This window comes from Artemia sp. Qi Xiang Cuo, chromosome 14, assembly GCF_049724085.1.
Source record: "Artemia sp. Qi Xiang Cuo chromosome 14, ASM4972408v1, whole genome shotgun sequence".
Classification (NCBI taxonomy): domain Eukaryota; kingdom Metazoa; phylum Arthropoda; class Branchiopoda; order Anostraca; family Artemiidae; genus Artemia; species Artemia sp. Qi Xiang Cuo.
In genome coordinates, this window is record NC_142807.1 from 53,971,445 (window position 1) to 54,105,972 (window position 134,528).

At 35.1% G+C, this 134,528-nt stretch overlaps 3 protein-coding genes across 6 annotated transcripts; 2 read left to right on the forward strand and 1 right to left on the reverse strand.

The window, feature by feature from the left end:
• Positions 1 to 10,314: 10,314 nt before the first annotated feature.
• Positions 10,315 to 33,495, forward strand: Got2 (glutamate oxaloacetate transaminase 2). Of its 2 annotated transcripts, none has more exons than XM_089100504.1 (7): positions 10,315 to 10,399; positions 15,685 to 15,771; positions 18,296 to 18,581; positions 20,646 to 20,867; positions 27,316 to 27,472; positions 30,027 to 30,291; positions 33,102 to 33,495. In XM_089100504.1, exons 2-7 carry the CDS (start codon positions 15,689 to 15,691, stop codon positions 33,373 to 33,375), a joined length of 1,287 nt encoding a protein of 428 aa, XP_088956630.1. In that variant the 5' UTR covers positions 10,315 to 10,399; positions 15,685 to 15,688; the 3' UTR covers positions 33,376 to 33,495. The 2 variants fall into 2 exon arrangements, with proteins under 2 accessions (XP_088956630.1, XP_088956631.1); XM_089100505.1 differs by having other exon boundaries at positions 10,315 to 10,366.
• On the forward strand, positions 13,154 to 13,684 carry LOC148944628 (uncharacterized). The gene has a single exon (XM_089099974.1). The coding sequence runs from the start codon at positions 13,154 to 13,156 to the stop codon at positions 13,682 to 13,684; it is 531 nt and encodes a 176-aa protein (XP_088956100.1).
• Positions 33,496 to 47,237: 13,742 nt separating the features above from the next.
• RhoGEF64C (Rho guanine nucleotide exchange factor at 64C) lies at positions 47,238 to 113,561 on the reverse strand. 3 transcript variants are annotated; one of them, XM_089100073.1, is made up of 7 exons: positions 113,484 to 113,561; positions 105,662 to 105,846; positions 94,949 to 95,528; positions 69,155 to 69,358; positions 60,164 to 60,314; positions 52,521 to 52,784; positions 47,238 to 49,175 (listed from the first exon to the last, which is right to left on the reverse strand). In XM_089100073.1, exons 3-7 carry the CDS (start codon positions 95,521 to 95,523, stop codon positions 49,110 to 49,112), a joined length of 1,260 nt encoding a protein of 419 aa, XP_088956199.1. In that variant the 5' UTR covers positions 95,524 to 95,528; positions 105,662 to 105,846; positions 113,484 to 113,561; the 3' UTR covers positions 47,238 to 49,109. The 3 variants fall into 3 exon arrangements, with proteins under 3 accessions (XP_088956199.1, XP_088956197.1, XP_088956198.1); XM_089100071.1 differs by having other exon boundaries at positions 105,662 to 105,851; positions 113,484 to 113,551; XM_089100072.1 differs by having other exon boundaries at positions 105,662 to 105,851; positions 113,479 to 113,551.
• Positions 113,562 to 134,528: the final 20,967 nt, after the last annotated feature.

Sequence of the window (134,528 nt, forward strand, 5' to 3'; positions counted from 1 at the left end):
TTATACTTTTGCTAATAATTTCGACCATCATCGGGATCTACTTCTGGATTTCCTATTATTCGCACGTGGAGTTTTTTTTTTTTTTTTTTTTTTTTTTTTGAACCGTTGTTTTTAAGACAAATTTACGAGTCAGAGAAATGTTTTTATGAGAAATAGTCTTTTCAACTGCATTTTACGGTAGATCTACGAATCGATAAAATATTTGGGCTCAAGTCCATTACCCCCCCCCCCCCCACAGACACACACACACGACACAGCCCAGACTCTAATACTAAGATGACCAATTATTCTTGAACTGAAATGACCAAGTGAGATAAAGCAAAAATATACAATACGATAAAATCAAGTATGAATAGAAAAGAGACAATAAATGAATAAGAAATCGAGAGGGGGAGGTTGCAGTCTTACAATCGATTGTATAATTTTATAATCAAATTTACTTGCTATATTTTATTCACTTATCTTTGAGACCCTATTCCTTCAAAGTTATTTTTCTTGACTTAGTTAACGCTGAACGGGTTAATTGTTTGTTTAATTTTCCGAAGTTAATGAAGCATTTGAGAATGTAATACGAATTGTTCTCAATTTTTGGCAATTATTTTAGTTCTTAGCTTTCCTTATTTTGCTCTGATCTTAAATTACTTTTTTGGCTATTAAGCTAGTTTCTGGCAGGAATTAAATAGTGCTCTGGCAGCTGGTTTTCAATTCGCTTGACGAAGTAAAATTTCGTACGGGCGAACATATGGTTTTCTTCTATTTTGAATCCGAGTTGAAAAATTCGTTTCTCCAGCTGGCAAAATGGTCTTTAAAATAAATTTATGATTCTGATTTATGTAACGTTAAAAATACGATATTAGTACTTTCAAGATGGATATCTAAAATTCAAGTCTGGAATTAAACGTCTGCCTTTATAGGCTGGGAATATTTTCAGAAGATCTAAAAAAATTTCATTTCAATGAGCCAAATTGAAAACAATAAGTATCACCATGTATATTTTTTGAAGAAATATTTAAAAGTTTCCTATTCCACATCATGGCATTAAAAATTCGTCTTCTCCTTTGTAGGTTAATTTTGTCGCAAAATTGTATTTTTTGGGGGGTTTCGATACACATCCCAACCAGAATTCGGATATTGACGTCGGTTAGTCGTTTTCAGTCAACAAAATACATCGTCTTATGTCAGAACTTAGCTTGATATTTCACATTAAATCTTTTATTTTACGTGGAGGGGTATATATGTAACTTGACGTCATCCATGGATAAGCTCCTTAATAATGAGGCGTAGAAGCCCGCAGGTCCAGGTATTTATTTTCACCAAAGCTTCGTTTCAAAACCGTAGCAATCCATCGGGGGTCTTAAAAGGCTGAGTGACCTGGTGAATTTTTCGATGAAAGTCAATTCTCATTGATAACTATGTTTCTGAATAAGATTTTGATCACACATAATTGCGGATGCTCTATTCAGGAAAAGTGTGTGTATTTTTCAAGTTACTAACATTCTTTCTAGCAGATATGACTCGGAAGATAATGTTCAGCATGTCTTTGTATTAAAAAATTATGAATTTTTTTTCTCTCCTTAGACGATATTCTTTTGTATTCTGTGTGCCTTGTTCATAGACATATTATATAGATATAGAGGGCCAACTAACTAAGGATCGATGGAACTGAAATATTTTTGATTGATTTGAATTATTTTATAACTGTTAGAGCCATCGACTGCCAACATCTTTTGGTGTCAGGAAAAATAAATTCGAGTCCCAAAGCCTGCTGGTGAGAAAATAACGAGTATCAGTCCTCTCTGTCTATTTAATATAAAATGGGTCTTGTTTGACAAACATAAGCTGTGGTTCTTGTAACTGAAATCAATAAAACATATATATGAGTATTCTCTACTGTTTAAGTAAAAGAAATATAACGTTTAGTAAACATACGCTCGACATTCTAATGACAGTTCAAGCACAATTCTGAAAATTTTTGTCTAGCGTATAGTAGTGTAGCCAGAAGGCAATTCTTGAGTCAGTGTCTCCTCCTTCCCTGATGGGAAAAACTAAATTTAAACATCTACTTTCCAATTATATTGTGCCCTTAAAGACATATTTTATAGTTCCTCCTCTCCCCTCCAATGAGAACTCCCAAATTCAAATTCTGACTACGTCCCAGTAGACTCGGCCTTGATTGTAATTATAAAGGTTATGTTTGTTTTGGGTTGTTTTTCTTGGTGCTGTAAAATCAAAAAGATTACCCCTCATTGAACGAGATTTGTTCCAGTGTTCTTGTAGAAATGTATTTTTCTTTTCTTTTTTTTTATTGTTGAGGCTCCTTGGTAAATATTATCTCCTCTCTAGGGCTTCTCATTATTGAGAGATTGTAACAACTTGAAAGATATATTAGAGGTGTTTCTAGCACTAAAATAGTGTGAGCCAAGATCTATGCTTGACGTTGCTTTTTATTAATAGCATGACAATCCTACTTGAGAGAAACTAGAGTTCTATAAAATTTTGCTGGTTTTAAGATTATTGCTAATTTAAATGTCCAAATCACAGAGCGTTTCAGAAAACTCTAAGTTCACGTCAAATTCAGCACCACAAGTTCAGAAACATCTCTGCTGTTATATCTTCTGTTATAATTTAATAAGCTTTCTTCCCAAGACGCCAAGAAGTGCGATCGTAGTTGTGACTCAAAAGTTCCACTTGCCGAGTAAGACACGCTACTATCTCCTATGAGGGAACGCTTGTTGACATTAGCCGTTGGATAACTGTTAGTTATCCTAAAAGGATAACTCAAGAAACAAGACTTCTGTGCACGAAAATAACTGGATGCACTGAAGTCCGCGTTTTACGGATCTCTGTATCCAAGAGTTGTATGTTAGGCGTCCTAACCAAAAAAAAAAGATAAGATCTAAAAGTCCACACGTTATTTGTTTTATCAGCAAATGCTTCATAAGCTCGTCACTAGGACTTGAACTGCATTAAAGCATAAATCAAGCCATAGTTTATAATGTCACTGCACTTAGTTGAGACGTATGGGCCTTTTGATGGATATAGATAACACGAAATTGACCTTTCCCTTACAGAGGAACGCATATCTTACTATAACCGTGTGAATCCAAAACTATAACTGTATCTACCGGGTTCGGTCGAATTTTGCCACCCTGCCTAGTAAATAGGCTTACAGTAAAAGCATAACTTACAACCCTTGAACAGAGGGCTGTGGGGGGGGGAAGGGTTGTCATCCTTAGAGACCTAATTTCCAAAACTTTCAACTAAGTTGAATAAAATAGCTATCTAAAAATTTTGATTGGGTGTGTTTAGCAAAAAGGTGGGCGTGAGAGGGGGCTTAGTTGCCCTCAAATCGCTTTCGACTATTAAAAAGGGCACTAGTCCTTTGAATTTACAATCGAATGAGCCTTTTTTTAAGTTTCTATAACAAAGATTTCAGTAAAAACATTATATGCCCCCAGGGCATAAATTATAACTCTTGTCCTGAAGACTGTGGGGGGAGTGTCCTGCTTAAAAGTATAGTTTCCTGAACTTTAAAGTGCGTGGAACAAAATTGCTATATCAAAATTTTGATCGGATGTGTTTGGGGAAATGATGGGCGTAGTAGGGATGTTAGTTGCCTTCCAATCATTTTTGACTATTAAAAAGGGCACTAGCCATTTCAATTTCCAGTCGAATGAGCCCTGTTTGAAGTTTCTATGACAACGCGTACTATAAAGACCTTATATGCCCCCAGGGCATAACTTACAACCCTTTCTCTGAGGGCTGGGGGGGGGGGAGGGGGTTGTCATCCAAAAAGATCTAATTTCCGGAACTTTCAACTACGTTGAACAAAATGGCTATCTCAAAATTTTGATTGGATGTGTTTGGGGAAAAGGTGGACGTGAGAGGGGGGTTATTTGCCCTCCAATCACTTTCGACTATTAAAAAGAGTACCAGCTCTTCGAATTGCCAATCGAATGAGCTATTTTTGAAGTTTTATACGACAAGGCGTTCTATAAAAATCTTATATGCCCCAAGGGCATAACTTACAATCCTTGCCCTGAGGGCTGTGGGGGAGTATCCTCTTCAAAAATATAATTTCTATCTGGAAATTAACTACACAGAACAAAATGGCTATCTCAAAATTTTGATCGGATGTGTTTCGGGAAATGGTTGGCGTAGAAAGGGGTGTTAGTTGCCTTCCAATCACTTTCGACTATTAAAAAGGGCACAAGCCACTCCAATTTCCAATTGAATGAGCCCTTTTCGAAGTTTCTATGACAACTCCTTCGATACGAAGTGCCCTGGTCTAAAGAAAAAAAAACGATAAATAATACATTGTGCCAACATCTTTCTTATATACCCTCAGGGTATAACTTACCACCCTGGCACTGAGGGCTCTGAGGGAGTTATCATCCTAAAAGACCTAATTTCCAAAACTTTCAACTACTTTGAACAAAATGGATATCTCAAAATTTTGATAGGATGTGTTTGGGAAAATGGTGGGCGTGAGAGGGGGGGTTAGTTGCCCTTCAATCACAATAGTGAAAAAAATCACTTTTTTTTACTATTAAAAAAGGCACTAGCCCTTTCAATTTCCAATTTAATGAGCCCCTTTTGAAGTTTCTACGACAACTCCTTCGATTCCATACCGTTCGTTTTATATTGACATAGTCTTATCCGGGAAAAAGAAAATAATACTTTAAATCTTTTTGTTTGTTTTTTAAGACTTTATAGTTTGGCCTGCTATTTATATGCTGGAGAAAATTTTCAACAATTTTTAACTACATACACCCTTTTAAAAATCTGGACACAAATAGTAGTGTTTAATTTAGTTTCATACCTCCTCTAGTTGACCTGAAATAGAAAGCTTGATATCATTTGCCAAAAAAATCTGTTTACTTTTTTCGATAGCTTGGATGCAATTACGGTATTTTGATTAGATACAATTTTAAGAGCAGAATTCCCGAAAATTTGAACATAATATCCTCAGTCGATCTTGGGATACTGTCGAGATACTTTTTTGGGAATTAGCATTTACTCAGAGCATTTTGATTTAATTTTAAGGCAATATTTAGTTTTTAGACATAATGGGCAAATGGAAGGGTGGGCGTGAGAGGGGGATTACTTGCCCTCCAATCACTTTTGACTATTAAAAAGGGCATCAACTCTTTCTATTTTCAATCGAATGAGCCCTTTTGAAGTTCCCTCGACAACTCCTTCGATACAAAGTGCCCTGGTCTAAACAACAACCACAAAAAAAAAATACTTTATACCCATATCGATCTTTCCTATAAAAATGTCAAGCCTTCCAACCAATCACTTTTGACTATTAAAAAGGGCACTAGGCCTTACGATTTCCAATCGAATGCGCTCTCTCTGAAACGACAACGCTTTCTATAAACACCTTATATGCTCCCAGCACATAAATTACAACCCTTACCCTAAGGGCTGTTCGGGTGGTAGTCATCCTCTAAGACCTAATTTCCAGAACTTTCAACTGCGTTAAACAAAATGGCTATCTGAAAATTTTGATTGGATGTGTATGGAGAAATGGTGGGTGTGAGAGGGGAGTTAGTTGCTCTCCAATCACTTTCAACAAAAAAAAAATGGCGCTAGCCCTTTCAATTTCCGATCAAATGAGCCATTTTGAAGTTTCTACGACAACACTTTCAATAAAAACCTTATATGCCCCCTGGGCATACCTTACAACCCTTGCCCTGAGGGCTGGGAGGGTTGTCATCCTCAAAGACCTAATTTCCAGAACTTTCTACTAGGTTGAACAAAATGGCTATCTGAAAATTTTGATTGGATGTGTTTGGAGGAATGGTGGGCGTGAGAGGGGGTTAGTTACCCTCCAATCACTTTTGACTATTAAAAAGTGCACTAGCCTTTTCAATTTCCAATTGAATGAGCCCCTTTTGAAGTTTTACGACAACTCTATCTATAAAAACCTTATATGCCCTCTGGGCATAACTTACAATCTTTGCCCTGGGGACTCTGGTGTTTTTTTCATCCTTAAATACATGTTTTCTAGAACTTTCAACTACGTTGAACAAAATGGCTATCTCTAAACTTTGACTGAACGTTTTTGGGGAAATGGTGGGCATGAGAGGGGGGGGGTGAGATCAAAGAAGTATTTCTTCTCTTAAGATGACCTATCTCCCCCACAAAGAATCGCATCCATCAATCAGCTCCTCATTGAATCTGTTCAATGCTGAAAATGTTGATTTCAGTGTCAAGTATAGCTACTATGAACAATTTAATCCTCAACAACCCCTCTCGGAAAATATACACTTTCATATATTTTCCAATGAAGGCTATTTCATTGATTTGTCATCAACATTTATTGATTTAAATGTTGCGGTGAAGAAAAAGTCAGACAATACAACTCTCACTGCTGCTGATGGCCTGTCCTATGAAAACTGTATCCTACACAGCCTGTTCAAACAAACTAATGTATTTATTAATGGAACATGGGTGAGAACTAGCAATAATTTATCCAACTATGCAAGCTACCTACAATTTATGATGATTACTATAAAGTTATATAAGGAGTCAAGAGGACGGTCACTGGGCTATGAATTTCGATCAGGTGTTGATACCGACGGTGAGTTAACTGCTGCAGTGACCCAGGAGTAACATCTAGTTGAAAAATTAAATCATGAGATATTCAATATATCCCAATGGTTACCCCCCAATGTCAAAATTGACATAAAGTTACAACTAGCCCCATCGAATTTCATTTTGAAAAAAAACACTTGCTGCAGCATCTGATGCAAGTGTCATTATCGCTTTGGCAATTCTTCGTGTTCGAAAACAACAGGTTATGAGCTTTGTTGCATTGGTAGTGTAAAAGCTAAGAGTCAACGGTAACAACATTAAACTTCTTTTCCCCCATACGATCACCAATCAATGTTACATTGCCACTGGCTCTCGCAGCTATACCGATTCATCATTTATCAATTTAGAAATCCAATCAAAACTCTTTTTAGCCTTTGTTAATAGTGCCAGCACTGTTGGATTATGGACTGCATCCCCCCATGATTTTAATTTTTTTTTTTTTGGTCTATCTAGTATTTTGTTCAAATTTAATGAAATTACACTGAACACTCTATCATTTGATAAAAAAAAAAATCCTATAGAACTCTGTATGAGTTGACCACGCAATCCCTAGATCATGATTCGTAACTATTTGAAAATGGAATAACCGATTCAATGCTTTCAAAAAATCATGGTGTAATTGTTTTGGACCTGTCTGGCACTCAAGATATTAGCATAGTACGAACGGGGAATGTACGTTTAGAGTGCACGTTTGCCGATGCTTTGACTGAAAGTATCACATTGATATCATTGAGTCAATTTAAAATCTATTGGGAAATCACAGCTGACGGTAGTGTTCTACTAGACCTTGCACCATGAACACAAACCTAATAATCAGCGTATTTAATATGGATTTATTCATGTCCTAGAACAAGTCCTTTTGCATACCATCGGATATCATTGAAAAAATTCCAAGTGTTAACTATACCCTAATCATTGTTAATAGCAGTCCATCGACTTTGAAGACAGGTCATTGGCTATTCATCTTTCAAACAGCGAAGAATATTGAATTTTTTTTTATCCTTTTGGCCTATTATATAAATATTACACTCCACACATCAAGAACTTTATTGAGAGCAGTGGGAAAACTATTATTCAAAATCAGAGGAGAGTAAAGGATTTAACGACTATGATATGTGGCTTTAATGTAATACTCTTTTTCATAGTCGTTGCTATACCTACAAGCAGTTTCTCAGCATTTACGTTGACTACCCTCGACAGAACGACTTTCAAGTGGAAAATATACTTTCAAGCGTGTTTAATATTGATTTTAGTGCCCTACAAATAAAATGTTCTAAAAATGTATGTAAAATTATTTATTAATAGAAAAAGTGTATATACATGATAAAAACGACTTTTCTACTCTTTACATTTCTTCTTCTACTACGTATAGGTATTTGTCGAGAACAACTAATGCAGGTAGATCATCTGAATTCACTGTATACTGATCCTGATGTGCTGCAATGTCAGGCTCCCATTTTTTACAGTATAATGTAACTTTACTCTTATCATATCTATTTGTGTTGTCAATGATACTATTTTCATTCATTTTTTAAAATTTATGTGTTTCAATTTGCTTATTTGAAGCAATGTCAAATACAGTGTCCTCAAATGGTGAATCACATTCTGTAACAGCCAAATAAAAACCAGTAGGCTTATAATCATAGTAGCCATTGCATTCACAACGATCACGTAGAAACCAAATTATTTTGCTATTCCAACAGTTGAATGGTAGACCTGACTCCTCCTCCCAAAACAATCTAAAGTCACGACGATTCCAGTCTCGTAGCAATAAACTAAAATCACGTTTAGGATTTTTTCCAATCATACCAGGATATGAATTATCCCACTGATTATATCATAATGGCAGTAAGAGCAAAGGTGCCCTCTAGGATGAGAGTCACACACCTATTCAAGACAGGAATTACAACCTTGAATTTGTTGGGCATATCCTCTATGCAATTTACACGGGTTGCATAATCTACACGTTTCTTAATACTCCTCGATCATTGTACAGGCCTCGCATGATGACCAGCTGCCCAATTTATACATGTACAGTGGACTCTTATAGGACATTTTTTCATCTTATAACACTCACCGCCAAAATGAAACTGAGCTACGATCAACAAATTGAGTGGGATAGAGAGGAGAGAGAGAGAGGAGTAAGTTCTCTCTAAACAACATCTTTCTCGTGAAAACATCATAGTCTTAAATTTCTAAGCTGGTGAGTGTTTAACAGCAAATCCACAATATCATTTTGTTTTGTCGTGACTAATTTGTCAATAAATTGTGTAAATACCTTTGGACCACGACGTAAAAGCTTCTTGCAACAGTCTAATGACGGAGAATCAGTTTTCATTATATCGACAAGCATTCCCTGAGAAAATATCCTCCTTTGAACAGTAAACTCCAGAAAATCATCATCTAGAATCAAACATTTGTCCATAAACACAAGATTCGCCATGATTTTCTGTTTCTCAAATCTATCCATTTTTTAGAGTCCTAACACTCACACAACCTACTTCAGACTAACCAGGATTCTTTTTCTACTTTAAAAATATACGTTAACCTACTATAGAAACAAAATATCTTCGATTTAGAAACAATTTTATTGAATATAATTACAACAGTAATACAGTTTTGCTGCAAAGTATAATTGCTCCTCCGATTTAAATTTGCTCAGTGATATCACGTATCTTGTATACATATCGTCCCATTCAAGGCTTAGTCTACAACATCCTCGTGTAATTTTCACGGCCACCTTTGGTACTCTCACAATTGTATCATTGCTGCTACTGCTCCACCATCAACCTCCAATAGTGTAAACATAGCACTCATTTTCTTTGTTAATATCGTCTCAAATAATAATAATAAACTGTTCTCTCTCTGAATTAGATTCTCTTACTAATATGAACTACAATGAATATCACTCCTTATATTTGAATCCGATAGCTATGATAATCAAGTTACCGTATATTGAGTACCCTCTGTATTCAATGTCTCTGATGGGTCCAAAAAATGGATGTTGTCTCAGAAACCTGTTTAGTCGCTTTTTACCTTCTCGTCCCTGAATATCTACTTCCCAACAATAAAGTATGTTCTCGCTATGAACTGAAAAAATCCCAACAAGTATGTTCTCGCTATGAACTTCTAAGTACAAAGTTGGACCAAAAAGTTCATAAATAAAAGTTTTGAATCTAAATGAGTAGATCTATGGAATACTTTTCATATCTGAGCCACCTTTGGCGTCGTTTTTTTATTGGGGGGGAGGGAAGTGGCCCCCCGCCAGTAATCCTGAGAAAAAGTTATCATATAGCCCATACATCTTGACTCTCCAGATTTGGACCCCTCTTGCCCCCCATTCCTGACATAAAAATACTGTAGCTAGACCCCTGCCTTTGAATGAAAGTTGTTTTTTTACTGGAAAGTTTTCTTTTTGTGTTTTAAAAACGCGTTTTGAAACTTTGGGTCAGTGTGGGTAGGCTACGATTTACCTCTCAGTCTTAACTAGCTATTGCTACAACTATGGTCACGCAATGTCTGCGTGGCCAAGGTTTCGGAAAAAATTATATATGTAAATAACAGATGAATTTCTTTCTTTAGAGCTTTAAGTCCACTAATAAGCTAAATTAAAAAGTTTTTAGTAGTAGTTGTTATTTAAAAATTAAAAACTAAACATATCTTCACATTCTATTTATGTCATAATACATATAATTGTACGAATTCATTCTTCCAGGTTTTATTTTTGTTTTACGATATTAGTCACATAGCCAGTCTGTGAAAGGTCAGCGAAAACTTAAGATCGGATCAGTTTCTAGTTCGTAACTTTTTGTTTAAATTTTGTTTGTTGAATAGCCAACCCGCTAGCAGTTTTTTTTACCCGCGTAACATTGTACCTAGCATGATTTACCTAAGGTAGCCTACTCTGCTTTCAAGATTAGGCTAATAGGCCTAGTGGTTTTCTAGGCGCTAGTTTAGTGGTTTGCCCACTCAGAAAGAGACACTATAAAATTCTGTATATGAGTTTTAAAAAGATTTCTGTCTAGCTGACTCCTTTCACATAAAAAAAACATGATAAAAAATGGGTTTTAGGCTAATTTTCGGTAAAGTTCTACCAAATCATATTATTGAGTTTGGGAATAAAGTGAATACACCATTCGATGCCTTTTATATGCTGATTACAAATATAATAGGCCCTAGCCTAATCATTTCTATCAGAAATGAATTTCAGCCCCCCCCCTAGGGTAAGACACCCAGTAGTCGGCCACCTGCCTATTCTCAGACAGAATGTAACTAACAGGGAACCTACCTCTAGGCTAATGTGCTTAAAATAAACTACTGGTTGTTTTTGGTTATTAAAAAAGTAACATGTCCCTGTTAGTTACATTCTGTCCAAGAATAGGCAGGTGGCTGACTACTGGGTGTCTTACTTACTTTTTTAATAGCCAAAAACAACCAGTAGTTTATTTTAAGCACATTAGCCTAGAGGTAGGTTCCCTGTTAGTTATATTCTGTCCAAGAATAGGCAGGTGGCCGACTACTGGGTGTCTTACCCTATATAGGCTATGCCAATTCAGGGTTAGGTTAGGTTGTAGAAATATATACCCTGAATTGGCATATATAGAGGGGGGGGGGCTGAAATTCATTTCTGACAGAAATGATTACTATATTTGTAATCAGCATAAAAAAAGGCATCAACTGGTATATTCACTTTATGAGTAAGTCAATAATATGATTTGGTAGAACTTTACCTAATTTTCTAATAGGTAGGTTATGCTTAAAAAAATGGTAAATATTTACCAAATCATGTTATTGACTTACAAATAAAGTGAATAGGCCTAGGCCTATACCACTTGATGCCTTTTTTTATATTCTTTCCAAATGTAATAACCATTTTTGTTGGAAATGAATTTTACCCCCACCCCCTATGTATACCAATTCAGGGTAGCCTATATATTTGTACATTAGGGGTGGTGGGGGCAAATTTTATTTCTGATGTAAATGAGAGGTAAGTTTAAACTTTACCCCCACCCCCAATGTGGAAATTTATACCCTGAATTTGTATATAGGGTGGGGGTAATATTCATTTCTGAAAAAAGGATTATTATATTTGCAAAGAGCCTAAAAAAAGGCATCAAGTGGTATATTCACTATATTTGTAGGCCTAAGTCAATAGGCCTAATATGATTTGGTAAAAATTTACCAACAAAATTAGTCAACAGATCATCCATATATAAACCACTTTAACCATCTCTACTCCCCCCTAAGATGTATGTATATATATATATATATATATATATATATATATATATATATATATATATATATATATATATATATATATATATATATATATATATATATATATATATATATATATATAGGGCTAGCCTGTGTTTGAACATTAGGGGGGGGGGGGTGGAAAGTTTAAACTTACCTCTTATTTACATCAGAAATAAAATTTATCCCCACCCCCTAATGTGCAAATATATACCCTGAATTGGTATATACAGGGGTGGGGGTGGAATTCATTTCCAACAAAAATGATTATTATGTTTAGAAAGAGCATAAAAAAAGGCATTGAGTGGTATATTTATTTTATTTGTAAGTCGATAATATGAACTGAAAAATTTACCAAAGTATGTCCAGGGCAGGTGTTTTGAAATACCTGCCTCCACTCCTTCCCCCTTTAGAGAGCAGTGACCTCTGATGACCTCTAAAATCTTTGTATTATGAAAGTGAAAATCTTCAAAATGGATCTTCTGCTTCTGTCCCAAGAAGTTCTGGAAATATGCCTCTGCACATAAGCCTGGTAGACACAAGGCTGCTGAGCTGGTTTGTAAATGACCCCCAAAAAATTGCTGATGCCTTGAATCCTCAGTTTATGTCAGTATTTGCACCAGCAGACACTCCCCCTCCCAACAACAATGCATAACTAATACTTAAGTGTCTCTAATAATATTTGATAAGTCTGAGCTTGAGTCTTGGCTTAAAGCTCTTAATCCAAATAAGTCAGTTGGGCCAAATGGCATTCATCCACATCTCTTAAAAGAAGCTCCCACCCAATTAGTACTACCACTCTCAAGGCTCTTCCAAAGGTCTATTAACACCAAAGTCATACCATTGGACTGGGAAGTTGCCCATATCTCACCAATTCATAAAGGAGCTGACAGGATCAAAGTTCCTAATAAGCAGCCAATCAGTATTACCTCTGCTGTTGGGAAAATCTTAGAAAGCAGCATAAATGCTGCTATTCAAACACCAACATGGATTCCAACCAGGTAGATCAGTTGAAACAAATCTGATAGACTTATATAATTACATAACTGAGCTCCTTGACCAAAGTCTCCCAGTTGATATGGTTCTGCTAGACTTTGCTAAAGCTTTTTAGAAAGTCTTTCATCAAAGATTCCAGTTGAAACCAAAGGCAATAGATATTGAAGAGGGTATGTTGGACTGGATTATGTCTTTCTTGAAAGGAAGAAAGCAGTAGGGCAGATGTGGGGTGCCTCAAGGAACTGTTTTGGGACCTACAATTTTCAATATCTACATTAACAATGCTCCAAAAAACATGACTAATAAACTAAGCCTACATGCTGATGACCTGAAACTTATTGGTCCCATTGATACACAGCATGGTGTAACCTCAATAATGTCTGATCTAGATTGCTTTTGCAAATGTGCCAATATATGGAGACTCAAGTTTAATGTTGAAAAGTGTAAGGTTCTCCATTTTGGAAGAAATAACCTGCATTGGCAATATTCAATGTTATTTAATTCTGGTGAGAGACTACTGATTTCCAAGAGTACCTCAAAAACGGATTTGGGGGTTGTTGTGGATGAAGACTTCAAATTCAATTTCCACACCCATGCTGCAGTAGCAGGGGCTAACCAGACTCTTGGTGTCATTAAGCTAACAATCACTAGTAGATCTCCAGCAATAGTGACTAAACTCTACAAAAGTCAGGTGGGACCTAGATTGGAGTATGGAATGTTTGTTGCCACGCCAATTAATAAAACAGACCAGATGGCTCTCGAATCTGTTCAAAGATGGGCGACAAAATGTGTAAAGCGTCTCAAAGATAAAGAGTATGGATGTTGACTGCAGAGCCTGAAGCTACCAACTCTGACATACTGTTGACACAGGGGTGATATAATAATGATGTATAAGTTGCTCAAGTCTGATGACAAAGTATGTTTGAACCTGCCTGATCATCCAGTACAAGAGGTCATTCACAAAGATGTTCTGCAAGTGTGCCAGGACAAGAAAAATTTCTTCTACAATTGAATTGTAGGTCTGTGGAATGGCCTAAGCAAGAAGACAATGGGATCTACTGCAATTGATAGCTTCAAATCAAATCTCAACAAGGAGTGGGTGACAAAACCATTGCTCACTCAATGGAATGCAGCAAATGTTCTGCAGCCCCATCATCACTAACTGGCATACACTGGATTCGTCCATTTTGCTAGCAAATGCAATTTAAGGTATATGAAGTACAAGAAAATTGTTTTCAGCTTCACAACTTTGCTCAATCCAAGGTTTCAAAGATCTGAAAATAGATTTCCTAACTTTAGAAAAAACTTAAAATTGTACTCAGATAACAGGAATTGCATTTTCAGAACTCAAACCAGAGAAAAAGAAACTACACTGAAAATTAAGGTAAAATGTTGTTTTGTCAAAATTTCAATTGATATAGACCTGTCAAGTATGCACATTTCTAAGACTTAAATCCAAAGAGGGTTAACATGGAAGCTTGATAATGTCTTTCCAGAGTATGTTTTTAGCCCTGGATTCATTACTGAAAGTTTCATTTTCCTAACCTAATCCATTTCCAAGATAGCAAAAAGTAGCTAAACTAGAATTTTACTTTTTTTTCATATTTCCTTATGTGGAGTGGGCCTTCTAAACTGATACCTTGGAAAATTCTATAAAAGGCTAATTCAACTGCTTTCCATGGTAGCTTTGCTTTCAGGTACTTCTTGACAAGAGCAGCTTATCTGGACAGAACATTTTAAAACAAAAAGAGTAGTACAATTTGATTCCTTATTTTAGTCTATGTTTGCCTGTTTTGCAGCATAATAGTTAAATTTGTCACAACACATCCCAGATATAGTCCTAGATAATATATTTTTTTGTTGCTTATCACCATGTCTTCTTTGTTAAAATATATTTGCAGTATTATTGACCTGAGAAAACTGCTATGGGTAAGTTTGCTGTTGTTGACCATGTCTAAAGAAGACGTGCTAATGGAATAAAAGTATGCTATTGTCATTAGATGCCTTATTTTCTTTATTAAACCTTACAAATATAAATTTTGAAATTTGCCAAGAGTAGAGTTCTGTGGTTGATAATACCTTTTATTTGCCAGTCAACCAGAAATAGAGTTTGGAGGCTGGTGACCTTCTCAGATCCTAATTTAGGCTGTTGGTCTACTTTGAAAATATTATTAATTTACAGAAACATTTTCCAACACCTTTGAAAAGTCAATGTTCTGAGGGGCTGGGATGGGGTGTCATTAATTCAAAAAATTTAGAGAGGAGAAACATATTTTTCAGTGTCTGGGGGGAAGCAAAAAGGGGTAATTTTCAATGATAATAGCATAAAAAAGATATTTTGGAATTCTAGCAGAGCAAGAACTATAGGGGAATTAAGGTCCCCATGCACCCCCCCCGCTCAATTGACACCACTACTGAGAAGGAGAATTAAAATAACTTCCTAGGCTTCATTTTGTACTGTTGTTCATTGCCAGGAAGTTTTATTTACCTAGCTCAAATACTTCCAAGACAAGAAACAAATATCACACAAAAACTTTACTAGTTTTTAGCAAAAAAAAAAGAAAAACAAATGTGTGCACTATTTTACTAATCTGGCATTTTCTGATCACAATCATACTAAACAATTTTTGAAAATGCAACAAGAGTTTCAATAGATTCTATTTTCATGATGTTTTACCTAGCAGGCTTCACTAGCCAAAGTGCAAATATTAGTTGCACATAGTTGTTTCTATACAACTTGCACAAGTCCAAGTTCAGTTTAAATTATTTTTTTTTTGTGGTTTCTTTGCCCTTTTCTAGTAGCCTAACTCTAACCTCTATTTTCAGAAGAATGGCTGTTAATCCACTCAGGACAGCTGTATTATTTTCATTAAACCAGTCTGGGGCTTCATCACTTATAGCTTCAAGGGCAAGGTAAGGCTATTTCTTTATGGTTTCTGAAAGTTTTTTTTTTTTTTATAATATTCATCATTTTCTCTTAATTTTTATGCCCCCCCCCCTTCCTCCATCAGAGGTGTAAAAAGGTCCTAGTTTTTGTATGCAAGCTGACTAGAGGCTTTTTTGGCATTTTTCTCTCAAAGCATTTTTTCTAGGGAGAAAGGATTGAATGGAATAATGCGCATTTTCCTGAAGATAGAGAGGGGGGGGGGATCTTGACCAATCTCAGGGGGTGTAAGCTGTAAACACTTCCCTCCTCCTGTGCATAGAGATGGCAACATCTATTTATTGGTAGTTTAATAATATGTTTAAGTGTTTGATGTTAATTTAGTTGTTTATTTCAATGATTGTCTTAGATGAAGGTGTAAATTCTTGGTCAGTAACTCAAAATTAAGGTTGTAAATGTTATTAAGTATGTATGAGTATGGTAGGCTTGTTTAGACATGCTTGTGGGGGGGGGGGCGGACCTCCCCCCCCCCCCGGCATTACTTTGCTAAATGCTGCTTTTCTCTTCAATCACTGCATTTCCAATAGCTCACACATTGAGAAGACTGTAAATAATCTCACTATCAAATGTCTTGAGAGTATGAATATTGAGCAAGTCACCATTACTGCATCAAAAAAGATTGCTCCTAGATTCATTGGAAGTTCACAGAGATCTACCAGGACATGCACATTTGTGTTGGACTTATCTCTACTTATATTTGCCAAAAATTTGGTCATTCTACTTCTCTGCTAATTGTTCAAAAACAAAAGGAGTTAGAGAATTTCTAGATCACTAATTTCATAGAACAATAGACTATCCACATAATTTATTAATTAAAATATACACCTTATGTGGGCAAATTTTCAAGATGCATCAGGATTATTCCAAAAACGCAATAAATTATGTCATACTTTTGTCAATTTTTAGGAATTACAACTGAACAGCAAAAAAAGTAGATAAAGAATATTGAGCATTATTCAGTTTTTCTTTGATCAGAGCATTAATTGAGCAATTTTGGAGCAGTTTGGAATTTTCTTTTATTGATTTTAAGGGATTTTTGTCAGTTGAGACCAATTTCCAGGGAATTCCAAGAAACAGGGATATCACACCCACTTGTTGACTATGTAACGTTGCTTTTCATATGATTGATGACATGATATTGTATTTCAAACCTCCATTTGCTTGCTGATTACCCAAAGCCTTAAATATCAACATTTCTGTTGTGTTGCTCCCTGACTAAACTGGGACCAAAAAACGGGCAGAAATTAAAATAAATGATTTCATCAAACATAAAGTAACAGATACTGATTTAGATAAATAAATGGATTCTAAAAGAGTAGAAATGAAGATGAATGTTCAAGTCAAACTTAAAACAAACAGATATTACTGCAGAAATGACTTTCTATTGCAAATTTATTGTGTGAAGTGTTTAGCCAAATAGTATAGTAATTTCTGTTCATCTTAACGTTGACTTGATTATTCATTTTAATTTCTAATCGTTTTGGGAATTATTTATTCATCTATATCAGCATTTGTCACCTTTATATTTGATGTGATCATTATTTAAATTCCTGCTTGTTCAAGGTGCATTTATTCTTTAACAGTAATTTCTGACTGTTTTAAGCTTGAATCATTATATGACTGTTTCTGCTTGTTACTGTCTAAATATAGTTATTTACAGGTCCTGCATTACTGTGTAGAGTCCTTTGCCCTTTTGTTCTATTTGGCTGTATTGCTCTTTTTGTTCAATATGTATGGTGGTTCCTTTTTTTTTTTTTTTTTTTTTTTTTTTTTTTTTTTTTTTTACTTCTTAGCAGATAGTATAGTCTCTTCTAGGAATTAAAAGGATATCAATATTCCGTAGACAGTATGCATTATGGAGTCTAGTAATTGAAAAAAAAAACAATATTATCAATATTATTAAACATGTATGGGTAAGCTTGTTTGGACATGCATGGGGGGGGGGGAATTGGTTTTGATATTTTCCAGTTAAATTATTGACTGATGAATGATTATTCATTCTGATTTTTCGTTTTTGTTTTGGTATTCTTTGTCAGTTTTCCAGTTTTTGTGTTTATTTATGATATTCATGACTCAGAAATTCGAATTCAGCCCTTTGGAGCTTGTGATAGTGATTTTTCAAAATAAATATCTTATCTCTTTCTGGATAAGGTCTGGGTATTAAGTCAATCGAAAATTTTTTGAAATATTCTGATTCTCTTGACCTTGAGCAGATTCCAATAAATTCAACTTCAGTTTTAGCTTGGTCTAGGTCTGGACTCCACCCTAAATATCTGTTGTGAAGGAGTTTGATTTCAGCTGATTCCCAAAACTAGCATTATCTAAATAGTTAGTAAAACCTCATAATGGGTTTTTACATATCCTCACAATTTGAAAGGAGAATTTCTGATTTATTTGTTAAAAATGCTTGCTTAAATAATGTCTTTATGCTCTAGTTTTTTTTAAACAAGTCAGTGGCTTGTGAATCAGAATTTGATTTTTGATTTATTACAGCTCATGGTGGTCCCATGTGGAAATGGGTCCTCCCGATCCCATTTTGGGCGTATCAGAAGCTTTTAAGCGGGATACAAATCCTAAGAAGATGAATTTAGGAGTGGGAGCTTACCGTGATGACAATGGCAAACCTTTTGTTCTTCCATCAGTTAAAACAGCGGAAGAAAGAATAATTGCCAGGAATATGGATAAGGAATACTCTCCTATTTCTGGTACTCCGGAATTCTGTAGGCATTCAATCAACCTGGCACTGGGAGAAGGAAATGAATGGGTTGAAAATGGACTGGTAAGCTTTTTTGTTTAGATGGTTTTCTGGGGCATACTTAATGAAAATATATTTCTTATGGCGACTGGCTGCTAAAATCTTGGTGGCTGAAATGCGACTTTTTTTTAATCTGTGGATATTTTCGCCAAGTTCCCTTCTGCATAAATTAACAAACAGGTTCTATGGAAATGCAGAAAACCATCGTTCAGATGCTACCCTTCAATTATTGAGTGTGGGGTATCTAGTCTTACATAAAGTAAAAGAGGAAGAAGAGAAAATGATGAAATGATGACGTACTAATTTTTGATTTACTTATTTTATTGTGTTTCATTTTTAACAGTCACTGAGAAAGGGGATAGTGATTAATAAAAAGATGTTAGAATAGTTATAACGTAGTCAATCGATTATAGGTGATTAGAAGAGAAAGAAAAGAAGTTTGGGGAAATTTGTGCCAGTGTCTTTTTCAAGTCGTCTGTCAGACTTCTTTGAAGAACAGTAAATAATGTTTATAAAAGAAAAGATCCACGTGCGTTAAAAACGATTGGTATTGCACACATACGCCCTCCCATCAACACCAACATCTCCTCTTGTAAGCAGCCCAAGCGTTCCGAGTTTCCGCGTGTTTACACTGCTGCCTTAAAACAAGGCAGTGTTAGTCGCAATAATTCGTCCGAAGGAGGGGATGTACTTGTACAAAAAAAAAAAATCATGCTTCATAAAAGTTCTTGCTTTATAGTTTAAGTATATCCAATCTGCACTACAGATCATCCAGTAAAGCTACACTTAGGCTCTTCAAAGAGTGGACATACACATTCCAGAAAATGCAAGACTTGGATAGGGAAGATCAAGCTGGATGTTATTAGTTTCATAGAACCAATCATCACTTTCAGCTTTCTCGTGCGCAAAGACTGGACTCATGCGATGTGTCCATGAGAGGTTTTGTGCTATTTTAGTTGATCTCTTCAAAACGAATTTTAGACTGATTGGCTAAATCAGGATGTGCAATGCTCTGCAGAACCAAGGCAAAAAATGTATTACTACAGCCTATTTCATTTTCAGTCAAGCCATGGTTGCCCAATACCCTGGTTGTCTTCTACTGAGTAATTATTAGTTTACGTCTATGTGCTCACCCTTCTTCTTAGTGTTTTGGTTATTATGGGCACGCTTTCACTCAATTTTGTTCCCCAAATCAAAGTACAGACACACATATCCTGTGAAGGTTAATTTTGTGTATGTGTGTGGAGGAGAGATTGTCAAGAACGACTAATCAACCTAGATCTTGTTTTTAATGCATTTTTATTCACTGAATGACTGTTTTCGGCAGTTTTTTAAAATTGTAGGATGCAAATTCAAGAACCTCCAATTTAAGTTTTTGAGATGTTTTGAATTTGGAGATGTAATTTTATCATTTCTCATAATAATTGTTTTCTGGTTGTATCATTACTTAGATTGTCCTGTTAAACCTAATAAAACAATTTTTAGTGTATGGCCGACGGATTATTCATTAATGTAATTTCTTATGTGCATTCAGGACAGATGAGTACGAATGAAATTTACTTTGGGGAGGGAGGAAACGGCTTTGAAACAAAATGCCAAAGCATCTGAATTATATAGAAAATACAGGAAATCCTATTTCATTTCATTGAAATATCGTTTTTTGGGGCGGGGGAGGGACAAAGGCTGAAAATGCTGTACTCTAAAGAACTAAGGTAAAAAAACTGTATTACGAGCTTGTTTCATATAACGTATTTCTTGGCTCAGGCCCATTGTGATTGGCCGATACGAGTCTTATATTCTACCCAGTTTAATTATTAGATACTATGCATGTGGAATGAAGGACATGTTGGCTGTCTCTCCTGTGTATGTTCCTGTACTAACACACAGGCAACTAATGAAGAACACTTTAGTTCACTGATATTTTTTGGGGGGTAATTTTTGAAATATACACGATGTCCTACAAATTCGGATATTCCTTGCCTCTGACTTCTCTCTAAAAGGCGGTTTTTTCTACCATCGTGTTTATTAACGTCTAATTTGTGCTACTTGGGCTAGTGGACTGTATTAACGTTTATTTTTTTCTTTTAGAATGCTACTGTGCAAGGAATATCGGGAACAGGTTCTCTTCGAATTGGCACAAATTTCCTTGCTGCATTTTTTCCTGGTGTCAAGGATATATACCTCCCAACACCAACCTGGGGAAATCACGTTCCTATTTCCAAGCATGCAGGTTTAAGTGTAAAGCAGTACCGATACTACGACCCAAAAACCTGTGGATTTGATTTCCATGGTGCATTGCAAGATATTGCGGTAAATATTTAAATCTCCCCATTTTTCTTATATTAATCAAGTGGTTTCTCTTTTGCCAGCTGATCAGTAGGAAAGTTCAATGAAGCAATCGTTTCATTTGGCAGCAGAGTTTTCAATTGATTATGTTTGAAAACAATTAGTTTCATTTGCAAAACGAGCTTATGGTCAGAGGCTTGTTCTTTCATCAAATTGAATGTACGTACACAGGAAAAAGTTGTGTTGTCTTAGCTGGAAATTATTAAATAGTAAGCCCCTTTTTTGAAGCTGTCGCTCTTTACTAACACTAGAGCCCGAAAAATAAGAAACGCATCAGTGATGCGCAGACTGACATATAATTTACTTTGGTACTCAAGGATGGGGGGGCGGGGGGGGTGTGTAGAGTGTGTTAACGCCTGTGGTTGCAGGTTTTCCGTCATGGTGATTGTGAGGGTTGCTGAGACACTGACGGATCCAGGGGGATCCCGTCCCCCTCCTGATTTTTTCTGGCGCCCTCTTATCCTATTTTTTTTATCTTTTTTTAGAATAAATTTGGTCAATTATTGACATCTTTTTCTCACTGGGGTTTGCTCTAGATCCGCCCCTGTGCTGAGAGTAAAATGACAAAATCGTAAAATTTCATTCGGAGTTAAATGTATCAATGGGTTAAATTTGCTAAACAACAGCAAAAATTGTGGTTGCCCCCCCCCCCCCCTTACACTCATGAACTCATTCTTTAGTAAACTTTGTCTCTGATAACAGTACCAATCATGCAGTTCGAGATCGAGTGAAAATAGGGTAGAATTAGCCTAGTTGCAGATTCTTTTTTGTCTGACCAAACTCCAGGGCTTACAGTCATATGCAGGGGTGTCAATTGGAGGGAGGCCCTACAAGGCCGTATCCAGGGGGGTTAGGGGGTTTGATCACCCCTCTCCCGATATGCGACTGATAAAATGTAACCAAAATGAAAAAAAAACACATTTTTATGCGTTTTTTTGTAAACCCCCTCCCCCCCCCGAACAAAAATCCTGTGTACATCCCTGGGGCCCTTTGTTTTTGTCTCTCTCTACTACATTTTTTTAAATGTCTTTTTTGGAATTTTTATAGGGAAATATGTTTTTATTGAAAAACAGTGCAACTGCTCTTCACTAGATTAAAAAAAAAAAACTTTCCTCCTCCACTTCTCTTACATTTCTGTGATTTTACGCATCTAATCACATGCATGAAAATAAAACCTTAAGTTATGCGCTGCTAGGTTAATTTTTTATTATCTCCTTCACAAAATCCTATACATCTGCTCCTATAATAGGAATTCAGATAATTCGTTTGCTTCTTTCCTTTTCCTGAATTCGTCCCTCCCCTGGAACGAATTCCTGCATCAGTCCCCGATAGTTATTTAAGACTAACGTTTTAGTTTGTAATTAGTATCATATGACTTGATAGTTCGTATAAATTGTCATAATTGTTATTTCTGATTTACAAACTCCGTTTCATAAAACATCAAGATAAATGGTTAAACATTACTAGCCATGACCGAGTAATTTTAAATTTACATGAATGATATCTGAATTAACAAAACTGTTGAATTATTTTCAAATCAACAATTATTCTTTCCCAGTAGTGCATTTAAATTTTCCAATGGAACGATTGTTATTTCCCAATAATACATTCTTTCTAAATAATACATGAGGAACCTATTTTAAACAATTGCACAAACGGAAATAATTTTTTTTTGTACTCTGAATTAAGATATCTAGCTTTGATTAGGTATTGAGATATGGATTAGAACCGTTGTATGTAAAAAAAATTTGCATGACTACTGATAAGAGTGTCAATGGAGGGGTGGGGTTTTTGATCTCCCTTAGATTTTCATGCACTCATCCCTTAAATTTTGAAATGTATATTTTTTTTTGTGACGGCCCTTGGACACAGGGCCGAAATATTCATTCAAATTATCTTCACTGTCTTACAAAAAGATATCCCTGCTGTTCTTCGTGCTTTTGTTGTTTGTTATGGAACAAACAACAAAACCACAGTGTGGTCTTCGTCGCTATTTTTATTTCATTAAAAAATGCCTTTTTAGTAGTTTTCGGAAAACCAAAAATCCCCCCCCCTCCCCTAAATTTTCGCGAATCGACGCCACTGAATAAAAATTGTAAATTGGATATTGCAGTAAATTTTTTTATTTGCCCGACCGAATTAAAAATCGAAGTAAATTTAATACACAGGAAACGTTTTGAATCTTTTGATCAAGGAAAAGAAGTTTTACAAATACAATGAATTCATTCGTTTACATGGATGTAAATGTGACCTGGAAAGTCAAATGATAAGGTTTGGTTGCTTAAATTATGTTAAAGAAAGAACTAATCTGGTTTCAGTTTGAAAATTCCTAATTGCTGTATCTTATCAATAAAATTGTATAATTAAAATGTATCAATAAAACTGATAATACTTGTTTCTATTTCACAATAGCGTTTACGTGGAATTTACGAATTTCCAGTACATTCTGTACTAGCTATGCTTCTTAAAGCAGGGAGCAGGTCGTCCTCGTCTGGGATGGGATGATGTCATAAAGAAAAATTTAAAGGAAATGTGAATTTTCTGGGAGGGTGTAAAGAGGCTTTGGTTAGATTGGGATGGAGGAGGAGCGTGCGTAGCTTTGTTGGCCTCAGGCATCTTGGTGCTGCGGTGAGTTGTTAGTAGTTGTAGTAGTAGTATGGTTCTTGCCATAACTTTTTTTTATCTTTCTTGCTACTGCACAATTTTACCACTTTGCTGTAGCTTTTAGCTTGAATTTATGTATTGATAGAATATTCAGTGCTAGCTATTTTCCTTATGTGCAGTTTCTTCTTTTGTTTCTGTATTCTGATCAGTTTTCTTATTAAGGAGTAAGATTTAGCTTAAACCTAGTATTTGACATAATCTTCAGAGCTAGCTATTCTCCTTGTTTGTATTTCGTTACGTTTTTCTACGATCTGCACAATATTTCTAGTGTTACGTAGGTTTTAGCTTGAATATATATGAATTGCCAGAATAATTAAGTGCCGTCTGTTCTTCAAATGTGCATTTGCTTTTAGCTTGAATATATGAATCAACAATATATCTAATGTTAGTTATACTCCTTATCCGAATTATGTTGGTTTTTCACTTTTTTGCAAAATATTTTTTCTTGTCTGAATTTTATTCGTGTCAGTGTATTCTAAAAGTTACAACCACATAAAAGTAGAAGCGAAGCTTAAAAAAGAAAAGAAAACCATATTCTGCCATCTAGTCTCGTCCTTTCGTACTGACTTGACATAAAAGTTAACTAGGTATAGTGAAGACTGGAATGAAGGAAGATATGTGGAATCACCATCAATTTGTGCTGTTTGATTAATCTTTCTTTTCTTGTTTGGTTTAGAATAAATATTAGCAAATATTTTGCTATTCAAACATATATTTGATATCACCTTTGCTAGATACCAGCTTTGAGTTCGGCAATACTATAAGAAAAAATAAAAGCTTTTTTTGGGGTAATAAGTTCAGTTTTTGATTTCTTAAAAGGCTTATAATGTACGTTTTGAATTCTCATGGCAAAGTCATTGCAAGTAGCCAAATGATATATTTGGCTACTTGCAATTTAACCCGTCAAGAAGACGGGTTAAATTTTATTGCTTTTGTACCATTTTATTATAGTCCAATAATTATAAGCCTTATGACTGAAATAATCCATAAACGTCAATTTTGCTACCTAGCCAAGAAATAAGCAGAGCTGATTGAATTGGAATTTATATAGTTTTAAATACAAGCTTAAAAGGGCTGTATATGGCTTAAGTTATTATATTTTAATATCTTTGATAAGAGTTATGAATAATATCGTAACAGCTATTATGATGTGGGTTCCACCTGACAATACACATAATTCTGTTTCGACAATAGAAATTCGCTTATAGTAATAATAATTTATATTTTTTTTTTTTTTTTTTTTTTTTTTTTTTTTTTTTTTGAGTCTATTTAATATAATTAATTAATTTAGTTTATTTATTCTAATTTTTTCAATAGTTTCCATTTTATCTATATTTTATTTTCTTCTCCTTCACATGTGAGTAAGTGATCATTTTAAATTTTCTTTAGTTTTTTATCTATGAGTATGTAATTAATATTTCTTCACTCTTTTTACAGGCCAATGAGCCTTTGAGGGATTAATAACATGTAATTTTGTATGTGTATTTAATGAAGAATAAAACTTATCTTATCTTATCTTAAAAAAATTGAAAAATAGTTTTTTTTTGTTTTGTTTTTTATTAAGACGTCGAATTTTATATCTTATTACTTAGAAGCGTACTATAGCATTTCACTTCAGAAGTCATATTGATTTTTTTTTCAAATGAAGAATTCTGCTGCTTAAGGAAAAATAGAAGAAAAGAATCGCTAGTTTTCACTGATTTGTGCAAACTGTGTTTTCAGTTTCCAGTTGTTTATACGGACAGCGTTAAACGAACTTAAACATGTTCAAGGAGACAAAATGGAATTCCTCCCCTATTCCCACCCATGTGCCCAATCTACCAGCGCAAAATGCAGGCAAGGCTATAAAAACTATAATAGATATATCTACCTATATAACTGGTAAGTGTTTGTAACTCCAGAGAAAACTCATACATAGGAAAGCTGCTCGTTTTTACATACAGGTACACCAAAGAAGTAAAACTAACTTCCAAGCCAGGCTACCTCAGTGTGTAAGCAGTCTACCTCAGTGGTAGGAGAATATATTCATTTTTGAGTAAAGTCCGAATTTTTGAAGTAAGTCTCTATTATACTGCTTTACGTGCGCAGATGTATAAAAAAATCGAGGAAGGGGGGGGGGGTCTTTCTCTTCGTATATGAGAATTTTCAATTTTAATCTTGGTAAGCGTACCCTGTTTTGTTTAGGGCCACAAATAATTTTTAGTATGTACATAGTAGTAGTACTATAGGAAACGTCTTTCCATTTAGGCCCCAAAAAGTCGATTCTTTTGAACCAAACCCTCTAACTTACAATCGTCAGCATAAAATGCCAAAAAATCTGTGTTGATTTAGGAAAGCTCGTGTGTCAAACCATGGTGCCAAATACGCCGTATTGGTGAGTACTGCCTTCTTAAGCTTGACAAACGTTTTTTGAATCTCAGTGTTGAATCCAGGAGGCAACCATCCCTTTTCCCCGTTGGGTTCGCCGTAGTACTCAATTGAATTTATTCGAATCTGTCAAGAAAAAAGACAAACAAATTCATTAGGATTCTATTCACCCCATCCCTTTCTTCCCAAAATCCAGGATCCGCCACTGTTATGTTCAGCCTTTTAATCCAATTGAAATGCCTCGTACTTCATGTTTTTGTCAATACGGTTATTTAAATTTATTTTGACTCCCCCCTATGTTTTTGCTACCTATTTTTTTAAACGTGTTTTCTCCACTCCCCGTAACAACATGGGATGCAGTATTGCCTGGGTCAAATATATAAAATAGTGAAAAGTACAAGCAAAGGGGATTCAGTTCTCTGAAGGTTTATGCATTTTTCAAAATTAGAGATACCCTAACCCTGGAAACAGACCCATAACTCTGGACTCTAGCCACCTCTGTAAATTCCTATAGTTAATTTTGCTATTTATCCGCTGTAAAAAAGACACTTTTTCCTGAGTGTTTACTTCCTTTTTTGCGTACGCTTTAGTAACAGTGTTGATATTTTATTCTTTTATTCTATAGGAAATTTATTCTTTTGGTCAAAATCCAGATTAGGGGTTCCCGCTATCTTTGAAAGTAGTTGAGTTAGGTGAATGAAACTTTCAGAATGAGCCCAGGGCCTAAAATGTACCCTGGGAAGGTGTTTTCAAGCTACTATCTTTGCCCTTTTACTTATTTCTGGGGTAAAGAAGACAGTATGCATGATAAGTCTATACCCATTTAAATGGCGACAAAAAAGTTTTACCTAAATTTTAGGTTTTAACGTCTTTTTAATTGGCTCTAATTTTTGAAAATGTAATTCCTAGTATATCACTGGGATCATAAGCCTTATCAAGGGTTTCTCCATAAATCTGAGAACAAATCTACAAATCTTTAAAACCATATTAGTCGAGATTCAAGGCTGAAAGCACTTTCCCTGTGTCTTATTTCAGCAAACGATTTATTTCTCAAGGCTTAATGTGTATAACACAAAGATTTTAAAAGGTCATAATAGGTCAGTGCCCTTTGGAGGGAGAAGGAGGGGAGAGAGGCACTTCAAAATATTTTTCCCAGTGTATATTTTAGGCCCTGGATTTATTCCCGAAAGTTTCGTTCACCTAATTCACCAAATTTTTAAGATAGCAAGAAGCCCCTGGTCTAGAATTTTCCCATTTACGTCTACCATACATTTATTCATTCTTATTCTTCATTTATTCTAGATACTGTTTTTGCTCGGTTGTTATTACTTTTCTTGTATGCAATGTAGCGACAGCTAAGATTTATTCTTTTATTCTACAGAAAATTCCATCGAAATCGATCATTATGCTCCATGCATGTGCACATAATCCAACAGGCGTTGATCCAAAACCGGAACAATGGGCTGAAATATCCAAAGTCGTTAAAGAAAAGGAATTATTCCCCTTCATTGATATGGCGTATCAAGGTTTTGCATCAGGTACCTTCTCCTTAATTTCCTTCTTTTTCATTCTACTTCTTATTTTCATAATAAGATTCTTATTATTATTATTATTCTTAATTACATTAGTATTAATTTTAATATTTTCTTAATGTGCATTTTATTCTAGTATTAATTAATTAGTAATTAATATTACTAAAATAAAATAAAATATAAAATATAATAGTAATTAATAAATAGTAGTTAATAGTAATTGATTAGTATTAATTTCCTAGTCCTAGGTTGTGTCCTGACGAAGCTAGAGTGCAATTATGTTTAAGTACTTTAGTTTTATTTAGGTTATTCTGCTTCAATTAAGCAACTTTTTTGATAATATTGAAAAAAGAAAAATTTCACCTTAAAGCCAAATTAGTGTACGGCAACTGAAGTTTTGTTGATCCTGAAAAGGGTACTATGTGGAGAACCTGTAGAAGATCACAGATTTGCCAGTGAAAATTTAACGTTCTTTATCCCCTTCTGCTCGTGTAGAATAATACTTTTTAATTGAACAGATATTTGTTGATCAAATTACATTAATTTCATTGTTCGATGCATGTTAATGTTTACTAAAATCGTAAACGTCAAGAGATCAAAATTTTCCTGTAATTAAAAAAAAAATAATTCATAATTTTCACATTAGGGTTGGTGCACATCAGCATAATGCTGTATCTACACAAGCTCATTCATTGTCTTAACGATGGTTTTATTTAAACTTTTTTTTTTTTTACCAATTAACTTAATTCTTGAACCAATGGGTTAGATAAGTGCGAATAGATCAGCGCAATAGATAAAATCGTATAGTTTGATAAATCAGAACATTCCTGTAACATTAGTTTCAAATTTCTTGTTCTTATTTGGATTATGTTGGAGATGCTTTTGTATTGCCTGAATCGTCTGAATCATATTCCAGATGATTTTAAACCTAATTGATATTTTTCACACTGCGATTCTTGCACGTCGAGAGAATTTTGAACTAACGCGAAATCATATTACTATCTAAATAGTAGTGTCTTATTTCAATTTTTCTACTAAATAAGCTGAATTCCTATTCTTCAACAGATTAGATAAGCTTAAAGTACCAAGGACATTAAAATAAAATTTGATTCTTTAAATTGGTTAAGTGGACCCTTGCAAAGCCATATACATCTTAAAAAATTAGGAACAACCGAGAACTCAATTTTCATTGAAAAATACCTCCTTAAGCAGTTTGGTAGTTTTAAGCTTAGTGGATGCTAAGTTTGAAAATAAGGAGTGTGTATGAGAAATCAGTGAAAATGAGGTAAAGAAATATATGAGCAATGGAGCTCTATAAGTTTAACTTTCCTTGTTACCTTAGCAAAAGAAAAACACTGCCATAAATCTGAGCTATGCATAAATCTCGGGGCCATATACAGGGAGGGGGGGTATGTATTTTACCCCCCACCCTCCACGAAATTTTTGTCCGACTCGTAAAAAAAAGGAACAAAAATGAATATAACCAAATGTTTGTAAAGTTTTTTTTTTGTAAATTTCCCGCTCGTTTCTTTTTACAGTTCAGTGTGGCACGGGGAGATTTTACACAACCAAAAAATTTAATAGGTGTGTAACAACTAAAAGAACAATCGTGGAAAATTCCGATTTTCTAGTATGAATAGACCGAAGATGGAGCCAGGAGGTAAAAATGATTTTCATTTTGATGTCTTTGGTATTTTAATAGCTCATCGATCTGCACAATAGATAAAATCCTGGCTCCAACTGATCATGAACTGACGCCAGTGTGTCAAGATAGAACAAAAACAAATTTATCATGGAAAATAATTATGAGAAATGACATAGAAAAGCTTCAATGCTCATTGTAGAAGAAGAATCCAAAAGAGAAAATGGCAGCTTCGTTTCTTGATGGAACAACAAAGCTGTACTTGAGCAGGGACGTGTGCCTAAAAGAAAGTCGACTAGAAAAAAGGTAGAAAGTTGATCCGAAAATCATTCTGTATCACTAGAATAGCTAAGGGTAGTCTAAATTGTAATTTGTGGGTCTGAGCATACAAAAAAAATAGAATATTCTACACTGTACACGAGAATATTCTAATTAATATAAATATTAATTCTCAGATAGGATTTAATTCGACATAATTTGTGGTTGAAAAATTAATATTTCCCTTATAATGTTATTTATAACATCTGAAATTATTTGTTTTAAGAAAAGTGTTTACATTGAACGATTGAATTTGCATTAGAAGTCTGAGGTACCGAAATTGAATCCGATCAGAAAAAATTTGATTCTGATCGGATTTTTATTTTAATCACTCTTCATAAATTAGTATTGAAACCTACCGTTAGTTCTGGAAAGGGATAACCACCAAGAGCATTTGTAATGTCCTGGCCTTGTAACCACCATGAATTTATTTTAACTGTTTTCTGAAAGTTTTTGTCGATTTTTCACTAATCAAACATAACAAGAGCCTGTTAAAACATTTAACTTGCCCTCCCCCCCCCCCATGGAAAAAAAATAGTTTAAATGCCATTGTAGTGTTGCCTTATTTAACAAACCGTTTATTATAGATTTTTGTTTTAGGCGATCCTGATCGCGACGCAACAGCTGTTCGAATGTTCCTTAAGGATGGTCATAAGATAGCTCTTGCGCAATCTTTTGCCAAAAATATGGGATTGTATGGAGAGCGAGCAGGCGCCTTCTCTCTCATTTGTAACTCTAAGGAGGAGGCTGCTGCAGTAATGTCACAGCTGAAAATCATAATTCGTCCAATGTATTCGAATCCTCCAATTACTGGAGCTAGAATTGTTACAGAAGTTTTGGGTGACGCTGAGATCAGAAAACAATGGTAAGTCTTTTTAGTGTCACAACTGCTGTAGATGGCATTACAATCGTGGAACAGTCATGGAACCCTTGCTTTTTAGAAGAAGGGAATTAAAGTCCTAATAAAATAACATGAACTACGATTGAGCAATAACAAGGAGCTATTGTATATTGTTTAGCTCTAATAATAGCAAGTTTTGTTTCTTTAAAAAATGTAATGCGTTTTATTCCTACAGAAAACGTCCATAAAAACAATCTGTTTAGCCGTTGGTTTCATCCCCATACGAATTGTGTGACTGCTCCTCCCCCCTCTTGATAGCTTGGATTGTCTGTACCTGTGAAGTGTTTTATAAACTTAGAAAAGATGTTTAAATAGAGGTCAGGTAACACCCTAATTAGATTGTATGGCTCTAATTCACGATGATGTATTAAATTAAAGATTTTCCAGAAGTATTTTCGCTCAAAAATTAAATTTTAGCTTTATTTGTCGTATATATTTTCATGTTTTTAGATCCATATTTTGTATCGCTCTTCTAGTGGAATTCAAAAGGTTAAATTTGAGAATTAACTAGTCCAAATTAATTAGCCTACTTTTTTATACGGCTCCTGTAAGAAAATAGAAGTTGCATGTTTGAATAGTAGGCATTATGTACTGTCTAGGTCTACAGAGAACCATCGGTTAAGACGGTTAGGTCCCATTTTAGGGATGATAGGCTGATTTTGGCAATTGAGCGAGCACAAAGGAATAAAAAAAAAACGCTAAAAAAATAATCTAAACAAATATAATATCTTAAATCAAAAACGAAGTGGTAAATACCTTTGATGGGTCCCATTTGTTAAAAGAAGGAAAATTTTGAAAAAATAATTGTGAAAAAATAAATTTGTTTAAGGGTTTTTGTGTCAATCTATAAGAAAATGTTGGTCACTTGACTAAATATTAATGACGACTGTTTTTACAAGAAAGAACTGAAAAGAAGAGAAATGAAAATGATTGTAAATTTGAATTGGAAGGGATAAAACAGTATCTGCAGCCTATTTATTTTTTATTTTAACATTCTTACCATCTAATCATAAAGATTAGCCAGTAAGAAATTTTATGGGTGTTTCAGAGACCTGTCATGAATGGAATAGATGGCAGCATTGCTAAAAATACCCTTCATGTCTCTTTCTTGTATTTGTGAAAACAAAACGGACGAAGCATAAAAAAGAACTGAACAGTAAAAGAAATAGTCTACCAAAGTTATTTGTTAAAAGAACTACATTGGCCAGTCGACACCGAGTTGAGTGAGTGGGTGCATTGATTTGAGTGGGTGTAGGGGGAATGTACAGTACCAAAACCTATCAACTCGTTCTTTGACTTATTCTTAGCATCACACATTGCTTTTACCTTTTTGGAGGTTAGCTACTCCTAAATTAATAGCATATCTTATAATTGAAGGAAAACAAATGATAAACGACAGTGTCCAGTTCGACTCGGAGGGTAAGGTGCCCCTTCAAAAACTTTGAAGGGTTTCCAACAATCTGAGGGACACAATAATAATTAAAACGCGAATTTCTTTTCTGCTATGTATAAATTTAATTTCGGTTTCCTCCTTTTGTTTGGTGATTTACTACTACTACTACTACTACTAACAACTCATCGCAGCACCAAGCCGCCTGAGGCCAACACAGCTACGCACGCTCCTCCTCCACCCCAATCTATTCAAAGCCTCCCTTTTTACACCCGCCCACGAAGTTCCCATTTCCTTTAAATCTTTCTTTATGACGGCCTCCCACCCCAGTCGGGGACGACCTGCTTTCCGTTTAGCCCTAGATGGTTGGCCGAAAAGAACAATCTTCGGCAATCTGTCATCCTTCATCCGCACAACATGCCCTAACCACCTCAACCTTTCTTTCATTATAGACCTAGAAAGCGGTATTGAACCACATTTTTTTGGTGATTTACTATTCCTAATATATTTCTCTAAAGGAAGGGAGGTTTGGTCGTAGGCTCCTCCTTCTCCATGTTGATATGAAGGAAGTTTCACAGAAATCTGGCGACTTTAGGCCTAATAATTTGCGGCACTTTTAATGCCCCCCCCCCCCCCCGCATGAAATCCTGGTAAACTCCTCCCCGATATTGTTGATTCCGTGTATAAATTAATAAAGCCTCAATTGAATCGATTCAGGCAAATGAAACGTAGAAATAATTACTTAATAATTGCAATGCATTTTATATTAGCTGCGTGCAGGTTAAGGCTTGAGTGTGCCGCCACATTGCAGCATTATCCCTGAAACTTAAATGCTGTTTATTTAGCTTTTTGATAGTTTGAAACAGCTCAGTTATATCACAGTTGTATATTTTAATAGTATATTGTTCCTGCTTGGGGCTAAAATTGTTGCTTTTGGCATAAATTCTTGCAAATATCTTTGCTGTAACAAATTATTCATTGTTGAGATAAGAGATAAGACTGTCTTGAATTTTATTTTCCAAGATTGTCTTTAATCCATTTTGTGAAAATATCTGTCACAAGCCGAAATGGGTTGACTTTGCACTTTCGAGCTGAATAAAAAAAGAAGAAAAAAAAAGAATCAAATGTTATATAGCGATTTATGCAAAAAAAAAAAATTGAAAATGTTAAAGAGATTGTAAAAATTTCAAAAATAATTAGAACTTCGAGGATTAAAAGAAATAAAGCAATGAAACCACAAGTCGAAATTGAGTCATGTTACTAAACATTTCGCAAGTTTTTATAAAAAAAAATCTTTTCTGCATTTAATTTTGGTTTCCTCCTTTTGTTTGGTGATTGCCCTCCCTCAGTTTTTGTCAATCCTTTCACAAGATTTTTTTTTTAGGCTAGTTGACGTTAAAGGAATGGCAGATCGCATTATAACAATGAGGCAAATGCTGCGTGACGGTTTAGCCAAAGAAGGCTCTTCTAAGAACTGGGCTCATATCACCGAACAAATCGGAATGTTCTGCTTTACAGGAATGACCCCTCAACAAGTTGAACGACTGACAAAGGAATATAGCATATACCTGACAAAGGATGGACGTATCTCTGTGGCTGGAATCACCTCCCACAATGTGGAATATCTGGCACATGCCATTCATCAAGTCACTAAGTGATTTTTGATTGTGATAATTGTAGTTACCTGCGTGCTTAGAGGGCGAGGTTCAAAAGGTAGAACTGTGACCTGACCGCTTTTTTGTTAACAATTTGAAATTGAACATAAACTTGATTGTTAATTTGCATTCTTGCATCTTAGGTTCCTCTTTCTATTCGAAGCTCCTCATCTTTTCTCAGTAATTGCTATCTTGAAGTATTGCTCAAGATATTTACAGACAGATTGTCACAAAGTGCAATTTCTGGTTCTAGTTATTATTGACGGTACTGAGTCAAATATCATAGCTTTCAAATTTACAAAGATTATTAAACGCGAAATTTCTTGTTTTTATTAATCTGTTTTTTAAACACTTTTAATTTTAAAAAATCAGCCCCTGTAAAACTGATAGCAACAAACATTATTCCTTAATCTATACAACTTATTAACTTACTTCTGAAAAGGGACTTCCTGTAATTATTTATTTCACCATTGAGAGATGGGCTCTGTTACTTTAAAGGTTATTTAAGTTCGGTGCAAAGTATTAACGATTCAAATCAAAATGAGGAAACTTTATTTCAAGTTCGAACCGAATCTTGCATATGAGCGTGCTCGTGTGGATACCTCGTATTATGAAAAATGTCAACTTCTGTGAAGAAGTTTTTAATTTTTTTTAAAATTTTCCTTTGTTTAAGAATATGAGTGTCTGAGCAAATGAGGAAAGTACTTAAGGCTAAGTTCAGACCCATAAGATTTTGACTTAATATGATTTGGTTTACAGATTGATTTTTTTTTCAAAAAAAAACTCCAAGATTTTTTTTTAGAATAACAGGCTTTAATTATCCTTAACTTTTTCCTAACAACCTAATGAGATATCTTGAAGTTGAAAAATAACTACAAAAGAATAATAATAAATAATTCGGCACTTTTGACTTAATGGGTTTAATCAAATTTGTTCTGTAAAGGTCTTGGTAATATTTAAGCTTCAAGATTCATTTAGGTTACTTAAAACAGCTCTCATAGTATTAGCAAAAGCCTCAACTAAATTACGCTATCTCTTACAATACAGGAAAAAAAACATAATTAATGACACTTGTATAAAACTGAATAAAAGCATTGACGAAGCGATCTTGTTGGTTCCAATTTGTTCGTGTGTCGAGTATTGGCTTTGGGGGGAATGAGAGGAGGCAACAAAGTACTGTATTTTTCACTAGCAAGGAGCGACAGTCCAAATTTGCACATGAGATGGAATATCCGTTTTCTCAGTGTCGGTCTTTTCAACTTTGCATTGTGTCATATTTGAAGCCCAGTATGATTTTTATTGCCCGTTTTTGAACAGCCTTGAGATCGTGACTTAAGCAGTCAACGTTGAGCACCTGTGGTTCCCAATCAGGGCCTGCGTATTCTAGCAAGGGATGTGTGTAGAAAATATATGCTAGTTGTAACTGATTCACTGGGAAATCTAGCTGTCGGAGTGTAATCAGTGATCTCAAAATATAGTTGCCCTTTTTCATAAGGTTAGAAACATGGTAGCTGAAAGAACAGTCAGTACTGAAAGTCACACGAAAAATAATTGCAGTTAAAGTGGTAGGGAACCAGGGTTCAGGACAAACTGCGTCCTTATAAGCGGATTAAAACGCATCACTTTTGTTTTATTGACGTTAAATTGAAGTCCATTATTCCTGCACTGATCAGTGAAACTATATTTTAATTCACCTTGGAACTGGGGTATTGTTTGGGATTTATCCACGAGAAATTTAAGCAAGGTGTACATATCATCGACGTATTTAAAGCGTTGATCAAAGTAAACGAGAACGTAGTTGATTTCAGCCAAGAACAGTAAAGCAACCAGTTTGGTACCTTGGAAACTTCTCTGTAAAACTAATTAAAGCAAACATTGTTTTCTTAACCTATATAACCTGATAGCTTTCTAAAAAAAAAAAAAAAAAAAAATCCTAAAATCCCTTATTTCACCGTTTAAGGAAATTGTGTTTCTTTTTCTATCCTAATGACTTTCTTTAGGTATAAATCAAATTTCAAGAGATGCTTTAAAAAATAGATAAAAAAAAATAAAAATAAATTCCAAGTGTTTACAGGGTATATATTGGACTGGTACTTCTTTCCGCTCTGGGATGGGGGGGGGGGCAGAAGGTCAACTTCTTTTCCAATGCATCTACGCACTTCAAAATACTACTACTACTAACAACTCACCGCAGCACCAAGCCGCTTGAGGCCAACACAGCTATGTACGCTTCTCCCCCATCCTAATCTACTCAAAGCCTCCCTTTTTACACCCTCCCACGAAATTCCCATTTCCTTTAAATCTTTATCTATGACGCCCTCCCACCCCAGACGAGGACATGCTTCCCGTTTAGCCCTAGGCGGTTGGCCGAAAAGAACAATCTTCGGCGATCTGTCATCCTTCATACGCACAACGTGCCTTAGCCACCTCAACCTTTCTTTCATTATAGCCCTAGAGAGCGGTATTGAACCATATTTTTCGTAGAGCCTATTGTTTGAAGTACGGTCAGTCAGTCGGGTACCCAGAACAATCCTTAAGCAATTTCTCTAGAAAACATCTACCAAATCTTCATCTGCATTTCGAAGTGCCCATGCTTCAGAGCCATATTTTACTACTGTCATCACTGTAGCTTCTAATATTCTAATCTTGATTTGCATACTTATCTTCCTATTCTTCCAAGCTTTTTTAACTGTGAAAAAACACCCTGAGCCTTGGCTGTTCTTACTTTTAACATCTTCACTGCTCCCACCATCTTTACTAATAATACTACCAAGGTAAGTGAAGCTGCCAACCTGATCAATCTTTTCATTAACCAACGTCACCTTTTCATCTTCACTTATTCCTATCCTTAGTGACTTAGTCTTCTTAACAGTAGTTTTCAAACCTGTTCTAGCACCCTGAACTCGCAAAACCTCTAAAAGTTCATTCATTTTGCTCACACTTTAATCTAGGATGCTTAAATCATCAGCATATTGTAAGTCCAGGAGACTTTTTCCTCCCCATTTGATTCCGTGGTCTTCCATTGCCTTTCCTGTGCTCCTTAAGACAAAGTCCATCAAAAGTCCTTAAGACAAAGTCCATATAAAGGGGGATAGAACACAACCCTGTTTAGCTCCTGATTTAATACAAAACCAGCTGCTGACCTCATTTCCTACCTTAACTGCAGCAGTGATATTCTCGGACATAGCACTAATCACTTTAATGTGTTAGTCTGGTATACCATGCAAGGATAAAACCTTTACTAAAGCTATTCTATCAACAGAATCGAACGCTTGCTCATAATCTATAAAACTGAGGACCAAAGGTGTTTGACAACTCAGTCACTTCTCAATTATTAGCCTAAGAGTGAAAATTTGGTCGACGCATCCTCTACCTTTTCTAAAACCTCACTGTTCTTCTCTTAAAACTTTGTCTACGACATCTCTCGGTCTAAAAAGTATCATATTACTAAGTAATTTACTACCTACAGAGACCAGACTTACGCCTCGATAATTACCATACTCACTTTTATCACCTTTCTTATAAAGTAGCTTAATTAAGGTTTTCCTAAAATCGTTAGGTACTTCCCTTTTTCAAAAATCATATTCATATTCATCAGTAACATATTTCTAACCTCAGAGCCACCATTTTTAAGAAACTCATTTACCACCCTATCAGCACCTGGAGCCTTATTATTTTTTAATCCTTTTAGTACTGTCGCTAATTCTTACTCATAAACAAATCTTCCTTAACATCCAAGGTATCACAAACTTTTTAATTTTTCTCTATATCTTTTCCTTCAACTCTATCTGGGTTTAGCAAATTTTCAAAATGTTCTGCCCATCTCTCATTAATTCTTTCCTTATAACTAATTGTGGTCCCATTCCTATCTTTAAGTGGGCCAAGTCCAGATTGACTACTCCCTCTCAATTTATTACCATGCCAGTACAATATTTTACTCTTATGCCGTCTAGCTGCATCTTCCAGATACTTGGCAATTTTATCCACAGCCTCCACTTCAAACCTCCTTAGTTCATATGTTAATGCTTTCTCCACTTTCTTTACATTCCTTTTGTTTTCATATGATCTATCACTCAGATAATTCTCGTGCAAGTCCTTTCTCCTTTCTATTAAACATAAAGCTTTTTCACTAATATTCTTAGTTGCAGTCCTACCTTTCTTCCCTAAGACACCTTTAGCAACTTCACAAATTATTTTTCTAAAATTATTCCAACTACCTTCCACATTATCAAATTTGAAACTCTCAAGTTTAGTATTCAACTGTTCCTGGAAGTTTCTCTCAAATTCTCATCCTGGAGTCTACCAAAATCATGACTTCCCGGGAGGTAGTTACCCTTCCGAAATTTGAGCGAGAGGAAATAGGGAATATTCCCAAAGACACATTAGACTTTCTAGCATGAACCACAATGTCAAAAAATGGTTCGATGAAATATTAAGGAAAATTGAAATATAGCAACTAGAGTGCATAGATTAAGCAATAGTACTGGCTTTGCCATTGATATTAGAAATTTAGATATGACACAATAGATATAGCCTACAGTACGAGAAAGCAAATATCGTAATAGAAGTCCTACGTCTACTGTTACTGTTACTTCTGGATATTAGTTACATGTTCTTCTACAATGATTAAAGAGTACGCTCTTTGATTAAAGAGAATGACTCGACCATTGGTCGAGTCATTGACGTTTCAACCATCGTGCCGATCTAGAGGCCCTTGGTGGCTTTCGCCAACATGAGATTTTATTTAGTAAACTGCTTTTTTTTTCAAATCGGTACTCTTTATATACGGTACCAAAGACTATGTAGAACTGATAGGAGATAATACTGTGGCACTTCAACTTAGCTTTAATAGAAAAAAAAACTAGCGCCACTGACACTACCACACGAATTTCATGGGATACGAGTATAAATAATGCACGAATAAACAAAAAAAAAATGTTTAAGGCTAACTTCAAACTCTGGTATCTGGTGGTAAAAAATAACAAAATTTTTTAAAGGATTGACAAAATTTTAAGCGCCTGAATGTATGCTACGAGATTTATTCGTAGCCTACTTGCAACATGCAAGCTGTCAACTTTTGTTAAAAAAAAGTATGGCTTAGTCCATCTGGGGATATCTTTAACTAAATCTTCAAGATTTACTGCAGGTATAGGTGTTTTCCAGAAGTCTATTATCATTAAGTACAGTTAATTATTTGGGTAATTGTATGAAATACCCCCTACCTAATATTCTTTCAATATGTTTTTCTGACGTTTATTTGGGGGTAAAGTAAATTGGGTCTGCATGCCTATTGTGTTAGGTATAATTTTTCTGCATACTATGTAGTGAGAATTGTTTTCTAACTTCACATTGTCCAAATACTTTACCCCCCCCCCCTAATGCGCAAATATAGAACCCAAATTATATATTTTCCATTTATTCTGTCACTTCTCTTTGTCTTATCTCGCGCTAAGCTGAAAAAAAAACTAACAAAAAACCGGTTCTGCATGAACAACTTGAGTGGTAGGGGGTATGTCATACAAGTACCATCATTTGTCATACATTTATCTTTAAACGGCCCATAGCAGAAAATTCGGTCCCCTGTACGTTCATAATAAGTATAAAAGACAAACATTTTAGTTCTTTCTCTATTTATACGAAAAAAGACTAAATTTTTTATTATCTGATTTTTTGGAGTGCAAATGCTAACGTAATTATCTGATGACGGAACTCCTACTATATGGTAATCAGCACTTTAAGTGCAATGCCCCACTTGCACCGCAGTCACATTTGTTGATTTAAAAAACACGATTTAGGAATGACTTGAGTTTTTCCAAGATTTGATCTTCACACGTATAATACAAAAGGTAAAAAATCGAAATGACAAGAACTTGGCTTAACAGCCTGTATCAACACCAATTTGTCCCTATCTGTTGCCTACTGATACAATCTTTGTATCTTTTGCCAGATTCATCTGTTCTAATTTCAAAAGATTATTCCTTCCATTTTAGTTCTGCTAAATCACAAATTTTACGCTGCAAAGATGAACAATCTTTTACTCGAACAATTGTTAACAGGATAAATATGAAAAGCTGTAATTGCATGTAATTTTTCTTTTATCAACAAGTGATCCGGACGTAAAGCTAAATCTTGTACATGTTTGTGTCTGTAAGTTTAAATCTGGCAACAGCGAAATTATTTTTGGGTTACATCAAAACTTTAGATGACAGCTTTTAGACCCGGTTTTCATGTTACCAACGTTACATACTAATTCAACGATTGAATAATGAAAAGCGCTGAAACTACATTTCATGTTGAAACTTGCAAAAGCGAAAAAAAAATTCCTGGCTTTTAATTGATAAAATGAAAAAAAAAAAACAGCAGAATTCCCCCTCTCCCACTCCCTAGATTAGGAAAAACACTTTCTGTACCTTCAATAAGAAATCCTTCTCCCTCTCCCTAAATTATTTGTGATTTTGACTCTGATATAATGATTGACAAATTATATATATATATATATATATATATATATATATATATATATATATATATATATATATATATATATATATATATATATATATATATATTAATGCAAAATATCTGTTGTCGTTTCAGTCTCCGTAAAGGGTCAAATGTTAAAAAGAATCTATAGAAAAACGAGAAGTCCAAAAATGACTTCGTTTTGCGTTTTGATTTTCGATAGCTATTGGAAAATAATGAAAATATTCATCGTATGCTGAAATTTGTTTCTATCCAACTTGAAAATACAAAAGTAAACGGGAAAAGAAATTACACTGGTATATTAAAAAGGAATGGAAAGTACAGAATTTATCATAAACTCAGTGAGGCTATCTAAGCAGCGCCTAAAAAGACACTTAAAATGAAGGCACTTAAAACAAACAAATTTGAAGTCAATTAAATCTCAAGACACTGTTGATTGTTAAGGAAAGGACTCAGGTAGGTTTAACTCTTGGCAATAATCAAAGATTAAACAAATAAATATAGACACAAATACATTCAAATAAATAATAGATAGAGTGTAAATAAATAATACTAAAGAGATTTCACTCAGGATTTGTCTCGAAAGATCGGTTATGTTACAAGACCAGGTAACAAATTTAGAATAAAATTTCTACTTCCCTTCTCCTGAAAAAGCACATCTTCCAAAGGTCCCATCTCTTAAAAAACAAGTTTCCCAATAAAGAGAAACATCCCCGGGAGGGTGGGGAGAAAACAGATCAAATCACTTGCTAAAGGACTAAGCCAAGATAAAAATAAACTATATGCCATCATGCTAGAAAAGAAACAATAAATAGTATTTGCCGCCCCCCCCCCCGAACAGTGATGCCTCAACTCTTATTTGATGAGTTGTCCAGAAAAATGTTAAATTGAGTAAAATCTCAGTTTAATGGAGTAAAATTCTATTTTAACATAAATCTAGGAATACAGACATACAAAGTGGCAACTAAACGTACGGAAATCAGAACAACGACAAGATTAAGAATGCATTCGAAATTTTTGTTACGTAAAAAAATTCACGTAACAAATATAACGTCAATATATTTTCGTTGTCTAATACATTTCTGAAATAGATACTGTCCCATAAAAATAACTACTTATTAAGGTGTATAAATGCAGTTTTCAAAAGGTCTGAAATCATGAAATTATTAGGTCTTCCTGCAGAATATTTTGATACTGGTAAAAAAACATGAAAAAGCCAATAAAGACTTCGGCCCTTAGAAAGCAAGATAAAGAAGAGGCTAAATTAAAGAATACATAGACAGTCCTTATACCCGTAATTTATTATTAAAGCACAAGAGAGACCGGCTGCAACTGGCTGTTAGGAAAAGGTCACACTTCAGGGTTAAGCTTACCAATTAGCTTGGGCTATTTTACTATCTTCCGGTTAGGGTCACCAATCCTAAGAACCTTTTTTCCTCATCTTTATCACTGGTTAAATAAGTTTCTTTAAACTGCAACTTGGAAGAATTTAAGGATTTGGTTCTAGTAGGCTGCATAATGAAGAAGGCAACGAAATAAGATGGAAGATGGCTCACGGGCTTCCCAGTCGATGCCATTCTACCCAGCATCCGCTCTAGCCCTGGAGGTATATGGATTTTCTGCTGATATCGATTCTTTGAGTGAATTCCAGAGGCTCGTTACTATTAGAGAATGTGACTGCGTTTCCAAGATCCGCAGAGCGTCCTGATTATCCGCAGAGCATCTTTTCGATCCTTTGGTGATCTATCACAGGGACAATGATTCAACGCAGAAGAAGATCAGGAGATTTTTGTGTGGTAAAAATCTTTTTTAGCTGTAACGATGTCCCATCCTGTACGTCTATAGGGCCGTTCTTTTACTCATCTTTGTGCTAAGATCTTATATGTTTTGACAAAGAACGCTTAAAAGTGAAATCTTAGCACTAAGATCTTACACCTTATAGCGTTCTTTTGCAAACATCTTTCATCATTCTGCTCTGATCAGCGGTCTAAGAACAATGATGAGTATATCATCAAAGTTCTCTCATCATTCTTCTATATGGCAGAAAGATGGCATCCTTCACACTTTTGCTAACATCAGTGAGCTGTAAGATCTTAGAACAAAGATGAGTTAAAAGAACGGAAATCTTTGCAGAAAGATGTGAGATCTTAGTGCAAAAGAACGGGCCTTATAAGAAAGGTTTGCTAAATTGAAGCGGCCCAGGTCATATTCATATGGAAGGAATTAATGTCCTTCAACCATTTTTATAGCTTGCCTCTAGATTGTTTTAAGAGTAGCTTTAGCTTTCTCATAAAAGGGGATTGCCAGCTTCATGCCTATTTCTAATCAAATCTAGCTTTGTAAATAATATCGACAACCTTTGAACGACGTGTGCTGATGATATAACCAGATATAAACTTTTTAATAGGTTTTGAGAAGCGCTTTTTTAAAACAAAGATCGATATTTTTGCATTATTTGCCATAGTTTAAAATTGTATTCTAATATTTGTGAGATTATTGATGAAGGTAAGGAAATGGCAGAGCCTATTCTAAATAATCCACAAGTAATGTTGAACTAAACTAGTATCAATTTTGGCTAATCATGGAACAGGCTATTGAAGGCTTAAAAAAAAAAAAAAAAAAAATTTCAAAAAATATTAAAACATATTTTTATAAAAGTGTATATAAACAGTTTGAAAAAAAAAAAATTAATCAAAAATATACAGTGACAGCCTGGTTTCCCTTCCTTATTCTTGCACTCTAGAACACGGCTCTATTTTTGTCATTTTCGTAAATATTCGGCGTAACTTTCCGCAATATATCGCCCTCCAACCTACAACAGAGAACAGAAAAAGTTCATATGCGAGAAAAACGGCCAACCTATCCCTCAGTTTATTTCATATACCCTTCAGATTGAATCCACAGGAGGCGGATATACAATTTGCAAAAGGTGGCTATATCATCCAAGCAATAAGAATCCATATGCAACAGACATCGTCAAGCTGATGAGTCAACATAGGGACATAACTTGAGGATTACGTTGCGCTAGAAGAATATACTTTATTTAAGAGGGGTGGGTGGGTAACTCTTATTCTGATGAGAAACGTACCCTCATTGGTGGGTGGGCGGGTAATCTTTGGCGGGTGGGTGGCTCTTATTCTGATGGGAAATTCATCCTCATTGGCGGTAGGAATTTTATTCCTGTTAATCCCCAGTCCATGTAATTGTTACATTTGGGGATTAAATGAGCATTAAGCATGACTACAGTGCCAATAGTATATTCCCTGCTTAATTTCGTGAAATGAGCATGTTCAAATTTCCAACATAAAGTTTAAAATCAGAGTTTTGAGGTTTAAATCAATCGGCTCGTGGTAACAAATTGTAAGTAAGGAATGACTCGAGCCGGCTTTTAATGCTGATCCAAATATATATAAAAATTAAGTATATTCTTTTTTTTATTAAAAAAATAATTTTATTAATATACTTTTTTTTATTTAAAGAAAAAAAGAAAAAACAAATTGTATAACATTTTTAGGTCATAGCTTTCGTTGGTTTCTTGCCTTCCGGGCCACCGGGATATCACCAGCAAAAAGACATTGGAAGTGCTAGGAATGCCGTCAATCGAATACCAGTACGAAACACCGATTATGAGTTTTGTATATCTTCTCTGTCTGAAACCCAGTAATCTTATATTCATCTCAATAAATCCTTTTCTTCAAGAACTAGAAACAGAACACTTTAGAGTGCGGACTAAAGATAGAGCAAAGCGATTTGGTAATATTTAAACCCGGTATATCAATTTACACAGGGGGTCATTATTTGCCAAAACCGTTACGCCGTTGGAAAAACCGTTACTGGTATAGGGTAGAACAGTAATTGGTAGGATTATTATCTGCTAAAACCGCTACCCTTTGAAGCAGAAGTTAATAGTTTACATAGAAAAATAGAGGACTAATTTCTCTCGATGCATTACCTCCACCCTCCCTCTCCTAAGAGCTACTAAAAACTACTTTATAATTATATATTATGTAGTATTGTAAAGTATCTTTTTTAGCACCGGTATCACTTATCGCTTTAGAAACGAATCCAAATCTCATGTTGTCTGATGGTTTATGTTAAAATGTTAACTAATTAGCTTTTCGGTTAATTGAAAATCTCTTTAACATATATTATCAAATGCTTTGTTAAATACTAAGGTAGCAGAAGTCAAAAGCATATATACAGGATGTGTGTAAAGTCTGGACACAGTTTTGTCTCTTTCGCCAAAATACTATCGAAATACCTTATCTACAATATTTCGGGAATGGCTCGGGAGACTAAGTTGAAAATTATAGACAGTGTCGGACAAGGAGAGTGCATGGATACTGGATGGAGTAAGGGGGAGGGGGTCTCAACTCAAGTGTACTTATCAAAAATCACAAATTCAATATACTGCCTTAACGAATATCGAGTGAATGTACCAAGATTGATTGCAATGCATATTTATTCCATCGAGTTCATGTGATTTTTTGAAATGCATTAAAGTTTGCATTGCAAATGACGAAATCATATTGAAGATGTTATTTCAACAAAAATATGATGTTACTTAATTGATGATGCAGTTTCAAGTGCAATGTAATTACAATTAATGATGACGTCATTTAGAAAAATATGACGTAATTCCAAATGCATGTTATTTGAAAAATAAATAATGCTCAATTTTGATTAAAAACACAAATATCCTTCGCCCACGCTTTACGGGCACCCTTTAGAAGAAAGTATGGGACAAGTCTCCGTTGATATACTATTTGGTTAACTAAATTGACAATGTTATGGAATCTAATTGCATCCTCTAAATGCATTTAGAGGACGTTATCTAAACGCGTCCTATATGATTGAGCTATTTTTGGGCACTGTTTCAGTTTTCTAATGCGCTATCTAATAATGTTATATAATGCATCATTTAAATGCGACCTATATGATTAATCTATTTTCGGGCCTTGTTTCAATTTTCATTTCAGTTTTTGTAGAGCTGTAAAAAGATATGAATTATTACACTATATGAATTAAATATGACTTAATTTATTTAGTATTATTTGGTGAATTATTTGTTTTAGAAAACGCAGATAACTGATGCTGATATATTTCTACTTAAACATGTCTGTCTTTGAAATTGCGTTCAGATGATCGCAAAAATGTAAATAGTAGGGAAACGTCCATATGTTTGTATGGGAAAAAAAATTATTTGATTTCAATTTGGTTTTTAAGATAAACGAAAAATACTGTCAAAAGCTCTTTCGAAAAAGCCTAGTACTTTTCAAAATAGGTTAAATGATTATAAACAAGTAATTTAGAAATCAGGTGTAATAAAAAGGAACTATTCACATAGAACATGAATAACGCATATATAAGCAGTTACAATCACCGGGTACTCCAGAGAAAAAGCAATCTGGATTAATAATAGGCTAGACTAAATAAATAATGATAAATAGCATAGTAAGTTAATGCGAAAAAGGATAAAACAAATCCTGTGCCAACACAAATAAGTAGCAAAACCTCGAAAATGTATATACAAATATATAGTACATAATTGTACAAAAAAAGGTAAATTACACGGAAATTTTTCTGAAGTGATTAAAAACTCCTTGAATTTCTGGATTTAGGTGGATAGGACGCCTCAATTTTATACTACCCCCCCCCCCCCCCCCTGCACACACGCATAGTTACTTTCATTGACTATTCGATCCATAAAGGTAACTAGAAACATACAAAGCAAATATTCAAACAAAGCACTTTATAACAATATATTCACTTAAGTTAGTTATTTTCTTTCAAATCGTCAGTCGAGTATCAAAAGAACATATCTCCATAATTGTAGATTTTCAGAAGAGCAAAAAAGGACTCACAACTTCGTTATTTCCCCTCCGTTAACAGTGAAACAAAAACACATCGATATGCAAATCAATACATATCAATCCGTTCTTGCTTTACGGTTATCGGGGAGAAAATAAAAAAGTTGTGTTTTTTTTTTTTGCTCTTCTGAAAATTTACAATTATGGAGGTACATCCTTTTGATACCCGACTGACAAAATGCTTCTAGATTGTGCTAGATAATTTCAAAATTTCATGCTCGCATAAATGAATCTGACGAACTAAAGCTGGAACTGGGGCACTGCAAATAAAAAATAAACAAAATAAGAAATAACAACTGCAACAGCACTAAAAAGATAGAAAAACACAAATAACCTAGGATAATAATTTTCAGGTTCTGACGATCCAAGAGCGCTATTATTAGCCTATAACAATGATATAAGACAGACTATTGACACGCCGCTTTGATAAATGTAGTCTTTTGCACAGATTTTACCATAACTTTTCGGATTACTTGACTTCAAATACTTATTTTAGTTGCTCTAAAAACAAATCCAAAATGATTGTTCACGCAATCTTACTTTCTAAAATGCTTTCTACTTCCTCATTGGTAGTTGAAAGCAGCCAATCAAATAAGTCAATCCACGAATATAAAACTTCTGTCCCGAGTTTGCAAATGTGTTTTTGACACTGCTCTGGGTCTAGTACAATAAAGTATGGGTTTTAAATTGATTGGTCAATAATTATTTCCCAACCCAAAAATCAATTGCTCCAATTTCCGAAAACGAATTTCCGACAAGGTCCTACTTAAATACTTGTAAAGTAATAAAACTTATTTCAAATTAATTCATCGTAAACTAAATTTTCTTTTTTATTATCTTTTTACGGCTATTCTAAATTTCGTTTTCGACAAAAAAAGAGAAGAAAAAAATCTACTTCTTTGAGATATAGGCTAACGCGCTTGGATCATCTTTGCTATCTTTGGTCTATCTTAAAATTAAAAGCATAAATTCAAATAAATAAACACACAAATATAGTAGAAAATTCTAGCGTTAAGTAAAATAACCAAAATTACACTTTATCCAAAACTGAATTGCAGTTACTAATAGAAGTAAAATCGCATGGGAAACTAATCGATACAATTAAGTCCAGTTTACGTCTATAATCTAGAATCTAGGTTTTTATTCAGTCTAGAAATACGACTAAAAAATCTAGAAATTTAGCTCTCAACCGTCTTTAAACTAATAAAATTTATTTGAAACATTTAAACACTCATATTTGTTACTTAAACTCAAAGGAATCACATAATTTTCCAAACGGAAGATTAGATGGGATTTTCCAGACCACAAGGTCAAAATAATACTTTATGCTAGAATTATAGCCTTACTCCAGGTAGGCTTTTAGTTAAAGGCACCTAAACGCAGTTCGATTCTTGTCACAGTAACTTCGACAGGATACACTTGTGTATACCTCCTACATGCTTAGGAAGAAAAAAAAAAAAAAAAAAAAAAAAAAAGCGAAGACTTCGAAAAATAACGAGAAATAAACGAATATTTCCTCTAAAATGGACGGCGACATTTTCAATTACCCCATTTCTTTATATATTGATAATATTAATGGTTCTTTCACACACCGACATAAAACCTTTCACAATAGCCTAACTTAAAGGGCAATTCAAATCAAAAACGCAAGGTTTTTACAGTAACGTAAGACGTATGCTACGTTTAATGCTAAGGCTGTAAAGTTTCATCCTACAGCTCTTACATTCATCTTTCTTCATGTCGAAACCATTCTCTTCACAGTAGAACATTACTTTTTTATAATATAAATTCTACTTCACCATAGACAATGATCACAACCATCATTCGCCGAAGTTTTGAATTTTAAAAACATGGCACCAACAAACAGTAAAGATGATTTGGTACTCGCTCCTGAAGCTATCCTTGAGGAGTCGAATCAGAAAGGAAAGTATGCTGTTCGATTCCTTACAGTTTTGAAAGGAAAAAAAAAATCTGTTTTCAATTCTCTTTACTTTTAATGAACCCTTTTCAATTTTCCTTAGTTTTCCCCCTTGAAAGTAGGGTCTTTAGAGGTATACAAATATTCTCCACCTTCAAGGAACACAATTGTTATTTTTATTGAAAGATGCAGTTTTGCCTTATAAACGTAAACGTATGATATTGAAGTTCCTATAAACTTCTTCAATCAAGGTTTCTGTGTTTCGTTCCGTCTTACAGTTACGTTAAAGTAAGCTTTTACGTAGGGTTAATACATTTTGTGAAATCTATTTTTAAGAGGAAAGTACAACGCCAAAACACAATATTACATTACGTTACGCAATCTTAGGAGCAAATTTTATCCGTGACATAAGCAGTGGTAAATAGACTCCTAGTGCTAAATTTTCCTAGAAAGCCGTTCATGCTTGATCAGAGCTTGAGTCCCCATCTCTATTTTATTTTTGAATAATTTGCTTATGATGATTGTGATAATCTTAAAATATGATTTATAGATTTTTACGTCAGACTACTCTAAAAGAATTTGTTAAGAGCAAAAGATTACGTTTAACGCAGCAAATATGGACACAACTTACTTTTAACTTATAAAGAGTTATACACGTAAATGATCCGCTAGTGAAAATAAATAGGGGGAATTTCTAAAAAATTTTGATTTTTCTAATAAATATTCTGAGCAAGATCTTTAATCATATGCTGGAATAAAAATTTCCCCACTGGTGATTTCCCATCAATTACAGACCCATAATGCATTCAGTAAGCACTTAAAGCTTTATATTTGATTATTTCTGAAGACAAAAACAAACCTCTGCTTCGTGAAGTTGAAGTTTCCTACGTCCAATATAGCTTATAACAATCAACTGCAATTGATTTTCGCCACTCTGAGCTAATGAAAATCATTCTCTTTCAAAGAGACAGATTTTCATTGGTTTTAAGTAATAAAAACGAATTGCAATCGATTGAATAAGCTATTCTGAACGCGGGGTTGATTAGCCTCAACACAAAATTCAACGTATCTTAGCGAAAAAATATCCAGCCGTCCAACAGACTATTCAAGCATTAAAAATATCTTTAAAGCTTTTTTAAAACTGTCAAACTTTGAAACCGTCAACATTTTGTTGAACATCTTTGTCAAATTTGGCAAAAAACAATCTTCAGCAATCAATTGTAAATGATTAATTTTCACGGATATAACCTTTGAGCTCGCCTCTCTTCGTTCAAATTTATTAGTATGCAGGCCGCTTTCTGCTTACCAACAGGCATTTCATCGCCCCGAAGATCCGAAACTAGTTTTGGCTTAGCGCAATCGTATAAGAATGTTCTTAACTCTAAACTAGAAAGTTTTTTATACAGAAAATCTGGCCTATCGGCAGGAAGGAACACTGGAGATGAAGAAATGTTACTACACTAAGATTACACTTTAAATTTTGTACGTGTTTTCGGTCCCTTTCCATTGTACGATTGCAATTTGCCAACAGCCTATAAATAAATAGAATTCATATCATTATCAGACAACTTAAGAGGAAGATAGAAAGAAAGGAAAAAAAGTTACTAATAGAGATAGGGAAATGGAGAACAGAGCGAGAGAGAGTAAGGGGCGGAAGAGATAGAGAAAGAGAGCATGCCTATGCCAGCTACGGTTAACTGTTCCAAATAGAAGGTCCAAGGACGGGAGGGAAGCTAATCCCCTCGACAAGCTAAAAAAAAGAAATACTTGCGCCACCTAGGTAACGCAATATGTTGCAGCAACCCCTGGCCGGCTTCGCCAACTAAAGTGTTGCAGGAGCAACACTTTGGTAAGAAACCCCAGAAGGGATTTAAAAATATTTTATTGACTTTGTATGAACCATACCCTTCTTAATTGTAGGTACTGTTACGGGATAAACTTAGAATATTATCCTATAGAGCCTAATTAGCACTAAGCATTTATCCCAAACTTGTCAGTCATATTGATGCAGGTACTCTTCACTATAATAATTGTAAAACTACGTCATTGTGATAAATTTTCAATTATAATCACTGCATAACCGCATGGAGACGAATTTTCTAACCCTCAAAAAGTATCAGAAAAAAAGTATATGAAGAAAATTTTTTTTTAGCCTAAAAGCATATTAGCAACCAATTATAGGTACATCCACTAAAAAGTTGCAAACTCCTCATCTACAGATATGACCAAGATCTAACAGCCAAATGTTATTCTCAAGTCTCTAAATTGTCTCAGACTTTTAATCCCAATTCATTCTTTCAAAGTGCACATTAAAACTAAAGTTGTCAACCCCTCGAAATCTTTTAAGGTTATGAAAAATCTCCGAATGATTATGAAAAAAATGGTTATGAAAACAATCTCAAAACATGCAATATAATCCTATAGAACCTAATTGGTTCTTTAAAGCTATCCGTCGCTTTTCATAATCATATTACTATAGATAAACACAGCTAAAAAACAAAAAGAAGAAAAAAGGTACACCAGTCATTACAAGCACATGACATGCCAAGATAGCCAAGAAACAAAGATACCACTTCCTTTAGAATTCGATACTCTATCTAAATATAATATTTTTTTCTTTACGAATGTTGATACTAGGCTTTTTACTATAGATAGACACTGTTATTACTATACAAAAAAAAACCCTCAAAAATCACTTACAAAATTTGTTCATATCCATTTTTGTTACGTTTTTACGAGTCAAAAAAACTATAGATAGATAGACAACTGCTATTACTATAGATAGGCACTGCTAAAACAAAAGAAGAAAAAAGGTCATCACCAGTCATTACAAGCACCTGACGACGGCTGTCTATAAAAAAAATTCTTAATTGAAACTCCCCCACTTGTCTCTGAATCCTGCTTTCCCAATTCTTTTGATCGAATATAAGGTAAACTAATTTGCAGAAATTTCAAACCCATTAACCAAGAAGGTGACCTTACTATAACAATCTATTTTCACTTCACACCCCTCTCCATAGCGGAAATAAAAGGAATACTACACGCCCTCGAATGCATCTCAAGCAAAATAATAGGTACACCAACAAGCAAAGAATGTCAACTCCTCATCACAAAGATGGCCAAGACATAAGCCAATTGTTACTCACAAGATCCTCTCTTGTCTTAAAATTTGAACCGGATTTCTTTTTTAGTGTGCACCGTAACACAATAAAGTCCAATATATAAAGTCCAATTGTTACTCACTTATGTTTATTATAAACATAATAAAGTCCAATTGTTACTCACAACTTATGTTTATTATAAACATAATAAAGTCCAATTGTTACTCACAAGATCCTCTCTTGTCTGAAAATTTGAACCGGATTTCTTTTTTAATGTGCACCCTAACACTAAAGTTGTCAAACCTTGACTTTTTTAAAACAGTGTATCACTTGAACAGATTTTAGGTCAAAAAACTAATGGCATACACTTTGATCAGCTCATCAAGGACTATGAATCAGCTTAAAAAACCGATCAGTCTTGGTTTGAAGGTTCATTTTCTTCCTGTGGGCCAACTTTCTAATATCACTACTCAGAAAAAAAGCAAATGGAGAGCTCCAATTTCTTTGGCTATAAGGCCAAGCAAACGTCGCACATATTAAGCATTTTTCGATTTAAAACTGGTTCCTCCCTGCTTGCCTACTAGATCAGAGCTTGCCAGTCGAAAGCAGAAACATGGGTCGACGGGAAAAAGCTCGGCTGCATAACTTTAGATAGTCCACTCCAAAATAGGCTATAAAACTCCACTTCAACTCACACACTCTAGGCTCTGGCTCAATTACTAGCGAAAATCATCCTTTTGGTACCAGACAAGAATTAGACGCAGCAAACCAAAATGCAATGTCATGTTCATTAATCCGGTCGGAGGTTCACACTTTCTATAAAAACTGTAGAGGTTAGGCCCTTACCATATTCTAGCATTAAGTTGAAACGGACGAGCTAGGAAAAAAAAGGGCAAAACCAAAGTGTTGCTCTTTCAACACAAAAAGAAGAATAAAAAATACTAGCCTTGGAGAAAAAAGGGCAAAACCAAAGTGTTGCTCTTGCAACAAAAAAAAGAAGAATAAAAAATACTAGCCTTGGATAAAAAAGGGCAAAACCAAAGTGTTGCTCTTGCAAAAAAAAAAAAGAAGAATAAAAAATACTAGCCTTGGAGAAAAAAGGGCAAAACCAAAGTGTTGCTCTTGCTACAAAAAAAAAGAAGAATAAAAAATACTAGCCCTTGACGCTCGATCCAAAATAAAGGTGAATAAAATTATTGAAAGCCTCCCGTCCCTAACTTAACAAAATACTGGATCCACCACTGGCTGATATCGTCGAAGCTATATTATTAGCCTGATGTCGTTATCTCCGTTAATAGCTGAATTTCGAAGTGACTGAATTAACTCTGATTCCGTTAGCAGTTCGGAAAAATTTAGCGTTTTGCGAGCTAAACACGTACATATTTTACGTCAGCTTTCAGACTGGGATTTCTTACTAGATTCAACACTTATTTTGACCATAATTTACATTGACTTACTGAATATTAAGTGACTGTCTCTAAAAATTTCAATAATTTCAATCAAGGATTATGAAGTACCCTACTTAGTATAGAAATACACTAATTACACTGTAGAATTAGTATAGAATCTCAGTCAATATACTACTTGATGGCATATGCGTTGCGAATTTAAAATACTCATAAAAAATACGCCGGTTTCCCTATGAAAACGCCAGATTATCGTACGCACATATGCGCTTTAAAACACTGGAAGAAAGCGCTATGTCTGTTCAGTATTGGTCTTTTAGAGATTACAACTTTTTCAAATAAATGTCGTTTAGTACTAAAAAAAGCTTACGTCATCAATCGCTTGAAGATGGTGCTGCAGGAGCGCTTTGGCTGCTTCTAGCCACTTCCGTGCTTCTGTGTGCCAAGAAGGTGTAGCATCAACGATTCGTTGAAGAAGTAGCGGATATTTTGTGACTCTTTGTATTGGAACCATTAAAAATGCATGTAATCCCATTCGTCTGAGTAGAGGGTTGTCCCGTTCTGATGTCTTCAGAAATGTCTGTACAGGTCCACCTTGAGATTCTATTTGAGCAAGGAGTTTGAAAGCTTCACCCTTAAAAAAACAAAATAAAAAAAACCTTCGCTTTTTTTCAGATTTTCGATTACCCACAGGAAAATGGACTAGTGGAAAAGGATGAATAATGCGAAAATGTAAGAAACTGTAGAAAAAATTGTAAAAAAACTATTTTTATTGTAGGAAGGGGACGAGCTCGAAGTCATCCCTAAGTAGTAAAAATGCATACAAATATCCTATATTTTTCATATAGGGCAACAATTTTCTTGGTTTTAATTCTAGGTGTTACAAACTATGATATATTTTTTTTTAATGTCCGTATCTCCAAATGTGCTAAAATAAAAAGTTCTTGTTACGAGGAATTTTTTTTTTTTAACATTAAAAATGAAAACGTTCGGTGATCATGACCTAAAAGTTGTCCTTGAATAATTAGGAAATGTCATGACTATCAAACACTTTCATTTTTATCTTAAGAAATTAAAATTTTTCCTGGTAACAGGAAAAAAAATAGTTCTTGATTTTGTTCTTTCGTAAATCTTTTGGACTAAAATGGCACTGGTTGCTATGAAAGTAGTGGTTTTTGAATCGACAACAAGCGTCTTGAATTGAATTATTGAATTGAAATTTTAAGCTTGCCCTGACAATGGATGCTAAAATTTGTATATTCATAATAAATTAACTTAGTTTATAATTTCAAAGGGTGCTTGAAGGGAATGTGATAGGTATAGGAACGACATGGGTCAGATGTTGTCATTTTTCAGAGGAGGGAAGGCAAAATTTTTTTTTTTTTTTTTTTTTTTTACGACATGAACCATCAAGAAGCATCCAGTAACTGTGCTTCATAAAAAAAAATAAAATGCAATGTTTGCAGAGAAGCTGCTTGCTTGCAAAAACGTTGAGAGGGAATGAAATTGGCTGCATATCCGCGACCTTGTAGACAATCCCATTTTTGAATTATTTAAGCCCTCCATCCGCCCCTTAGCTTACATGTCAAGTGTGCATATAAGATTGCCAACTTAGTATTATGTTCCTCATCCAATTTTTCGACAAAAACATGCAGAACAGGTCATAGGAAGCAAACTTTTAATTAGACACTATGTTTCGCAACAGTACTAATATTTTTTGACAGACACTGTTCCGGGGGGGGGAAGAGAAGCCTAAAAATTGTAAAAGACTAAATCATATTTCTTTGACACTGCATTGTGTTTTCGTTAAATTTCCCGGAAGGGGGGGGGGGAGGGTGAGGAAAGGGCTCCTTGTCTGGATGCATCACAAGTGACTTTATTGAAGATTCAAAAATACTAAAATAATCAAATTTCTTTCTACATCTCAAAATAACTTCAAATAAGACGAAAAAACAAATAAAATAAAAATGTAAAACGGCTAAGATCACAAAATGGTCTCCTATCGCGACTACAAAAAGGTTATCCCAAAGAAATAAGAGTCCCAAATATATTAAGAGAATGTCCACTTATTATCGGGCCTCTCAAGGGAACACAAACGATTTAGACAACCCAGTATTCAGTACAAGTCCTAATGGACAACCCCTAGTCACTCCACATGGAATGAAGATAAGGAGAAAAGAATTCATAAAAAAAGATAAAGGGGAAGAAATGGCAAAACAATAGGAGAGTTTTATACTTCTTAAGAAAATAGAGAGTCGGTTCAGTTGTGTTTTTTAATAGACATAAGGCGAACAGTTTTTCGTTTTAAAAATTTAGTTATCATCAACAACATGGGAGAATGGGAACAACAAACTGGGAACTACTTTCCGTTTTTAAATTTTAGTCATCAGCAGCACCGTTTCACAAAACACAAGGGCCAAGGGAGACACAATTTATATCAACTTTAAAGCTAGCTAAGCCCAATACTCGGTTATTCCCGCATTTTTTGCAAGTAGATAAGCTGTAATCTGAAAGGAAGTTTTATCTCAATAAAGTTGCTTCCAAGCACTCAGCTTTCCTAAAGACTAGTGCATCTATAATGTTGCTATTGATCAAATTGGTTTCCAATTTTATTTTCTTACTCTTAGGCGACAGTATGTATGCTAAATTGTCTTTCAGACGCTGGATACAGTCTCGGATCGAGTTCAAAAGTTCAACATTGCTAAAAATTTTACCAGACAGATTCAAGATTCAGATTTTGAGACTTGGTCCAAGATTGACTTCAGCGTCTGGACATTACTTAAATGTATTATTGTTATTATTTAATGATAATATAGTCAAGCCAACATTCAGATTCTATTCAATGTGAAACGTGGTTTGTGTTATATTTTGAGTTTCTCTTTTAATTAATACAAATATGCAATTCACGTAAAAACGGGTTGTCGTATCGTCTGAAAATGGCATTGACAAGAGGAGAGCATGTATAATCAGCTCTTATTGCTGCAACCACAGGCTAACTCCAATAAGGCCTCTGGCTTGGTGGTGATCATGTAATTCACACAACCCCGTTCAACTTGATCTTTTTAACTAAGCCCTCATTCAATTCAAACTCATTCAATTCAACCCCGTCTCATCACCCGTTCAACTCCATTGTCATTCCAATTGACCCCCATTTATTTCAACCCCGTTCAACACAATCCCGTGGAGCTAAACCCCATTCAATTCAGTCTCACAGCAATCAGTTTCATTCAACCCGTATTAATATCGCACTAAATTTGATAGTTTAACCAACTTATATCCGATAATAAAATATCTATCCATACTGATTTATCAAGGGGGACGGATGTTCTCAGGGTCCGGAGACACGTCGAAGATTTTCCGTGTCCGACCCTATCCGTGTCCGTGTCCGACCCTATCCGTGTCCGTTTTGTGTCCGACCGTGACCTATGAGCCTTAAAGTATTATAAAGAATCACTCACGTAATAATTAACTAATAAATAAATGCAGTTTAATTTATGTCAAAGTGGCCAGCAACAAGACGTATATTGCTCAGTTATAATCTTGAATTAATTAGGCCTGATTCTAACGGAAGTTTAGTTGCAGCCGGAACGACTAAGCTGAATTGTGGGGATTACGTTGCATCAGACTTGAGTTTAATATGGTTAAATTAAATAAGGGTTGATTTAAATGTTGGTTGAGATGAATTTATTTAATCTATTTAAAAACCAATTTAAAAAACAAACGAAAAGACGAAGCGTTAAAAAAAGTGAACAATTGTAATTTAAACAACGACAACTTTATAAATTGTAGTCTAATATGAGACAATAAAAAAAAACAGAAAGAAGAAAAATTACAAATAAATCAAATAAAAATTCTAAACCATGAGTGACCTGCAATTTTCTTCTCATGTTTTTCTATCAGTTTCGAAACTACGACTTCTGGGTCAATTGTACTATATTAGCTAATCAATCTAGAGTTGCGAGTCCATGGTGATACGTAGAGCAGATAATTGGCAAAAAAACTTTTGCTTTATCAGTTCTAGTAAAATCTGCAAGAATAGCATAGCATATACATATGCTATATATATATACATATATATATAGCATATATATATACATATACATATGCATAGCATATATATACATATATATATATATATATATATATATATATATATATATATATATATATATATATATATATATATATATATATATATATATATATATATATATATATATAAAAAAATATATATATATATATATATATATATATATATATATATATATATATATATATATATATATATATATATATATATATATATATATATATATATATATATATATATATATATATACATATATATATATATATATATATATATATATATATATATATATATATATATATATATATATATATATATATACATATATATATATACATAAATATATACATATATATATATATATATATATATATATATATATATATATATATATATATATATATATATATATATATATATTCCTTAATGGCCTAACATCTGTAGAATCTAACCCCTTGCAGCTTGGAGCAAAATAGGGGCATGAATAGGGTAGTCTAAAGCACGCCTCCTGTCATGTCCAACCAGAACAGAATGAGAAGCAGACATTGGCACCAATTAATGCATTGTAGCTGCTGACAAAGCGTCTATGCACCTCATGTCGTTTTGAAACCCAATTTGGTGGGGAGGGGTGTAACATTTTTCCTCCAACTCTTCAATAAATGATAATTGAAAAAATTTGCAGAGCGTGTAATACGGCAGCAGGAAGTATATTGGGATACGAAGTGCTATTACGTATTGGGATACGTAATACGGCAACAGGAAATATATTGGGGGGATACGAAGTGCTATTACGTATTGGATACGTAATACGGCAACAGGAAATATATTGGGATACGAAGTGCTATTACGTATTGGATACGTAATACGGCAACAGGAAATATATTGGGATACGACTGGGATACCTGTGCAGAAGGTTAAATGGGAGTTGAGAAGCACCAAGGTTGAGTGGAATCGGGATGAATGAAATTGAATTACAATGGAACCCCAACTCCCTTTCTACATAATGCTTTACATTTGACGAAAAGGTGCAGCTAGCAGTCCTGCGCATTTCAATTGATTCCTTTCGCAACATGATTGCTAAACATTTTGCAATAATGCAGACAGTGTGACGCATGAGTTGTATTCTGGCTATAATACGGACCTGTATAATTTATGTTCTTCTTTCATCAAGCTAAGTTCTACTCAGATTTGAGCCAATAGTTGCTAAAAGTTTTGGTCTGGATCCCTAGGCTTAACATATAAAAACAGTGGCGTCAAGTCGCGGAAACTTGAGGGGAGGAGGCAAAATGTATTTTTAATATCTAGGGGGGGGGATTTTTCAGTTTTTCCAATGGAAGTACCCCAAAAAAAAGGCTTTTTAACTGAAAATACTCCCAAAAAAGGTATTTTTCACAATGTAGGGGGGGGGAGGGCAATAAATCTAGGGAGAAACAGGCCCTCCGAAATTGACACCACAGCATAAAAATGTCTATTTACCGATGGTCCTTTAGCTAGTTCCAAAACTAGGTTTAATATAGGAGATGTATTTTTGATATTATTAAAATACTAAATATCTAAAATAAACTTCAAAATTTTAAATGACACCCCCATAAAGTATTGCCCATTTGGAATCCACATGGAAAAAGGCGATTCTGCCTAAAAAAAACTTTCTAAATAGCAACGAAGACCACACTGCCTTTCCATCATACACAATAAGTAGAACAATTACTAATTGTTTAAAAGCCTTTTTGAAGCATGTTCCCACGAAGATGAAACAATCAAAGCTTGAATTAAATTTATGAATGATATTCGATGGACACAATCTTTACATGCTAAAAACTCTGCATCAAAACAAAGCATTATGCGGTCAAAATTTATTTCTAATGCCCAATTGAAGGGCTTCACCCATTCCCTCGAAAATACGACAAGGGCTACTTCGAAATGCCTCCCCTATAGAAATTACATATAACTTATAAGGAAAAGTAATTGTGTGTTGTCTAAGAATTTTTTTTTCTTCCGAAAATGCTCCTATAAAAAGTTAAAACCATCCTGGTTTTAAAACACAAACTTTAAAGGTGAGGTACCCCTAGGGGCACCGCTAAGGGGGAGGAGGGCGATTTCCCAGTCCCAAAGTTCCATGGTGTGACCGCGCAGCACCGACACCTTGTAACGTAGCTTATGTTTTTAGTTTAATTTCGCTTAAGTATCCGTATTGGCGGCACACCGAGCGAATTTGTTGGCACCCTTTATGCCCCCCCCCCCTCCAAACTCAAAACCCTAGCTGCACCCTTGTGCACCCCTAATGCCGGATTAAGAACTTTTTCCTTGTATATTCAAAATATGTAACAATCTATTTAGGGTGTCACCAAAAATTTTGAAGCTGCTTCCCGTCGTTCCACTTAATGGAGGATTTACATCCCTTTTGAAACTGAGGAACAAAGAAAAGTTTTTGATCACACAAAATTCTTGGAAATTCTATGAAGTGACTAGTACTTATCCATTTTCTCGCTTGTCAAATTCACCATCATCGAATTTCAATGGTAATTTAGTTCGAAGTTTCTATAGTTACAACTTTTTAGGTAAATATTTTCCAAAAAGTTGTATCAACAACAAAACCAACAACAAAGTTCAACAACAACAACAATCAACAAAACCTAATTCTCTGGGATGATTAAAATCTCAATGAGAAAAAAATAATAAAAAAAAAAAAAACAGGAAAATTCTTAGAGAGGCGTCAAAATCCCTTTTTATTTAGAGGAAACAATACAGACCTAATATTTTACACAGTTTCAGACTACACAAATATATAAATGCGTTGTATCAACGCATGACGCGTTGATACAATGCGTTGATACAAATATATAAATGCATTGAACCACTAAATTAAATAGTGGTTCAACTAAAATAGCGACGATGACCACACTGCCTTTCCATAACAAACAGCAAAAGCACGAAGAACAAGAGGGAAAACTTTTTGCAAGACAGTGGAGATAATTTGAATAAAATCATAAATTTTCCAAATTCTGGTAAAGATAAATCCCCAGTTACTCGCCAAAGAGGGGTCTATCAAATACCATGCGATTGTGGCAAATATTATGTAGGTAGAACACACCAGAATTTAGAAAAGCGCATACAATAGCATAAAGATGATATAGTCAAACCTCTAAATTCTAATATTTCCGCTGTTTCATCTGATTCTGCATTAGGAAGCCATATTTTTGGAAATCCTAGCCACAATATACTTTTTGATGAATCCGCCCTTATTAGCAGTGACCTAGGCATAAATAGGTAGTCCGAGAATCAATTGAAATCAGACTTAAGATTAATAATAATATTTCTAATAATATTAATATTAATAATAATGATATATATATATATATATATATATATATATATATATATATATATATATATATATGTATATATGTATATATGTATATTTATATATTATATATATATATATATATATATATATATATATATATATATATATATATATATATATATATACACACATATATATATATATATATATATATATATATATATATATATATATATATATATATATATATATATATATATATATATATATATATATTATATCTATAATTATGTACATATATTATAAATATTTATTTATTGTATTTTTATAATTTTTGTACAAATGATTTTTAAAATGAAATTTATCCAGATTGTTATTTTTTAAAATAAATTAATCTTTTTAGGACCAGATTGTTATTTTTTAGACAAAAGTCTTACATGAAGAATCTTAAATCCGTCATTACCTGCAAGACTTTTAGACGGTGGGATTTTTTTCTTCTTTCATTTAGGACTTGAGGTGGCAGTTATTAGTGTCAATGATCCGAGTATAGAAACACTATTTTGAAAAGCTTGGACATGGGGTAGTCGTGAACTACAGTAGCTAAGTACTGACTACTTACAGCATATGAGCAATAGTGACGAAATGCAGGTAGCATAGCAGCATGTTCCAAGATAAGGCGACCAATACAAACGGTCATCAGGTCCACGTCACCATTGGCTGCAGCACGGCCAATCGCTTGCCTAAGCCCACTGACTAACGATATGGAATGTCTGTGAATAAAAGAAAATTGTAAAACATCAAATAAGAAAAACATTAAGAAGAATGAAAAGTAGCTTAACACAAGGCACGTGGAGAATTTTAACGGCTATTATTAAATTTGTATTTAATCCACGTCTTTACAGTTACTTCCCTCTTCACTGCAGAGACACTTACTCACCTCCACTTTAAAACTTGGTGAACATTTTGCGACACATTACTGAAAAAAGTCCCAAACAAAAAATTGAAATCATTGAAAAATTGAAAATTGAAATCATTATATTTAAAATATATTCTGGACTACCAATCCATCTCCAGAAAAAAAAGAAGATCCCGAAAACCTACGAAAAAATCTTTGTGGTTATTCTTTGTCTTGTACATGGCAGCTGTCTGTGGTCTTTTAGGGATCTTTTTTCAAGAGCAAAAGAACACAATTACAGACAGCACAATTTGTATTTGTTGACAAATGCAGGACGCTGTTGCCAGTTGCTTGGTCTAAAGTTGCGCCGCCCATGTGGAAATGCCCCGAATTAATTATTTTCCCCCAAAAAAAAAAAAAAAAGAAAAAAAAACGCGCCGATTCGAAAAATTCAATGCGCAACCGCCTCAAAAAATCTTTCCACTCTGATGCAGGACACTTTGGTCCCCACGCTGGTTGCATTATTCAATTGACAAACAAACCGCAAGTGTTTCACAAACTAACTGCAGGTGTCCACATGTACTAAGAAGATGGGAACTAGTATTGCATGGGTTCAACCGATTCAGTAGGTTGGTGTTTACCAAATATTGAAATAATTACGACAAGAATTAGAATTTGTCTGCAGTTGCTCTGTAAGCTGAAAGCAGTGGATGAATTAAAGCAAATATCTTGCCCCAGCCTTTTGCGTTCAGAAATGTTTGGTCAATAATATACTCAAGAGCTGCATTAACCCTTCAGCAATACAGCACATTTTTTGTCCTCATTTTTGCGGTTGGTTCTTGGGGTAAAATTCCTCCGGTGAAAGGTGAGTGAAGATGGGTGAGGGGCGTTTGGCTATCTTGGAAAGTAGCTGAGTTGGGTGAAAATTCTCAGGAATGGATTCAGAGTCCCAATGATGCCCTGGGAAGATATTTTCAAGTGCCTACTTCAACTCATCCCCCCCTCAAGAGGACATCGACCTTTGATGACCTTTGTGTTATAAAAATGAAACTTTCAGAAACAGGACTGGTTAAATTACTCAAATTATTCCAGAAACATTTGTTTTAATAAATGAACAGTAAAAGTTCTCAGCAAGTTTGCTTATCATAGCAGATTATTTGTCTCCTTAACAAAAACATGCAGATAAAGTGGTAAATTTGTCAATTGTTTGACTAATTCACTTTTTGCAATATAACAATGGCTATTATTGAAATTCTACGCCGGCTACCCAACCACCCACCCACCCCCGTAAGGCCTCGACATATTCTTGAGGTAATGGACCTTTTGGAAGAAAAGAGAATGACAGTTGACCCTGAAAATAGTTCGCAGCACCTCCCTCCGAAAAATATTTATCAAGGCTTAGATATGACGGAAGAGATTGCTAAGTTGACCACTCACGCGAAAACTAGTGATCAGGTACACGACAAAAGAAGATGCTGAAAGCTGAGGTAGGAAAAAAATATTTTTCAGCTCGCGAATTTCATTGAAGCTATTGTTCTGACACAGAAAATATTCAGTTTTTGACGATGATATCTCTAAGATGGTTACTTTTATTGAACCTTAAAAGTGCCACTGACAAAGAGTGGCTGGAACATTCAGAAAGTGTCAATGACGTTGAAATAGTGACAGCCGTGGATTATTGGAAATCAACTTTGAGTACGAGGGACAACCAGGGAAAGTAAGTTTCTAAAATGCTTCTTCTCCTTGCCGTTTTCAAACGTTGATTCAAAAATACTATTCAGCCTACTCAAAGAAGTGGAGACAGACAAAATGAATCGTTCGACAAGGATAACTCTGATTTCCATGATTCAGAAGAAACTTGGAATGAAACGAGCTGAAGTTACCGCAGACACACTCGGTTGACCCGCCCCTCGGAAAGACGCTAAAAGGAAAAGTAGCGTTTGCCAGCACAGCTGTGATCAGAGTGAAGTATGAACGTCAAACCATGTGAAAGAAACAGATTAGCCAAATCAATTTTCGCTGTTTTCCTTTCTCGGCATTTACCACAATAACAAAACGAAAAACAGAGAATGAAACTCCGTTTTGCTTCCCGTCAGTCTTTTAGAGTATGTTTTTACTGCTTTTTGTAGATTGGTTTTAAACCATTTTGTCGGCGTTTTAAACAGCGATTTGGAGATGAATGGCCGAAATGCACGCAGATTTTCTTTGGTTTTATCGTATGGAATATTTGTGTTAATTGTTATAATATTTGCTCTTATATGAATATTATTGAGCCACGACTTTTCGTTTTCACTTTATCGTTCGTGGATAACTTTTTGGGGACGGTGGAAACAAAAAGTTAATCCGCACAGTTCAAACTCAATTGTTAAACACTGTCCGAATTTTTCTGACACGATCCTGGACTTAGCAGAGTGTCGTGGCAGATCGTCAAAGGATTTGAAAAAGTAAAAGTTGATGAAGAAAAATGTCTTAAGTATAAATAACTTTAAAATCTGATTGAATAACGACGATAAATAATTTCAAAATTAAACCAGTTTCATTATTTTCCGATCTTCTAGCTGCTTCCAAAGTTCCCTTAGAAACTGAATCAACTTAAATAAAAATTAAGCGACAAAATCCCGCTTTGAATTAAAATCAAGTTGTCATCAACATATTGGCCAATTGGAGACAAAGCCAAGATAGGCAGTCTGAGTGAGAGGCGGCAAAGCTGGCAAAAGCCTTTTTCATGATTGTATAAGAAATGATGTCATTTTCACTTGTTGTTAGACTTTGTCTATCTATCCATACATCCATCCTAGGGTAGAACTAAGGTAGATAGCCATAGAACTAAGGGATAATCAATATTTTTGGTTTGATCTTTCTCAAATCCCATCTGGCTCTTGTAGGTTTGTTCTCTGAACTTTTAGAATGTAGCAATTCGTTCACACATCGCTCCAATACCTCCAGAAACATACCACAAAATGAGAACAGGACTACCAAAGCCAAAAAGTCAAATCCCGATTTTCTGCCAAACATCATCAAGATTTTAGATATTCTTTTAAAAGAAATGCGGAATCACTGCCCGGTTTTGTAGCGTTGCATTGAGCGCAAGAGTCGATGTCAGTCTTCCTAGCCGAAGCACAATAAGGAGATCTAGCCTAATGTAGTTTCACATTGCTTAAGTAAGCAGGTTACACTAGTTTGCGCAAAATCCGTTAGTATGTAAACATTGTTTCCGATTGGTTGACTAGTTCTTGCTGAACAATCATACCCCCTAAGTATCACATGCCGCATTTTGTGGATTTTGCGGATTCTGGGGGATTTTTAACCAGACTTTTAGCAGAAATATGCAAATTTGCATGCGTTGAAATTTTTCAACGCATACAAGAAAACGTGGTCAGAAATCAAGTGTTCAATACTTATATACTACTATCTCTTAATTACCATTCATTTACTTCTTCATAGCAATAATAGAGAATCAACAACAAAAGGATTGAAACTCATTTTCTGTAAGGTACCGTACTTGGGAACTAATGGACCGACCTGCTTTCGCACCTAAAGCTTCGTAACGTAAAATCTTGCACTGCAATGTGAAAGCCTCTTAAACATGAGAGGGTAAACTATGATCATGGTGCCAGCTCTCGTTAAACATTATAGGAGTGAGGCTTCAATATTCCTCATGCAACAAGTATATTTTTCCTTAGATATTTCAAACATATTTCTCAATAATACCAAAAGAATATATTTTGCTTAAGGATTTCAAATTACTTCGCAATGATGTTGCAATCACAGAAATGAAAAATATTTGTTTACAAGTTTCATAGCATGATGAGCTCGTCAAGTGTGAAAATTATATTGTCTACAAGGCCAATAACATTCACACTCCATTGATTCGGAGGCATACTTCAAAGCAACTTTTCAGAGGGAAATGATACCGTTAATTATACTAAATTTAGGAATATTAACTAAAAACTCCAAAACACAAGAAAAAAAATTAAGCCCATAGGTACTACACAAGCCGAGAGGGGACATTGTAAATAGGTTTACTTCAGTCCTAATACCCGTTACTCATTTTTTCTAAAAATTTCCTTCGGAGGGGGCGAAGAGGCTTCGAACAGCACTGAAAGACAAAATCCCTCCCCATCCCGCCTGTCAGCAGGACTGACAGAGTGCAAGTTTTCCAGAAAGAGAAAAATGTTTCTGTTCGTGTCAAGGGCCAAACGAACAGCCGGTTGTCCCCAAATGGAGTCGGAAGAGGTTATAAGAAACGATCCAAAGGAAATTAGGACTTCAGTGAAGGAGTAAAGGATGAAGCTTTGAACAGATTGGAGTGGAAGAGGAGCATGCACAGCTGTATTGGCCTCATACAGGCTAGTGCTGCAGTGAGTTGCTAGTAATAATAGTAGTTTTGAGAGAAGAAAAGCCGAAAAAGATGCAAGAGAACCAATTGAAGTCATTCTAAATTGTAAAAGCTTCGAAAAATCATAGGCTCATACAGAAATAAATGCAGGACCGGGTATCAAACAGTTGGTGGTAACGAACTGTAAGTAAGGAGCGACGTGGCCCAATACTAACCGAAACCCTAAAAACGCAAATTTGATATCAATAGATATACCAAAAGAATCGGCTTATTACGCTGATTCCTAATATGTAAGATTCATTAAGTTTAGTGTTACTCATCAAAAGCTACGACCCTGAGAAAATGTGCGTGATTTTCAAAAAAGAGAGGAAATCCCCTAAGACACGCAATCAGACTCAGCGTATAGAAGAACCATATTGTAGAAGTTACAAGCTCCCATCTGCAAAAACGTTGAATTTTGTATTTTTTGCCAGAAGAAAGATCACGGATGCATGTTTATTTGTTGTTGCTGTTTTTTTTTTTTTAGGGGTGAGCGAATCGAACCTTTTTTTTAGGGGTGAGCGAAGCGAAAAGTCCTAGGATCTCGCAAAAAGGCTCATTAGATCGAAGTTAAAATTTTAGTGCCCTTTTTGAGTGACCAAAAAGATTGGAGGGCAACTAGCCCGCCTCCCACACCTCTTTTCCCCCAAAATCTTACGATCGAAATTTTGAGACAGCCATTTTCCAGCATATTTGATAAGTCCCAAAACTGTACCTTTGGAGATGACACGACCCCCCCCCCCTTTTACGCCCTAGGGATAGGTCTTTAAGTTATAAATTTGTCCATTGTTTACGTATAGTATTTGTTATTGGGAAGGGATGATTTCATGCTTGGGTTAATTTTCGCACGGAATAATTTTCCGTGTGGAGGGAAATTTCCGCGGGGTGAACTTTCCAGGGGAAATTTTACACTGGAGGCATTTGACAGAATTCCTATAAGAAATTATTTTAATCTGGATTATTTTCTCTTTGTCTATTCAATTTTGCACGAGGAAATGTTCCGGAGGAATTGTCCAGTGGAAAATTTTAGCGTTTGGGTTTCTGGGAAATAATTTCCAGAAGGGAGATTTCCGCAGTAATCGAAAAAAACGATTAGAAATGAAAGTCTTTTTCAAATAAAAGGTTGCTAAAGAAGATTTTTCAGGCTGAATCTTCTTCAAGAAATTTTTAGGAAGGGGAGGAATTTTCAGCGAGGATGGAATTGTCTGAAAGTAATTTTATGGAGGGGTGTATTTTATATGGGAGGAACTTTCCACGGATAAATTTCCCGAAACGGGAGACAATTTTTCCTGGAGATTGCGCCAGATTTACTGGCATTATTTGAAAAACGATCAGAAATTAAATAGAAAAACAAGTTTTTTGAACTGAAAGTAAGGAGCAACATTAAAACTCCAAAACCAACAGAAATTATTTCGTGTATGAAGGGAGGGGCCCCGCCGAAATACCTTGCTAGTTACTATAAAATTTTACAGTTTGTACCAAATTTTCTATAAAAACTACAGAAACAAAAGGGATGTTTGATTATAAAAGGAAGGTTTTTTTTTAATGCTACGGACTTTAGCGTGAAGAGCAAAGTATTGGAGAGGGGGGCAGCCCCTACATATACGGAATAATTTCTGTTCGTTTAGAGTTTTAATGTTGCTCCTTACTTTAAGTTGAAAAAACTTGTTTGTTTTTTCATTTAATAGCTTAGTAGACTCCAGACGGGACACGGGAATGTTTTAAGTCAGACAATATAAGTATATTGTCCATTCTGCGCCGTTTAGAGCTGTAAACAAGTCTTAAAATTGCATATTTCACAGGGAAACAAAAACCAAATATTGCCAATCCAATAACAAATTGGATTATACATTGGCGATATAAATAGCCAATATTGCAAATAATATATGATACCAAACAACACTGCAAATCAGTTCCTTTGGAAATAAACTTAACTTCATTCTGTGTTTAGAGTAAACAAAAATTTTTAAACATATTTAGTTTAATCGATTAAACTTTATATACCTAATAATCAACAATAATCGTTAACAATGTTGTATAATAATGATTATAATATTAAATATAACCAAAACCATGCAGGAACAGTAACCGTTAACCATGACATCAATTCATTTTTGGTAAACTGTCATCTTCCTATTCTTTATAGTTAGCAGTTCTCATTGAGTAAACACAGTGAGAAATTAATGAATTCTGCATGTTTTGTTCTACCAGCTTATACACTGTTTTTATTACTCGTAATCTTTATACTTCCTTATTATATTTTCTTTTGTAATTTCTGGTCCCACAGTTAGTGGCAACAAACTATAGGTAAAGAGCAATCCGTGCCAATAGTAACCAAAACCCTAAAACGTAAAACTGGAAAAAACGAGAAAATTGGAAACATTATATATCTAAAAAGAGCCTCCATTTTATACTGATTCTAAATATTCGAAATTTATGTATCACGAGTTAGTAGCATAAGTAAATTTACATAGTTTCAGAAATTTAAGAGACACATTTCTCAAAATCTATCTGATCTTGAAGAAAATTGTTCAAGCACAAGCCCCCCCCCCCAAAAAAAAGAAAAAAACATACCAAATTTTTAAGCTACTATCTAAGAAAATACAAAAATTTTCATTTCACATATCATTAGTGTATGTTTATTTGTTTTTTGAATTGAGTTTTCGTATGGTATTAAACCAACAATCGCAACATTTGAGCATGAGTTTCATTCAAATGAACACCACAAATCCTAGTGCCCTTTCTAAGAGCCGAAAGAACCTCTTGCCTCCCGTTTAAACTGAATGGATCTCTTCTGAAAATGAATCCTGGTTATGCCCGTGATGGACTCAGTATGATCAAAAATGAGGTTTGGACTACGGCTCTACCTTTCTTATGGCTCTTGGATCTAAGAATACATTAATGGTTTAAAATTTAACGTCTAAAGAATGGTATATTTTCTCATAGGATATTACTTCACAAACCCTAAAATATCATTCTTTGTTCCCTCGTAACACAACCTTCGCACGAACATAATAGGGCTTTAAAGTTATAAGTTTTCTTAAGCTAAACCTTTTAAGCAGTAAATTTTTTTGCAGTCCTTTCGCCCCCCCCCCTCATTAAAATATCTGGCTTGAGAATCTTTAAAATCAGTGACATGTTTTTTTAGAGTTCAAGGAAGATAAATACCGCTACTAGACCAAAAATCAATATTTGAACGATCTGTAACTCTTATCCTTCGTTTCTTGAAAACTAAGGAAGACCCCACCACAACATAAGTATATATATGAACAGCAGCGAAAAATCCTATTCTCTCCATTAAAGATTTTTTAAACACATCAATCTAAACCTCCATTCATGACTCCACCTCTTCGCGCACGCGCAATCACAAATATTTAGCGCAGTACGACGTGGTATGACTGTGATCTGACTGAATGCGAAGAAGCAACTGAAACCTGTGACGTGCAGAGGGATATTTTTTTCCACGCGCTTTAATCTATATCATTTTTGAAGAAACTCTCCTCTGAAATGGTGACCTGAAGGGCATATAATGAAAGTATTCTGAAAAGGAGAAAGGTTTACAAAATAGACATTTCTTCCATGCTCATTTCGAAGATTATAGTGTTGCAGTTGGTATGCATTTTGTTATTCCCAAGGAAGGTAGGGTATATATCCTCCTATGTTGGTACCTTTGGGTATCCCTGTTTGATATTTTAAGATCGGTTTAGCATAATAACCGAACTTCCAGAATTTTTTCTCTGACTGACAACCTGACGACAGCCTGTTTACAATCTTAGATGACTCTCACTGCCCATACATTAGCCCCTACTATGTCACTAGAGGCACCCAGGTTATCTACAAAGAGCCACCACTCGTCCCTATTATGTGCTGTTGCCCAGACGTCTTCCCACTAGGACTGAACTATCGTCTTGATAGTTAATCCAAGTTCAGTCCACTGACTAACATTAGTTGTACAACATAATTTAATAAATTTGGGTCATAATAAAAATGCCTACGCGTAGGAAGAGTCCCTCTAATCTAATACCCCTTCACTACAGTTTTGGCAGTGCGCATCAACTATCTCGGAAACTTTTTTGTTTTTTAAATACCAGGGCATAAGAAGATTCCCCATAGTCTAATCCCTTCCCTGTAGTTTTAGCAGTCCACACATACTAACTCGGAAATTTTTTTTACTTTTATTGGTGATTTCGCAAGTATAATACATTACTAACAACTTTTCAAAACACAATCGGTGCTGCTACACAACAACTAGATTGTTGCAAAGTTTATTTGAAAAGCAATTCAATAATCTAAAAAGAAGAACAAAAAAAAGCTGAAAAGGAAGAAAAAAATCATACCTAAAAAGGTCACTGATGTTATTAAAAAGGACCAATGTTTGGCATTGATCCAGCAAACCAGCAGCTAACATCGGTCGGTGAAACTCTTCTTGAACAAGTCTCAAATCCCGTGAGTATCGAAGCTCAGACTCTAACAGCTCACCAACAGCTTCTCTTCGCTGTGCCCGTCGTTTCACGCAGATGTCACACAATCCATTTCTTGCACTGGGAAACGAAAATTACTTGTATTAAAACAGATGATGTGATGATTGAACAAAAAAAGAAACCAAAATACATCATGATCTTGGGGAAAATATTTTTTCTTTAAAATCTTGGGCATGAAGTGAACATACAAATTTCCCCACCTTTGTTAAAGGGACAGCATATACGCACCTAAATACAAAAGAATGTTCTGGACAGGCACATCTATTGGAGAAACTTTATAACATGTGTGAAAAAATCTGTCAGAATCCCTTGGCCTCAATTGGAACGTAAACTTTACCAAAACTAACATGATTTTTTAAGTTCGTTTCACGGGTGACAGATAATTACATACATACAGTTCCTCTTCCAAAATCATTCTTGAATCCACAGACATAAATACGCAAAAATTGGAAAAGTGTATTTGTAAGACATCATTTTCCAATGTTTCCAGGGAGAGTGGAATCTTTGACATCTCAAGAGGGGGATACCACCATCATCCCAATCCCCCCCTCCCTGCGTACAGGTATGAAGTCAATCTGCAAATCCTGATATTTACCATAAAATCTTTCAAACACCTTCTTAGGAAAATTGTGTAAAAGTAATGACTAAATGTGCGAGCATAAAAATATTCCAACTTTTTTGGAAAAAATAATGTGCCCACAGCCTTTCTTGGCCTTTCACTTTTCACACTGATAAGAGTTCCAACGTCTTAAATATAAACTAACTCTATATAGCTTCTTCATTTTCTTCTACACTATTTGGCCTACCCTAATTTTAACGAAATAAAAAGATGGTGGACACCTGTATATTAAATTCTACTTTCCAGCTTCATCCCTTAGGCTATATAATATTCAACAAGGCTAAGCTTTGACAGCAAAAGACCAGCTCATGAAACTTGAAGGTACTGCATAGTTTGGGTTGTGCTCGTTTTTGCACAGCCATCTGATCGCAAATACGTGTTTTATCCAGGAAATACCCCTATCATAGATATTTCTAACATGCATACTTTCCAATTGACAAGTCTAAAGTTAATAGCAGCAATACGTCCGGAATTAGTAGAGGAAAACATTTTTTTTTTTGCAAATGAAAATTCTGAAATAAAACCAGAAAACTTCGTTTTTTTTGTTTTGTTTTTTATGGAAATTCATTGTCTACATATAGCTAGAGTCGAAAAATTTAAATTGATTGCCTACAGTCCAAAAAACCTCCTAGGGGTGAAAAAAAAAACGTAAGAAGGAAGGAATATGAATGAATATAGACGTAACACAGGTAACACCTATACAAGATAAAAGAGACAAGCTATTCTGATGTTTTTTTTTCAATTTTATCAGAAATGTAGGGATCAAAATATTTTCCATATCTGGAGGTAAAGCAGCAAACAGGGGACAATGTAGGAACAAACTCAGAAGCAGCCCGAGGAGACTGGGGAGTGTCTTTGAGAGAAATGTTTTCCAAGCAAGGGTTTGTAATTGGATCTTTTGAAAAACGAAGGCTCTTCTACACTGAAGTGTGTCTAAGCATTTCAGGCGTTTTTTTAAGAAGTGAGCATGTAACTTCCCCTTCTATGAAAAAAAGCAGTGCTCTTTTTGGATGGATTCAATTTTATCTGACTCATACTGGGAGATATTAGGGTGCCAAACTGGACAAGCATATTCAAGATGAGGACAGACCAGAGAAGTATAAATACTTAAATAAAGGGAAGAGGATCGTCAGATTCATTTAGGAGCTTAAGAAGGGAGACAGACGTAGCTTCGTGGATGATATTTTTAACAATGGACATCCCACTTTAAATTAGAAGAAGCTGTGATACCAAGTAATTTCAAAGGGACTCGTTTGCTGAAATAGAAGAAGAAGAAGACAGGGTGGGGATTAGAGGAAGCAAATTGACATTACCATCCATTTAAAGCGGTTTACTATTATATCTAAGTCCAAGGCATCATTTGCATTGTCATTGAGAATTCTCGTAGGGTTGCTCATCAATTTTTTATACAGGTTTCAACAACCGTCAGATCATTGACAAATTGACATCTGTTAGGAAATTCCTTAGTGAGGCTGTTAACTGTAATCAAACAGTACGTGGTAACAAACTGTAAGTAAGGAACGACCCGGCTCAATAGTAACCGAAACTCTAAAAAACGGAATTCTGATACCCATAGATACATAAAAAGAAACCTATTTTTATGGTGATTTCAAATATATAAGTTTCATCACGTTTAGTTTTACCCATCAAAAGTTTAGAATATTTGCCTTATTTTCGAAAAAAGGGGAAAACAACCCCTAAAAGTCATAGAACTTTAGTGAAAATCATACGATCAGATTCAGCGTATAAGAGAACCCTACTGTAGAGGTTTCAAGCTCCTATCTGCAAAAATGTGGAATTTTGTATTTTTTGCCAGAAGAAAGATCCTGGATGCTTTCTTTTTTTCCTTTTTTTTTCCAGGCGTGATCGTATCTAGAATTTCGTGAGAGGGCTCATTCAAACGAAATTAAAAGTTCTAGTGCCCTTTTTAAGAGACCAAAAAATGGAGAGCAACTTGGCCCCCTCCCACGCTCATTTTTCCCGAAGTCACCCAATTAAAATTCTGAGATAGCCATTTTGTTCAGCATATTCGAAAATCTAATTAATATGACTATGAGGATGACTTAATCCCCCAAAGTTTCCCGGGGGAAGGGCTGCAAGTTATAAACTTTGCCCATTGTTTACATATCGTATTGGTTATTGGGATGTATACAGGTGTTTTAAGTAGTAATTTTTTTGTAGTGGGGGGCCGGGGTCAGTGTAGGGTTTAGGAAGGAGTATCTTTACATGGAGGATGTCTCTTTGGGGGAAGGGACATTTCTATGACATTTCCTTTATTTAAAAAACAGAAATTAAATAAAAAAACAAGTTTTTTTTTCAACTGAAAGTAAGGAGCAACATTAAAACTTAAAATGAACAGAAATTATTACATATACGAGGGGGTTTTCCTCCTGGTCAATACCTCGCTCTTTACGCTAAAGTTTTTTTAGTACTTTCGAAAGGGCTATCTATTCTAATTAACCGACCTTTGTCATTCAGGGGTTTGTAATTCGAACAAAATTCGAACTTTAGCGTAAAGAGCGAGGTATTGACTAGGGAGCAAACTCCCTAATATACGTAATAAAAACATTAGAATATAGAAATTCGTTACGTAAGTTAATTCGTAAGTTACGTGAGAACAAAATTTCGAGAAAGCCAATTAGCCAAAAAAAGGAAAATTAATATGCAAATTTCCTTTCGTTTAAGCGAGGCGTTGAGGAGGGGACAGCCCCTTTCATATACAAAATAATTTCTGTTCGTTTCAAGTTTTAATGTCGCTCCTTACTTTCAGTTAAAAAAAAAAAAAACACGTTTTTTTTCCCCAGTTAATTGAGAAAAGGAAGCAACTTAGGAGAGCACCCTGCAGTACTCCATTGTGGACAGGGAGAGGATTGGAATAATGATTCAGATATTTTACTAATTGTAATCCATTTGGGAAGAAGGAGGCAACCAATTTCACCAGGAAAAGTTAATATTGAATTCAGTCAAGTTTTTCAACTAATACATTGTCGTATAGATTTATATAGATATTTTGTCGTATAGATTTATATAGATTAAATTTAGCGAGGTATTAGGCTTTTCAGGTTTTTTTTCAATGGAGTTGATAAAATAAACAAAGTAATGGGAAGCCAAAGAGGATTTGAGGCTCCCAAATTGCCATGGATCAGTAAGTGGTAGAATTTTTTTACTTTAGCCCATCTGTAAGCAATCTTTCATAAAGTTTCAAGCATTAAAGCGGTAAACTATCACATAAAGCGTAAAGCGGTTAACTATAACATTAAAGCGGTTTACTATAAAACAGTTCGTGGTAACGAACTGTAAGTAAGGAGTGACCCGGCTCAATGGTAACCGGAACTCTAAAAAACGGAATTTTGGTACCAATAGGTACATCAAAAGAATCAGATTTTAATTCTGATTTCAAAAATATAAGTTTCATCAAGTTTAATCTTACCCATCAAAAGTTAAGCGCCTGAGAAAATTTGGCTGATTTTTGAAAAAAGGGGGAAAGACCCGCTAAAAGTGATAGAAACTTAATGAAATTCACACCATCATATTCATCGTATCAGAGAACCCTACTGTAGAGGTTTCAAGCTCCTATCTACAAAAATGTGGAATTTTGCATTTTTTGCCAGAAGAAAGATCACGGGTGCGTGTTTATTTGTTTTTTGTTTTTTTTCCCCCAGGGGTAATCGTATTGACCCAGTGGTCCTAGAATATCGTAAGAGGGTTCATTGGAACGGATATAAAAAGTTCTAGTTCCCTTTTTAAGAGACCAAAAAAATGGAGGGCAACTAGGCCCCCTCCCACGCTAATTTTTTTCTCAAAGTCACCCAATTAAAATTTTGAGATAGCCATTGTGTTTAGCATAGTCGAAAATCTAATAAATATGTCTTTTACGATTACTTAATCCCCCACAGTTCCCAGGGGAAGGGCTGCAAGTTATGAACTTTGCCCATTGCTTACATATTGTAGTGGTTATTGGGAAGTATACAGACATTTTCAGGAAGAATTTTTTTTGTGGTGGGGGGGGGGGGGGGCTGCAGGAGGGGTTACTCGGGAGTATCTTTCCGTGGAGGATGTTTCTTTGGGGTAAGGGACATTTCTATGAAGGGGGCGCCGGATTTCCAAGCATTATTTAAAAAACGATAGTAGAAGTGACCCTAGTACTCGTGACTACACCACGTGGTTTATGGTTTTCTCAGTGAGAATGAAAAAACAGGAATTTTCTCACTTGGAAAAACATGAATTATGTCACATTTATGGTTGTTTTAATGGATGGATATGTGTGTTGTTCGATTTATTTGATGTTTTTCTCGGATTTCAACATCAAATTATGGATGTTTTATGGTTTTTGTCAGTGAGAATTTGATAAACAGGAACTTTCTCACATTTATGTCTGTTTTCATGGATGGTTATGTGTGTTGTTTGATTTATTTGATGTTTTTCATTTCTGTTTTATGGATGATCCAGAAATAGTATTTGATGTTGTTGTTCGAGCCAAATGTTATGACTTTCCCGGAAACAGTTAGATCACGTGTTTCCTTCTCAGCCAATCAGCGAGTCGGATACATCCTCCTTCTCAGCCAATCAGAGGGCTGGTTACATATTAGCGGCGGAGTGAATATAAGGAAGGGTTTTTTGCTATAGTTTTATTAGTCTGTAAATAGAATTCAAAGGAGTGAGAAGAACAGTTTTGACTTTACTCATTTGGATATATATTTGTGTTGATGGCGATGAGTGGAATGTTTACTCTATTAGAAGTTGATAGTGGAGTTGAGGATAATCGTACAAGAGCATCAAACATTGCGGTGGAAATTACGAAAGGATCGCGACTTTGTCTGGAATGGGATGCAGTATATGCAAGATATGTAATATCCTTGAGCAAATTTAAAATGGAGGATCAATTATGTTTCGCCGCTAAAGTTGATATAGCACATGTGAATAGACTTCAATGTGCTTTAAGTGCATGTTAGTAGATATGGGGGTCCGACTCCCATCCCTCACCCCTGCTGCCACCTACAACTTTTTTGCATCCCAAATAAGGGCATAGCCTCCCTAGGGAGAAAGATTGCGTAATCGGTCAATGACCTCTTTTTCCAAGGTCGATTTATTTGATGTTTCTATGTGTAATAACTCCGGAACGAAGGTTGCACATGCGTATTGAATTCTAACGGGAACAATGTTATTGATCTAGGACTCGAGGGGGAAGTGAATTTCCGAAAACTTTATTGCGTAATCAAAGTGTGTCAACAACAACAACATCGACCATGACATTCGCTGAGAGCGTGCACTTACAACAACAACAGCATCGACCTTGGAACACCTGTGCTGTCGACCTCAATTCACCTATCGTGAATCAATACTTCCCCTTAGAAACAACAAATTAATTCACCTTTCTTGACAGATCAATCAATCAATGACATCATCTGTCAGACTTTAAAAATTTTCGCGTAGAAACGATTCTCCAGGAATAGATCCAAATCATTAATGTCATTGCCTCGGAAACAACTCTTTTGGTCGAACTCCAAAGGATATTAATAGCCAAAGGCCATGGAAACAATTCTCCAAGAAACATCTTAGCGATGAATTGTTTTAGCGCGGGAATCAGGTTTCTTATTAATTTGAAATGCATTAGCGCAGATGCCAAAAACAAAAGGAACACGCTGAATTACGTTTAGGGATTATTTGGGCGAAACTGTTTTAGACAGGTTATGGAACTATTTCGGTGAAACAGTTAGAGACATTTTAAAAGATGATTTTTGAAGAGATTTTAGAAGAGAATTTAATGGTGAAACTCTGTGGTCGTTATAATACACAAGTTTCATTTGAACAGTGTTGTGAGGTCCTCTAACCCAACCACAAAGGGTTCCAATCCTCATACCCCAACCCCGAAGGAAGCCCCCGGTCCTCAAAGGTCCCCAAGCTCCCAAAGGGCCACCGGCGCCCCTAAAGGCCCACCCAGACCTCCAAAGGCCATCCCCGGGCCCCCCAAAGGCCCATCGAGCTCCCAAAGGACCAACGGGGTCCCAAAGGCCCTCCACCGGTCCCCAAATGTCCCTCCGGACCCCCAAAGGCCCTACCTGTGCCCCAAAGGCCCTCCCTGTGCCCCAAAGGCCCTCCCCCGACCCCCAAAGGTCCCTCGGACCAGAGAAGCGCCGCCGGGATGCGCCGTGGGCCAGGAAAGCGCCGCGGGGATGCACCGCGGGTCAGCAAAGCGCCACAGGGGATGCGCCACAGGGAGGCACCTCAGGAACGAGCCGCAGGATCTGCCGCAGGGATGCGCCACAAAAAAAAAGTAAACGACCCAGTAAAAAGTTCGAAATGTTATCACCCAAACGCCCTCCTCAGACACCCAAAGGTCCGCCCATGGTCCGAACAGGCCCCCCGGGCACCCAAAGGACCCCCCGGCCCGCAAGGGCCCCCCGGATCCCCCAACACCCTCCCGGGGCCCCCCAAAGAGTCCCCGCTCCATTTTTTTAATACTTTTTTATGGCTTTATTATATCTTTTCAGAACAAGTTCCAGAACCTATTTTCCAGATCCACTTTTCAGAACAACTTCAGAACAAGTTAATTTCTTAATGTCCCTCCTAAACCCATTTTCTAACTTGAAGTACTTATCTTTTTCACCCACAACTATACTATAAAGATTTGGATACCTCAACACCAAGAAATATTTTTCAAAAGTCATTTCAGAGCAAGTTACTTTCTTAATGTCCCTCCTAAACCCATTTTGCAACTTGAAGTACTTATCTTTTTCGATCACAACAATACTTTACAGGTTTTTGGATACCTCAACACAAAGAAATACATTTCAAAGACCATTTCAGAGCAAGTTACTTTCTTAATGACCATCCTAAACCCATTTTCCAACTTGAAGTACTTATCTTTTTCATCACAACTATACCTTACAGCTTTTTGGATATCTCAACATCAAGAATTCTTTTCAAAGACCATTTCAGAGCAAGTTACTTTCTTAATGTCACTCCTAAATCCATTTTCCAACTTGAAGCACTTATCTTTTTCACTCACAACTATACTTTACAGCTTTTTGGTTACCTTAACACCAAGAAACACTTTTCAAAGACCGTTTCAGAGCAAGTTACTTTCTTAATCTCACTCCTAAACCCATTTTGCAACTTGAAGTACTTATCTTTTTCACCCACAACTATACTTTACAGCTTTTTGGATACCTCAACACCAAAAAATACTTTTCAAAAACCATTTAAGAGCAAGTTACTTTCTTAATCTCACTCCTAAGCCCATTTTCCAACTTGAAGTACTTATCTATTTCCCCCGAAACTATGCTTTAAACCTTTTTGGATACGTCAACATAAAGAAATATTTTTCAAAAGTCATTTCAGAGCAAGTTACATTCTTAATTTCCCTCCTAAACCCATTTTGCAACTTGAAGTACTTATCTTTTTCGATCACAACAATACTTTACAGCTTTTTGGATACCTCAACACAAAGAAATACATTTCAAAGACCATTTCAGAGCAAGTTACTTTCTTAATGACCATCCTAAACCCATTTTCCAACTTGAAGTACTTATCTTTTTCATCACAACTATACCTTACAGCTTTTTGGATATCTCAACATCAAGAATTCTTTTCAAAGACCATTTCAGAGCAAGTTACTTTCTTAATGTCACTCCTAAATCCATTTTGCAACTTGAAGCACTTATCTTTTTCACTCACAACTATACTTTACAGCTTTTGGGGTACCTCAACACCAAGAAATACTTTTCAAAGATCATTTCAGAGCAAGTTACTTTCTTAATGTCCCTCCTAAACCCATTTTCCAACTTGAAGTACTTATCTTTTTCACCACAACCAGATCATACAGCTTTTTGGATACCTCAACACCAAGAAATACCTTTCAAAAACCATTCAGAGCAAGTTACTTTCTTAATGTCCCTCCTAAACCCATTTTCCGACTTGAAGTACTTATTTTTTTCATCCACAACAATACTTTACACCTTTTTGGTTACCTCAACACAAAGAAATACATTTCAAAGACCATTTCAGAGCAAGTTACTTTCGTAATGACCATCCTAAACCCATTTTCCAACTTGAAGTACTTATCTTTTTCACCCTCAACTATACTTTACAGGTTTTGGGATACCTCAACATCAAGAAATTCTTTTCAAAGACCATTTCAGAGCAAGTTACTTTCTTAATGTCCCTCCTAAATCCATTTTGCAACTTGAAGCACTTATCTTTTTCACTCACAACTATACTTTACAGCTTTTGGGATACCTCAACACCAAGAAATACATTTCAAAGACCATTTCAGAGCAAGTTACTTTCTTAATGACCATCCTAAACCCATTTTCCAACTTGAAGTACTTATCTTTTTCATCCACAACCAGATCATACAGCTTTTTGGATACCTCAACATCAAGAAATTCTTTTCAAAGACCATTCAGAGCAAGTTACTTTCTTAATGTCCCTCCTAAACCCATTTTCCGACTTGAAGTACTTATTTTCTTCATCCGCAACTGTAGTTTACAACATTTTGGTTACCTCAACACTAAGAAATACTTTTCAAAGACCATTTCAGAGCAAGTTACTTTCTTACTGTCCCTCCTAAACCCATTTTACAACTTGAAGTACTTATCTTTTTCACCCACTTTCTCAATGAAAAAGAAATTAGTTTTTAATCAATTCTATTTTTCCAAATAATATAAGAATTTTCCACTTCGGTTCAGATTTTTCTCAAGGGGAAGAAAAAATTTAAAATAATGTTCCAAATTTTCTCAACAAAGTGAAGAAAAGTTTTTGATCTCTTCTGAATTTTACCAAAGAACACGCTCCAATTCTAATTTCTACAGAGAAAACAAAAATCTTCCAATTCAGTTCCTTATTTCGCAAAGACATAAAGAAATATAAAATTCAATTCTAATTTTTAGCTGGAAGATAGAAAAAATAATACCAAACTTGTAAATATTTTCATGGAAGATGAAAAGTTCTTGTCCAATTTAAAATTTTCTCAACGAAGTGAAGAAAAGTTCAAGTTCTCTTCTGAACTTTACCAAAGAACACACTTCAATGCTAATTTCTCCATAGAAAAAAAAAATCTTCCACTTAAGTTCTTAATTTCACAAAGACATAAAGAAATTTAAAGTTCAATTCTAAATTTTTCGGTGGAAGATGGAAAAAGTAATACCATACTTGTGAATATTTTCCCGGAAGATAAAAAGTTCTAGTTCAATTTAAAATTTCCTCAACGAAGTGAAGAAAAGTTCAATTTCTCTACTTAATTTTACTAAAGAATACAATACAATTCTAATTTCACCAGAGAAAATAAAAATATTCCGCTTAAGTTCTTTATTTCACGAAGACAAAGAAATTTAGAGTTCAATTCTAAATTTTTCGGCTAAAGATAGAAAAATTAATAATATACTTGTGAATATTTTCATGGAAGATAAAAAGTTCTAGTTCAATTTACAATTTCCTCAACGAAGTGAAGAAAAGTTCAAGTTCTCTTCTGAATTTTACTAAAGAACACAATTCAATTCTAATTTCACCAAAGAAATAAAAAATCTTCCACTTAAGTTCTTTATTTCACAATGACATAAAGAAATTTAAAGTTCAATTCTAAATTTTTCGGTGGAAGATAGAAAAAGTAATACCATACTTGTGAATATTTTCAAGGAAGATAAAAAGTTCTAGTTCAATTTACAATTTCCTCAACGAAGTGAAGAAAAGTTCAAGTTCTCTTCTGAATTTTACTAAAGAACACAATTCAATTCTAATTTCACCAAAGAAATAAAAAATCTTCCACTTAAGTTCTTTATTTCACAATGACATAAAGAAATTTAAAGTTCATTTCTAAATTTTTCGGTGGAAGATAGAAAAAGTAATACCATACTTGTGAATATTTTCATGGAAGATGAAAAGTTCTAGTTCAATTTAAAATTTTCTGAAAGAAGTGAAGAAAAGTTCAAGTTCTATTCTGTACTTTACCAAAGAACACAATTCAATGCTAATTTCTCCAGAGAAAATAAAAATCTTCCACTTAAGTTCTTAATTTCACAAAGACATAAAGAAATTTAAAGTTCAATTCTAATTTTTGGTGGAAGATAGAAAAAGTAATACCATACTTGTGAATATTTTCCCGGAAGATAAAAAGTTCTAGTTCAATTTACAATTTCCTCAACGAAGTGAAGAAAAGTTCAAGTTTTCTCTGAATTTTACTAAAGAACACAATACAATTCTAATTTCACCAGAGAAAATAAAATTCTTCCACTTAAGTTCTTTATTTCACAATGACATAAAGAAATTTAAAGTTCATTTCTAAATTTTTCAGTGGAAGATAGAAAAAGTAATACCATACTTGTGAATAATTTCATTGAAGACGAAAAGTTCTAGTTAAATTTAAAATTTTCTCTACGAAGTGAAGAAAAGTTCAAGTTCTCTTCTGAACTTTACCAAAGAACACAATTCAATTTTAATTTCTGCAGAGGAAATAAAAATCTTCAACTTCAGTTCTTTATTTAGCAAGGACATAAAGAAATTTAAAGTTCAATTCTAATTTTTGGTGGAAGATAGAAAAAGTAATACCATACTTGTGAATATTTTCACGGAAGATAAAAAGTTCTAGTTCAATTTACAATTTCCTCAACGAAGTGAAGAAAAGGTAAAGTTCTCTTCTGAATTTTACTAAAGAACACAATTCAATTCTAATTTCTCAAGAGAAAAAAAAAATCTTCCACTTAAGTTATTTATTTCACAAAGACATAAAGAAATTTAAAGTTCAATTCTAAGATTTTTGGTGGAAGATATAAAAAGTAATACTATACTTGTGAATATTTTACCGGAAGATAAAAAGTTCTACTTCAACTTAAAATTTACTCAACGAAGTGAAGAAAAGTTCAAGTTCTGCTAAAGACAAGCTATTTTCTTGCGAAAACACACAAAATCATAAAAAATGTTCAATGTTCCTTTAGTACCTACACAATTAGTCTAAAAATGAATATATTTATGCACAGTTTCAACTATCTATGACTAAGTTTGCTAAAGACAAGCTATTTTCTTGCAAAAACACACAAAATCAGAAAAAATATTCAGTGTTCCTTTAGTACCTACGCAATTAGGCTGAAATGAAGATATTTATGCAGAGTTTCAACTATCTATGGCTAATTTTTCTAAATACAAGCTATTTTCTTGCGAAAACACACAAACTCAGAAGAAAAGTTCAATGTTCCTTTAGTACCTACGCAATTAGGCTTAAGTTAATATATTTATTCTGAGTTTCTGCTAGCTATGGCAAAGTTTGCTTCATACAATCTATTTTTTTGCGAAAACACACAAAATCAGAAAAAAAAAATGTTCAGTTTTCATTTAGTACCTACGCAATTAGTCTGAAATGAAGATATTTATGCAGAGTTTCAACTATCTATGGATAAGTTTGCTAAAGAAAAGCTATTTTCTTGCGAAAACACACAAAATCAGAAAAAATATTGTTAGGTTAGATTAAGTTAGATTAGGTTAGGTTAGCCTACGTACGCGCGCATATAGGTTAGGTTAGGTTGGATTAAGTTAGGTTAGGTTATATTAAGTTAGGTTAGGTTAAGTTAGGTTAGGATAGGTTAGATTAAGTTAGGTTAGGCTAAGTTAGGTTAGGCTAGGTTAGCCTACGTACGCGCGCGTACGTAGGCTAACCTAGCCTAACCTAACTTAGCCTAACCTAACTTAATCTAACCTATCCTAACCTAACTTAACCTAACTTAACCTAACCTAACTTAATCCAACCTAACCTAACCTATATGCGCGCGTACGTAGGCTAACCTAACCTAATCTAACTTAACCTAACCTAACAATATTTTTTCTGATTTTGTGTGTTTTCGCAAGAAAATAGCTTGTCTTTAGCAAACTTAGCCCTAGCTAGTTGAAACTCTGCATATATATCTTCATTTAAGCCTAATTGCGTAGGTACTAGAGGAACATTGAACATTATTTTTTCTGATTTTGTGTGTTTTCGCAAGAAAATAGCTTGTCTTTAGCAAACTTAGCCATAGCTAGCAGAAACTCTGCATAAATATCTTCATTTAAGCCTAATTGCGTAGGTACTAAAGGAACATTGAACATTTTTTCTGAGTTTGTGTGTTTTCGCAAGAAAATAGCTTGTCTTTAGCAAACTTAGCCATAGCTAGTTGAAACTCTGCATAAATATCTTCATTTAAACCTAATTGCGTAGGTACTAAAGGAACATTGAACATTTTTTCTGATTTTGTGTTTTCGCAAGAAAATAGCTTGTCTTTAGCAAACTTAGCCATAGCTAGTTGAAACAGTGCATAAATATCTTAATTTTTAGCCTAATTGTGTAGGTACTAAAGGAACATTGAACATTTTTTCTGATTTTATGTGTTTTCGCAAGAAAATAGCTTGTCTTTAGCAGAACTTGAACTTTTCTTCACTTCGTTGAGTAAATTTTAAATTGAACTAGAACTTTTTATCTTCCGGTAAAATATTCACAAGTATAGTATTACTTTTTCTATCTTCCACCGAAAAACTTAGAATTGAACTTTAAATTTCTTTATGTCTTTGTGAAATAAAGAACTGAAGTGGAAGATTTTTATTTTCTCCGGTGAAATTAGAATTGAATTGTGTTCTTTAGTAAATTTCAGAAGAGAACTTGACCTTTTCTCCACTTCTTTGAGAAAATTTTATATTGAACTGGAAATTTTTATCTTCCGGGAAAATATTCACAAGTATGGTATTACTTATTACATCTTCAACCAAAATTTAGAAGTAAACTTTAAATTTCCTTATGTCATTGTGAAATAAAGAACTGAAGTGGAAGATTTTTGTTTTCTCTGGTGAAATTAGAATTGAATTGTGTTCTTTAGTAAAGTTCAGAAGAGAACTTGAATTTTTCTTCACTTCGTTGAGAAAATTTTAAATTGAACTTGAACTTTTCATCTTCCATGAAAATATTCACAGGTATGGTATTACTTTTTCTATCTTCCACCGAAAAATTTAGAAATGAACTTTAAATTTCTTTATGTCATTGTGAAATAAAGAAATTAAGTGGAAGATTTTTATTTTCTTTGGTGAAATTAGAAATGAATTGTGTTCTTTAGTAAAATTCAGAAGAGAACTTGAACTTTTCTTCACTTCGTTGAGGAAATTGTAAATTGAACTATAAATTTTTATCTTCCATGAAAATATTCACAAATATGGTATTACTTTTTCAATCTACCTCCGAAAAATTTATAATTGAACTTTAAATTTCTTTATGTCATTGTGAAATAAAGAACTTAAGTGGAAGATTTTTATTTTCTCTGGTGAAATTAGAATTGTATTGTGTTCTTTAGTAAAATTCAGTAGAGAAATTGAACTTTTCTTCACTTCGTTGAGGAAATTATAAATTGAACTAGAACTTTTTATCTTCCGGGAAAATATTCACAAGTATGGTATTACTTTTTCTATCTTCCACCAAAAATTAGAATTGAACTTTAAATTTCTTTATGTCATTGTGAAATAAAGAACTTAAGTGGAAGATTTTTATTTTCTCGGGAGAAATTAGAATTGAATTGTGTTCTTTGGTAAAGTTCAGAAGAGAACTTGAACTTTTCTTCACTTCGTTGAGAAAATTTTAAATTGAACTAGAACTTTTCATCTTCCATGAAAATATTCACAAGTACGGTATTACTTTTTCTATCTTCCGCCGAAAAATTTATAAATGAACTTTAAATTTATTTATGTCATTGTGAAATAAAGAAATTAAGTGGAAGATTTTTATTTTCTTTGGTGAAATTAGAAACGAATTTTGTTATTTAGTAAAATTCAGAAGAGAACTTGAACTTTTCTTCAGTTCGTTGAGGAAATTTTAAATTGAACTAGAACTTTTTATCTTCCATGAAAATATTCACAAGTATGGTATTATTTTTTCTATCTTCCGCCGAAAAATTTAGAATTGAACTTTAAATTTCTTTATGTCATTGTGAAATAAAGAACTTAAGTGGAAGATTTTTATTTTCTCTGGTGAAATTAGAATTGTATTGTGTTCTTTAGTAAAATTAAGTAGAGAAATTGAAATTTTCTTCACTTCGTTGAGGAAATTATAAATTGAACTAGAACTTTTTATCTTCCGGGAAAATATTCACAAGTATGGTATTACTTTTTCCATCTTCCACCGAAAAATTTAGAATTGAACTTTAAATTTCTTTATGTCTTTGTGAAATTAAGAACTTAAGTGGAAGATTTTTGTTTTCTATGGAGAAATTAGCATTGAAGTGTGTTCTTTGGTAAAGTTCAGAAGAGAACTTGAACTTTTCTTCACTTCGTTGAGAAAATTTTAAATTGGACAAGAACTTTTCATCTTCCATGAAAATTTTTACAAGTTTGGTATTACTTTTTCTATCTTCCACCGAAAAATTAGAATTGAACTTTAAATTTCTTTTTTTTCTTTGCGAAATAAAGAACTGAATTGGAAGATTGTTGTTTTCTCTGGAGAAATTAGAATTGGAGCGTGTTCTTTGGTAAAATTCAGAAGAGATCAAAAACTTTTCTTCACTTTGTTGAGAAAATTTGGAACATTATTTTAAATTTTTTCTTCCCCTTGAGAAAAATCTGAACCGAAGTGGAAAATTGTTATATTATTTGGAAAAATAGAATTGATTAAAACTAATTTCTTTTTCATTGAGAAAGTGGGTGAAAAAGATAAGTACTTCAAGTTGTAAAATGGGTTTAGGAGGGACATTAAGAAAGTAACTTGCTCTGAAATGGTCTTTGAAAAGTATTTCTTAGTGTTGAGGTAACCAAAATGTTGTAAACTACAGTTGCGGATGAAGAAAATAAGTACTTCAAGTCGGAAAATGGGTTTAGGAGGGACATTAAGAAAGTAACTTGCTCTGAATGGTCTTTGAAAAGAATTTCTTGGTGTTGGGGTATCCAAAAAGCTGTATGATCTGGTTGTGGATGAAAAAGATAAGTACTTCAAGTTGCAAAATGGGTTTAGGAGGGACATTAAGAAAGTAACTTGCTTTGAAATGGTCTTTGAAATGTATTTCTTGGTGTTGAGGTATCCCAAAAGCTGTAAAGTATAGTTGTGAGTGAAAAAGATAAGTGCTTCAAGTTGCAAAATGGATTTAGGAGGGACATTAAGAAAGTAACTTGCTCTTAAATCGTCTTTGAAAAGTATGTCTTGATGTTGAGGTATCCCAAATCCTGTAAAGTAGTGTTTTGTTTGAAGAAGATAAGTACATCATGTTGTAAAATGGGTTTAGGTTGGTCATTAAGAAAGTAACTTGCTCTGAAATGGTCTTTGAAATGTATTTCTTTGTGTTGAGGTAACCAAAAAGGTGTAAAGTATTGTTGTGGATGAAAAAAATAAGTACTTCAAGTCGGAAAATGGGTTTAGGAGGGACATTAAGAAAGTAACTTGCTCTGAATGGTTTTTGAAAAGTATTTCTTGGTGTTGAGGTATCCAAAAAGCTGTATGATCTGGTTGTGGTGAAAAAGATAAGTACTTCAAGTTGGAAAATGGGTTTAGGAGGGACATTAAGAAAGTAACTTGCTCTGAAATGGTCTTTGAAAAGTATTTCTTGGTGTTGAGGTACCCCAAAAGCTGTAAAGTATAGTTGTGAGTGAAAAAGATAAGTGCTTCAAGTTGCAAAATGGATTTAGGAGTGACATTAAGAAAGTAACTTGCTCTGAAATGGTCTTTGAAAAGAATTTCTTGATGTTGAGGTATCCAAAAAGCTGTAAGGTATAGTTGTGATGAAAAAGATAAGTACTTCAAGTTGGAAAATGGGTTTAGGATGGTCATTAAGAAAGTAACTTGCTCTGAAATGGTCTTTGAAATGTATTTCTTTGTGTTGAGGTAACCAAAAAGCTGTAAAGTATTGTTGTGATCGAAAAAGATAAGTACTTCAAGTTGCAAAATGGGTTTAGGAGGGAAATTAAGAAAGTAACTTGCTCTGAAATGACTTTTGAAAAATATTTCTTGGTGTTGAGGTATCCAAAAAGGTTTAAAGTATAGTTTCGGGTGAAAAAGATAAGTACTTCAAGTTAGAAAATGGGCTTAGGAGGGAAATTAAGAAAGTAACTTGCTCTGAAATGGTCTTTGAAAAGTATTTCTTGGTGTTGAGGTAACCAAAAAGCTGTAAAGTATAGTTGAGGGTGAAAAAGATAAGTACTTCAAGTTGGAAAATGGGTTTGGGAGTGAGATTAAGAAAGTAACTTGCTCTGAAATGGTCTTTGAAAAGTATTTCTTGGTGTTGAGGTATCCAAAAAGCTGTAAAGTATAGTTGTGGGTGAAAAAGATAAGTTCTTCAAGTTTGAAAATGGTTTTAGGAGTGACATTAAGAAAGTAACTTGCTCTGAAATGGTCTTTGAAAAGAATTTCTTGATGTTGAGGTATCCAAAAAGCTGTAAGGTATAGTTGTGATGAAAAAGATAAGTACTTCAAGTTGGAAAATGGGTTTAGGATGGTCATTAAGAAAGTAACTTGCTCTGAAATGGTCTTTGAAATGTATTTCTTTGTGTTGAGGTATCCAAAAACCTGTAAAGTATTGTTGTGATCGAAAAAGATAAGTACTTCAAGTTGCAAAATGGGTTTAGGAGGGACATTAAGAAAGTAACTTGCTCTGAAATGACTTTTGAAAAATATTTCTTGGTGTTGAGGTATCCAAATCTGTAAAGTATAGTTGTGGGTGAAAAAGATAAGTACTTCAAGTTAGAAAATGGGTTTAGGAGGGACATTAAGAAAGTAACTTGTTCTGAAGTTGTTCTGAAAAGTGGATCTGGAAAATAGGTTGTGGAACTTCTTCTGAAAAGATATAATAAAGCCATAAAAAAGTATTAAAAAAATGGCGAGGGGCCTCTTTGGGGGGGCCCGGGGAGGGTGTGTGGGGATCGGGGGGCCCTTGGGGGCTGGGTGGTCCTTTGGGTGCCCGGGGGCCTTTGAGGACCAGGGGAGGACCTTTAGGGGTCTGAGGAGGGCGTTTGGGGGATAACATTTCGAAATTTTTACTTTTTAGTTTACTTTTTTTTTTGCGGCGCATCCCTGCGGCACATCCTTCCGCACGTTCCCGCAGCGCCTCTCTGTTGCGCATCCCCCATGGTGCTTTTCTGACTCACGGCACATCCCAGCGGCACATCCTGCGGTACTTTCCTGGCCCACGGCGCATCCCGGCGGCGCTTCTCGTGTCGGGGGGACCTTGGGGGGTCGGGGGAGGGCCTTTGGGGCACCGGGTGGGCCTTTGGGGCACAGGGAGGGCCTTTGGGGGTCCGGAGGGACAGTTGTGGACCGGTGGAGGGCCTTTGGGACCCCGTTGGTCCTTTGGGAGCTCGATGGGGCTTTGGGGGGCCCGGGGATGGCCTTTGGAGGTCTGGGTGGGCCTTTGGGGGCGCCGGTGGCCCTTTGGGAGCTTGGGGGACCTTTGAGGACTGGGGGCTTCCTTCGGGGTTGGGGTATGAGGATTGGAACCCTTTGTGGTTGGGTTAGAGGACCTCACAACACTGTTCAAATGAAACTTGTGTATTATAACGACCACAGAGTTTCACCATTAAATTCTCTTCTAAAATCTCTTCAAAAATCATCTTTTAAAATGTCTCTAACTGTTTCACCGAAATAGTTCCATAACCTTTCTAAAACAGTTTCGTCCAAATAATCCCTAAACGTAATTCAGCGTGTTCCTTTTGTTTTTGGCATCTCTGCGCTAATGCATTTCAAATTAATAAGAAACCTGATTCCCGCGCTAAAACAATTCATCGCTAAGATGTTTCTTGGAGAATTGTTTCCATGGCCTTTGGTTATTAATATTCTGTGGAGTTCGACCAAAAGAGTTGTTTCCGAGGCAATGACATTAATGATTTGGATCTATTCCTGGAGAATCGTTTCTAGGCGAAAATTTTTAAAGTCTGACTGATGATGTCATTGATTGATTGATCTGTCAAGAAAGGGGAATTAATTTGTTGTTTCTAAGGGGAATTATTGATACAAGATAGGTGAATTGAGGTCGACAGCACTGGTGTTCCAAGGTCGATGCTGTTGTTGTTGTAAGTGCACGCTCTCAGCGAATGTCATGGTCGATGTTGTTGTTGTTGACACACTTTGATTACGCAATAAAGTTTTCGGAAATTCACTTCCCCCTCGAGTCCTAGATCAATAACATTGTTCCCGTTAGAATTCAATGCGCATGTGCAACCTTCGTTCCGGAGTTATTACACATAGAAACATCAAATAAATCGACCTTGGAAAAAGAGGTCATTGACCGATTACGCAATCTTTCTCCCTAGGGAAGCGATGCCCTTATTTGGTGTGCAAAAAAGTTGTAGGTGGCAGCAGGGGTGAGGGATGGGAGTCGGACCCCCATATCTACTAACATGCACTTAAAGCACATTGAAGTCTATTCACATGTGCTATATCAACTTTAGCGGCGAAACATAATTGATCCTCCATTTTAAATTTGCTCAATGATATTACATATCTTGCATATACTGCATCCCATTCCAGACAAAGCCGCGATCCTTTCGTAATTTCCACCGCAATGTTTGGTGCTCTTGTACTATTATCATCAACTCCACTATCAACTTCTAATAGTGTAAACATTCCACAAACGCCATCAACACAAATATATATCCAAATGAGTAAAGTCAAAACTGTTCTTCTTCTCACTCCTTTGAATTCTATTCACAGACTAATAAACCTATAGCAAAAAACCCGTTCCTTATAGTCCCACCGCCGTTAATATGTAAACAAGGCCTCTGATTGGTTGAGAAGGAGGATGTATCCGGCTCGCTGATTGGCTGAGAAGGAAACTCGCGATCTAACTGTTACCAGGAATGTCCTAACATTTGACACGAGAACCAACATCATAAAATACTATTTCTGGATCATCCATAAAACAGACATAAAAAACATCAAATAAATCGAACAACACACATAACCATCCATGAAAACAGACATAAAAGCGAGAAAGTTCCTGCTTTTCAAATTATAACTGACAAAAACCATAAAACATCCATAATTTGATGTTGACATCCGAGAAAAACATCGAATAAATCGAACAACACACATATCCATCCATGAAAACAACCATACATATGACAAAATTCCTGTTTTTCCAAGTGAGAAAATTCCTGTTTTTTCATTCTCACTGAGAAAACCATAAACCACGTGGTGTAGTCGGTGGCCCTTTGGGAGCTTGGGGGACCTTTGAGGACCGGGGGCTTCCTTCGGGGTTGGGGTAGGAGGATTGGAACCCTTTGTGGTTGGGTTAGAGGACCTCACAACACTGTTCAAATGAAACTTGTGTATTATAACGACCACAGAGTTTCACCATTAAATTCTCTTCTAAAATCTCTTCAAAAATCATCTTTTAAAATGTCTCTAACTGTTTCGCCGAAATAGTTCCATAACCTGTCTAAAACAGTTTCGCCCAAATAATCCCTAAACGTAATTCAGCGTGTTCCTTTTGTTTTTGGCATCTCTGCGCTAATGCATTTCAAATTAATAAGAAACCTGATTCCCGCGCTAAAACAATTCTTCGCTAAGATGTTTCTTGGAGAATTGTTTCCATGGCCTTTGGTTATTAATATCCTTTGGAGTTCGACCAAAAGAGTTGTTTCCGAGGCAATGACATTAATGATTTGGATCTATTCCTGGAGAATCGTTTCTAGGCGAAAATTTTTAAAGTCTGACTGATGATGTCATTGATTGATTGATCTGTCAAGAAAGGGGAATTAATTTGTTGTTTCTAAGGGGAATTATTGATACACGATAGGTGAATTGAGGTCGACAGCACAGGTGTTCCAAGGTCGATGCTGTTGTTGTTGTAAGTGCACGCTCTCAGCGAATGTCATGGTCGATGTTGTTGTTGTTGACACACTTTGATTACGCAATCAAGTTTTCGGAAATTCACTTCCCCCTCGAGTCCTAGATCAATAACATTGTTCCCGTTAGAATTCAATGCGCATGTGCAACCTTCGTTCCGGAGTTATTACACATAGAAACATCAAATAAATCGACCTTGGAAAAAGAGGTCATTGACCGATTACGCAATCTTTCTCCCTGAAAGGCTATGCCCTTATTTGGGGTGCAAAAAAGTTGTAGGTGGCAGCAGGGGTGAGGGATGGGAGTCGGACCCCCATCTCTACTAACATGCACTTAAAGCACATTGAAGTCTATTCACATGTGCTATATCAACTTGAGCGGCGAAACATAATTGATCCTCCATTTTAAATTTGTTCAAGGATATTACATATCTTGCATATACTGCATCCCATTCCAGACAAAGCCGCGATCCTTTCGTGATTTCCACCGCAATGTTTGGTGCTCTTGTACTATTATCATCAACTCCACTATCATCTTCTAATAGTGTAAACATTCCACTCATCGCCATCAACACAAATATATATCCAAATGAGTAAAGTCAAAACTGTTCTTCTTCTCACTCCTTTGAATTCTATTCACAGACTAATAAAACTATAGCAAAAAACCCGTTCCTTATATTCCCACCGCCGCTAATATGTAACCAGCCCTCTGATTGGCTGAGAAGGAGGATGTATCCGACTCGCTGATTGGCTGAGAAGGAAACACGTGATCTAACTGTTTCCGGGAATGTCATAACATTTGGCTCGAGCAACAACAACAAATACTATTTCTGGATCATCCATAAAACAGACATGAAAAACATCAAATAAATCAAACAACACACATAACCATCCATGAAAACAGACATCAATGCGAGAAAGTTCCTGTTTATCAAATTTTCACTGACAAAAACCATAAAACATCCATAATTTGATGTTGAACTCCGAGAAAAACATCAAATAAATCGAACAACACAAATATCCATCCATGAAAACAACCATAAATGTGAGAAAATTCATGTTTTTCCAAGTGAGAAAATTCCTGTTTTTTCATTCTCACTGAGAAAACCATAAACCACGTGGTGTAGTCACGAGTACTAGGGTCACTTCTACTAACGATCAGAAATTAAATTTAAAAAAAACAAGGACTTTCAACTGAAAGTAAGAAGCAACATTAGAAATTAAAATGAACAGAAATTATTACGTAAATGAGGGGGTTCTCCCCCAAGTTTATACTTCGCTCTTTACGCTACAGTTTTTTTTAGTGCTTTCAAAAGAGCTATCTATTCAAATTAAACGGCCTTTGTGATTCAGGGGTTTTGTGAATTAAAATTTTTTTAAACTTTTAACGTAAAGAGCGTGGTATTGACTAAGGGGAGAACCACATCATATACGTAATAACATATACGTAATAAAAAAAACAATAAAAAAAAAACAAGCGATACGGCTCAATAGTAAGCGAAACTTTTAAAAACGGAACTTTGATGTCAATAAATGTATCAAAAGAATGGGCTTATAATGCTGATTCTAAATACATGAATTTTATTAAGTTTAGTATTACTCATAGGCTACGAGCCTCAAAAAACTCATCTGATTTTTAAAGAGGAGGGAAACATCCCCCAAAAGGGAAAAGTTTTTAATGAAAATCACACCATCAGATTCAGCGTATTAGGAAACCCTATACGTTAGGTTTCAAGCTCATATCTGCAAAAATCTGCAACTTTGTATTTTTCGCCAGAAGAAAAATATACGAATATAGAAGTTCGTTACGTAAGTTAATTTGTAAATTACGTCAGAACCAAATTTAGAGACAGCCATTTAGCAAAAGAAAAGTAAAATTTTTATGCAAATTTTGTTTACTTATTCAATGACGGCGAGCCAAAATAAAAGCTGCATTAACTAAAAACCAATCAGAAATTAAATAAAAAAACAAGTTTTTTAAACTGAAAGTAAGGAGCGACATTAAAACTTAAAACGAACAGAAATTATTCCGTATATGAAAGGGGCTGTCCCCTCCTCAACGCCTCGCTCTTTACGCTAAAGTTTGACTCTGTCTCACAACTTTATTTTTTAAAACAATAAAAAACTTGTATAATAAAAAAGTTACACATACGTTTTTTGAACTTTCAGTTCAAAAAACTTGTTTTTTTTTATTTAATTATATCTAAGTCCAAGGCATCATTTGCATTGTCATTGAGAATTCTCGTAGGGTTGCTCATCAATTTTTTATACAGGTTTCAACAACCGTCAGATCATTGACAAATTGACATCTGTTAGGAAATTCCTTAGTGAGGCTGTTAACTGTAATCAAACAGTACGTGGTAACAAACTGTAAGTAAGGAGTGAACCCGGCTCAATAGCGACCAAAACTCTAAAAAACAGAATTGTGATACCCGTGAACACATAAGAAGAAACATAATTTTATGCTGATATCAAATATATAAATGTCATCAAGTTTAATCCTAGTCATTGCAATCTAAAAAGCTGAGAATATTTATATTATTTTTAAAAAAAGGGGAAAACAACCCCTACAAATCATAGAACTTTAATGAAAATCACACCATCAGATTCAGTGTATTAGAGAACCTTACTATAGAGGTTTCAAGCTCCAATCTGTAAAAATGTGGAATTTTGTATTTTTTGCCAGAAGAAAGATCCTGGATGCTTTCTTTTTTCATTTTTTTTTTTTATTTTTTCCTTTTTTTTACAGTTAATTGAGAAAAGGAAGCAACTTAGGAGAGCACCCTGCAGTACTCCATTGTGGACAGGGACAGGATTGGAATAATGATTCAGATATTTTACTAATTGTAATCCATTTGGGAAGAAGGATCTAAGTCCAAGGCAATTATACCAAACCAATTTCACCAGGAAAAGTTAATATTGAATTCAGTCAAGTTTTTCAACTAATACATTGTCGTTAACAAGGTCGAGTGCTTTTTGGAGATTTATATAGATTAAATTTAGCGAGGTATTAGGCTTTTCAGGGTTTTTTCAATGGAGTTGATAAAATAAACAAAGTAATGGGAAGCCAAAGAGGATTTGAGGCTCCCAAATTGCCATGGATCAGTAAGTGGTAGAATTTTTTTACTTTAGCCCATCTGTAAGCAATCTTTCATAAAGTTTCAAGCATTAAAGCGGTTAACTATCACATAAAGCATTAAAGCGGTAAACATAGGAGTGAGAGATATAGGGAAAACGCCTTGAAAACCAGGCTTCCCATTTTTTTCAAGGGGTTTATGAGACACTGCTTCCACATTCTTGGAAATTGCCCAGACTTTGTAATTGCGTTGAAAAGGACAGAAATCACTGAAAAAATTAACAAGAGCAAATAGGGATATTGAAAGGGCAGAGTTTTGTTTTCTTAGTTTCTTAATTCTTGCTTTGATCTCCAAACAGGAAATAAAGGTGGAATATCGCTTGTTGGAATTTTATAAGACAATAACAGAAGTGTAAACCCTTTCTGAAAAGCTGTAATTATTTCTAATGTGAGTCAGTAAGTGTGCGAGTCCCTCTGTGAGTGTGAAAGTTTATATGACCACCCCTTCCATAAAAATCTTATATGCACCAGGGCATAACTTATAACACTTGCTCCTGGGCTCTAGGGGGTGTGTTGACCCCAAAGTTATTGATATCTGATTTGGGTACTGTTTTGAACAAAATGGCTGTCTAAAAATTTCTGATCAGATGCATTTGGAGAAAAGCGGACGTGGTGGAGGGAGGGGGGCTTTTAGCCCTCTCATCACTTTTGACTCTGAAAGCTGCCACTTGAACTTTTATCTTGCAATCAAATGAGCCCCTTTTGATGTTTATACAACCCCCCCTTCCATGTGAAGTACTTCTGGGAAAAAATTACAAATAAATAATAACAAACCCTTGATGCCTTATGGCCTTCACTATAGGCAACTCTATAGCATTGCCTCTGACATTCACAGAAAGGAAAAAACTTCACCTTTCCAAGAATCTCTGCAGGTGCAAGGCCCAATCCAATAATTCTTGCCATTACATCTACCAAGCAGAAAGCTGAAATCCTGAAGCTTTCCCACACAAAAATGGTGATATAACCTGTTATTAAGATGCCTCCAAAGGGGAGCATCAGAATTAAAAAGTAAGATGAGGAGGAGGAGATGAAAAGAGGAGCTGCTGCTAGCAAGCAGAATCTAGCAGAAGCAGAAACCAGGTCATTGTTGTTAAGAGCTGCCTTTGTGACTTTCAATCTCAGTGCAACCACAGCAGATTGAACACTGAATCTACAACAAAGTCTTGTAACACTATAGATATGGAGTTTAGAGGGCATTGGAGAAAAAGAGAACTACTTTTCCACTCTTAACTATTTTTTTCTTTTCATGCTCATTGAAGTGACCATGAACAACTTATTTCTGGAAAACATTACTCAAAATAGGCTACTTATCTCCAAATTTATTATCTAGCAAGTAATTATGGTCTCTTGATTGCTTAAAAGTCAATCAGGGGTGGCAGATGATTGAGAACTAGGTTGGCTAGTTTAAAAGACATTTGGCTATTTCAAGCCACACTGTGTATTTTTACCTCTCTACTTTTTGCAAAATGATACCCAAAAAGTCATTTTTGTTTCTTAATAACTCCTTTCACCTATTCTCTTTATAGAGAATTTTACAAAGCAGCTAAAATGTGTTAAAAAGTTCAAGAATTTTGGCTCCAAAGTCTAACATATTTCTTTACGAAGTTTTCTGGAACTGAAATATATGTTGATTCTGCAAAAACATAATTATTTGTTCTGATTGGCTATATACTCCCCCACCCCTGATATTCTGGATATTATGGACTAAAATGCACTTACTGCACTTACAGTGTTCTAATGAACATACAAAGAATAGAAAAGGAGCCAACAAAACAATTAAAAACGATTGTCTTTTAATTCACAATTAGGGCCCCAAGGTACAATTTTTTACTTTTTTTTGTCTCAAGCAATTCCCTGAAAATAAATAACTACACTGCTATCATACATCTTTGGCTTTATACTCCCTGATAGTTTAAAATATACTTTTCACGTACTTTAGCCTCTCTCTCCTACCCCAGAAGTCTTCCAATACCCTTGAGCATTTTGGCTGTGTGCCAAACCTACAACAGTGAAAATTGAACTGCAGCTTGGCAAAGACTTACTATACCCACCGAACCACTTTATTTAAATTAGGCAACAAGGGCTTGATTTTTTGGTAATCAGTATTAAGCTTATGCTAAATACTTACTCTTTATTAGTTGTGTGTATTGGTGCATCACAATCCCAGCACCAGTCTTGCTGCTTCTGCCTGAAGCCCAATCGCTTTAGTGGCGTGTGAAGCTCTGAACCAAGCCCAGAATCATGCCTCTCTAATGCAGTGGATAGTCGAAAAACTTTTTTGTGAAAAGATTCTGCAGATTTTATGTTTAATTGATCATATCCCTTTAGAATGATGTGACTATCTTTCAAGTTTTCTTCACTTTCAGTTCTAACTTCAGAATATATATTTTGTTCTAAACTATCACAAGGTACTTGATCTACATCAGCATAATTTGAGCTGATGCAGCTGTCATCTTTATTAACACTAAAAGATGTGATGTAGTTTGCTGCATCAATTGTATAAAGTGTTATATTTACATCACTTTCAGATTCATGGTGAAACTTGGCATTATGTACCATTCCTTCATCACTCTCCACCTTTATCTTTGTGACAAACTTCCCCTCATCACTATTTTCAGGCATATCTTCAAAATGAAGGGGAGGACCATCATCCCATGACACTAAAACTCTTGAAACAAATGGGCCGGGAACCTGGACATTCATTAAACCTGAAATAAAAAGTTTAAATGACGCAAACAAAACAACACCACAACAACAACTTGGAATCAAAGCAACGGCTATTTCCTAGAGCCACAACTCTTATGTACATAACAAGTGCCATTAAAGAGGGCTAAAACCCATTAAGGTGTTTTTTAGGCCAAGGGTCCTGATCAATCCTGTTGTTATATGTCAGTGCCATATATGATTTTTGAATACCTATTGAGTTAAACTGAAATATAATTAAAAGTGTATAGGTAGTGGAATAATAAATTTTTAACTTAATGTCATTTTTATTCATGATCAATTTGAAAATACAGCATGGTACAGAAAAAATTTAAAAAACCTTATTATCTAATCTCTTGGAACATGCTATAAGGATTAAGTAATTATATTAAACTAAACTGATTTCTTTCTCTTTTTTGCTAGAGTAGAGTCACTGATTACATAATCAATGATAAACTGCATAGTTTGTCACTTTCTATGAACATAAGACTGAGGGAAAATATTTTTTACTCAACCACTCTTAGTCTATATTCATTTTTCTATTATCCACAGCAATTTACAATCATTGTACACAATAATCTCAAAATTGCTTCTCCATTAGCAACTGCTGATTGGACGCAATTGCCAATACCCTTTTACAGATCCTGATGTTCCAGTCCATCATGTTCAGCTGAACCATAGACAGGACTATGTTTAACATATTACAGGAAATGCTTGATTCCTACGAAGTTCATGTTCACCCCTTTAGGATATGCCACTAAAACCTAGTATTTTAGTGTCATACAAAACTTAATAAGTCAAACAAAATTATAGAACACTCGAGAGGAAAAAACAAGAGATTTATGGTTTTATTTTATACTTTTGGTATGCACACATGTACCAGATTCCAACATAAATAGATTAAAAGGACAACATATTTCAAGAAGTAATAAAGTAAAAAGAAGATTTAAGGAGTAAAAAAAGTAGAAAGGAGTAAAATGTGGAAGAGACAGGGAAAAAACATTACATTAATGGTTTGGGCATGGAAAATTTGCTCTGGTATACATGAAAAAAAAAGTTTTAAATTTTTATGCCACAATGACATAATTATCCTTTCAGTCTAAATACGCTTTGTATGCACACATGTACCAGTATTCAACATAAATAGATTACAAGAACAACATATTTCAAGAAGTAATAAAGTAAAAAAGGAGATTTAAGGGGTAAAGAGAGTAGGAAGGAGTAAAACATGGAAGAGACAGGGAAAAAACATAACATTTATGGTTTGGGCACAGAAAATTTGCTCTTGTATACATGACAAAAAAGTTTTTAATTTTTATGCCACAATGACATAATTATCCTTTCAGTCTAAATACTCTTGGTATGCACACATGTACCAGTTTTCAACATAAATAGAAGAACAACACATTCCAAGAAGTAATAAAGTAAAAAGGAGATTTAAGGAGTAAAAAGAGTAGGAAGGAGAAAAATGTGGAAGAGACAGGGAAAAAACTTTACATTTATGGTTTAGGCATGGAAAATTTGCTCTTGTATACATGAAAAAAACAAGTTTTTAATTTTTATGCCACAATGACATTATTATCCTTTAAGTCTAAATACGCTTTGTATGCACACATGTACCAGTTTTCAACATAAATAGATTAAAAGAACAACATATTCCAAGAAGTAATAAAGTAAAAAGGAGATTTAAGGAGTAAAAAGAGTAGGAAGGAGTAAAATGTGGAAGAGACAGGGAAAAAACATTACATTAATGGTTTGGGCATGGAAAATTTGCTCTGGTATACATGAAAAAAAAAGTTTTAAATTTGTATGCCACAATGACATAATTATCCTTTCAGTCTAAATACGCTTTGTATGCACACATGTACCAGTATTCAACATAAACAGATTAAAAGAACAACATATTTCAAGAAGTAATAAAGTAAAAAAGGAGATTTAAGGGGTAAAGAGAGTAGGAAGGAGTAAAACGTGGAAGAGACAGGTATAAAACATAACATTTATGGTTTGGGCACAGAAAATTTGCTCTTGTATACATGACAAAAAAGTTTTTAATTTTTATGCCACAATGACATAATTATCCTTTCAGTCTAAATACTCTTGGTATGCACACATTTACCAGTTTTCAACATAAATAGATTAAAAGAACAACATATTCCAAGAAGTAATAAAGTAAAAAGGAGATTTAAGGAGTAAAAAGAGTAGGAAGGAGAAAAATGTGGAAGAGACAGGGAAAAAACTGTACATTTATGGTTTGGGCATGGAAAATTTGCTCTTGTATACATGGAAAAAAAAGTTTTAAATTTTTATGCCACAATGACATAATTATCCTTTCAGTCTAAATACGCTTTGTATGCACACATGTACCAGTTTTCAACATAAATAGATTCCAAGAACAACATATTTCAAGAAGTAATAAAGTAAAAAAGGAGATTTAAGGGGTAAAGAGAGTGGGAAGGAGTAAAACGTGGAAGAGACAGGTAAAAAACATAACATTTATGGTTTGGGCACAGAAAATTTGCTCTTGCATACATGACAAATAAGTTTTTAATTTTTATGCCACTATGACATAATTATCCTTTCAGTCTAAATACTCGTGGTATGCACACATGTACCAGTTTTCAACATAAATAGATTAAAAGAACAACATATTTCAAGAAGTAATAAAGTAAAAAGGAGATTAAAGGAGTTAAAAGAGTAGGAAGGAGTAAAATGTGGAAGAGACAGGGAAAAAACATTACATTTATGGTTTGGGCATGGAAAATTTGCTCTTGTATACATGAAAAAAACAAGTTTTTAATTTTTATGCCACAATGACATAATTATCCTTTAAGTCTAAATACGCTTTCTATGCACACATATACCAGTTTTCAACATAAATAGATTAAAATAACAACATATTCCAAGAAGTAATAAAGTAAAAAGGAGATTTAAGGAGTAAAAAGAGTAGGAAGGAGTAAAACGTGGAAGAGACAGGTAAAAAACATTGCATTTATGGTTTGTGCATGGAAAATTTGCTCTGGTATACATGAAAAAAAAAAGTTTTTAATTTTTATCCCACAATGACATAATTATCATTTAAGTCTAAATACGCTTTCTATGCACACATATACCAGTTTTCAACATAAATAGATTAAAATAACAACATATTCCAAGAAGTAATAAAGTAAAAAGGAGATTTAAGGAGTAAAAAGAGTAGGAAGGAGTAAAACGTGGAAGAGACAGGGAAAAAACATTGCATTTATGGTTTGGGCATGGAAAATTTGCTCTGGTATACATGAAAAAAAAAGTTTTAAATTTTTATGCCACAATGACATAATTATCCTTTCAGTCTAAATACGCTTTGTATGCACACATGTACCAGTTTTCAACATAAATAGATTACAAGAACAACATATTTCAAGAAGTAATAAAGTAAAAAAGGAGATTTAAGGGGTAAAGAGAGTAGGAAGGAGTAAAACATGGAAGAGACAGGTAAAAAACATAACATTTATGGTTTGGGCACAGAAAATTTGCTCTTGTATACATGACAAAAAAGTTTTTAATTTTTATGCCACAATGACATAATTATCCTTTCAGTCTATTTTGAAAACTGGTACATGTGTGCATACCACGAGTATTTAGACTGAAAGGATAATTATGTCATCGTGGCATAAAAATTAAAAACTTATTTGTCATGTATGCAAGAGCAAATTTTCTGTGCCCAAACCATAAATGTTATGTTTTTTACCTGTCTCTTCCACGTTTTACTCCTTCCCACTCTCTTTACCCCTTAAATCTCCTTTTTTACTTTATTACTTCTTGAAATATGTTGTTCTTGTAATTTATTTATGTTGAAAACTGGTACATGTGTGCGTGCATACAAAGCGTATTTAGACTGAAAGGATAATTATGTCATTGTGGCATAAAAATTTAAAACTTTTTTTTCCATGTATACAAGAGCAAATTTTCCATGCCCAAACCATAAATGTACAGTTTTTTCCCTGTCTCTTCCACATTTTTCTCCTTCCTACTCTTTTTACTCCTTAAATCTCCTTTTTACTTTATTACTTCTTGGAATATGTTGTTCTTTTAATCTATTTATGTTGAAAACTGGTAAATGTGTGCATACCAAGAGTATTTAGACTGAAAGGATAATTATGTCATTGTGGCATAAAAATTAAAAACTTTTTTGTCATGTATACAAGAGCAAATTTTCTGTGCCCAAACCATAAATGTTATGTTTTTTACCTGTCTCTTCCACGTTTTACTCCTTCCTACTCTCTTTACCCCTTAAATCTCATTTTTTACTTTATTACTTCTTGAAATATGTTGTTCCTGTAATCTATTTATGTTGAAAACTGGTACACGTGTGCATACAAAGCGTATTTAGACTGAAAGGATAATTATGTCATTGTGGCATAAAAATTTAAAACTTTTTTTTTAATGTATACCAGAGCAAATTTTCCAAGCCCAAACCATAAATGCAATGTTTTTTCCTGTCTCTTCCACGTTTTACTCCTTCCTACTCTTTTTACTCCTTAAATCTCCTTTTTACTTTATTACTTCTTGGAATATGTTGTTATTTTAATCTATTTATGTTGAAAACTGGTACATGTGTGCATACAAAGCGTATTTAGATTTAAAGGATAATTATGTCATTGTGGCATAAAAATTAAAAACTTGTTTTTTTCATGTATACAAGAGCAAATTTTCCATGCCCAAACCATAAATGTAATGTTTTTTCCCTGTCTCTTCCACATTTTACTCCTTCCTACTCTTTTAACTCCTTTAATCTCCTTTTTACTTTATTACTTCTTGAAATATGTTGTTCTTTTAATCTATTTATGTTGAAAACTGGTACATGTGTGCATACCACGAGTATTTAGACTGAAAGGATAATTATGTCATCGTGGCATAAAAATTAAAAACTTATTTGTCATGTATGCAAGAGCAAATTTTCTGTGCCCAAACCATAAATGTTATGTTTTTTACCTGTCTCTTCCACGTTTTACTCCTTCCCACTCTCTTTACCCCTTAAATCTCCTTTTTACTTTATTACTTCTTGAAATATGTTGTTCTTGGAATTTATTTATGTTGAAAACTGGTACATGTGTGCATACAAAGCGTATTTAGACTGAAAGGATAATTATGTCATTGTGGCATAAAAATTTAAAACTTTTTTTTCCATGTATACAAGAGCAAATTTTCCATGCCCAAACCATAAATGTACAGTTTTTTCCCTGTCTCTTCCACATTTTTCTCCTTCCTACTCTTTTACTCCTTAAATCTCTTTTTACTTTATTACTTCTTGGAATATGTTGTTCTTTTAATCTATTTATGTTGAAAACTGGTAAATGTGTGCATACCAAGAGTATTTAGACTGAAAGGATAATTATGTCATTGTGGCATAAAAATTAAAAACTTTTTTGTCATTTATAAAAGAGCAAATTTTCTGTGCCCAAACCATAAATGTTATGTTTTATACCTGTCTCTTCCACGTTTTACTCCTTCCTACTCTCTTTACCCCTTAAATCTCCTTTTTTACTTTATTACTTCTTGAAATATGTTGTTCTTGTAATCTGTTTATGTTGAATACTGGTACATGTGTGCATACAAAGCGTATTTAGACTTAAAGGATAATAATGTCATTGTGGCATACAAATTTAAAACTTTTTTTTTCATGTATACCAGAGCAAATTTTCCATGCCCAAACCATTAATGTAATGTTTTTTCCTGTCTCTTCCACATTTTACTCCTTCCTACTCTTTTACTCCTTAAATCTCCTTTTTACTTTATTACTTCTTGGAATATGTTGTTCTTTTAATCTATTTATGTTGAAAACTGGTACATGTGTGCATACAAAGCGTATTTAGACTGAAAGGATAATTATGTTATACTGAGAGGAGTTATGTTATACTGAGATATGAGATATGTTATACTAAGAGGAAGTTATACTGAAAGGAGATTAAAGGAGTTAAAAGAGTAGGAAGGAGTAAAATGTGGAAGAGACAGGGAAAAAACATTACATTTATGGTTTGGCCATGGAAAATTTGCTCTTGTATACATGAAAAAAACAAGTTTTTAATTTTTATCCCACAATGACATAATTATCCTTTAAGTCTAAATACGCTTTCTATGCACACATATACCAGTTTTCAACATAAATAGATTAAAATAACAACATATTCCAAGAAGTAATAAAGTAAAAAGGATATTTAAGGATTAAAAAGAGTAGGAAGGAGTAAAACGTGGAAGAGACAGGTAAAAAACATTACATTTATGGTTTGGGCATGGAAAATTTGCTCTTGTATACATGAAAAAAACAAGTTTTTAATTTTTATCCCACAATGACATAATTATCCTTTAAGTCTAAATACGCTTTCTATGCACACATATACCAGTTTTCAACATAAATAGATTAAAATAACAACCTATTCCAAGAAGTAATAAAGTAAAAAGGAGATTTAAGGAGTAAAAAGAGTAGGAAGGAGTAAAACGTGGAAGAGACAGGGAAAAAACATTGCATTTATGGTTTGGGCATGGAAAATTTGCTCTGGTATACATGAAAAAAAAAGTTTTTAATTTTTATGCCACAATGACATAATTATCCTTTCAGTCTAAATACGCTTTGTATGCACACATGTACCAGTTTTCAACATAAATAGATTACAATAACAACATATTTCAAGAAGTAATAAAGTAAAAAAGGAGATTTAAGGGGTAAAGAGAGTAGGAAGGAGTAAAACATGGAAGAGACAGGTAAAAAACATAACATTTATGGTTTGGGCACAGAAAATTTGCTCTTGTATACATGACAAAAAAGTTTTTAATTTTTATGCCACAATGACATAATTATCCTTTCAGTCTAAATACTCTTGGTATGCACACATTTACCAGTTTTCAACATAAATAGATTAAAAGAACAACATATTCCAAGAAGTAATAAAGTAAAAAGGAGATTTAAGGAGTAAAAAGAGTAGGAAGGAGAAAAATGTGGAAGAGACAGGGAAAAAACTGTACATTTATGGTTTGGGCATGGAAAATTTGCTCTTGTATACATGAAAAAAAAAGTTTTAAATTTTTATGCCACAATGAAATAATTATCCTTTCAGTCTAAATACGCTTTATATGCACGCATGTACCAGTTTTCAACATAAATAAATTACAAGAACAACATATTTCAAGAAGTTATAAAGTAAAAAAGGAGATTTAAGGGGTAAAGAGAGTGGGAAGGAGTAAAACGTGGAAGAGACAGGTAAAAAACATAACATTTATGGTTTGGGCACAGAAAATTTGCTCTTGTATACATGACAAAAAAGTTTTTAATTTTTATGCCACAATGACATAATTATCCTTTCAGTCTAAATACTCTTGGTATGCACACATGTACCAGTTTTCAACATACATAGATTAAAAGAACAACATATTCCAAGAAGTAATAAAGTAAAAAGGAGATTTAAGGAGTAAAAAGAGTAGGAAGGAGAAAAATGTGGAAGAGACAGGGAAAAAACTTTACATTTATGGTTTGGGCATGGAAAATTTGCTCTTGTATACATGAAAAAAAAGTTTTAAATTTTTATGCCACAATTAAATAATTATCCTTTCAGTCTAAATACGCTTTATATGCACGCATGTACCAGTTTTCAACATAAATAAATTACAAGAACAACATATTTCAAGAAGTTATAAAGTAAAAAAGGAGATTTAAGGGGTAAAGAGAGTAGGAAGGAGTAAAACGTGGAAGAGACAGGTAAAAAACATAACATTTATGGTTTGGGCACAGAAAATTTGCTCTTGCATACATGACAAATAAGTTTTTAATTTTTATGCCACAATGACATAATTATCCTTTCAGTGTAAATACTCGTGGTATGCACACATGTACCAGTTTTCAACATAAATAGATTAAAAGAACAACATACTTCAAGAAGTAATAAAGTAAAAAGGAGATTAAAGGAGTTAAAAGAGTAGGAAGGAGTAAAATGTGGAAGAGACAGGGAAAAACATTACAATTATGGTTTGGGCATGGAAAATTTGCTCTTGTATACATGAAAAAAACAAGTTTTTAATTCTTATCCCACAATGACATAATTATCCTTTAAGTCTAAATACGCTTTGTATGCACACATGTACCAGTTTTCAACAAAAATAGATTAAAAGAACAACATATTACAAGAAGTAATAAAGTAAAAAGGAGATTTAAGGAGTAAAAAGAGTAGGAAGGAGTAAAACGTGGAAGAGACAGGGAAAAAACACTACATTAATGGTTTGGGCATGGAAAATTTGCTCTGGTATACATGAAAAAAAAAGTTTTAAATTTCTATGCCACAATGACATAATTATCCTTTCAGTCTAAATACGCTTTGTATGCACACATGTACCAGTTTTCAACATAAATAGATTACAAGAACAACATATTTCAAGAAGTAATAAAGTAAAAAAGGAGATTTAAGGGGTAAAGAGAGTAGGAAGGAGTAAAACGTGGAAGAGACAGGTAAAAAACATAACATTTATGGTTTGGGCACAGAAAATTTGCTCTTGTATACATGACAAATAAGTTTTTAATTTTTATGCCACAATGACACAATTATCCTTTCAGTCTAAATACTCTTGGTATGCACACATTTACCAGTTTTCAACATAAATAGATTAAAAGAACAACATATTTCAAGAAGTAATAAAGTAAAAAGGAGATTAAAGGAGTTAAAAGAGTAGGAAGGAGTAAAATGTGGAAGAGACAGGGAAAAAACATTACATTTATGGTTTGGGCATGGAAAATTTGCTCTTGTATACATGAAAAAAACAAGTTTTTAATTTTTATGCCACAATGACATAATTATCCTTTAAGTCTAAATACGCTTTGTATGCACACATGTACCAGTTTTCAACAAAAATAGATTAAAAGAACAACATATTCCAAGAAGTAATAAAGTAAAAAGGAGATTTAAGGAGTAAAAAGAGTAGGAAGGAGTAAAATGTGGAAGAGACAGGGAAAAAACACTAAATTTATGGTTTGGGCACAGAAAATTTGCTCTTGTATACATGACAAATAAGTTTTTAATTTCTATGCCACAATGACATAATTATCCTTTCAGTTTAAATACTCTTGTTATGTTATTCATTAGTTTATTTTATGGTATGATTATTATGTATAATGATATTAATTGTTGAAAGATCCATCAATTCAAGAATTTATTTCGCTGTAATTGTATTTTTATTTTCAATACTGTAAGAACTGGGAAAGAAAATATCTGTAATGTAATCCGTTTTCAATTAAGCGCTAATGACGCAGTAGGCTCTAAAGTTAGGAAAGGAGGCAGTATCCAAACCCTTGTTTGTAGGGAAACTATATTCGTTTTTAACAACTTTTAAAAGAGCTAATAAATTAAACTGAATATTTTATGGATAACGATATTAATTGCTGAAAGCTCATCAGCAAAATTTTACTATAATTTTAATATTTATTTTCAATATTAAGTACAAAAGAGAATATTTGTCATAAAATGCGTTCTCAGTAGAGTATCCATAGCTCAGATGGTTTTAGAATCTGACGAGGAAAGCAGAAGATCATACCTAAGCTCTTGGTCGTGGTAATATTTGTTTGTTCCAAGGTTGATTTGCATATTCAATTGAATCTTCACTCGTTTACAGATATATTTATTAATTTACATTAATATCTATTGTATGTTTATTTGCATTGATAGTTTATTTAATATTATTATTTATTTTTTTGAAAAAATATTACATTTATGGGCTGGGCGCAGAAAATTTGTTCTTGTATGCATGACAAAAAAGTTTTTGATTTTTATGCCACAATGACATAATTATCCTTTTAGTCAGTGACTCATGGTTAACTGCACCAAACAGCTTTGAAACATGAGAAGCGAGAGTAAGACAACTTGTAGTCTATTAGAAATAGATGTAATGGTGTAACAGGTATAATATTTTGTTTAAGCAGTGTTTGTCAGCTTTGCTTATGTCAATTAGAATGGAATTTTTTATTCTGTATTGCCATGGTCCTAGGGCTTTTAGAGCAATAAAGTATTATTGTCAAAGTTATTATTATAATCTCTTGTTGCCCCAGATATTATACTAATACATTATTATAAAATTAAGGAGCCATAGATAGATATCTGTAGAAGCATGGGGTGGAAATTACCTTGTCAAAATTAGAATCCTGCATTCATTTTGTTCAATGTAAGTGCATGAGTCTGGTATCTAAGCCTCATTATACAGGAAATGGTTCCTTGTGACCAAACCAGTGTCTTGAAACAGACACTAATTGATGTTTACTTCACCTTTAGTTAGTGTTTTGATGGTGTTTATTCAGCCAAGCTGTTAAAACTGTTCTGAAAAAAAATAAAGAAGAAATGAAAAATTTCAGATCACTATGAACTCAATTCCCATTCCTTTGTGCACACATCAGAGACAACACTCTAGCAATGCCTGTAGGAAAGAGCCATAAGACTTCACTGCATTATTTTTTCCCCAAACACACTTCATATGGAAGATGTGATTGTAGAGACTCTGGAGTGAGTTTGTTTTATTGGAATTTAAACGTTCTAGTGGCCTTTTTAAGAGTCAATAGTGATCAGAGGGTAACCTGCGCCTCTCCCAAACCCTTTTTAGCTGCCCTCCCCCAAAAGAAATTAGATCAAAATTTTGAGATACCCAATTTGTTCAAAACAGTCTAAGGGACAAACAACTGTGATTAATGGGATAACATTGCTCCCCACAGCTCTTGGGGTAAAGACAGTAAGTTCTACAAGTTGCTCATTGTTTACATATAGAACTTGTTATTGGAGAGGGGGTATGTTTGATCCCAAGCCTTCAAAACCTTAGAGTACTAAAGTAAACTTTCAGAATCTTTCAGGAAATGTTAAGGGGGGGGGTTGAACAAAATCAAAATATACTATGAGCATGATGGTTGTCTAAAGGGAATAATGGCAATATTTCAGGGATGACTGAGGGTATGAAATTGAAACTTTCAGTGTATGTTGAAAAGGAATCTAAGATAAACCAGCCCCCAGTCCTCCTTCTTAGATTTTGAACACTGATCAGAATTTTGAGATAACCCTTTTTGTTCAAACAAGTCATAAGGTGAAATCAAATAATTTATTGAAAAACAAGATGCAAACTTTAGTTTGATGAATCCTCCAGGACAAGGGGGCATAGTGAGAAGTTGTCCCAGAATAGAGCAGATACCAGAGTCCACAACTACTACTTCTTCAATAGAGTGATTACCTGTTGAACAATCTTCTTGATACTGTTGTAACTGCTCCCTCTGTTGATGCTTTTAAGATTGCTGTCATTAAGAATTGGTCCAATAAGCCATGGAAGACAGAGTGGGATGCAATTGAGTCAATGGCTCCCTTATCACTAACCAGCAACTCTACAGGATTTCTTCCTTATTTTGCTGGGCATTGTGATTTAAGGTAATTTAAAGTAAACTTTTATAGGCACAACCTAAACATTGAATCTTTAAGTGAAAACAAATTTATAAAAAGTTCACAACTATCAGTTATAGTCAAATTTATAATAGATATTCCCAACAATTGGACCTAAATATAGGTCCAATAGCTATACCTCTAGAAATAAAATAACCTCCACAACCCCAGGGCAAAAATTGTATATTATGAAATTCCCTTTATTTACACATGGGATTCACTATTGAGAAAGGGAGGGAATGCTTATTCCTGGGTGTGTAAAAATAAAATAACCTAATGGTATTCAGGTGAAACTTCAGGAAATTTTGACAGGGCATTTTAAACTAAATTAAAAAGCATTATGTGCATCCAGGTTATCCAAAGGGTATATTTGTAATATCTTAGAATCAGCTAAGGGTATTAACTTGAAACTTTCAGGGACATTCTACTTCTACTACAACTGCAACCACTTGTGACCACAACTACTTTGTGACAAAGACTACTTGTGACTGCTTACAACTTGGACTAGACTAGTTATGATTGGCTGACTGCAATGTTAGAAAAAAAAGAATAGTTTTTCAACATGAAAATTTCTACAAAAATTACCCCTACAGCCTGGGCTTTTTAAACATAATCATTCTTTTTCACACTTGTCTTATATTCAAGTCTGTCTGTGATTTAAATCCTTTGTTCAAACTTTAGGTACTTTTGTATTGTCCCAAACATACTCAAGAAGTTTGCTCTGTTTGATCTGATAAAAATGGGTTGTCTGTCTGCAATCAGTAATAATTAGCTTAGTTTTAGTGAGAAAAACTACAATGCAGGTATATTTAAATTAGATATTTAATATATAGAGGTGGTTAAGTATTTAATATGTGTTCTGGGTGGCCTGTTTTCCATAATTCTTTGTTGTAGTCTCCATGATTTTGTAACTTAAGTCTTATATTTTCATCATATTTTGGTATATTTCATTATGATTAACCTAACATCACTTGTTGAGTATGTTTAGGATAATACACAAGCACCAAACTTTAAAATCATGTGTCCACGATTTGAAAGCATTTCCTGTGAAGATGCAATGCACTAGAAATATACAATCTGGGGAATATATTTGCATATTGAGGGGATTGGGGGTATATCAGGGCTGCCTGCATAATGTGGAAGCTAGGTTCCAATTATTCTCTATATAATGAAGTAAGAATTGTTTTTATAACCTGTTTCCTTCTCAATAGCCATTAATCTAGACCTATACCCATTTTGTGATTTCATAACAGTTGATTTAATTTGTGGGTAGCTTACATGGGTTGAAACAAAATTGACGAATGGCAAAATGCATGGGAAATCTGAAATTAGACATGTAAATTCTATATTAGGGAGGGGGTACTTTACAGTGGAATTGCAATCAAAACTTTAGGCTTATACCTTCTTGACTCATGGAAATAACTCTGTTTAAGGGATTTCAATGGGACCACTGGAATTACATGTCACTTTGGAGCCCCTTTAAGAGCTCAAAGTTAGATTTGCAAGAGAATGGATTATTATTTTTTGAAAGATCACAAAAAAGACATCAAGAAGGCTGGCATAGCATGTTAACTGGTAAATTTTTGGCAGTTCATATTATTGACTTAAAAATAAAGTAAACATACTACTTGATGCCTTTTCTTATGCTCATTATGAATATAATAATCATTTTTGTCATAAATGAATTTTACACCCACCCCAACATATCGCAATTCAGGGTATATATTTGCAAATTAGGGGAATGGGGGTAAAGTTTATTTCTGATGCAAATGAGAGGTAAGTTTAAACTTTACCCCCCCCCCCTCACATGCAAATATATACCCTGAATTGGTATATATAGGGGTGGGGGTAAAATTCATTTCCAACAAAAATGATTATTATATTTGTAATGAGCATAAAAAAGGCATTGAGTGGTATGTTTACTTTATTTGTAAATCAATAATATGAACTGCCAAAAATTTACCTGTTAACTTTGTCTCTACAGAAGTGATGGAACCTTCTCTACATATACCTGTCTCTTTCTAAGGAGCCACTGATGTCAGTAAAATTTTACTTTAGCTATCTTGGAAAGAGGTAAGGTTAGAAAAGTGAAACTTTCAGGGATGAGTCTACTGGCTAAGTATGTCCCAGGAAGGTATTTTGAGGTACTTACCTCCACTCCTTCTCCCTCTAGAGGATCCTGAAATTTGCCTACATGAAAGGTCTATGCTTAATGAAATTTTGACAAAACAACATTTTACCTTAATTTTCAGTGAACAGTTTATTTTTCTCTGGCTTTAGCCTAATTCTGAAAATGCAATTCCTGTTGAGTGGAATTTTAAGCCATATCAATGTTTGTTTTTCAAAATTCAGGAATTGTATTTGCATATTTTTAAAAGCTTATAAATTGGAATTGAGCAAAGTTGTGAAGCTGAAAACAATTTTGTTATATTTCATTTAAGCAGAAGATCTATTTTGCAAGGTTTTACTTTTATAACACACCAATTTTTAAAGGTCATCAAAGGGTAGTACCAGTAAAATTCTACTTTAGCTACTTTTAGCCATCTTGGAAAGGGGTTAGGTAAGGAAAATGAAACTTTCAGAGATGGGTCTAACAGACTAAAGTATGTCCTGGGAAGGTATTTTGAAGTACCTACCTCCACTTCTTCTCTCTCTAGAGGGTCCTAACCTTTGATGACCTTTAAAAATCAGATATCCACTCTTTGACTATTGCAAAAATTAGTTTATAAGCTTATGTAGAATGGTACTATCCAATCTCCTTACAATTAAAAACATTTTAGTCATCTAGTTGGAAAATTTGGCCCATCTGTATAGGAAAAATCTAAATTTGCCAGCTAGTTGACAATAAATGTTGCCCAAGGAAAACTTTCATTTTCCAACTAGTTGACTAACAACTTCTCCCCAGCAACACTTAAATTTGCCAACTAGTTGACAATAAATGCTGCCCCAGCAAAACTTTCCTTTTTGAACTAGTTGACTAATATCTACTCCCAAGCACAAATTGATTTTGCCAACTAGCTGGAAAGAAACATTGCCCCAGAAAACAATTCATTTTCCAACTAGTTGACTAATAATAGCATAAAATATGTTAATATAGGGTTTTTTCAAATTTTAATTATCACTATTGTTACTATTGTGTTACGACTTCTGTCTCTCTCCTTGTCTCCCTCTTAATGGGAGATATAGTTTGAGTTATATATTAGGCTTTGAAGCCAGTGATTTTTTGTTTTGATTCCCAGGATAATTAGTCTTATACCTGGTCCCAAAAGTGAAATTGAATTTGTCAAAGCATGGAGGGTTATTCCTCCTGTTTGTTTAAGGAAAACAGATGCATATTTGAAGTTTTGTTCATTTCTATCTTGCATTTAATGGACATAAATTGTGTATGTTCCTTCAGTTATCTGTCTTTGTTTCTTTTCTGCAGGAATATTTTTGTCTCATTTTTATAATTTTTCCAACTAGTTGACTAATAACTTCTCCCCAGCAAAACTTAATTTTTCCAACTAGTTGACTAATAACTTCTCCCCTGCAATACTTAAATTTGCCAGCTAGTTGACAATAAATGTTGCCCCAGCAAAACTTTCCTTTTCCAACTAGTTGACTAATAACTTCTCCCCAGCAAAACTTAATTTTTCCAACTAGTTGACTAATAAATTTTTCCAGCAAAACTTAATTTTGCCAACTAGCTGGAAAGAAACATTGCCCCAGAAAACAATTCATTTTCAAACTAGGTGACTATTAACCTCTCCCTAGAAGAACTTTATTTTTCCAATTAGTTGACTAATAACTTCTCCCCAGCAACACTTAATTTTGCCAACTAGCTGGAAACAAACATTGCCCCAGAAAACAATTTATTTTTGAACTAGTTGACAGGCAACTTTTCCCCAGCAATACTTTCTTTACCCAACAAGCTATAAACAAACTTAACCTGTAAACACTTTTGTTAGCCATTTATTTGGCAAGTAACTTATCCTCAGAATAATTTCTTAGCTAACAACATGACATAAAGAGAAAACAAAAACATACTATTCTTGGTCCAACAAAAATTGGCAGTATGTGATTTAAACAAATGTGCTACAGCTAAGGTAAATCAAACAAACTGAATTCAGGAGTAAATAGTCTTGAAGCCACGGAACTAAAAATCTTCTCCTTCTATAAGTATGCTTTCCAATCTTAGGCAACACTCTGCAAGATTTTTTTTTTCTTGCCAAGTAATTACCTCTAAAACATTATATATATATATATATATATATATATATATATATATATATATATATATATATATATATATATATATATATATATATATATATATATGTATTCACTTATAGAAGGAGAAGACTTTCAGTTCTGTGCCTTAAAGACTATTTACTCCTGAATTCAGTTTGTTTGATTTACCTTAGCTGTAGCACATTTGTTAAAAGTACATACTGCCAATTTTTGTTGGACCGGGAATAGTATGTTTTTTGTTTTTTCTTTATGTCACATCGTTAGCTAAGAAATTATTCTGAGGAAAAGTTACTTGCCAAATAGATGGCTAAAAAAAGTGTTTATATGGTAAGTTTGTTTCTAGCTAGTTGGATAAAGAAAGTATTGCTGGGCAAAAGCTGCTAGTTAACTAGTTCGAAATAAATTGTTTTCTGGGGCAATGTTTGTTTCCAGCTAGTTGGCAAAATTAAGTATTGCTGGGGAGAATTTATTAGTCAACTAGTTGGAAAAATAAAGTTTTGCTGGGGAGAAGTTGCTAGTCAACTAGTTAGAAAATGAATTGTTTTCTGGGGCAATGTTTCTTTTGAGCTGGTTGGCAAAATTAAGTTTTGCTGGGGAGAAGTTATTAGTCAACTAGATGGAAAAGGAAAGTTTTGATGGGGCAACATTATTGTCAACTAGTTGGCAAATTTAAGTGTTGCTGAGGAGAAGTTATTAGTCAACTAGTTGGGAAAATTAATTAAAAATTATAAAAATGAAACAAAAATATTCCTCTTCAAACCACAGTTTATAGAATTATCCAGTAAGTTTATTGCAGATCATTTCGGTCTTTGTTCTTGGTGTGAACAAAAAGCTCCTCCCACTTATTTCTTCACTTATGGATCAGTGTGTTTGCATCTATCAATGAGAAATGGTTACAAAGTACATTATTTGTAATAGCGGGTTTCCACTTATTTCTGATTGTTTTGCATCTGACTTGTCTACCCATGAAAAGATCTGATGCCGTTTATGTTTATATCTGCAAAAATGTTCTCCGGAGCACTCACACCCCAGTCCGGGTTTTTATAATGGGTGAGATAGGGAATGATCATACTGGATAATTATATAAACTGTGCTTTAAACAGACAGGAGAAATAACACTCCAAGCTTTAACAAATTTAATCTCCTTTTGGGACCAGGTATAAGACTAATTATCCTGGGAATTAAAACAAAAACTCCCTGGCTTCAAAGCCTAATATATAACTCAAAATATATCACCCATTAAGAGGGAGAGAGACAGAAGTTGTAACACAATAGTAACAATAGTGATAATTAAATTTGAAAAAACCCTATATTATTAACATATTTTATGCTATTCAGAATAAATTCTAGCTAGCCTATTATTAATCAACTAGTTGGAAAATGGGTCAATACATACCAAATCATATTATTGATAGGACTAAAGTGAATACACCATTCAATGCCTTTTTTTATGCTGAATATAAGTATAATACGCATTTCGATCGGAAATAAGTTTCAGCCCCCCCCCACAGATACAGGCCAATTCTGGGTTAGGTTAGGTATAGCCTTTTGAGGGGGGGGGGCTGAAATTCATTTACAATGGAAATGCTTGTTCTATTCGTAATCAGCATAAAAAAGGCATCTAATGGCATATTCACTTTATTTTAAACTAAAACCAATTATTTGGTTTTTATTGACCAGAAAATGAATTGTTTTCTGGGGCAATGTTTCTTTCCAGCTAGTTGGCAAAATTAAGTTTTGCTGGGGCAATATTTATTGCCAACTAGTTGGCAAATTTAAGTGCTGCTGGGGAGAAGTTATTAGTTAACTATTTTAAAAATTAAGTTTTACTAGGGAGAAGTTATTAGTCAACTATTTGGCAAATTTAGATTGTTCCTATCTAATTTATAAGGTTTTCAAGATAGGCCTAGGCTATGCCAAAAAAAATTCCAAGATTTTGAAAAAAAAGCACTGATATGGCTTAAAATTCTATTCAAATAACAGGAATTGCATTTTCAGAACTAAAGCTAGAAAAAAACAAAACTGATAACTGAAAATTAAGGTAAAATGTTGTTTTGTCAAAATTTCAACAGGTTAGGCTATTCCTGTCATGACCAAAATTTCAATCTGTCATGAAGGCAAATTTTAGGACCCTCTAGAGAGAGAAAGAATGGAGGTAGGTATTTCAAAATAACTTCCTAGGACATGATTTAGCCTGTAGACCCATTCCTGAACATTCCATTTTCCTAAACTAACCCCTTTCCAAAATAGTCAAAAGTAGAATTTTACCGTTTACAAATTTAACTGATCAAAAAATTACTTTACACTAGCTCAATATTCCACCAGTCATTTGTATAAAATCCTATTTGTATCAAATCCTTGGAATCCTTCAAACGAAAATGCTCTTCTGTTTCTTCTTTACACAACTTTGGTGGATCGCCGAATGCGTATTGCTGCTCGCCCGAATATGAACTTTCGTCTTCGTGGGCCAAATTACCACTTTTTATGACCTTTCCATAAAATCTCGATTTGTCCGTCATTTTTACGACGCATCATGATTCTCAATGGAACTGAGCTAGAAAATGCTTTGAAAGTTTCTGATATTTGACTTTAGTTAAAGATTAACGTAAATTTCACTTGCATTTGTAGGTTTTTGCAAAAGTCGATCAGCCAAATTTCAATTTAGAATAATGATTTCACGTTGTCTTTTCGTAATAAAATGTATTTAACGTGAAAATCTGAAATGGTCCATGATTGATTAGCCAAGAATAATCCACCAATCGAAATCAAGCATACGTTATTACGGAACTTAATTAAAACAGTTACAGTTTAGCCATATAACTTAGACATTGCTATACCACTACAAGGATTGCCGTATACATTTTCAGAAACTGCATTTTTAAGTTCTCTAACTGAAATTTATCTGTCCTTCACCTCACGAAGATAGTCTTTGGAGGTCAACTCATTTCTTAGTCAGTCTTTATATAGTATGATAGCTCAACGTATGTGTAGCTCAATTATCATTTACATCATCCCCGTCCAATCCAATACATTAAACTAAACTCTTGTTCAACTCAACCTTCGTTCACCTTAACCCATTTAAATTTGCCCCCGTTCTATTTAACCTTCATTCAACTCAACCCCGAATCAACTCAACCCTCGTTGAACTTAAATCCGTCTAACTCAACCCTACTCAACTCATCCCCATCCAACGCAACTTAGTGCGACTTAAAACCCATTAAACGGTACCCCCATTTAGATCAACCCCCATGTAACTCAGTTCCCAATCGATTCGCCCGCTGTTGCAGGGACTGAATGGAATTGGGGTTGAGTTGAATGGAGGTTGAGTTTCATGGGGTTGATCTAAACGGGTTTGGGTTGCATGAGCAGCAACATAGCTCAAGCATGCTTAAAGGTAATCTGAAAAACATCATGATGAAAGAAAAGGCTCATAAGTTTTGTTAAGAGAGAAATATTGCAAAAAGGTATGTACTTCATGGCTTTATAAGTAATACGCTCAGAGCCAAGTGACAGGGAATTCTTGAAAACCGTAAGAATTGCAGTTTAGTCACTGGTTATGCATGACGCTGGCTGAGAGAACATTGAATAAAATACAAGATGGCCCAAAATATAACCTGAAATTAGATTGTGGCAAAGAACTAACAGGAAGTATTTTTTTTTTCAAGATTTGCAAAACAGGCAGTATATTCTTCTTGTTCATTTTGCTCACCCTTGATATAATTACCATTAAAATCGCAAGGGCCTGAAAGAGACTGAAAGGATGTCAAAGGAAGAATTGATCGCCTGCCAAATTTTCCAATATCTTCACCAAAACCTGAAAAACAATTGAAAAAATACTGGTGCTTGATTTTTCGACACCAGGTGTTTCAAATGGGGGGGGGGGCAAACAATAAGACTACCACGCCTGATTTTGACAAATAAATTGTGCCCCATACCTAAATTTCCGTAAATTGACCCACTGCTAAACGCGAGGAATCTTAGATGTTCCTATAAAAATTATATTGGTTAGAGCAAATAGCACCCAATAAGGCAGTAATAAACTTATAAGCCCTTCAGAGATTTTTTTTCTCCTCTGACGTTTAAGAAAATCAGGCTCTATTCATGACTTTAGAGGAAATGTCCTTTTAGATTTATGATTAGGAAGCCAAGAAGAGCATATATTAACAACAACCACTTTAATAGATTCGTAAGAAATATCACATATTTTACGAAAATGAGATTCATTTCCTAATTATTCCGTAATTTTTCCACAGACCATGACTTAAGAAAATATAATTCTGCCTCATTAACCATTAGACTTTAGATCATGTGCCGCAAGAGGCAACCAGGAAATCTAAAAGACTTGGCCAAGTTCTTCTGAACTAGACCACTGCGTATATGTCTTCCCAATCGGGTTAAAGAGAAGCATGGATACTGCACAGATCAGACTGGTAAGCTCGTCACAAAGTGTTCTGAGGTCTTTCCCCTCTTCAACTTCCGTTTGGGTGCCAATGTAAAATGGCTTTTGGGATCTGAGTGTCCTGCATTCGGAGATAATGGCCCAAGTATCTCCACTTCCGAGCTCTAACCATATTAGTCACCAGAGGCTGGTTGGCAAGTTTACAGACTTTTTCATTTATAATTCTGTTTGACCAATGAATATTTGAAATTCTTTGAAGACAGTTGTTCTAGAATGCAAGGATTCTCTTCTCCTGTTGTGGTTCAAACTCTAGGTGCCGACTGCGTAAAGGAGGACCGGGAAGACGTCGCTTTTGAACAGGTGTAATTTAAGCCGGGTTGAATCATTTTCTGACTTCCATGTGCGCTTGAGCCTGTTGAAGGGGGCGTTTGCCTGACCTATTCTGTTCATTGCTTCTTTGGATGTTGATCCTATGCTTCCAGGGTACCTCAATACTATGAGCTGTTCGATCTCCTTATTTCCACATCTGATATGAAGTGCGGAATCAGTGGTCACCATTGTTTTGGTTTTGCTTGAATTTATTCTTAGGCCAAGTTGGCTTGCTGTTTAGCTGACCCTGTTTAGAAGCTCTTGCAGACGATGCTTGCACGACTGTAGCATTGTAATGTCATCTGCCAAGTCTAGGTAGCCAACTGTCACTTCGGCAGAAAGTTTGATACCATCGGTCGCGGAATTGCAGAGAATAAAGTCGTTGATTATCATGAAAAGTAACGGCGACAGTACACAGCCTTGTTTAGCGCCAGATAGAATTTGAGTGTATCGGGTTTGGCATTAGCGTGTCTTGATGCAGCACTCGCTGTCCTTGTAAAGAGCTATGATAATTGTAATGATTTTACTTGGGATCCCATAATAAAGAAGGATCTTCCACAAACTTGCCCGATCTACAGAGTCGAAGGCCTTTCCAAAGTCTATAAAAATTATGTAAAGCTTTGAGCACCATTTTCTGATTTTTTTTTTTTTTAATTTGGTAGTAGGTCCTTGAAGCTGGGGAAAGCCAACTCTTCACCTGCTCGATTTTCAATTATCATTGTTATAAGTTAGGACTATTCCTATTTTGACGTTTCCCAGTGATTTTCTTTTAACTACTACCTCCTCAGTCTTTGATCCGTGGTTTCTGCAAGCACCCACGACCCAACGATAATCCCAAAGGATTCAGCTGTTGACGCTAGTTCGTCGATGTTTACTTATAAATTATATTCTATGCTATTCAGTTTCATTCGCACATTGTTTTAGGTTTTGGAGGAGGCTACAATAATACCAAGGCTTATGCTCCACTCTTAATCTGAAATCAACCACACCAATTACGACTTGGATATTTTTTGTAGCCTAATGAAAACTGTCTTGAAGTGAGCCTCACTTTTGGAACCTCCCTCAATCTCTGTTACTCGATCACCTCCTCAGGCTGCCACGTTTGGTACTAGGCTGGGGAAAGGGTATCCAACAGGTACGACCAAACGGGTATCTCTTATCTATACTTCAAAAACCAGATTAGCCGTTAGAGCCGTATTCTGGATGCCCTCTCTTGATAGATATCCTAGTACCAACATAGAAAAAGTAATTCTCCCACAGCAAAAATCGCGGCAAAACCAGAATCTAGGTTAGAAAAATATTTTCACGCAATAACTGGCAAAAGACTTACTATTAGGAGCAATTTACAAAAACGCACTGAAGAAAAAGATTACAAAAATTAAACAGTCTCTGCGTGAGTTTGTCCCTTTCACTTTCTGGCCAATAGAGTGGAGTAATAACGTGCCCTAACTGCATGGCTTTTCAAAACGAATGAGCCGTTAAAAAACTTAAGAAAAAGCAATAGTGTCTGGACTAGCAGATGACTCTTCGTCAAGACGATTTTTCAGTCTATGTTAATTAGCTGGCTTATTCATGCAGGATTGTAAGAGCTTTTCAGAGAAAAGGAAAAGAATGAGTTTAAAGGGAAATAATTAATTACACGATAAGGACATTACACTGATAATTAGGGTCATACACATATTCCCGTTTATTATTAGTTTCCTGCCAATATTAATTCCCGGTTTGTCTACGGTTTCAAAAAGTGATACAACTTCATTGAAGAATAGATTAAAATATATAGATATAAAAACGACAACAAGGGCACAATAAATGGAAGAGAAGCTAAACGTAACTAATAAAACCTATTAAAGACAGTTTGAATTCCTAAGCTGGTCACCAAGAGTATAAAATCTTTCGAGTCATCTTTTCCCTGTTAGGCTTCGCCGAAATTTACCCACTATCAGTCCAAATTGTTTTTTAACCAAATTTGCCCAACATGGGCAACATTTAGTTTAGTCAGATTCATTTCAGTACCAAAATTGTGCAGGACTGCTAACATGAGGACAGTCCTTTTTTCCGCTTTACAACTATGCAAAATTAATGAATAGAGTTGCACCTCATGCTCGTATACATCTAATTCATCTATATTTCTTTGTTTTTTCGTCTTGATTGATGATTTGGTAGCGTCGACATTTCAGAAACTGCATGTTTTCTTCCAAACTTTAGCCGACAATCAATTTTATCGTATTCTAAACGCAACTAACAATGTACTGCCCGAAGTTCAACATGCTTATTTTAGGGCCGTTTTTTTCACTCATCACTGTGCTAAGATCTTACAACCTTTGTCAGAAAACGCTTAAAAGTGAAGTCTTTGAACTAAGATCTCACATCTTTTGCCATTTTTATGCAAATGTCTTTCATCATTCTGCTCTGATCAGTGGTCTGAGAACAATAGGACCGTTTTTTCACTCATCAATGTGCTAAGATCTTACATATTTTGTCAGAAAACGATTAGAAGTGAAATCTTTGAACTAAGATCTTGCATTTTTTGTCATTTTTATGCAAACGTCTTTCCTCATTCTGCTCTGATCAGTGGTCTAAGAACATTGATGAGTATATCATCAAAGTTCTCTCATCATTGTCCTATATGGCAGAAAGATAACGTCTTTCATGCTTTTTGCTAACATCAGTGAGCTGTAAGATCTTAGAACAAAGATGAGTTGAAAAAACGATAATCTTTGCAGAAAGATGAAAGATGTTAGACGTAAGATCTTAGTGCTAAGAAACGGGCCTAATGATGAGTATATCATCAAAGTTCTCTCATCATTGTTCTATACGACAGAACAGTGACGTTCTTCACACTTTTGGCTAACATCAGTGAGCTGTAAGATCTTAGAACAAAGATGAGTTAAAAACGATAATCTTTGCAGAAAGATGCAAGATATTAGATATAAGATCTTAGTGCTAAAAAATGGCTCTTTTAATTGACGGTAATAAGCTTCTTTTCTTGTGAGAGAATGCAGGGATGGGTTTGATTTGCAAATTGAGTCAGCATTTGTTAACTTTTCTTTCCCTTTTTCGTCTATAATTTCCGTTGATTCTTGCTTAGTTATCTCTTACTCCCATTTTGTAGACGCGACAATCGGTCACCAAAGACGTTCCCAGGCACGATATAATCTGTGTTGTTAGCGATCTAAATGCTAAAGTCGGTGCAGATCGTCAGTACTGCCCTGAAGTTCTGAGCCCAAATGGCATCAGAGACATGAATGGAAACGGTGCACTTCTAATTGACTATGCCCTAAGCAACGACTTGGTGATAGGCGGCAGTATGTTCGAGCATAAAATGATTCACAAGTACTCGTGGGTGTCCCCGACGGCCGGAAAGAAAGCCAAATCGATTATTTCCTCATAACAAGACACTGGAGAAGTAGCCTGCTCGACGTGAGGGGCTTTCGAGGAGTGGACGTGAATTCAGATCAAATCTTGATGATAGCCGAAGTAAGAATTAAACTGAAAGCTCAGAAACCGAAAACCAACGCCACAACACACACACAGTTTGACATTGATAAGCTGAAAGATTGTGATATCCGCAGAAGCTTCTGCATATCACTACATAACAGATTTGAAGCGTTAAACCTGCTTGATGAAGCTGAAGACTCTAGTGTTGAAAACATATGGACCTCAGTGAAAAGTGCATACATTGACGTCGCGAAGGCCAGCGAAGGCCAGCGACGTCAATGTATGCACTTTCACCCCGACCGTGCGATCAGATTTCGCTTCTAACGTAGCTTGTGCAAAGATATGGAACCTGATCCCAGAAAAGCTGAGAGGTAGGACCTCCCTTGCATCATTTAAAAAAAGAGTAAAAAATCATTTAATAGCATCAAATGAATAGTTAATAATAATAAAAAAATAAATAGAATTAAATGTAAGTAGTAAATTTAAATTACAAATGTATGATTTTTAAATATGACGGGGTGGTTTCCCCTGAGGGTAAGGAACGGGAAGGTAATAGTTTCAGTTATTTGGTAAATGAGGGGTATGGTTGTGTCTGAGATTAGGAGCGGTGACCATTCTGCGTATTATGTTAAATTGTAATGATTTTGGTTCTCGGCGTCCAGGAATGGACAGAGTATTTTGATTATGTGTGATTTATTCTTTTCATTTGTTAATAAACCCATTGAACATACACCCTTTTAAAAATCTGGACACAAATAGTACTGTTTAATTCAGTTTCATACCTCCTCTAGTTGACCTGTAATAAAAAACTTGATACTATTCGCAAAAAAATCTGTTTACTTTCTTTGATAGCTTGGAAACACATACGCTATTTTCATTTGGTTAAATTTTAAGAGCCGAAATGGGAGGGTTGACGTGGGAGGTGGAAGTGGGAGGGTGGGAGTGGAAGGAGGATTAGTTGCCCTCCAATCACTTTCGACTATTTAAAAGGGCATCAGCCCTTTATATTTTAAATCGAATGAGCCCTTTTCGAAGTTCCTACGACAACTCCTTCGATACGAAGTGCCCTGGTCTAAACAACAACAAAAATAATACATTATACCCGATTCAATCTTTAATATAAAAATGTCAAGCCTTCCAATCACTTTCGACTATTAAAAAAGGGCACTAGGCCTTTCGATTTTCAATTGAATTAGCCCTTTTGGAAACTACAACGCTTTCTGTAAACACCTTATATGCCCCATGGGCATAGCTTACAACCCTTGCATTGGAGGCTCTGAGGGGTTTATCATCCTAAAAGATCTAATTTCAAGAATTTTCAACTAAGTTGAACAAAATGGATATCTCAAAATTTTGATTGGATGTGTTTGGGAAAATGGTGGGCGTGAAAAGGGTGTTAATCACTTTCAACTATTAAAAAAGGCACTAGCCCTTTGAATTTCCAATTGAATGAGCCCTCTTGAAGTTTCTACGCTTGCAATAAAAACCTTATACACCCCCAGGGCATAACTTACGACCCTTGCCCTGAAGACTGTGGGGGGTTCAGTTTCCGGAACTTTGAACTGCGTGGAACAAAATTTCAAAATCTTTATTGGATATGTTTGGGGAAATGGTGGACGTGGAAGGGTGTTAGTTGCTTTCCAATCACTTTTGACTGTTAAAAAGGGCACTAGCCATTTGAATTTCCAATCGAAAGAGCCCTTTTTGAAGCTTCTTCATAAAGGAAATTCATTTGAATTTCCAGTAGAAAACATATTTTCTATCTGGAAATCAACTACGCTGAACAAAATGGCTATCTCAGAATTTTGATTGCATGTGTTTGGGGCAATGATGGGCATGAGGGGGGGGGGCTAGTTGCCCTCGAATCACTTTCGACTATTAAAAATGGTACTAGCCCTTTGAATTTCCAATCGAATGAGCCTTTTTTTAAAGTTTCTACGACAACGCCTTCTATAAAAAACCTTATATGCCCCCAGGGCATAATTTACAAACCCTTGCCCTAAGGGCTGTGGGGGCTGTCCTCAAAAACATAATTTCTATCTGGAAATCAACTATGCTGGACAAAATGGCTATCTTAAAATTTTGATTTGATATTTTTCGGGAAATACTGGGCATTAAAGGGGTGTTAGTCGCCTTCCAATCACTTTTGACTATTAAAAAGGGCACAAGCCACTCCAATTTCCAATTGAATGAGCGTTTTTCAAGTTTCTACGACAACTTCTTCGATACGAGGTGCCCTGCTCTAAAGGAAAAAATTAATAAATTATACATTGTGCCAACATCGTTCTTATATGCTTCCAGGACATAACTTAAAACCCTTTCCCTGAGGGTTATGGGGGAGTGGCCTCCTCTTTACTTAGTCCCCGTTTCTTGTCTCTTTCTCGAATGTCCCAGTTCTTTACTTAGGCAGCGCGATCGTGCTGTCTATGATTTATACAACAGCTTTTTATATAAACCTTATATGCCCCCAGGGCACAACTTACAGCTCTTGCATCCTAAAATACCTAATTTGCAGAACGTTCAACTACGTTGAACTAAATAGATATCTCGAAATTTTGATTGGATGTGTTTTGGAAAATGAAGGGCGTGAGAGGGGCGTTAGTCACTATCCAATCACTTTCAACTATTAAAAGAGGGACTAGCCCTTTCAATTTCCAATTGAATGAGCCTATTTGAAGTTTCTACGACAACGCTTTGAATAAAAAATTTATATGCCCCAGGCATAACCTACATCCCGTGCACGGAGGGCTCTGTGGGGGTTTTTATCCTACACGACCTTATTCCCAAAACTTTCAACTACGCTGAAAAAAATTATTATCTCAGAATTTTAATTCGATGTGTTTGGGAAAATGTTGGGCGTGAGAGGGGCGTTAGTCACTATCCAATCACTTTCAACTATTAAAAAGGGCACTAGCCCTATCAATTTCCAATTGAATGAGCTGTTTTGAAGTTTCTACCATAAAGCTTTCAATAAAACCTTTATATGCCCCCAGGGCATAACTTACAACCCTTGCCCTGTGGGCTGTGGGGCGAGGGCTTGTCATCCTTAAAGCCCTAATTTCCAATACTTTCAACTATGTTGAATGAAATCCAAAAATTTTGATTGGAGGTATTTGGGGAAAAGTTGGACGTGAGAGGGAGATTAGTTGGCCTCAAATCATTTTTGACTATTAAAAAGGGTACTAACCCTTTGAATTTCAAATCGAATGAGCCCTTTTTCAAGTCTCTACAACAAAGATTTCAATAAAAACCTTATATGCCCTGAGGGTTGTGGGGGAGTGTCCTCCTCAAAAATATATTATCTATCTGGAAATCAACTACGCTGAACAAAATGGCTTCTCAAAATTTTTATTGGATGTGTTGGGAGAATGATGGGCGGGGGGGGGGGGGGCTAGTTGCCCTCCACTCCCTTTCGACAGTTAAAAAGGGCACTAGCCCTTTGAATTTCCAATCAAATGAGCTTTTTTTGAAGTTTCTACGACAACGCCTTCTTTAAAAACCTTATATGCCCCCAGGGCATAACTTAAAAACCGTTCCCTGAGGGCTGTGGGGGAGTGGCCCCCTCAAAAATATATTCTACCTGGAAATCAACTACGCTGAAGAAAATGACTATCTCAAAATTTTGATTTGATGTGTTTCGGGAACTGATGGGCGTGGGGGGGGGGCTAGTTGCCCTCCAATCACTTTGACTATTAAAATGGGCAACTAGAATTCCCTTTGAATTTCCAATCGAATGAGCCTTGTTTAAAGTTTCTACGACAACGGCTTCTATAAAAACCTTATATGCCCCAAGGGCATAACTTAAAATCCATACCCTGAGGGTTGTGGGGGAGTGTCCTCCTCAAAAACATATTTTCTATCTGGATATCAAAGACGTTTTCAAACACCTTTGGTCCTCAGTTTTATAGATTATGAGCAAGCGTTCGATTCTGTTGATAGAAGAGCTTTAGTAAAGGTTTTATCCTTGTACGATATACCAGACAAATACATTAAAGTGATTAGTGCTATGTACGAGAACAACACTGTGTGGTTAAGGTAGGAAATGAGGTTAGCAGCTGGTTTTGTATTAAATCAAGAGTTAAGCAGGGCTGTGTTCTATCCCCCTTTATATGGATTATTTTGATGGACTTTGTTTTAAGGAGCACAGGAAAGGGAATGGGAGACCACGGAATCAAATGGGAAGGAAAAAGTCTCCTGGACTTGGATTATGTTGATGATTTAAGCATCCTAGATGAAACTGTGAGCAAAATGAATGAAGTTTTAGAGGTTTTGCGAGTTCAGGGTGCTAGATTTGGTTTGAAAATTAATGTTAGGAAGACTAAGTCACTAAGGCTAGGAATAAGAGAAGATGAAAAGGTGATGTTGGGTAATGAAAAGATTTATCAGGTGGGCAGCTTCACTTACCTTGGTAGTATTATTAGTAAAGATGGTGGGAGCAGTGAAGATGTTAAAAGTAGAATAGCCAAGGCTCAGGGTTTTTTTTCACAGTTAAAAAAAAGTCTGGAAGAATAGGAAGATAAGTCTACAAACCAAGATTAGAATATTAGAAGCTACAGTGATTACAGTGGTCAAATATGGCTCTGAAGCATGGACGCTCCGAAAAGCGGATGAACATTTGCTTGATGTTTCCCAGAGAAATTGCTTAAGGATTGTTCTAGGTACCCGGCTAACTGACCGTATTTCAAACAATAGGCTATACGAAAAATGGGGTTCAATACCGTTCTCTAGGGCTATAATGAAAGAAAGGTTGAGGTGGCTAGGGCACGTTGTGCGGATGAAGGATGAAATATTGCCGAAGACTGTTCTCTTCGGGCAACCGTTTAGGGCTAAACGGAAAGCAGGTCGTCCTCGTCTGGGATGGGAGGACGTCATAAAGAAAGATTTAAAGGAAATGGGAACTTCGTGGACAGGTATAAAAAGAGAGGTTTTAATTAGAGTGGGATGGAGGAGGAGCGTGCTTAGCTGTGTTGGCCTCTGGCGGCTTGGTGCTGCGGTGAGTTGTTAGTAGTAGTAGTAGCAGTAAATCAACGACGCTGAACAAATAGCCATCTCAAAATTTTGATTGGATGTATTTGTAGGAATGATGGGCAAGGGGGGGGAGCTAGTTGCCCTCCAATCACTTTCGACTATTAAAAAGGTACTAGCCCTTCAAATTTCCAATCGATTGAGCCTGTTTTGAAGTTTCTACGACAACGCCTTCAATAAAAACCTTATATGCCCCCAGGCCATTACTTAAAACCGTTGCCCCGAGGGTTGTGGGGGAGTGTCCTCCTTAAAAAAATATTTTCTATCTGGAAATCAACTACACTGAACAAAATGGCTATCTCAAAATTTTGTTTGGATGTGTTTGTGGGAATGATGTGTTTGGAGGGAGGGGGGTTAGTCGCCCTCCAATCACTTTCGACTATTAAAAAGGGCACTAGCCACTCCAATTTTCAATCGAATGAGCTCTTTTCGATGTTTCTACAACAACTCCTTCGATACGAAGTGCCCGGGTATGGAGAAAAAAAAACACGTTGTGCCCACATCGTTCTTTACTGATGATTAATTAAAAAAAAACTTTTTTCCACAAAATAAGTTTTTCAAAGAAAAGTAAAGAACTCCATTAAAAAAAAAATGAGCAAAAATAAAATCAAATAGTCTACCAAGCTCGAAACTACCACAAATCAGCATCGATAAATAAATGAAACCCAAAACGAACAGAAATTAAAATAAATAACCGAGTCAAACTCAAAACGAGCAGAAATTAACATAAGTAGGGGCGCAAAACCCCTATGACTTCCCAAGTCTAGAACAAAATTTGCACTTTACTGAAAAAAATATAAATGTTTTTACTTTTATAACTTTAATAAATCAAATTATTTTAACATTTTGATTACAAAATATTAGTATATGTATATTTAACTGACAATGCACATTCATTAGTATTTTTTCAATAAAGTGCAAATTTTGTTCTGGCCTTGGGAAGGCGTAGGGGTTTTGCGCCCAACTTATGGTAATTTTTGCTCGTTTTGAGTTTGACTCGGTTATTTATTGCAATTTTTATTCGTGTTGGGTTTCATTTATTTATCGATGCTGATTTGTGGTAGTTTCATGCTTGGTAGATTATTTGATTTTATTTTTGCTCACGTTTTGTTTAATGGAGTTCTTTACTTTTCTTTGAAAAACTTATTTTGTGGAAAAAGCTTTTTTAAAAGTTTGTTTTTAATTAATTTCTGTTCGTTTTATATTGACATAGTCTTTTCAGGGAAAAAGAAAAAATACTTTAAATCTTTTCGTTTTTAAAACTTTATAGTTTGGCCTGCTATTTGTATGCTGGAGAAAAATTTTCATCAAATTTTTAACAATATACACCCTTTTGAAAATCTGGACACAAATAGTGCTGATTAACTTAGTTTCATACCTCCTCTAGTTGACCTGAAATGGAAAACTTGATACCATTCGCAAAAAAACCTGTTTACTTTCTTTGATAGCTTGGATACACTTACACTATTTTGATTTGGTTAAAGTTTAAGACCAGAAGTAGCCTCGAAAGCTTGAACATAATACCCTCAGTCGTTCTTGGGATACTGCTGAGACGCCTTTTTGGGAATTAGCATTATCACAGTGCATTTTACTTTACCATTTAGTGCATTTTAACACAGTGCATTTTGCATTCTGCACGATTTAGTTTTTAAACATAATGGGCCAATGGGAGGGTGGGAGTGGAATGGGAATTAGTTGCCCTGCAATCACTTTCGACTATTAAAAAGAGCATCAACCCTTTCTCTTTTCGATCGAATGCGCCCCTTTCGAAGTTCCCACGACAACTCCTTCGATACGAAGTGCCCTGGTCTAAACAACAACAACAAAAAATATTACTAATCGCTTTCGACTATTAAAAAGAGCACTAGCCTTTGAATTTCCAACCGAATTAGCCTTTTTTGAAGTTTCTACGACAACGCCTTCTATAAAAACCTTAAATGCGCCCTGGGCATAACTTAGAACCCTTGCCCTGAGAGTTTTGGGGGAGTGTCCTTCTCAAAAACATATTTTCTATCTGAACATCAACTAACCTACGCTAAACAAACGGCTATCTCAAAATTTTAATTGGATGTGTTTGGGTGAATAATGGACTTGGGGGGGGGCTAGTTACCCTCCAATCAGTTTCTACTGTCAAAAAGGGCACTAGCCCATTGAATTTCCAATCAAATGAGCAACTTTTAAAGTTTCTATGACAACACCTTCTATAAAAGCCTTATATACTCCAGGACATGACTTAAAACCCTTGCCCTGAGGGTTGTTGGGGAGTGTCCTCCTAAAAAACATATTTTCTACCTGGAAATCCACTACGCTGAACAAAATTGCTATATAAAAATTTATATTGGATGTGTTTGGGGGAATGATGGGTGTGGGAGAGGGGCTAGTTCTCCTCCAATCACTTTCTACTATTAAGAAGGGAACTAGCCCTTTGAATTTCCAATCGAATGAGCCTGTATTGAAGTTTCCACGACAACACCTTATTATGAATCCTTGTATGCCCCCAAGTCACAAAGTAAAACCCTTGCCTTGAGGGTTGTTGGGGAGTGTCCTCCTAAGAAACATATTTTATATCTAGAAATCAACTACGCTGAACAAAAAGGCTATCTCAAAATTTTGATTGGATGTGTTTGGGGGAATGATGGGCGTGGGGGGGGGGGCTAGTTGCCCTGCAATCCCTTTCGACTTTTAAAAAGGGCACTATCCCTCTCGAATTTTGAATCGAATAAGCCTGTTTTGAAGTTTCAACGACAACACCTTCTATAAGAAACCTTATATGCCCCCAGGGCGTAACTTAAATCCTTTGCCCTGAGGGTTGCGGGGAAGTGTCCTCCTCAAAAACCTATTTTCTATTGGAAATCAACTACGCTGAACAAAATGGCTATCTCACAATTTTGATTGGATGTGTTTGGGGGAATGATGGGTGTGGGCGGGGGCTAGTTGCCCTCCAATCACTTTCGACTGTTACAAAGGGCAAACACGCTTTGAATTTCCAATATAATAAGCCTATTTTGAAGTTTCTACGACAATGTCTTCTATAAAAATCTTATATGCCCCCAGGGCATAACTTAAAACCCTTGCCCTGAGGGTTGTGGGGGAGTGTCCTCCTCAAAAAGATATTTTCTATCTGAAAATCAGGTACACTGACAAAATACCTATCTCAAAATTTTGATTGGATGTGTTTTGGGGAAATGATGGGCGTGGGGGGGGGGGGGGGAGGGTCTAGTTGCCCTTCAATCACTTTCGACTATTAAAAAGGGCAGTAGCCCTTTGAATTTCCAATCGAATGAGCATTTTTTGAAGTTTTTACGACATCGCCTTCTATAAAAACCTTATATGCCCCAAGGGCATAACTCAAAACCCTTGCCTTGAAGGTTGTGGGGGAGTGTCCTCCTCAAAAACACATTTTCTATCTTGGAACAACTACGCTAAACAAAATGGCTACCTCAAAATTTCGATTGGATATGTTTTTGGGGAATGATTTTCGTGAGGGGGGGGGGGGCTAGTTGCCCTCCAATCACTTTCAACTATTAAAAAGGGCACTAGAACTCTCGATTTCTAATCGATTGAGCCCCTTTTCAAGTCTCAAATGCCCTGAGGGTATAACTTAAAACCCTTGCCCCGAGGGTTGTGGGGGATGTCCTGCTCAGAAAGATATTTTCCATCTGGAAACAAACTACGCTGAACAAAATGGCTATCTCAAAATTTTGGATGTGTTTGGGGGAATGAAGGGCAGGGGGGTTAGTTGCCCTCCAATCACTTTCGACTATTAAAAAGGGCACTAGCCACTCTAATTTCCAATCAAATGAGCCCTTTTCGAAGTTTCTACGACAACACCTTCGATACGAAGTGCCCGGGTATGGAGAAAAAAAAAGCCAAAACACAACACATTGTGCCTACATCGTTCTTTACTTAGGCAGCGATAGCGCGCTGCCTATGATTAATTAAAAAAAACTTTTTCACAAAATAAGTTTTTCAAAGAAAAGTAGAGAATTCAAAATTTTGTTTGGATGTGTTTGTGGGAATGATGTGTTTGGAGGGGGGGGGGGCTAGGTGCCATTCAATTACTTTTGACTATTATACTTCGCACGATCCACTCCAATGTCCAATCAAATGAGCCATTTTCGAAGTGTTTATGACAAATTCTTCAATACGAAGTGCCCGGGTAGAGAGAAGGAAAAAGCCAAAACACAACACATTGTACCCACATCGTTCTTTACTTAGGCAGCGATAGCGCGCTGCCTATGATTAATTAAAAAAAACTTTTTTCACAAAATAAGTTTTTCAAAGAAAAGTAGAGAACTCCATTTAACAAAACATGAAAAAAAATAAAATCAAATAATCTACCAGGCGTGAAACTACCACAAATCAGCATCGACAAATAAATGAAATCCAAAACGAACAGAAATTACAATAATTAGCCGAGTCAAACTCAAAACGAGCAGAAATTAATATAAGTTGGGTGCAAAACTCCTATGCCTTCCCAAGGCCAGTACAAAATTTGCACTTTACTGAAAAAATATAAATGTTTTACTTTAATAACTTTAATAAGTCAAATAATATTAACATTTTGATTACTAAATTTCAGTATATGTATATTGAACTGACAATGCACGTTCATTTGTATTTTTCAGTAAAGTGCAAATGAAACCCCCTCGTTTTGGGTTTCATTTATTTATCGAAGTGATTTGTGGTAGTTTCACACTTGGTAGATTATTTGATTTTATTTTTGCTCATATTTTGTTAAATGGAGTTCTTTACTTTTCTTTGAAAAACTTATTTTGTGGAAAAACTTTTTTTAATTAATTTTTGTTCGTTTTATATTGACATAATCTTTTCAGGGAAAAAGAAAATAATACTTAAAATCTTCTTGGTTTGTAAGACTTTATAGTTTGGCCTGCTATTTGTATGCTGGAGAAAAATATTCAACAATTTTTAACAACATACACCCTTTTAAAAATCTGGACGCAAATAGTACTGTTTAATTTAGTTTCATACCTCCTCTAGTTGACCTGAAATGAAAAAATTGATATCATTTGCAAAAAAATCTGTTTACTTTCCTTGATAGCTTGGATACACTTACGCTATTTTGATTTGGTTAAATTTTAAGAGCAGAAGTAGCCCCGAAGGTTTAAACATAATACCCTCAGTCGTTCTTGGGATACTGCTGAGATGCCTTGTTGGGAATTAGCATTATCACAGTGCATTTTGATTGAATCTTAAGGCAACATTTAGTTTTTCAACATAATGGGCAAATGGAAAGGTGGGAGGGGGGGGGGAGTGGAAGAGGGATTAGTTGCCCTCTAGTATCTTTTGACTATTAATAAAGGCATCAGCCTTTTCATTTTTCAATTGAATAAGCCCTTTTTAAAGTTTCCACGACAACTCCTTTGATACGAAGTGCCCTGGTCTAAACAGCGGGTATACATTATACCTGCTTCGATCTTTACTATAAAAATGTCAAGCCTTCCAATCACTTTCGACTAATAAAAAGGGCACTAGGCCTTTCGATTTCCAGTTGAATGAGCCCTTTTGGAAACGACAACGCTTTCTATAAAAACCTTATATGCCCCCAGGACATATATTACAACCCTTACCTTGAGGTCTGTTAGGGTGGTTGTCATCCTCTAAGACCAAATTTCCAGAACTTTCAACTACGTTACATAAAATGGCTATCTCAAAATTTTGATTGGATATGTTTTGGGAAACGGTGGGTGAGAGAGGGGCGGTAGTCACTCTCCAATCACCCTAGGGCATAACTTGCAACCCTTGCCCTGAGTGCTGAGGGGGGGGGGGGTTGTCATTCTCAAAGACCTAACTTCCAGAACTTTCTACTACGTTGAACAAAATGGCTATTTGAAAATTGTGATTGGATGTGTTTGGAGGAATGGTTGGCATGAGAGGGGGGTTAGTTACCCTCCAATCACTTTCGTCTATTACAAAGGGCACTAGCCCAATCAATTTCGAAGTGAATGAGCCCCTTTTGAAGTTTTACGACAACTCTATCTATAAAAACCTTATATGCCCCCAGGGCAGAACTTACAACCTTTGCCCTTGGGGCTCTGGGGGGTTTGTCATTCTTAAATACATAATTTCCAGAACTTTCAACTACGATGAACAAAATGGCTATCTCTTATCTTTGATTGAATTTTTTTGGTGAAATGGTTGGCGTAGGAGGGGGGTTAATTACTCTCCACTCACTTTCGCTTATTAGAAAGGGTAATTACAATTTCCAATCAAATGAGTCCTTTTTGAAATTTCTATAACAACTTTCTATATAAACTTTATATGCCCACAGGACAGAACTTACAACCCTTGCACTGAGAGCTCTGAGGGAGTTATCATCTTAAAAGACCTAATTTCCAGAACTTTCAACTACGTCGAACAAAATGGCTACCTGAAAATTTTGATTGGACGTGTTTGGGAAAATAGTGGGCGTGAGAGGGCCGTTAGTCGCTCTCCAATCACTTTCAACAATTAAAAAGGCACTAGCCCTTTCAATTTCCAATTGAATGGGCCCTTTTGAATTTTCTACACTTTCAATAAAAACCTTAAATGCCCCCAGGACATAACTTACAACCCTTGCCCTGAGGGCTGTGGGGGGGGGGATTTGTTGTCATCCTTAAAGACCTAATTTCCAAAACTTTCAACTACGTTGAATAAAATGGTTATCAAAAATATTGATTGGATGTGTTTGGAGAAAGTATGGGCTCGAGAGGGGGGTTATTTGCCCTCAAATCACTTTCGACTATTAAAAAGGGCACTAGCCCTTTGAATTTCCAATCAAATGAGCCCTTTTTCATGTTTTTACGACAAAGATTTCAATTAAAACCTTATAACCCTTGCCCTGAAGACTGTAGGGGGAGTTTCCTGCTCAAAGGTATAATTTCCTGAAGTTTGAACTGCGTGGAAAAAAATCTATCTCAAATTCTTTATTGGATGTGTAGTGGGAAATGATGGACGTGGAAGGGATGTTAGTTGCTTTCCAATCACTTGAACCCTTTTTGAAGTTTCTACGACAACGCGGTATATAAAAACCTTATATGCCCCCTAGGCATAATTTACGACCCTTGCCCTGAAGGCTGTGAGGTGCTGTCATCATCAAATACATAATTTCCAGAATTTAGAACTACGTTGAATAAAATGGCTATCTCAAAGTTTTGATTAGATGTGTTTGGGAAAAAGGTGGGCGTGAGAGGCGGGTTAGTTGCCCTCCAATCACTTTTGACTATTAATAAGAGCACTAGCCCTTTGAATTTCTATTCGAATGAGCCTTTTTTGAAGTTTCTATGACAACACCTTCTATAAAAAACTGTATATGCCCCCATGGCATAACTTACCGCCCCTTGCCCTAAGGGCTGTTGGGGACTGTCCACAAAAACATAATTTAAAGCAGGGCACTTCTTCGATACAAAGTAGCCTGCTTTAAAGGTTAAACTTAATGAATAATACATTGTGCCAACATCGTTCTTATATGCCCCCAGGGCATAACTTAAAACCCTTGCCCTGAGGGTTGTGGGGGAGTTTCCTCCTCTTTACTTAGTCCCCGTTTCTTGTCTCGTTCTCGAGTGTCCCCGTTCTTTACTTAGGCAGTGCGATTGCGCTGCCTATAATTTATGCAACAACCTTCTATCCAAACCTTATAAGCCCTCAGGGCATAACTTACAACCCTTGCACTGAAGGCTCTGAGGGGGCTATCATCCTAAAAGACCAAATTTCCAGAACGTTCAACTACGTTGAACAAAATGGATATCTCAAAATTTTGATTTGATATTTTTTGGAAAATGGTGGGCGTGAGAGGGGCGTTAGTCGCTATGCAATCACTTTTGACTATTAAAAAAGGCACTAGCCCTTTCAATTTCCAATTTAATGAGTCCTTTTGACGTTTCTACGACAACGCTTTCACTAGAAACTTTATATGCCCCTAGGGTATAACTTACAACCCTTGCACTGAGGGCTCTGAGAGGGTTATCATCCTAAAAGACCTAATTTCCAGAACTTTCAACTTCGTGGAACAAAATGGCTAACTCAAAATTTTGATTGGATGTGTTTGGGAAAATAGTGGGCGTGAGATGGGCGTTAGTCGCTATCCAATCACTTTCAACTATTAAAAAGGTCACATGCCATTTCAATTTCCAATTGAGTGAGCCTTTTTGGAACTTTCTACGACACCGCTTTCAATAAAAATTTTATATATGCCTCCAGTGCATAACCTACAACCCTTGTCCTGAGGGCTGTGAGGGGGTTGTCATCCTAGAAGACCTAATTTCCAGAACTTTCAACTTCGTGGAACAAAATGGCTAACTCAAAATTTTGATTGGATGTCTTTGGGAAAATAGTGGGCGTGAGAGGGGCATTAGTCGCTATCCAATCACTTTCAACTATTAAAAAGGGCACTAGCTCTTTGAATTTCCAATCGATTGAGCCTTTTTTGAAGTTTCTACGACAACGCCTTCTATGAAAACCTTAAATAGCCCCAGGGAAATCCTGGCCCTGAGGGTTGTGGGGGGGGGTCCTCCTCAAAAACATATTTTCTGTCTGAAAATCAACAACGCTCAACAAAATGGCTATCTCAAAATTTTGATTAGATGTGTTATGAGAAATGATGGGCATGGGGGTGGGGCTGGTTGCCCTCCAATCACTTTCAACTATTAAAAAGGGCACTAGCCCTTTGAATTTCCAATCAAATGAGCTTTTCTTAAAGTTTCTACTACAACGCCCTCTATGAAAACCTTATATGCCCCAAGGGCATAGCTTAAAACCCTTGCCCCGAGGGTTGTAGGGGAGTGTCCTCCTCAAAAACATAATTTCTCTGTGGAAATCAACTTCGCTGAACAAATTGCCTATCTCAAAATTTTGATTGGATGTGTTTGGGGGAATGATGGGCATGGGAAGGCGGCTATTGCCCTCCAATCACTTCCGACTGTTAAATAGGGCACTAGCCCTTTGAATTTCCAATCGAATGAGCCTTTTTTGAAGTTTCTACGACAACACCTTCTATAAAAACCTTATATGCCCCCAGGGCACAACTTAAAACACTTACTCCGAGGGTTGTGGGGGAGTTTCCTCCTCAAAAAAATATATTTTCTATCTGGAAATCAACTACGCTGAACAAAATGGCTATGTCAAAATTTTGATTGGATGTGTTTGGGGAAATGATGTTCGTGGGGGAGGCCTAGTTGCCCTCCAATCACTTTTGCGACTATTAAAAAGGGCACTAGCCACTGGAATTTCCATTCGAATAAGCCCTTTTTGAAGTTTCTACGACAAATCCTTCGATACGAAGTGCCCGGATATGGAGAAAAAAACACATTGTGCCAACATCGTTCTTTACTTAGGCAGCGCTAGCGCGCTGCCTATGATGATGAATGAGCTTACTTCCATTGATGAATAATGAAGAAGACCAGCGTCCAGCCAGCGACTTGCAAAGTTTCTACCTCATTAATAGGTAGAATATCTTGTAAATGAAAATCAGATTTGGGAAAATGGTGGGCGTGAGAGGGGCATTAATTGCTATCCAATCACTTTCAACTATTAAAAAAGTCACTAGCCCTTTCAATTTCCAATTGAATGAGACCTTTTGAAGTTTCTACGCCAACGCTTTTAATAAAAACTTTATTTGCCCCCAGGGTATAACTTACAACCCTTCCACTGAGGGCTCTGAGGGGGTTATTATCCTAAAAGACAAAATTTCCAGAACTTTCAACTACGTTGAAAGTTCGTTTGTGAGGGCTCTGAGGGGGTTATCATCCTAAAAGACAAAACTTCCAGAACTTTCAACTACGAAGAACAAAATGGATATCTCAAAATTTGATTGGATGTGTTTGGGAAAATGGTGGGCGTGAGAGGGGCTTTAGATGCTATCCAATCACTTTCAACTTTTAAAAAGAGCTACTAGCCCTTTCAATTGCCAATTGAATGAGCCCTTTTGAAGTTTCTACGACACCGCTTATAATAAAAACTTTATAAACCCCCAGGGCATAACTTACAACCCTTGCACTGAGGGCTCTTAGTGGGTTATCATCCTAAAAGACAAAATTTCCAGAACTTTCAACTACGTTGAACAAAATGGATATCTCAAAATTTTAATTCGATGTGTTTGGGAAAATGGTTGCGATTAAAGG

Excerpts from the sequence above, each read along its gene's own strand:
- LOC148944628 (XM_089099974.1), top strand. The coding sequence starts at position 13,154 with ATGACTAATAAACTAAGCCTACATGCTGATGACCTGAAACTTATTGGT.
- Got2 (XM_089100504.1), top strand. The coding sequence starts at position 15,689 with ATGGCTGTTAATCCACTCAGGACAGCTGTATTATTTTCATTAAACCAG. Across the intron at positions 20,868-27,315 it reads GTGCATTGCAAGATATTGCG|AAAATTCCATCGAAATCGAT; the intron begins GTAAATATTTAA and ends TTTATTCTACAG. Across the intron at positions 27,473-30,026 it reads GTATCAAGGTTTTGCATCAG|GCGATCCTGATCGCGACGCA; the intron begins GTACCTTCTCCT and ends TTTTTGTTTTAG.
- RhoGEF64C (XM_089100073.1), bottom strand. The coding sequence starts at position 95,523 with ATGAATGTCCAGGTTCCCGGCCCATTTGTTTCAAGAGTTTTAGTGTCA. Across the intron at positions 52,785-60,163 it reads GTCACTATTGCTCATATGCT|GGTGAAGCTTTCAAACTCCT; the intron begins GTAAGTAGTCAG and ends TGTTTTTTTAAG. Across the intron at positions 49,176-52,520 it reads ATCTTCAAGCGATTGATGAC|GCTGTTGGCAAATTGCAATC; the intron begins GTAAGCTTTTTT and ends ATTTATTTATAG.